The sequence below is a fragment of the Lissotriton vulgaris genome, chromosome 9 (assembly GCF_964263255.1).
Source record: "Lissotriton vulgaris chromosome 9, aLisVul1.2, whole genome shotgun sequence".
Classification (NCBI taxonomy): domain Eukaryota; kingdom Metazoa; phylum Chordata; class Amphibia; order Caudata; family Salamandridae; genus Lissotriton; species Lissotriton vulgaris.
Window position 1 is genome coordinate 616,294,566 of NC_141697.1, and position 144,179 is coordinate 616,438,744.

Consider the following 144,179-nt stretch of genomic DNA (forward strand, 5'->3'; position numbering starts at 1 on the left):
AATTTCCCTTGTCGTGGTGGGGGCCCCCTTTCCACTCGATGCTATCTTAAAGGTCGTCCGAGTTCCCGTGTGAGGTATCGGTAGGAAGGACAGCGTGGACTCCCCCCCCATCCCCACACTCTCTATCCGCCGTCGCGGATATCCGGCCCCCGGGAAATTAGTAGGAGGGGCATATAGCCGCCTCCTCCCCTGGGAGGGGCCTATGGCCGTCTCCCCTTAGGCGACCCATCCTTAGTGGGTGCCGCCTCCCCGTGGGAGGGGCCAATGGCCACCTCCCCCCGGGCGCTCCCATCCATTCTGGGTGGCGCCCCTCTCTAGGGACCTTGAAATTACTGCTCACCGATCATGACCTTACCGCCACAGGCCGGATAGTTGACCGACTATCCGGCCCCCCCAACTCCTCCTAAAGGTCATGCTTCCTCAAACCCCTTAGCCATGCTATGAAGTCTCCTATGAGTAAAACATTCCCCTCCCGGGACAGGTGAACCCCATCATTCAGATACATGTGATCACCCCGAATACACCCATGAGGAATGCTATGCAACTGCGCAGAGCGAAACAATCTACCAATTTTATTGTTTACCTTCTTCACCGAATGGTTCAGTGCAGACACCGAAAGGCCCCCCCGCCATACTTTCCTGGGAATCATGTGGGACCAGGCTATCGTGCACCCCGGGACTCTTTTTGCCAACCAGCTAACAGCAGACAAAACTTGTTCAAACAACACTCATCTACCCAGTGTCACCAAATCATTGCCCCCCAGGTGTACTATGACTACAGATGGCGGTGACCTTTGCCGCCCTAAAGAGATCCTCAACAAATGACTCGAATTGGTCAAAACAGGCCCACCCCTTCACATGGAAGGTCACTCTGTACCCGTATTCCCCAGCTGCGCGAGTCGCGTCACCTGCTTTGAATACGTCCCAGGCGAGCCTCACGTATGAGTGGCCCACGACCCATACCACACTCTCTCTAGACGGTGATCCATGACCGCTGGTCTCCTGGTACTGGGTCGACTGCAAATTCCGCCCCGCGTGACAGGCTCGCGAAACTGTAATTCAAACAAAAGACAAGAAGCGTGAGTGCATATCCATTGACTTTACAACATGTGCATTCGCACATACCTTCTGAAGCAATTCGAGGACCATCGTCCCAACTGTTTCACTTCATCCGCACTCTGACCCCTGGCTGTAGCCTCAGTAGCAGCCCCTATCCTAAAGGAGTGGGTCCCGAAATCGCCCGGGTCGATGCCCGCAGCAGCGATCGTCAGTGCTAGCACCCGCTGGAACTGAAACCTCGTCAGTGGGGTGCCATCATTGTGCCTCAGCAAACTCCCCCCCCATGTATCCGCCCTCAGTGCCAGGTATTCCTCTGTACACATTATCGGGCACGTGGGGGACCCTCGCACGCGCTGCACAACAACACTACTTCCCGTAGCCCCCTGGTCGGTCTTGGACCTGGCTATCGTGACTACCATCGAATCACCCCTAACTAGGATGTGATCCCTGCACAAGCCTCCCTCAACGTCTTTCTTATTCCTTGCGACCAGTTCGCTCACCCGCATAGCCCCATGGAACGCTAATGCGAAAGCTGCCCGGAACAGAACTGCCTCGTACTGGGAAGAGCATGTCTCGACTAGTTTCGCCATGAGTATGGACAACCTTTCTAAGCCAATCGGGCGCCTCTCATCTTGCTTGCGACCCTCGAGGTACTGCCAGCCGCGAAGGGCTTTTTTCACCAAAAAGGAACCTGTTGGGTCTTTCATGCCATGCACCTGCGCCATGAATGAAATGGCCGCCCTATGCCTATTGGCCGTTGCCGCTGATCGGCCCTCTCTGTGTAGTGCTACCAAGAACCCCAGGAAGGATTCCTCCTGACCCCAGTTCTGATTCTCTGTCGGACCCAAAAATGTGCAATAGGAACGAAATGCTCCTTCGTATGCTTTCCTCGTCCTGGGGGCTAAGCTTGCTGCCACGAGGTCTTGTAATCCGGGGCACCGATTAGCCAAAGTGCCTCGTGGAATGGTGCCGGCACTAGGTCCGCTGTAGGTAGATAACCCCTGAATGCCTGCATATGTGAACGAGAGAGTGCATCAGCCGCATGATTCAGTACACCTGGCACATGTTTCGCCCTGAACTGTACATTCAATCTCATGCAACGCAGCACAACTTCTTTCAACAATCTCAAGATCCATTTGCAGCGTGCTGCCTGTTGGTTAATGCATTCGACAACAGACATATTATCAGACCAAAATACCACAGAGCGGTCTCTGAACTTGTCTGGCCATGCCATCAGAGCAACAAAAATAGGGAATAGCTCCAGGAACCCAATGTTACTTGTGAGACCGCTGGAGTGCCACCACGCCGGCCATGTTTGCGCCGACCATCGGTTACCAAAAATGGCGCCAAATCCCACGCTCCCCGCCGAGTCAGTCCACAAACCTAGCTCGTCTGAAGACGCTGGCGGCTTGCTCCATACTACTCGACCGTTGAAGTCCGCCAGAAATGCCAACCAAATGCGCATATCCTGGCGAACCTCTGCAGACAGTCTCGTACGGTGGTGTCCTTCTTTGAGACCAACCATAGCCTGTGCAATAGAGCGTGAGATGGGGCGCGCCATTGGTATAACTCTCAAGGCAAGGTTAAGCTGACCCACTGTTTGCTGTAACTGGTGCAGGGTCACTTTCTCCTTACTAAGGCATAGCTCCAAGAAAGCCCTAAATTTGGCTACCTTTCCCACTGGCAAATGGAAACATCCCTCCACAGAATCGAGCTCAATCCCCAGAAACTCCAGTGAAGTAGATGGTCCAACCGTCTTATCTGGTGCCAATGGGACTCCAAACTCCCTCATGAGGATGCAAAAATCATGTAGCGCCTGCGCACATTTTGTGTCGCCGGCCGCTCCTAAGAACAGGAAGTCATCTAGGTAATGCATAACATGCCTATGCCCTGTGGCCTCGGTGAATGCCCACTCCAGAAAACAGCTGAACTTTTCAAAATAGGCACAAGAAATGGAGCAACCCATCGGCATGCATTTATCCATGTAATAACTCCCTTGGAATGCAAAACCTAGCAAGCGCTGATCCTGTGGGTGTACCGGGAGCAACCAGAACGCCGATTCGATATCCGATTTCGCCATCAGCGCCCCGGGGCCCAGGCGATTTAACATGGCAACGGCATCATCGAATGATGCGTACCGCACCGAACAGACTTCTGGGTCAATGGCCTCGTTTACCGAGGAACCCCTTGGAGCGGACAGGTTATGGATAAGCCTAAACTCCCCCGGGTCTTCCTTCGGGACCACCCCTAACGGGGAACAGATGAAATCCGCCACCGGTGGGCGATGAAAAGGCCCTGCCACTCGCCCCAAGCTGACTTCTTTCGCAATTTTCCTCTCTACCACACTTGGATTATGTTGCGCTGATAACTGGTTTTTACAAAAGGAGTCCCCTAGAAAATCCCCCGCCGGGATGTGGAAGCCGTGCGAGAATCCCTTCTTCAAAACCCCAGCGGAGACATAATCAGGGTATTTGTTTAACCAAGGAGTCATAGCCATGAGATCAACGGGTGTAGGCAATTGGTCACAACGATCTACCTCACTCCTGCTTGGACCCTCCCTTTCCTCCCGCCCCGTTATTTTTCGATCTACATGAACTCTCCGGGTGTGAGGAATTCCCACAGCCCGCACACACATGCTTGAACCTACAAGTTCCTTGCGGTCTGTTACAGTTGCCTCGATTGAAGCCCCAACAGACCCCCCGCTTTCCACCATTCCCGCCGGTTTTCGGCTGGTGATCGCCACCGGCGCCTGCTCGAAAGGGCACTGCGGGCTTTTGGCGGGAAACCCCTGACCCGTTCCCGCCCGGCGAGGATGTACCTGCCGCCCCCGGCAGGAGCTGCTTATGCCATGAGACCGAGTCGAGGCAGTCCCATGTCAGAGAGGCATCATATTCTTTTGCTTTTCGGAATTTCATGTCGTAACCTTTCCATTCCTCTCCCTCATACATTGCATAGAAATCCATAATACGAGTTTGATAGCAAGACAGTTCAGTTAATACTTCAGGTTTATGTTCCCCCATAACTGCAGTAAATATTGCAAAGGCCTTCGCCCAATTCGTTATCGTTTCATCCACCCTGAACTCCGCCATCTTGGCGCGCCACACGCTCGGGTGCCACAAATCTTTCTGGGTTTTGGCATATTCCATCTCGCGATGGTCAGTTAATAACGAAAACATATTGACATACTTGTCTCCCCATATCAACTCTTTTGTGGCCATAGGAATGTGCTGTGCCACCCTCTCCCGCCTTGAGGGTAATGAGCCCTCCCCCGCCATTGGCAAAGCGAGCTTACCCGGTTCGGTCGTTGTTCCCGCCGTTTTCTCGAGACCAACTGCCGGTCCTACTGGTGTCACCTGTGGGGAAACAAGAGGAAGATTCACCTTCGCGGCATCTCGCGACTGCCGCAACTGCTGTATTAGTAACTTGGCCTCTTCGGCCGTGTCTCCGGGCGCCTTGGCACCCCCTGCTTTCTTATTGAGCCATGCGGCCAACTGGGTGGCCAATTCAGGAGGCATATCCTCATCGTTAGCTGGGGTAATCACAACCGGGATCGGTTGACCCGCGTCTGGGATTGGTACCGGGCTGTCAGCTGGTGTGACTGGGGTGGCCGGGGGCACCTCAGGGACCGGGACCTCCCCTGAAACCGCCCTCCTTTTGACCCGCTTCCTTCCACCCTCGGGGACGATTCCCGGCAAGGCCGGGCCTATTACCTTCTTAGGGTTACCAGGATTGCTCAGTGCAGCCAGTTGCTTTTTGACGTCCGCCAGGCCTCGACCGATCGACGGGACTTGTCCGAGTTTCCGCTCCATGCCAGCCATTCGGTTCATCAACAGGCGTAGCACCTTATCCGTCTCGGAACCCTTTCCTGCTTTCTTGCCAGCCATGGTTTCGATTATCGGCTCCTTAGACGAGCAACGAGGTCCTGGACTCTTCGCCTCGAGTAACTGAAAGAAAAACAACAAGATTACAAGTTCTCAAAATTGCTGCTTGTTCCGTCGAGGGCTCACGAGCAACGAGTGGGTGCAGCCTTCAGAGCACAGGAACAAGAGGACGCTTCTTCGGATTTCCGCTCCATTTATTCTTCTGCGGGAGGGCGTGTACCCTCCTCCGGGACACCTACTGGGCGTGGTCATCGGTGTAGGTGTCTAGGACAACCCCTCTTGGGCGGGAAAAGGCGCGCCCCGGCTACACTGCTTCGGGCATACCAGCCGAGACACGCCCCCCGCCCAAAATGGTTTCCCGGGAGGATCGGGGCACCCAACCATACGTTCGGGGGGACCGAGTGGTCGCCCCTTTCCATTATCATTGGCAGACAGTTTCTTAATCAATGCATGATGCATTCTCTGTTTGTTGTTGCTTACTTTATTGGTGTTTTGATAGGTGCGTTTTCCCAATTGTTTCAATTCATTCATTACCAAATCATTATAAACATCTGTTACATCTCTTGTGGTTATGGGTGTAAATCTTGAACTTGGTCTGAAACCTGTCGGTGAGTCTTGATCAATATCAATACTCTCCTCTCGTGCAACAGCCATTGCACTGATCATATTGTCCTCATTAGAACCTTCCCTATCCATAGCTCTTACTTCTAGCATTAAATTCATGTCATTCACTGCTAGTTCTCCTTCTTGATTTGCCGCTGTTGTTGGTGGTACTGTTGATCTTGGCGATGGATTGGATAAAAAATGTTTCCTTATCTGTAACAGTCTGATGAACTTGAAAAGATCAATTTGTGTTTGTACATAATCCAGATCTGCTTCTGGGCAAAAAGATAGTCCTAGTCTTAATGTTTCTTGTTCTTGATCCGTCAGGGTGATGTTTGTCAGATTGACTAATGAAGTTACTTTATTGTCTTCAATTACTTGGTCACTTTCTTTTTCATTTCTGCGCCTCGTGCAGGCTGCCCCATTCCGCCTCTTCGACCTCTGCCTCTTCCTCTTTGTTGATTTACATTCTGTGCTGGTGGCCTTTGATGCAAGTTGTATTTTCTCTCAGTGTAAAAAATCTAATTTGTCTATTACTTAAGGGATTACTCTTTGAATACTGCCTTCTTCATCTAGGTCTGTATCGACGTCTGAGCTCTGCAAGATACTTTGCTTTGAGCGTGGCTCCAATCTTGTTTTGTTCACCTTTCCCAACTTCTGTTTACAAATAGAATCAAATTTCCTTGCAAAAGTGTAAATCTAGCCTCTGTCATAGTCATTTTTGTCCCTGGTGAATTTTTGGGCTTTCTGTTCTTTAATTGAGGCTTCTAATGTTTTGAGTCTCTCTTTAATTTCAGACTTGAATTTCTTAATGGTTTCTTGATCCTCTTCTTTGCTCAGGTCTGCCGCTAATTGCTCTATTTCGGTCAAAATTCTCTTTCTATCAATGTCGGCATATTTTATTAATATCCCTAGCATTCTTCTAGAAGCATCGTTGCTGTTGGCAGCCCACTCTCGTAGCATTTCTGGATTGAGTTCCTTATAACTAGGTGCCACCATTATGCTAAGACCTCGGGGAACGCGCTGGACTTCAAGATAACGCTGTAACGATTTAGACTCCCACCATTTAGATAACTCCTTGCTTTGGAGTTTCTCCAATCTCTTGAGTCGCGTTATCAGAGTTATTTCCTGGCTTCTTTTTGCGTTTGTTCCCAAAAAATCACTTTCCACTGCACGTATGTCACTAAAGATTTCTAGAGCTGCCTCCCTGCTCTCTTTTACTTCTACAGCAGACATTATCTTATTATTCGTCAAGCGTTGCCACTTGCACTGCAACCACTCTTCCCCCGCTGTGATCAATCACTGTGGTATGAAAAGTTTCACTCTCTACCCCGCGGTTTGCACGCAGTCAGCCTTACCCGGCACTCGCGTCGCGTCTCTTCAAGTTCTCCGACCTTCAAATCCGCCGGCCCGCATTCCGGTGCTGATCTTTACTTCCTCGGCTTTACAGCTTTTGCGGCGCTGGGGTGTGGCAATTCACTTGAATTCTCGCACTGTGCTCGAGCATTCCTTGTCCCTCCTGAACGAGAGCCGCACCATCGTAGTGAACTCCTCGGGCTGAGTCTCAGTACTACTCCAAAAGAAATTACGATGCCGTGTGCAGTTTTTAAATGTTATTCTCTGCCGCTGATAGAGAGCACAGGTCACCCAACTATAAATTTACCATGCTCACCTGGGCCCATAATCAATAACGCATTTTCCTTGTCAGGTAGCATATGCGCTAACTACCAGATGTTACTAGGTCCTATACCATTGACTTACCAATTCTTGTCACTTGTACCTATAACCTATTGGTTCAGGGAGTTAGTTTTAAAGACAGTTCAATAAACAAATAGCATTTGCACTCATATAATAACCACAGACTCAGGAAGTTTTAAACTCTTTATCTAAATTTCATCAAAGGTCATGATCCAAAGATTGAAAGCAATAAGACTATCAATAATGAAATCATCAATAGTGTATAACTATGCAAAAGATACATTATGCCAATCATTTAGTAAAAGAATAACAGGAAGGTAAGAAACAAGGAATAAGCTATTTAATTTAACAGACTTCGCACAATTTTCTAAGGGTAGGAAAAGAAGGAACATACTAAGTAAAACAGCTTTACGCAATTATCAAAAGGTGGGTAAAAAGAGGGAACATAATATACAACAACGAAACCAAATTGACCATATAGCTATAGGGAAGGTAAAAATGGAACACACTATTAATCAAATAACCAAGCTTAATTACTTTAAAGGGAGGGTGAAGAAAAAGGAAACATTTATGCAATCATAAAAAGCGTTTTAGCATTCAACGACAATTGTGCAACTTCCGTCCATCATTTTGTGTGTTTTGCTGTTCGCCCTATGTGGGAAGGGTATGCCCACACGTGGGTCCCATGCTAACTAAGCCACTGGAGTCAAGCTATCCTGGCTGAAGACCTCTGATAGCCAGAAACTGGTCCTAGGATGCTTGATTCCGGTCCAGGGAAGACATGGCTTGGCAGTTCGGGCTGGACTGTTCCCATGAGGCACAGGGTCAGACTGATTTGCATATGGCCATGTCTGAACTGGGGTGGCAGAGTGGGCTAAAGAACGGTGATGGATTAAACCCAGATCTTTTGACTGGGTGTGAGTGTTTGATTGAATCAGAAGCTCTGTCCATCACCACCCCCTTTTGTACCAGTTAAGAAAGTGGAACACGCTATTAAACAGCAAAAACATGAATTTATCATTTATCCAAGGGAGGGTAAGAAAAAGGAACATATGCAATTAAAGCTTTAGCAAATTTAGGGAGGGTAAAGAAAGGACGCAAATTATACTGACAATTACCCACACAGATTTATATTTACCTAGAATGGTGTGAAGACCAACCCTGACCACGGGTCAGTTGAAAGGACGGAAGAACCCAAAGGTTGCAGTGCCAGTAGGGTGCAGATCAGAATTAAGACAGGAAGACCCAGATTTGGATCAGGACCGGACCACCAAAGGTTAAGACCAGCCCCCGCAGTTCAGTTGCAATGCCTGCACTACTCCCTCTCTGCAGCTAACAGTCAGAACCCCGATTGAGCTATCGATTTCACAGACAAAGTGCTTTGCCAGCACTTCCGCTTCCCAGGACCCCAATTGGATCAGCGAATCTCCTGACAGAGTGCTCCGCAGCCCTCTGTTCTTAGTCACCTATTGAGTGCGTTGGGTCAGTGACAGGTCAGCTATTCAGACAAGTCGGACAAATTAACTAGCTAAACCTACTCTATTTATACTGTTTTCCAGGTCAGTGTACCACCCCCAATGTTGCAAGTGTAAGGATCCCCAATTTCAATTGGAAAAAAGAGGAGGAGAGGTCATCACACCACCTCAAATTCTGTTACTTCAGTGTTGAATATAAATTTGTCGCTCCCGCCCCATCAATTTCTATTCACATGATGACTGCATTTCACCTAACAATGTTTGTTCTATTGATAAATACATTGTATGCAATTTAGCTTCTTCTAGCAGGGTCAGAAGTCATCTTCCCAGGCACATCTTGGCTGTCAATGTCTTCTGGCTCATATTCAATGACAACGAGTTCAGTTCCTGGCCAGACTGGGTCATGCGCAGAAAGACTTTCAAAATGGAGTAATAGCACCTCCCAGGCCCAAAGATTGCGATACATGAAAAGTAAAAGGAAACAGTTTTAGAACACAGAATAAAATGAATACACTGTATACCATGTATTTCTACTCTATACCCATTATCTTAATTTTAACTATAGCATTAGGATTAGGCAGAAGGAACAGATTAGCAAAAGCAACAGTGCAAGCTTCTCGCATTTGAGAACATAGAGCAGCCATATTAACACTAGTGCGCAGAAGCGACAGTTTCCCTCCAAAGCTGAGAGTACGTCATGTCACGTGAGTATGACAGATGCATGCGCAGCAGAAAATCCTGCGTAGCAGCAGCCATTTTAGATGCAAGCGTATTAAGGTTTAGTAAACACATAAGCAAGCTTCTCTCGGAAACCCAATGTCGATGTAAAAGGTGCAAAAGTAGTAAAACAAACATGTTGGTTACATAATTTACGTTATTCGAGGTTCATGAATACGAGCAAGTCGCTTCTCGTGCGAATCCTTGCTCCATCAATCCCCTCTTTGATGATATTTTATATCATCACTAATTAATGAAACAGATGCCAACTTTTCACATTTCACCCAATTCATCAAACTTTTTATTCTGCTTCTTCTCATTATTATTATGAGAATTTTTCATTTTCTATATATCTTGCTATTCATTTCTTCAAATTCGAGATCATCAATATTTCTTTTAACTCCTCGCCTATTTATGGAATATTTCTTTTTATGTTTTCGACATTTGCAACAGTTATTCCTAAAACTAGTAAACCTATTCCCGCCATTGGCATCAGTATTCTACTCACAAGACTTTTACCTACATTAGAAAACCAACTACCTATAGATGAGAGACCATCAGTAAATCTCATCCATGCACTATCAACCTCCAGTGGTTTAAGCTCTTTTTCCAAATTAGTAATATTTCTCACATACTTCTTAATTTCAACACTTTTGTCTGGTATGTAAGTGCAACAATGTTGCGCTTTTAACATTCTACAGACTCCGCCCTCTTTTGCCAATAACATGTCAAGAGCAAGTCGATTTTGTAAAACCATAGATCTGATCGCAACCAGTTCGGTATTGACCATCAAGAGTCCTCGAGCAGTGTCAGTTGATAACCAATCCACTACTGTTGACAATTTGCATATTCTGTGTGTATTCAGAGCCACTCCCACTGTTGGTTTCAATGCACTAAATATATCACCTACTACTTCACCAAAACTAGCTCTTTTTCTACGTACTAATCCATTAGTTTCTTCATTGTTTTCATTGATTTTATCCACATGATATATCTTTGGGAAAATTATTCCAAAATAATAGCTCCCATACCAGTAATCTGGTAATTTGTAATAAACCTTGTTCCCACATATATTATAAACTACGGGAAACACAGGTTCAGTTCCATCTTTGAAACCCCAACCCCCAATTACCTTAAAATTGTGTTCACATTCACTGGAACCAATGAATACATTGTTATAATAACTTGTCTTTTCTCTGCGGAGACAGAGTTTCCCCTTCTTTTCGAAATCCAGCAACATAGCAGCATTAGCTCCACCATTTGAGGTGTTCCCTATACTTTCAGCCCATTTAGGAATTTTATGGTTCTTATCATTCGCCTTTCTTTGGAAATTCTCTCTCCTTTTCTCAACCATGTTCAAAAATATCTTTTCTCTTTCTTGTAATAAACAAGTTAGATTATTCTTGTGTGCGTCAGCTATATCTATTTTACCTATAGTTAGAAAATATTCACTCATGTAGCGTGCTACATTTCTAGTAGTATGTACAGGATTCAGGTCTCTACGTATAGGAAGTTCAGAAAATATCATGTCTAAATTAGAATAATAATACTGTAAAGGTCCTTTCTTATAGAATAAACTAGCTAAAATACTACTTGAACTTCTATGTTAGTGGTAAATGGTGATATGTTACACCTTCAGCTACTAAAGTAGGCAGCTTCATACAAACATAGCAATATTCTATTTCCATAGCTTCTACATAGTGTACTAATAGGTTTGCAAATACATTTAAATGAGTTCTATTTTTGATTCTATTATAATGCAGTCCTTCCTCATCTGGTGCTTCTCAGTCTATTTTTCGTTGTCTAATGCTAAGTGCTTTTTCTTGTATATCTACTCTTTTTGGGGTATCTAATGTCTGTAGTTCTTCTGTATCTATTGTCAGCTGTCCATTAATGCCACTCTTTGTCTCTTTACTCATCATGTAAGGAATAGCTATTGTTAGTCCTATCCAAACTATAAGTACTATTGCTATACTACATAAACATATTCTGCAGCATGTTTTTAAACAATTTCTTTTCGGTCTTCCATTAACAGTATGATCAGCCATTTCTGACTAAAGGAGATTCAACTCCTCTTTGTAACTTTTACACAGCCTTTACCCTGTGCGAATTTCAGGTTGGTCTCACTTCTTCATCAGTTTGATCAGTAATCAATTCTTCATCACTTTCGTCACTTATTTCCAGGTTTTCAAAATCTTCCAAAACAATGTAGGTCCACTCAGGGCCTTTGTATTTATTATTCAGTCTCTTTAGTCGTGGACTTCTCCTCCTTGGTTGTATCACAGGTTGATCAGTTTGACTTGTTACTTCATTTACTTGTTCAGGTTCTTCATTAGTTGTCTTTAAACGTAGTCTCTGTCTTTTGACAAATCCAGGCCACATGTCTCCTTTTCTGAGTCTTTTAGCTGGCACTGTGCTCTGGCCCTCTCTAAATGCTCTTTTATTTTCATTCAGTTGTGGCACATCTATTTCAATGCTGTCTTCCGTTTCCCTCTCTACCTGACTAAGTCCAGGTCTTATTTCTGTTCCTTCTGCCTGGTTACTATTCTGGCCTTGTTCAGGGATCTGCTGAATTTGACTTTCGTTTGATTCTCTTTCTTCTTCCTGAACACTATTGTCTACTCCTGTCTGGTCCTGCTTAAGCTCTTCGAACCCTTGATTTGCTTCTGCTTGAGCCTCCACCCTAATTTCTATCTGTCCCTTTTCAGACTCTAGAGTTCTTGGTGGAGTGTCGATTACTGTATCTTTCCCTATCTGGTCCTCCGCAGAATCACTTTTGACTTGCATTTCTATGATCTGAGTACCTTCTTCTACACCTGTTTTGTCCTCACTATCACTCTGTCTATCTTGATAAGTTTGACTTCTTGTTCTCACACATTCTGCAGGTATGTTGATTACTGGAATCCAATCATCTTGACTGGTGCTCGGTTGTTCCTCTTCAGCTACTTCAAGATCGATATCTTGAGACCCCCTCAGCTGCACAACCTTCAGCTTCAGTTTCATCAGGTTCAGCCACCTTTTTCGTATGACTGGCATGAATCCAGTGTGGAACTCCTGCACACTTTACAGCTGTGGTGGTGACCAAAATCTCTTGTCGTGGTTTTCCCCACCTTGGTGCAAGGCAAGTTGTTCGAGTATTTTTCTTAAGCACTACCCAATCACCTGGGTTCAGGTCATGTGCTGGTTTTGCTGGTCTGGCTACAGCGTCTTCCCCAACCTGGTGAGAGATAGAACACACTTGGTCAGCCAGTTCTTTGTAGTACTCCAGTACTAAATCATCAGATATACTTAGAAGCTTGTGTCCTGGCACCCATGCCTGCCTCATTGCTCTTCCCATCAGTATTTCATGGGGACTTAAGCCTGTGTTCCGGTCTGGAATACTTCTAAGTCCCATCAGAACAAGTGGCAAAGCATCTGGCCACTCCAATCGAGTAGACTCATACATTTTTCCCAGTCTTGATTTGATTGTGCAATTCAATTGTTCTACCACTCCAGAAGCCTCTGGGTGATATGCACTGTGCAATTTTTGCTTAATTTTGAATGCTTCACAAATTAGACCCATTATTTCACTATTAAAATGTTTTCCTCTATCTCATGGGTACTCACAAACTTTCTCTCAGGGGCCACATTTATAGTGTGGTTTGTGTCAGAGGGCCGCACCGGTGGGGGCGGGATCAGAGGGGGAGGGGGCAGGGCTAGAGCAACAAAAAAAACTGTGACCAAGAGGTAAAACACAGGTCCCTGCAGCGGACGCCTTCGTCCACTGAGCTACCAGACCCGGCATATATATATATATATCTCTGCCTCCCTCCCTCCATCCCTCTATCTCCCTCTCTCCCTCTGTCTCACTCACTCTGACTGACTCACTCTTTCTCCCTTTCTCCCTCTCCCCTTCCCTCCCTCTTCTTCCTTCTCTCTCCCTCTCCCTCACTCTCCTTTCCTCTCCTTCCCTCCCTCACCCTCACTCTCCTTCCCTCACCCTCACTCCCCTTCCCCCTCTTCCCCCCTCCCTCCCTCCCTCCCCTTCCCTCACTCCCCTTTCCTCACTCCCCTTCCCTCACTCCCTCCCTCCTGTCACTCCCTTCCCTTCCCTCACTCCCTTCCCTCACTCCCCTTCCCTCACTCCCTCCCTTCCCTCACTCCCTTCCCTCACTCCCTCCCTCCTTCCCTCACTCCCTTCCCTCACTCCCTTCCCTCATTCACTCCCTCCCTTACTCCCCTTCCCTCTCTCCCTCACTCCACTTCCCTCACTCCCCTCCTCACTCCCTTTCCCTCACTCCCCTCCTCACTCCCTTTCCTCACTCCCCTTGCTCACTCCCCTTCCCTCACTCCCCTTCCCTCACTCCCTCCCTCACTCCCCTTCCCTCACTCCCCTTCCCTCCCTCACCCCTTTACTTACCTTCCCTCCCTCACTGCTCTTCCCTCACTCTCCTTTCCTCACTCCCCTTCCCTCACTCCCCTTCCTTCACTCCCTCCCTCACTCCCCTTTCCCCCTCCCTCCCTCACTCCCCTTCCCTCCCTCCCCTTCCCTCACTCCCTCCCCTTTTCTCACTCCCCTTCCCTTACTCCCCTTCCCTCCCTCACTCCTCTTCCCTCCATCACTTCCCTCCCTCACTCCCCTTCCCTCACTCCCCTTTCCTCCCTCACTCCTTCACTCACCTTCCTTCCCTCCCTCACTCCCCTTCCCTCACTCCCCTTCCCTCACTCCCTCCCTCACTCCCCTTCCCTCACTCCCCTTCCCTCACTCCCTCCCTCACTCCCTCCCCTTCCCTCACTCCTCCCTCCCTCACCTTTCCTCACTCCCCTTCCCTCATTCCCTCCCTCACTCCCCTTTCCTCCCTCCCGTCACTCTCTTCCCTTCCCTCACTCCCTTCCCTCACTCCCTTCCCCCACTCCTTCCCTTACTCCCCTTCCCTCACTCCCTTCCCTCACTCTGTCTCCCTCCCTCTGTCGCCCTCCTCCCTCTGTCTGTCTCCCTTTCTCTGTCTCCATGTCTCGGTCTCCCTTTCCCTGTGTGTCTGTCCCTCTACCTCCCTCTGTCATCTCACCCTGCCTGTGTGTCACCGGGCTGAGACAGCTTCCCCAGCCAGCTTCCCCAGCGCGCACAGACACACAGCTCCACCCGAGCACTTCACAGGTCTTTAAAAAGACCATTTGCATGTGAATGGGGCTTTGTGCACCTTTTAGCGCCCCTGCAGCCCCACTCTGGCCGCCTGGAATGAATTGCCCCGCAGCACAGAGCAGCAGAGTATCTCAGAGTGTCTCTGCAACCAGCAGTGTTTGCAGACACTCTTGGAATTTTTATTTTTTTAAACAGGGGTACCATGTCTCATGGTCCGCGGGCCGCCAGGGAAGGCTTGCCGGGCAGCTGCCGTCCCGCGGGCCTACTATGAGTACCCGTGCTCTATCTGATTCAATTGTTACTGGAAAACCGAAACGTGGTATCAGCTCTCTAAGTAGAAGTTTGGCTACAGTTATGCTATCATTCCTGCATGTGGGGTAAGCCTCCACCCACTTTGAAAACGTATTTTAGTCCTCAACAAGGGGGTAACTGAATAAAGTCAATCTGCAAACATATAAAGGGACCTTCTGCCTACCCAATCTTTCCTGGTAACACTACTGTTTTCTTCCCTGGATTCATTTGTTGACAAACCAAACACCTCTGGCAGAGTGCCTCTGCTATGTTCCTGAATTTCGTATATAACCATGACTGTCTGAACAGACGTATCATAGCATCTCTTCCCAAATGAGAATCTCTGTGAATCAGCCTAGCCATAGGAGCAAGCAGACAGTCGGGTAATACTGGCATTTCATCAAGATAAACAATAACACCATCCTCACCCCTTCTCCGGCAGCCTAGCTTCCTCCATTCTTCCCTTTCTTTTGGTTCTGCTGCATTCTGCAAATCTCTCACTTCTTCCCATGTATTCACACCTTCTAGCAACATAAGTTGGCAGCTGTTTCTGCCCACCTCAACTTTCTTGTTAACAGCCATTTTATATTTTGCACAATGTTGGGCTAACTGGTCAGCATATCGGTTACCAGCTGTCACTTTGTCGTTGACAGATTTGTGAGCAGCACACTTGACCACAGCCACTTCTTTTGGCAACTGGATTGCTTCCAGTAAATCCTTCACATATTGACCATTTCTGATTGGAATACCTGAAGAAGTCAGAAACTCCCTTTGCATCCATAATTGGCCATAGTCATGCACAACCCCGTAAACCATACTGGCTGTCAGTATATATGGTTACTTTCCAATTTTTCCCAAATTTGCAGGCTTTTGCCAGAGCCACCAATTCGGCTACTTGTGCAGACTTGACTCCAGGCAAGTGGTATGCTTCCACTGGACCTCCCAAAGTGCACACTGCATAAGCAGTGCTCAGGCCTCCTTCCTCATGTCTCATGCATGAGCCATCCACAAATAGCTCATAGTCTGAATCAATTAATGACTCTTCTCTTATGTCCGGTCGTGGTTTGGTACTATACTTGGTTAGATCAATACAGTCATGCTCTACTTCTCCTTTCATTTCTGCTGTATGTGAATAAGGTAACAGTGTTGCTGGGTTCAAAATATTACATCTAGCAATGGTTACATTTCCTGCACCTACAAGGATTCTCTCATACTTAGTCAGCCGACTAGGTGTGAGATACTGGGTCTTAGTTCTGGTTAGCAAAAAACTGCATGTGGAACATACACAGTCACAGGATGTCCCATAATAATGGATTCCCTCTGCTCAAGGCTCATGCAAGTTGCAGCCACTGCTTTCAGACATCCAGTCAATGCAGCTGCCACTGGGTCTAATGTGGCAGAAAAGTAGGCCACAGGACGGCTTACCAAACCATGAGTTTGAGTCAAAACTGAAAGTGCACAATTATCTCGTGTGTCACAGAAGAGTGCAAAATCCTTTGACTAGTCAGGCATTCCCAATGCTGGAGCTGTACACAGACATTCTCGTAATTTTACAAAAGCAGTCATGCTTTCGTCATCCCATTCTAATGGGTCCTTTGCTCTTTTCTTTGTCATTTGTATTAATGGCTTTGCTAGGACTGCAAATCCCACAATCCATTCCCTGCAGTACCCTATAACTCCAAGAAACATTCAAATCTCCTTTTGGGTCTGAGGCAAATAAATATTTCTAATTATTCTGATTCTCTCTGAGGTAACTCTTCTAACACCCTTCTCTATCTGGTGCCCCAGATATTTCACTGACGTGGTACAGAATTGCAATTTTTCTGGTGACACTTTATGTCCTCCTTCACCTAAATGATTCAGTAAAGCGATGGTGTTGACAACACAGTCATTGCGAGTTTTGGACGCCACCAATAGGTCATCAATATATTGAACCAAGACTGATTGTCCAGGCACCACCAATGACTCAAGGCACTTTTTTTAAAATCTGATAAAAAATCGAGGGACTTTCTGTGTACCCCTGAGGGACACGATTCCAAACGTAAACATGACTGTCGAATTCAAATGAGAAAAGAAATTTGCTATCTGGGTGCAATGGAATCGAGAGAAATGTGTGACACAGGTCTATGACAGTAATCCATCCAGCCTCCCACGGTATCTGATACAGAATCACTGCAGGATTTGGCACGACTGGACAGCAAGGTACAACAATCTTATTAATTTTGCGGAGGCCTTGAACGACCCTGTACTTGCCACTAGGTTTCTTTATACCAATTATAGGTGAGTTACATGGACTGCTCATTATTTCCTGTAAAATGCCTGCTTAAACCAAACGCTTTATTTCTACTGCAACACCTGCTTTTTTTTCTGAACTCATTTTATACTGTCGAGTATTTGGGTAAACTGCATCTTCTTTTATGGTCACTTTTATTGTTATGTTATGTTATGTTATAACAGATTTCTTAAGCGCTCTGTCACCAGAGGTTTCCTGGCGCTGTATTGGGTCAACATTTGCCATTAATCCTACATCTTTTCCAGTAAAGTCCCATACATCTGGTTTTACCGTCTGTTGCAGTTCTTCTGGTAAGTCCTCTATGGTCAGTCTTTTAGTTTCTGTCTCTTGCTTGGCTAACATTCATTTGTAAATTCCGTCTTCCTCTGGTGTTTGAATTTCTTCATCACTTGGGGTTAGTGGCGGCTGGTGACATTTGAAAGTGATGAGGCGTAAAATTAAAATCGTACTGCATCGTAGCGAGCGAGCGTAGCGAGCGAGCCCAAACTCCTTAAGGAGGGTTCGGGGGGAATTCCCCCCGCGAACATTTTGAAAAAAGAGTGGACAAATGGTGCATTTTCATGCAAATTTGTGAAAGTAGGAAGGTTAATAAAGCAACTGTGAAAGTGCAGTTATTACATTAATAAAGTGGTGTCATATAACATAGGTAGCTGCTTATTCATCTTCATAATAACCACAGAGCTTCATAACAGACTTTGAAACACAATGCATTGCTGAGTACCTCACAGATGTATTTTAATAACAAACAAATAAACAGGACGCAAACTAGCAGCATTTAAATAGAGTGTTCACTTTTTGTAATGAAAATCAGCACGTCTGTTTTTCATGGAAGCAAACTTCTCAATGACTTGAACATTGAAGTCTGGTATTCTTTTAACTAACTCACTCTCTATGGAAAGCATTGCTAAGGCATTGAGCCTTTCCTGAATCATGGTATTTCTCAGGAATGTTTTAATTCTATTCAAAGCAGAAAAGCAACGTTCCGCCTCTGCTGTTGTCATCGGTGTGGTGATGAGTATTTTTAATAAAGTAACTGTTTCTGTTAGTGTGTTTTGCATGTTAAGGTTCAGAATTAAAGCAAGCAAAGAAATTGCATTATTGGCCTGCCGGTATACATGCATTCCATACAGTACAGTTAATTCTGTTCTCAGATCCTCTTTGTTGAGCATAGGGTAAGCATCCACAGCGGTATTCAGTGCTTGCTCAGGGAAGGAAATATCATATTTAGCAAACAGATCACTTCTTAGTAATGTGGCACTCACCAAATGCTTTTTAAAAGAAAAGCGTTGCTTTGCCTGCATAATTATAGTGTCACATATCTCTTTGGAAATTCGGACTAGACTGCTGATGTCTTTTCTGCGGTTAGAGAAAGTAGAATCATTTGGCAGTTTGCTGTCTAAATTGTCAACCTCTTCTCTGACTTTCGTTATGCTTGTGACAAAGTCGTTGATAGCTGTTTCCACATGGATAGTATCTATTTCACGTTTTTGTAACGTTTCATACAGTGTTTCAACTTTTAGCATTATTTCAAAAAACAAAAACAGCAAAAACTAAAACTCCCTGTCTTGCAGTGTTCTAGCAAAGCCATGGGCCTCATTCCGGCTTTTGTAGTCAAACTCTTGATTGGCTTCTATGGTGTCAAAACATTTCTCAAGATCAACCCTATATTGGTATATTAGGCGGATTGTACGGATGTGAAAATTCCAATGAGTTGGGCCTCCCTTTGGAATCCTTCTGTTACCAATGGTATGAAGTACCTCCGTTCTTTTGGGGGAGCGAGAGAAGAATGCTGCCATTCCTCCTACATCCAAGAAGAATATCTTTGCCTCAGAGATCTTTCCTATTTAGTTGGTGGGCATAACAGTGCACGTAATGGGCATTAGGGTACACATCTTTAATTTTTTTTTGTACTCCACCGGAGGTTCCACTCATTACTGCAGCACCATCATAGCTTTGTGCAATCAGTTTTTGTTTTTGAGGCTGCTCTGGAAAAATGAAGTTTAGTTCCTGTAGAATAACTGAAGAAATGCTTTCTGCACAAGCGTCTTTTAAATGGGTGAATCCATAAAAGCGTTCCACAACTTTGTTGTCACTGTCAAGGTACCGAAAGACCAATACTGACTGTGTATTCGTGGCCACATCAGTGGTGTCATCAGCCTGAATAGCCACAAAGTCTGTGTTTTTCAGCTGTTGTACGATAGTGCTTTTTACAATCTCTAGCATGCACTCAAGCAGTTCATTTTGTATGATTTTCGAGGTGCCCTTCAAGACTGTAGCACTTGATAGATGTGCTTCGAATACATGGTCTATGCTTGCTATTAAGTCCACAAGCCCTTTGAATATCCCAGGATTTGCAGAGCCTTCCGATTCATCATACCCTCGTAAAGCCAGTTCAAAATCACCACAGAAACGAATGCAGTCAATGATTTTTGATAGCACGTGTCTATTCCTATCAACTGCTTCATTGTGCTTCCGTATATTTGTTTGGTAGGCCTCGCTTATGTGGTCTTCAATCGGTTTATCTCCCAACATTCCCAGTCTTGTCAGATTTTCCATATGTGTTTTCGTGTGTGCATGCTTCTTTACCTTATCTGACAAATGCTTCAAGTCTTTTACTCCTTTTTTGGTCCAATGAGTTTCACCACCAAACAGTAGGCAGGGGAAGCAGAACAGAGTATTTGTTGAAGGACATCCTGTAAGCCAATCAACTTTTGTGTACCAGGTGTTTGTGAAAGAACGTGTGTAAAGCTTCCCTCTGTCTAGGGAACTTTGTTGTAGGTTTAGGTCTGGCCGGTGAGGTCCTAATTGTTTTACAAATAGTTTGTCTTCACGTTTCAGTCCAATGAACGGCTTTGCAAGTAGATGCTGTACTGTATTCATGGTGTTACCAATGTTAGTGTTACCTGTCAATAATCAAAGTACAACGTATGAGGTTTGGTGCATGTATTTAGACGCCATGTACACAACTTACACAGCCCTTGACTACTAGAATGTAAAATATAGCAGCAGTTTCCTTACCTTAAACACTGGGGTTGTTGGCTGTCTTGTAGCGGAAAAGGAGGTTGGCGTCTCTTCTTCTTTGCTTGATTTGCCCAAAAATTAGTTCGGCAGCCTGAGGCTTTACCAAATGCTGAAAAGCAAATACAACAAAATGTAGTTGTGACAACCAAACACACCGACTTTTAACAAAAGCATTCAAACTGTAAAATATGGGCAGGCATGTACAGTGGTGTAACGCAAAATGATCCCCCCCTGTAGCACGTAGTTAGCGGTTGATCTATAAATTATAGAGGTAAAATCTTCTCCAGTGAAAATTAATCTTCCTTTGAAACAATACATGCACTATGGAAAATATGCAACACATACAAATTCAAAGGAAGACTGAAAACTGGTATTTTGTTGTTTTTGTCATTGCATACAGATATATGATACAACAAGTAACATCATACTTACAAGAAGTCAGGACTACTGGCTTTGTCGATGGTTGTTAGTTGCAAAAGATAAATAAGCAGCAACTGTGCCAGACAGTTAAATTAATTGACGCCTAAAAATGCTGCTTTTTTCAATAGGGTCCTCTGACAATTGGGTATCTTCTGTCAACTTACTTTTTACTTTCCTTCACTTAATAAGCCTATAAGAACGAAGAACGCACAACAACATTTTACATTGCATGTTTAGCGCTGCCCGACCCTCATCATGTCAACTTTAATATTTACCATACCTGCACAGGCCATGTCATGGTACATGAGCAGGGGCATGTGCAGCAGTCTGTTCTCAAAGCATGTCATCAGAACCATGAACACAAAAAGATCAGGTCACCAGGGCTATATGCCACAAGAAAATTGGTGCTCGGAGAGCAAGTAACCTTGGCCTTGTGTGGCAGGAGACTGTGTGCAGCATCAGCATGAGCTGCTCACTGGGGCCTGTTTAACAAGAGGGGGCGCAAGGGAGTGTGGTGCAGCTGTAGATCTGGTGCAACATGCAATAATGTTGTCCACTGCAAACTTTGGACACACCTCCCTAAAATACCCCCAATCCAATGTGGAACTACACTCATCACCCAATCAAATTAAATCATAAGAAGGCAAAAGGGGCCAGGGCTAGATGATATTTCCTATGCAGCCTATGTTGCGTGCCTGCCAAGATGTGCACGTCGCTAAGGCACTGATGCAGCAGGAAAGAAATTCCAATCCTCTGCACTGTTTGAAACTGTTTGAAACTGAGATTGATGATTTCAAGGTTTAGGATTTTAAAAACCCATTTCGAAAATGCATCTCATCCACTTTCCATCCATTTTAATTAATGATTTCAACTTTCTGGCTTGCCCTGAGCACCCCACATCCCTCCCGTGTTAAGGGACACGCTTTAGGTACACTGTGCTCACACACTCCTTGTTTTCGTCATTTCCTCCCCTCCCCATTCCTTGGACAGGTCAGTTTCGCATTGTTTTCATACGCGGGCTCCAGAAATTATTAAATAGGGTAATTACGAGCCCCAGTTTAAAATGGGAATCAGAAAGCAGGTTCGGCACACAACAGTTGTCTCTCGTTTAACTGCAGACTCTAACGACACTATATACGACCCCCAAACAAAGCTCAAACAAACAAACAAAGCTGACCAAGTGTTCGGATCAATGCGGGTCTATTTTAGATCAAATTGCACCACAGAGCACAGGAAAACATCTCCTAGCCAGTCAGCCCAGTAAGCAGTGGTCTTTACAGACAGATATGGGTTCTCTGTTGGGGCCTAGAGCGCCACTACTTCTGGACAATCCTATCAATTGAGCGGTGATATTATTGGAAGTATTGTCTGGACTTGACTTAATTTCACTGTGTTGCATTGTGGCCTCTGCTGCCATCGCTGTATCATTTCTCTAAAAAGGGGAAGATTTATGTCATAAGACCCCCTGAAGTTACCAAGCATATTTCTCTAAAATTAATGAAGCCTTACATTGTTTTCTAAAATATGAATTGTTTATAAATGTATTTATTGTAAGATAGCTGCACTGACTGACTTAAACGAAGGAAACGGGCAGCCCACACATGATACATCTGGTGTGCAAACTCCTCCCATCGCCCTATCCATCTTTGAGACCCTTCCCTCCAACAATGACACACTCCCTCTTCCACTTACCCTCCAAAGCGCCCTTGAAGCCCAACAACCCATCCCATGTCACTGCCCTGCCCCTTACACACAATCAGGGCCTCACCAGAGCAGGCACTCCACTGACGAGCAGTTTTCCCAAAAATCGAAACAGCATCGAGACCAAGTAATCGTCAATAGCTGTACTCCACAAAAAATAACACAATAAACAAGCAAACAAACAACTTTGAGGGGATGAAATGTACATACAGAAGCGCAGGGCGAATGCTCGTACCCACAAACGTGCATCTATTCTAGAGGCATTAGTGTGTATGACGTATGAATGTTGTGAGTGTGGATTCTAACTTGAGTTCAACCTCTGCTTGGATCCGTTCCGGGGTTACTCTTTGGCCTACGTAGTGATTGTGAACCATAAGTACCCAATGCTCAAATGCTAGGTGAAAGTCCTCTCCTGCTCTACTGATCCTCCCTATCTGAATAATTGATTCAGGGGCCTTGTTACCACATTGAAATAGACTGCACTACCAAAGCAATCTGTCTTATTTTTTTTTTTCATTCAGTAGTTGTATAAAGTGCAGATTCCACACAGGCAGGTTTCAGAATGCTGTACAATGCATCACACTGACATCCAACTTTACAACTTGGATATGACTAAAAAGATACCATAAGTAAAATATAATCAAACGCTAATAAACTATGGCACAGAACTGCAAAAGAAAGAGTTTCAGGAAAAAGTGAATGGAGTTCTGGATAAATTCATATAACAGGTCTTTAATTCAAACCATGAGAAATTATGTTAGTATGCCATTTAACGTGTAATGAGAGGAAACACTGCACAATGCTTTATATCATGGTAAATTACTGCAACTTGTATCTGCATGAAAAATAATAATTTCTGAAGTGTTTCCAATTTTGAAAATCATGGAAAAGCAAACATAAAAGCAAAACAGCTCTAGAAGCAGTCAATATCGTGCTATATAAAATACCACAGCGGGTCTACGCTTCCAAGCAGGAATAAAGACCAGGCCTGGAGGGTATGTAACTGATCAAAAGAAAGCTCCAGAAAATTATGACTAATAACAATAAATTATGATGTACGGATGCATACAGTAGAGCAGTACACGGGAATTAAACAGATACAGATGGAAACCGATTATTGCACATAAAAGTCATAATTGTTCAAAGTTGGGATCTAGGTTATAGATGGCTTGATATAAGACGTGAGTGAAATGGAGGATAGCTGGTGCCATCAAGAAATAGACCTGAAGCATTTACGTCAGGTAATAGGCTGTTATCTTAATATTGGGCTGAAAGGGCAAAATAAAGAGGCAGAAAAACCCATCTGCGGAGGTACTTGACCAATGCAAAACCTTAGGAAGCCAAGAGATGGAAATATTTTCAAATGGGACTGGGTAGGTGTTTCTACAGGAGCATGTTTTTGGAAGGTATTTTGAAGAAAAGAGCAGACATACCATTCAATATTTAGGTACATTTCCTGAGAAGGATATGTTTAATGTGCTTTTTTTTCTTGTAAAGTAGGTTACAAGTTGAGCGTTTGCTATATTCCTTATGAATACATGAAAAAGTTCAACTTTTGAACCGTATATTAATATTGGTTAGGGTTTATGGCTTCGTACATGAAGCAGCATAAATTACTGGACGCCATTCAAAGGAGGCCATGGTTACAGTGGTGGGGTCAAGGTTCTGATATTTGTTGAGAATCTAACTGCTTCATGACAAACCGCTCTTAGGCAGCTAGGCAGAGAATTAGTAAGACTTTGTGCTGCTGTAAATTGATGCAGAATGGGGTTGTTTCCACTTACAATAGTTATGCCCTCTTAGCTAAATGTTTGAACTTGAAGGATGCTGCGTGATAGATGTCAACTTAAATATTATATAAAAAATTGTCTGTCTCTTTTCTTCGACCTTGCTTGTCATGATATGTTATCGTGCTGTGAACTGCACGTCAGAGTTAAGCCAGAGCAGGACAGCTTTTTAAGTGGATCGGAGCCCGCCGCGAAAACTGTGAAAGCCGACGCTAATTAATTAAAGTGAGAAAAATCGAGATCTCAGTTTTTTCACATTTTTGACTTTAAGAAAATATATAAACTGTTGAGTGGGACCTAAGAGAGGCAGGGGTTCACACATCGTAAATTACTTTTGCTAAAGGAATGCTGGTCCAGTTCATAAATGGCATGAATGAGTGTGTGAACTAACTTTTATATAATATTTTTCAGGTCCATACCTGCGCACAGGTCCGGTACTGTAGGATTAGAATTTCACACCGCTCCAATGAGAGACTCGACGCCGGCGACTAGGTGAAGTGTGTGAGGCCTCAGACCAGACAGTCTCTGTCCCTCATGCGCATGAGTCGACCATGAGGAGACCACAAGGAGGAAGGGAAGGGTGTAGGCGTGACACTAACTGGCCGTGGGCCGGCCCGATTTGCCCAGCAACTAGAAATGCCCAATCACTGAATGGCTTAACACTAAGCCACTACAGTGATTGGGCATTGCTTCCCACCATGTGTACAATGCTCCCACCCCCGCGGTGAGACACTAGAACGTCAACAGTACTGTACACTAACACTACACAGTACAGTACAGTAGTAGTAGCCAATCCTGATGCTGCTCTCTTTAGAGGAGAACTGCTCTCTAAAGAGAGCAGCATCAGGATTCGGCTGAGCATGAAAAAAACGCCACTCTTTTTTTAAGCACTGGGGTATGTTGCATGAGCAAACCCCGTATTCTGCAGTGCTTGCTTTTGGAAAACCATTTAGTTTGCTAGCTGCACAAAGGCAGTTGGGCAAACACCACATGCGCAGTGCGCACTGTGCCGGCTACTCCAGCGCCACCCAGTGTCAGACAGTGCATATTACTATACTACTCAGCTCAGCTTGACACCACGGCCGCAGGCACAGGGCAATAATTATCTGGTAATTTATTCGAGCGGCGCTTTAATTTATGAAACTTTTATTAACGCGCCGCTCGAATAAATTGCCCGATAATTTTTAGTGGGGCAACGCCCCACCGCCCACATGGTAAAACCGCCGCTGCTTGGGGTGCAAAAGATGATGCAATTCATTTTGCACAACAAGTCTCGCCCTAACAAGTTTACAGGACTTGAATCACAGACAACAAATCTATGCATTTCTTTAAAATTACCTATTCTGGCTTCCATAGGTTCTGTAACTGGGGATACTAATTTGTTTATTAGAAACGCCCACTACTTGGATTGCTTCTCCCGAGAGGGGTAGGTTTGGAACGTAAGCTTTTCTCACAGTAGAACGCGTAGCACCAGTGTCCAACAGGAAGGTGACATAATTTCCTTCAATGTATGGACCTGACTGGTCTACCGGCAAAGAGGCGCCAAGCATGCACTCCTCGTCCTCCCTCCTCAGGCACCCTCAGTAAGGTTATTCACAAAAGAATGTATCCCTCAGAAGAAATTGTGAAGCTGCTGTATCTCTTCTTTTCCTTCCTTCCCAATTTGTGGTATCTACACTCTGTTGTGCTTTGCGCTTGTAATTTGGCATAGGTGCTGGGAGTAACTGATTTTGTATTACCTGCTGCTGGGTCTTCCGCGGCACCTCATTTTGCATCTGTGGATACAAATCATTAGTTTGTACATTACCACTCTGCACAGCCTTACACTCGTTCTTCCAGTGCCCCAACTTGCCACACCCGTGACATGGAAATTTCCGTTTTGCCTCATCTCTATTGAATTTTCCCCTTGGCTTTCCTCCATTTCCATCACCCTGATTCTGGTTACTATTCATCTGGTTTAACTGTTGTGCTTGTTGCTCTGCTAATTTTACTTTTGCCCACATGACTTTTTCTTTTAACTCTTTCCGTTTATTTTCTAGCTCATCTTCACAATATTTAGCATATTTAAGGACTTCGTCTATGGGCTTAGCCTGCCAACAAATTTTATTATCTTTAATCCATTATGAAATTTCTGGTCTTAATCCTAACACAAATCGATAAATGAAGTGCGTCATATACTTCATATCTATGTCATCCAATCCACTGTACTGTTTGAATATTTGTAATAAACGTTCATAATATGCATGCACTGACTCGTCTTTATTCTGAGTAGGTCTATCTATTGTCATCCAGTCTGTTTCTTTTGCAGGCACCTTTCCTTTGAGGTAAAGTATTACCTGATTGTACTTCTTCATGACATCCTCGGAAGGTGCCCCTATCTTTGGGTCTCTAGGGTACTCATCACTAGGCCAATCAACAGCAATTTTGCATTCCGTCCACAAATCTACTGGAACTACAATGTCAAATAATCCATCCAAATCTTTCAAAAGATACTTTGAAACTTTTACAAATCTCTCGACTTGTCTGTACCATTAGACAGGTCTTTCACGAAGTTTTGGGAAACTATTCTTAAATGACAAAATATCCTGTCGGGACCATGGCACATGCACATAGCCTCCACCTGGTACCTCTCGCATGGGACATAATTTTTCCACTTTTTCTGCTTCTTTTAAAACATACTCTGAAGTCATTTGTTTTGATCGAACCTCTTCCTTTTTCTTTGCCCATCTGTCTTTCCATTTCTCTAGTTCTCCCCATTTTTGCAATAATGTCATCAGCTCTCTTATCTGCACCTTTCTTCCTGACACATTCATGTTTTCTAAATCCTTGTCAGAAAATTCTACTCGATAGGGTTTCTGCAATACTTTAGATTTACCAATGTCAATTACCATGCTGACTGCGGTGTCCATTAATTTCTCATGAAACACCCTTGTATTTCTAGTAATGCTTTTACAAATGAATAATAATTCATCTTCACTAAGTGTATTTAACCTGTTCAATCCCATATTTCCAGCCATCAATTCCTCCAATTCAATTCTCAATTTATATATATCTAATGGCTTAGGCTGTGTCTTTGGTTTCTCTATTTCTCGTGTCCATCTGTCTTTCTCTTCAGGAGTTACTACAGTGGCACTTCTCGTACCGGAGAATGTCTCCATCTGTACCTCTCTTGAATTTAAAGGAGGGGTCTTCCTCATTGAACTACCTTCTGGTTCTCTTATTGGTAAATCCATTAAGGAGATTACTGACTCACATTCACTTGCCTGATCATCTATTATCAATGGTTCTTTTCTTGGCTGTACTACAGATGTAGTTATAACTGGAGCTTTTGGACTAGCTTGCTTATCTCCATACAAAGGAACAACTGGGCCAATAGTTACTGGGATTGTCAGAGCTACTGGACTTGTATTTAATTGAGAGATTTTCTGAATTAATTCACTTCTTTGTTTATTTAAAGCTTCTCTTTCTCTATCTTGTAATACCCTTTCGATGGAGGTCTCATGTACCACTTGTGGAATTAAGGGAGGTTTTAAAAACGGGGCGTTTGGATTTACAATACTTGGTTCCTCTTTGTAAGGAGGTGGATTTTTCATTAATAAATCCTCCATATAATCATCGTCTGAATCACCACTAGTCATTAAATGTTTGGTTTTCTCAGTCCTTTTACTTCCTGTGGGCTCTTCTAAAGTTAATATAGGATATAGTCCTTCCACTAACATGTTCTGTCTCCATTGTTTCATTTGTTTATCTCTGGAATCTCGTGGAACTTTAGGGTAGAACTTACTCAATCCCTTGTCAGTTCTAGGTCTGTCTCGCTCAAAAGCCTCAATCTCCTATTCTTCTAGTGCCTCACATTGTGTTAGTCTAGGTCTAGGATGTAAATCATTCATTTGAGTCCTTAAATTGAACAGAATTCTGCCATTAAATGCACCTTCTAGGGGAAATGCCAAAATTTCATCATCTTTAGTGTATTCCACCCAGTTCTCTAACCATACACAAGTGTGGTAACCCCTGTCGAACATCATAAATGATGCAGGAGTATTCAGTGGTGGAATAATAACCCCATCTCTAGTTTTAATTGGTTTATCTTTTTTAAAGAAATTCTTAACTCTGTTTATAAGTCACATTTTTATCTCACTTCCGTACATTTTGTAAGGTCTGCCTCTTATCATCTGTTCTCTGGCAAACCCTAAGTATCTTCTATCAGGTTGAGTTTCTGGATTTAAATGCCACATATGCCTTTGCAAAATTGTGAAATCGTGCGATTATACTTAATTCTGTTTACTAAATGCTTCCAATACTAGCGCTTCTTTTATTTTTCTTTAACCAATCAACAATGCGGTTTCAAATAGTCTTAACCAATGACTGCGCGGCTTCTCCTGTGAGATGAGTTCCCACGCTCCTGTGCTCACCCCTCCTTTACAATAGTATCTCAGCTACACGCCCGCTGTTTCGACCAATACCAGTGCGGCTCTGAGTGACGTCAGCACAGCTTCGCAACTGACTCCCTCCTTCACAAGGTAATGCAAAAACTCAATTCTTTTATTTTAAAGTGCAAATCTTTTTTACTCAACAACGTAAAAACATTCGCCACTGTACCCGAGGGTCTAGAAAGTAAAGATATATTTCACTGCAAGTAAATCCCTTCCGTTTACTTTTCATATACTACGAGTAGATCCCTTCTGCCTACCCTTCACACAAGCATTAGAGAACCTGCTACTACTTCAGACTCATCCACTCCGGTATATATACTACGGCCAAAGTTTCACCAGCGAACCCCTTTGCTATCAAGCAAGCTTAGACGAACCTGCTACTCCTTCCGTGTGACCCTTACTAGGTGATATAACAACAAAAGTTCTGCTAGCGAACTCTTTGCTATCATTTATTCACACATTCATACAGAAAACCCTAAATAGTGCTTCCGGTTCTACCTAACCATGCACTAACTTCCTGCGAGTAAGTGACCTCACTGCGATGTGGCTTCCATTTACCACCCGCTATTCTGCCCCCAGGGATTCCAAACAAACATATAACAGGTACAAACGATTTTGGTTAATACATAAAATTCATACAGCATCAACAGAATCAATAAAATTTCATAACATTTCAAATAATATCACATTTGATCGATCAACAGTAATATCATAACCAACTAACTAACTGCCTTTATTTAACTAAACCCTAACCTTTTCTCTGCTACCAAAGAAATATACTGATCGAGCGAGCAGGTCACCCGACTATAAATTTACCAAGCTAACCTGGACCCATAATCAATAACACATTTTCCTTGTCAGGTAGCCTATGCGCTAACTACCATATATTTTATTCTACTAGGTCCTATACCATTGACTTACCAATTCTTGTCACTGGTACCTATAACCTATTGGATCAGGGAGTTAGTTTTAAAGAGGGTTCAAAAAACAAATAGCAATTGCACTCATATAATAACCACAGACTCGGGAAGTTTTAAACTCTTTATCTAAATTTCATCGAAGGTCATTAACCAAAGATTGAAAGCAATAAGACTATCAATAATCAAAATCAGAAATAGTGTATAACTATGCAGAAGATATATTATGCCAATCATTTAGTAAAAGAATAACGGGAAGGTAAGAAACAAGCTATTTAATTTAACAGACTTCGCACAATTTTCTAAGGGTAGGAAAAGAAGGAACATACTAAGTAACACAGCTTTACACAATTATCAAAAGGTGGGTAAAAAGAGGGAACATATTATACAACAACGAAACCAAATTGACCATATAGCTATACGGAAGGTAAAAATGGAACACACTATTAATCAAATAACCAAGCTTAATTACTTTAAAGGGAGGGTGAAGAAAAAGGAAACATTTATGCAATCATAAAAAGCATTTTAGCATTCAACTACAAGGAGAGTAAGAAAGTGGAACATGCTATTAAACAGCAAAAACATGACTTTATCATTTAATCAAGGGAGAGTGAGAAAAATGAACATATGCAATTAAAGCTTTAACAAAATTAGGGAGGGTAAAGAAAGGACGCAAATTATACTGACAATTACCCATACAGATTTATATTTACCTAGAATGGTGTGAAGACCACCCCTGGCGTGGGTCAGTTGAAAGGACAGAAGAACTCAAAGGTTGCAGTGCCAGTAGGCCAGGAGGTGCAGATCAGAATCAAGACAGGAAGTCCCAGATTTGGATCAGGACCGGACCACCAAAGATTAAGACCAGCACTCGCAGTTCTGTTGCAACGCCTGCGCTACTCCCTCTCTGCAGCTAACAGTCAGAACCCCGATTAGGCTATCGATTTCACCGACAAAGTGCTTCGCCAGCACTTCAGCTTCCCAGGACACCAATTGGATCAGCGAATCTCCTGACAGAGTGCTCCGCAGCCCTCTGTTCTTAGTCACCTATTGAGTGCGTTGGGTCAGTGACAGGTCAGCTATTCATACAAGTCGGACAAATTAACTAGCTAAACCTACTCTAGTTATACTGTTTTCCAGGTCAGTGTACTTAGGAGTGTTAATGTAAATGGTGGAAGCGGTATCAATAAAGCTTCCATTTCAGTTTTCAAGCTCAAGTGAGCTTTATTGATACTGCTTCCACCATTTACATTAACACTCCTAATTCTAGGAGTGTTAATGTAAATGGTGGAAGCGGTATCAATAAAGCTCACTTGAGCTTGAAAACTGAAAAAAGATAGCACAAGAAAATCTGTCTGAATGAATTGCAGCAGGCGCAATAATTTTCATAATAGACCATTGTGAAATGTGATTAAGTGAACTACATGAAAGCGAGCCTTTAAACATTTTTTTTATGCAAAATCTGAAATGTATTGTAACATGTGATGTTAAAACTATGAATCTGTTGTTTATGTTACTCACATTGTAGTTTTAGAAAAATTCACACAATGCACTTTAAAATGGCCGCGATTTTTAACTTTGTTTAACAGTGATCAAGACTGCGTTGCAGTCGAAACGCGTTTGGTAGCGGCAGAGAATAAAATGTAAAAACTGCACACGGCATTGTCATTTCTTTTGGTATTTCTTTTGGTATATATATATATATATATATATATATATACATACATACATATCTCTCCACCAAATGTCATCATTCTGCATAACAGCTTACGGTGGGTGCAATTGGCGTGAACATGGCTATTCACGCATTTAATATTATTCACTAAGTCCCCATCAGGGTTTTACAACGCACTCCACGGACTCAATGCGTTTCAATTGTTTAAAATTTATTATTCAGGCAGACCGGTATCGAGATTCCGCCTTTTTCAATGCCTTAAATGCAGTCTAAATCTCATTGCCCCCATTTAAGTATTCATCTGCATTTCCCTATTGGTCGCGGGAAACACAGTAAGTGATGACGGAAAATCCCACTATTGTTGCCTTTGATGCTCTGTCCGCCATGTCTGCATGGGTTCGTTCTACAGTCTCTGAGTGAGTTTCGCTACATGCTCATTTAAGTACATACTAGTGATGACTGTCTCTAAGTGAAAGCGAGCATGCAGGCTTATTCTGTGCATCACGCCGAATCACACTTACTACGGGGCCAATTGAAGAATGTTCCTCACCCTGCCATGCTCCACTACACACAGGATAGGTGAGCCCACAGGTTCCAATTTGGTAACTAAATTCCTCCTTTACAAGTGAATGACAACTAAGTGTTGATGGAAAACACTTTCTGGTAAGTAGTGGTGGCACCCGCTCATACGCTGTTTGGCAGTATTATGGCATTTGGAGTAGAGAGTAAGACTGGCAGAACCTCCGCCACTTACCAGGAAGTGATGTCCATCGACACTTAGTCATCATTCACTAGTAGTGAAGGAATTTCATTCCTCCATGTTTGAGTGGGTGTTCGGTTGACTCAGTGGGTGTGTGAATGGCTGTATTGGAGAGTGAGTGTCCGTGTGAGTGGCTGTATGGGTTAGTGAGTGGTTGTCTGAGTGCTTATAGGGATGCGTGAATGGGTATATAAGTGGTTGTGAGAGTTTGTGAGTTGGTGAGTAGTTGTACAGGTGTGTCAATTAGTCAGTTCAGATGCTGTATGGACGAGTGATTGCCCGTCAGTGATTGTATGATTGATTAACTGGGTGTGTGAGTAGCTGTACGGATGATTGGGTGGCTGTGTAAGTTGTTCTATGGGTGAGTAAGTGGTCTTATAAGTAGCTGTATGAGTGAGTGAGTGGGTGTGTGAGTGGCTATATGGGTGAGAGAATGAGTATATGCGTGATGGCATAGATCAGTGAGTGGGTGTGTGACAAGTTGTATGGCTAAGTGAATTGATCTGTGGCTGTATGGGTGAGTGTATTATAGACTGTACAGGCGTGTGAGTGGTTCTGTGGATGATGTCTTGAGTGATATCAATAGACATGCCATGAGTGATGCCACTGACCATGTCATGAGTGATGTAATATGTGAGGTCATAAGCAGTGCATTGCAGGGGCGTAACTTATAGTTCGTTCAGGTAACTATAACTGCGGGTGCATAGGTCTGAAGTGGCATCGGAAACCGCTGTCGATCTCTATGGAGGAATTCGAAGAAGAGCCACTGCTGGGAAAAAGAAAAGTGTCTGATGGAATCCAAAGGTGGATTCTTGTTGAAGAGTACCTGAAAGCAGAGGGGACAGAGTCTGGGTCACTCAGGAGTGACCAGGGGCTCGGGAGACAAAAGCCCACTGATGTCGGGTGCTTCAGGTGCATTGAGGGAGTTCTTGACTCTGCAGCCACAGGGACCAAGAGACATCAAGAACGACCAGAAGCCAGATGCGAGCTGTCCCACGAAGATTGTTGAGTGCTGCTCGGGGTCGGTGTCCGGCGGGAGCATCAACAAGCCTAGGTAGAGGCAACCCACGAAGAAGGTCAAGAAAGATTACGGGTCGGACCAGCAGGGTCCAGGAGACTCACCAAACATAGAGGAGCCAGGGCAAGCCTAGAGCAACCAGGGGAGCCCAAGAAAAGCAGTGTTTACCCTCAAGAGGACCCACAGGCCAGAGGCACAGGATTTGCGAGGGGACCTTGAGCAGTTTCACAAAGCAGTAGCCCACGGAGCACTCAATGCGAGGAGGCCGGAGTTCTTTGTAGGAAATGTTGCCAGACGTTGGGGCTACTTGGAGCCCAGTGCACTTGTTCGGGAAACGCCAACAAGCATATGCACTTGCAAATGAACGCTTTGCACGGGGGTATGGATATTGCAGCCCCCATGAGGGATTTTGACCTCAAACTTGGTGAGAGGGCAGCTTGGACCTCAAAAGACGTAGAAACCCACCTCCTGTGCTGCTGAAGCCTTTGGAATCCGTAGGAGCTCAGGAACAGTAGAACGGTCAATCAAGATGTGGTGCCTGTGGTTGCAGGAGAGTAACTCCTTCACTCCAAGGGAGATGTTTTGGTTGTCCTTGATGCTCCACAGATCCTGCACGGAACCTGTATGGTGCACGGACACAGACAATGCTTTGGACGGAGTTGGAGACAAAGTCGGGCCCAAACAAAGTCCAGCGAAGTCCAGAGTGTCCAGACAGTCGAAGTTCAGTGGTTTCTGGTTCAGAATCTTGTCCAAGCCGAGTCTAGGGTTCTACAGCCAGGTAAGCCCTTTTGTACCTACGGGAGAGGGTTGGACATATTCAGGGGACCCTCCCAGGGGAGAGTCAGGAAAGTGGGGAGGTTGCTCCCATGTCCTTTATCCAGTTTTGCACCAGAGCAGGAGCCAATGGCTTCCAGGACTGGTTTGAATTGGACTATGCAGAGGGACACCAAATGTCCCCCTCATGCAGACTTTCGGTCGCTGGCAAGCACACTCACCAACCCTAATACACTAGGGGCCCGATGTAGGTAATCCCAGATTACCGATTCTTAAATACCGAATCATACCGATTCGGTATTTAAGAACAGGCAAATGGGATGTAGGTATTTTTACCGAAAAAATTACCGAATCGGTAAGTTTCGGTAAATACCGATTCGGTAATTGCCATTCATTCCTATGGGCCTGGAGGCCCATAGGAATGAATGCCAATTACTGAATCAGTATTTACCGATTCGGTAAAAGGGGGAAACATTGAAGGGTGGCAGGGTGTCACTTTGACACCCTGTTGCACCCCTCAATTGTGTATGGGTGCACATGTTGCATACATACATGCCCTAAGGGCATGTATGTCTGCAACATGGCACAGTTGGAAAAGCAAAAAAAATGCTTTTTTCAAGGTTTTCATTATTTACCACCAACTTGTAGTTGGTGGTAAATAACGAATCCTAAAAGGGGAAAAGCACTCATTTGAGTGCTCCCTACATAGCAAAATCAGTAATTTACCGAATCGGTATTTTAAGGAATCGGTAATTTACCGATTCCTTAAAATACCGATTCGGTAAATTACCGAATCAGTAAAATGCCCACCTACATCACATTTTCCAAATACCGGTCGGTAACGGCCGAAATTACCGAATTTTGGCCGTTACCGACCGGTATTTAACTACTTACATTGGGCCCCAAATCCTGTCTGGGAGGTGGTCACACCTCCTTGTGACAGGATGCCTATTGTTCCAGCTTCCTCTGCTCGAGCTTAGCTCAGCAGCAGGAGGGCAGAAATGTGTCACCGGTCAGCAGCAACAATTTTGTACTGCCTTGGACTAGAAGGCTGGTACCGGGAACACCAGGGACCCGACAAAGCTCACTTCTGAGGGCTGGAATCATACCTCCCACACCAGTGTGGGGATATGATTCCACAATGTTTGACACCAAACACAATAGGGTTACTTTCAGCCATTTTAGAGTTAGTCATCACGCGGTCGCATAATGCCACTCTATATGTTGTAAATGGCTGATACACTGACAACCCGGTAGAATGGACTCCGTAGGCTGCAGGGGTGTCCTGCTCATGTAGTGGCACCCTCTCAATTAGAACCAAGTACCCTGCCTTCAGGATTGGTAAGGCTTGCTATAGGGATGACTTATAGGTTTCAAGTGCTGTGACGCATAGTGATAGTAACCGTATATCTAAAGTGAGAGGTGCATGCACCATCTTACACAGGCTGCAATGGCAGGCCTGTAGTTCCATATTGCATGGCCTCTCATGGGTGGCATAATAAATGCGTCAGCTCATGGGAGGCCTCTGGGGTACCTACACCCTGGGTACATGGGTACCATATACTAGGGACTAACAAGGGTATCCCAGTATCCAATCTGGAGTGTACCTAAGTACATGACATAACTGTTTAGGGAGAAAGCAGATAGACTGGGGTCCTGATTAGCAGGATACCTGTCAGACAAGTCAAAAACAGTATCACTTGAAGCAAAAAGTGGGGTTAACCACAAGAAGCATATCCGGCTTTCCTACAGGCTGTTTATAGTAAGGCAAACAGGAACTGTTGCAAAAGTAGGAAGGTCAGTGTCTGGGAACTCTTACCCCTGAAAGAGATCATCCTTCTCAATATTGCCTTTTCTCTTCTCTGTATCCTTTACATTAACTTATTCCCAGGATAAATATGTTTACCTAGTTTAACTGAGTGCAGCTGGGTTCATGGAAAGGTCAGTTGAATTACATGCCTAGATATAAGGATTCGACTGCAGAGTATTTTCCTTCCAGTTCAAAGATCACTGAAGGAAATTATTTATCTCTCACTTAGTCTTGTAAACTGTCACCAGGGCCTGTTTCTATTGGGCGAAAAAAGCTCAATCAGCTCAGCATCCAAAAGTGCTCATTAAAAATAACACTGTTTTTAATAGAGGGATACTGGGTTGTCCAAATTTCTCATTCAGGCCTCTGCCCTGCATCTAAATCCATCCACTATGAGCTTGGTGAATAACTAGTATAAGGTGTTTACTAGATACTTGTCCATAGAGCTGTTGCCCCTGCACCTACATCCACCTACTATGAGCTTGGAATAGTGAACAGCTAGCATAGTGGCCGGGTCACCCCTCCTGCTGCCAAGCGCCTTCCTTCCTGTCTGCCTGCCTGCCTGCCTGAGCGACCCAGCCGCCGCTGAGCCGCCCGTCGTCAACGCCGATTCCCGCCGCTGCCTCCCTGCGGCCCCGCCCACCTCCAGCCCATTGGCCGCCCCGCTCCCGCCTCCCAGCTGACCCGCCCTCCCGGCTACTGATTTAAGGGAAGCGCTGCTGGCGTTGCTGGAGTGACCACTGTGCCTTCTACGAGGCCGGGTCACCCCTCCTGCTGCCAAGCGCCTTCCTTCCTGTCTGCCTGCCTGCCTGCCTGAGCGACCCAGCCGCCGCTGAGCCACCCGTCGTCAACGCCGATTCCCGCCGCTGCCTCCCTGCGGCCCCGCCCACCTCCAGCCCATTGGCCGCCCCGCTCCCGCCTCCCAGCTGACCCGCCCTCCCGGCTACTGATTTAAGGGAAGCGCTGCTGGCGTTGCTGGAGTGACCACTGTGCCTTCTACGAGGCCGGGTCACCCCTCCTGCTGCCAAGCGCCTTCCATCCTGTCTGCCTGCCTGCCTGCCTGCCTGAGCGACCCAGCCGCCGCTGAGCCGCCCGTCGTCATCGCCGATTCCCGCCGCTGCCTCCCTGCGGCCCCGCCCACCTCCAGCCCATTGGCCGCCCCGCTCCTGCCTCCCAGCTGACCCGCCCTCCCGGCTACTGATTTATGACACCCCCAGAGCGACCGTGCAGCGGACGCACGCAGCGGGAGCGCCGACTGAGCGCCGAAGGTGCGCCAAAGGTAAGCCCGTCCGCGCCTGGACCGCGCCCAGTGCCAGGACCCCTGGCCCCCGCAGACCCCAGCCCACCCGCCGGACGTACGACGCCGCCACCCTCAACGCACTCAACGCCGGCCGAGTCCCGGGCTGCTACCGAGCCACCCCGAGACGCACCCACGGACCCTTCTGCTGCAACTCCTGCAAGTTCACCTGCATCCGGACCTGCACCACTCCAGCAGTGCCCAAGACCTCGACGAGCAACAGCAGCAGCAACCTGAGATGCATCCTGCTCAACACCCGCTCCGTCCACAGGCACGCCATCGAGATCTGGAACCTGCTCGACACCACAGCCCCAGACGTCGCCTTCTTCACGGAAACCTGGATGAACGCCTCCTCTGCGCCTGACATCGCCATCGCCATCCCAGACGGTTACAAGATCATCCAAAGGGACCGCATCAACCACACCGGAGGAGGCATCGCCATCGTCCACAGGAACACCATCCGCATCACGACCAACACCGATGACACCCTCGCAACCGCCGAGCACCTGCACTTCCAAGTCCACATCAACCCCAAGACCACCCTCAGAGGCCCCCTCATCTACAGACCCCCTGGACAACGCACACAATTCAGCGAAGACATCGCCGACTTCATCAGCCCACACGCCCTCTGCTCCGCTGACTACATCCTCCTAGGGGACCTCAACTTCCACCTGGAGAACAACAACGACCGCAACACCACCACCCTGCTGGACAACCTCGCCAACCTGGGACTCAAGCAACTGGGAACCACCCCCACCCACTACGCCGGACACACACTCGACCCCGTCTTCTCATCCAGCAAGGACATCGCCTTCAGCCACGCCACCGGACTCCACTGGACGGACCACAGCTGCGTCCACTTCAGCTTCGCAAGGACCACGATCCACCACCACCAGCAACAGGCTGCACGCAGGAACTGGAACAAGATCACAGCCGACCAGCTCGCGTCCTCCCTGAGCATGAACCCTCCCACCAGCACAACGAACCCTAGCCAGGCGGCCACCAACCTCACGAAGTGGATCAGCGACTGCGCAGACAAGCTCGCCCCCCTGAGGACCCCGCCCAGCAGACCCGGCAGCAAGAAAGCCCCATGGTTCACCGACGAACTCAAGAGCTCCAAGAAGAACTGCCGAGCCCTCGAGAGAACCTGGCGCAGAGACCCAACACCGGACAACATGACTGCCCTCAAGCTCGCCACCCGAAAACACCACCAACTCATCCGCGCCACCAAGAAAACTGCATTCAAGGAACGACTGGACAACAACGCACACAACAGCAAATAACTCTTCAACATCGTCAAAGAGCTCTCCAACCCCAACGCCGGAAACAACGACATCACCCCTTCGCAAGACCTCTGCAACTCCCTCGCCTCCTACTTCCACAACAAGATCGCGGACATGCACAACAGCTTCAGCACTCAACCGACGAGCACCACGACCGAACCACCGCCCCCCACCACCACCCTCCGCGCCTGGACTCCGATCAGCACCGAAGACACCGTCCGCACGATGAACTCCATCCACTCCGGATCTCTGACCGACCCCTGCCCTCACCACGTCTTCAACAAGGCCGACGCTATCATCGCACCCCACCTGCGGGACATCATCAACACCTCCTTCGACACAGCTACCTTCCCGGAGAGCTGGAAGCACGCCGAACTCAGCGCTCTACTCAAGAAGCCATCGGCTGACCCCACCGACCTCAAGAACTACCGCCCCATCTCGCTGCTCCCGTTTCCTGCAAAAGTCATCGAGAAGACCGTCAACAAGCAGCTGGCCGCCTTCCTCGAGACGAACGGATCCCTCGACCCCTCGCAGTCTGGCTTCCGGGCCAACCACAGCACCGAGACCGCCCTGATCGCAGTCACCGATGACATCCGAGCGCTGCTCGACAACGGAGAAACAGCGGCCCTCATCCTCCTCGACCTCTCCGCGGCCTTCGACACTGTCTGCCATCGTACCCTAGTACAACGCCTCAGCAACGTCGGAGTCCAGGAGAAGGCACTGGAGTGGATCATCTTCTTCCTCGCCGGAAGGACACAGAGAGTCCGCCTCCCCCCGTTCAGATCTGAAGCCACCGAAGTCATCTGCGGCGTCCCTCAAGGCTCCTCGCTCAGTCCAACCCTCTTCAACATCTACATGAGCCCCCTCGCAGACATCGCACGCCAGCACAACCTCAACTTCATCTCCTACGCCGACGACACCCAGCTGATCCTCTCCCTTACCAACGACCCCGCCACCGCCAGAGCCAACCTTCACGAAGGGATGAAAGAGGTAGCCGAATGGATGAAGAACAGCCTCCTGAAACTGAACTCAGATAAGACGGAAGTCCTCATCCTGGGATCCTCACCCGCCGCTTGGGACGACTCCTGGTGGCCCCCCGCCCTAGGCAGCGCACCCAAACCAACAGACCACGCACGCAACCTGGGCTTCATCCTGGACTCCTCCCTCTCCATGACCAGACAAGTCAACGCCGTCTCCTCGTCGTGCTTCAACATCCTGCGCATGCTACGTAAGATCTTCCGGTGGATCCCCACCGAGACCAGGAAGACGGTCACCCAGGCCCTCGTCACCAGCCGTCTGGACTACGGCAACACCCTCTACGCCGGAACCACCGCCAAACTCCAGAAGAGACTCCAGCGGATCCAGAACGCCTCAGCACGACTCATCCTGGACATCCCCCGTCGCAGCCACATCTCCGGACACCTGAGAGATCTGCATTGGCTCCCGGTAAACAAGAGAATCACCTTCCGTCTCCTCACCCACGCACACAAAGCCCTACACAGCCAAGGGCCAGGATACCTCAACAGCCGCCTCAACTTCTACGCTCCCAAACGCCAGCTTCGTTCGACCAGCCACGCCCTCGCCGCCGTCCCCCGCATCCATAGAGCCACCACAGGGGGACGGTCCTTCTCCTACCTCGCCGCCAAGACTTGGAACTCCCTCCCCACCCACCTCCGCCTGACCCAGGACCACCTCGCCTTCAGGAAGCAACTCAAGACCTGGTTGTTCGAGCAGTAGCGGATCCCCCCCCCAGCGCCTTGAGACCCTCAGGGTAAGTAGTGCGCTATATAAGTACGATGATTGATTGATTGATTGAACCTGACACTTTTCCACAGAGCTGGTGCCCCTACACCAAACTCCAGCCACTATACGCTTGGAATGGTGAATAACTAGCATAGGGGGGTTTACTAGATACTTTTCCGCAAGGCCAGTGCTGCTGTACTACAATCCAACCACCATGAGCTTGGAATGGTGAATAACTAGCATACTAGATAATTTTCCGAAGATACTCTAGACCGCTGGGCTATTACAGGGCCCCTTTCTTTTAAAATGTACAAACTGCTTGAAACAGGTGGCAAATTGCAGAAGAGGAAGTGCTGCTGAAAGGGGTTGTCTGGGGCATGGGGAGTCTGTCATGAGCCATAGGAGTGTTTGCAGCACACTCCTTTGTGATGGGGTGGGGCTCCACAGATGCTCTCAGCACCAGAAGCTCGGCAGCTGGGCGGGGTTGGACTGGCCTATAGTGCAATCAGGCAGTGGGTAGGCCTGATAAGTAAGTCAGCTTTTTTGCTTGTTTGTAGGCCTGTTTATGGTCTGCTGGGCTGGTTTCTACTGTTGATTTCCCTGATATTAATACAAGGATTGACTGCAGCAGGGTCAAAACAATGCAATATTCCATACCCTACAAAAGACTTATATGGCGGGATTTTACACGTTAAAAACTGCCCCAGTTTAAAAATATGGGCCGCTTTTTAAAGCTTTCTAATAGGGGTCACTTTTATTTTGGTGCCCAGGCTTATTTTCTGTTTTATTCTGACCTGGCATCTAGGTTGAAGTTGATGGAGCTTTTCATACTACTAGAAATTTAAAGTGCTCCAGGTGGACTGGGAGCAGTGTTAATCCCCTATGGGTTTTGTTGCTCCTTAAACTGAACTTGTCCACCATAATTCAATGCAATTTATTTACAATGTAAATAGTAATGCACATTAGGCTTTACAATGAAAACAAGACAAGAATTTAAAAATAAACCATGTAGGTTTATTAAAGCATTTAGATCAATTCAGAAAGCAAATTAAATGGCTATGATCAGTCATTTAAATAAAAAAAATATGATGCTCAGGATAAAATGCAAAAAGTGTTTAAGTAGACCCAAGTAGAGTCAGCTATAGGAAATAAAGTTATAAATCAGAGGTCAAACCAACATAATGTTGTCTCCTAAGGGAGAGTGAGCCCAAAGCAAAATACAAAAAACCCAATCATAAAACCAGTTTTGTTTTGCAGATTTATATAGGGCGAACTCGACCCAAAGGTATTTGAGCACTTTACATGAGCACCGGTTACGTTACACAAGACACATTCATTTTGGGTAGGCACAGGGAGATTACGTGATTTTCCCAGAATCACAGGATGTTGAGGGCATGCCTAGGCTCGAACCTGGTTCCCCAGTGCCAAAGTCAGCAGCTCTGGCCATTATGCCACATCCTATCCCCTGTTATGTATATGGGTTCCACGGTTTGAACCAATCAGGTTAAAGAAAGTTTGATACAGATTCTGATATCAAATTATTCAGCGCTATCCCACAGATTCACATAATGCAGTTCCCATACCTAGTGCACTTCAGGCACCTTAATAGTTAGTACAAATATTGCTACTTTTACTGAAGAGTACATTCTTGTGAGAATCACACCGTGGTCTCAATAGGTGAGGCCTTGTAACACGTCACTCTCTGTGGATCATTGTGCTACAGAACTCTAAAAAAATAAACATCATTCTGCACTGGGAAAGTGACATTACATCTAAAAGTAGTGCTGATTAAGTTTAATAGAAATATAAATATTAAAAAACTTACCATTAGACTCTACTATTTTTGGGGCCGAAATTGCGTCCAGTATTTGCTGACCCGGTGTAGTGAAGAGTTAGACTGCCGTAGGGATTTAATGTAACTTTGTCCATATGTTTTTGAAAGACACTGGTAGCTGACGCCAGGCCGAACGGCAATCTCAAGTATTTGTCTGCGCCATATTTAGTGACAAAAGTGGTTAATTCTTGAGACTCCTTGGCTAATGCAACCTGATGCTGCCCTTGAATCAATTAAAGAAAACTACTTTGCCCTCCTAGATTGGCTAACAGCTCCTGTATTCTTGAAAGGGGATGGCAATCAATAAGTAGACTGGCGTTTAAACTCCTTAAGTCCGTGCATAGCTTAATTTCCCCAGACCTCCTGCGTGCGACCACAATGGGCATGACCCAAAGTGATGAATCACAAGGTTCAATTACAGCTTGCTCACAAAGGTTATGTAGAATGTGTTTTAACTCTTCCTATAAACTTGATGGGACGGGTCTCACTTTGTGTGCAACAGGTTGAGCTTGTGGTTTTAGCCTAATACAATGTTCAAAACCTTTTACACCACCTACTTGTTCCCAAAAAAGATCCTTGAACTCACTGAGGTAGTCTTTAACGGGATCAGTAACACAATTGATTTGATCCACAGACAGGTCTCCCAAAACAACTGGAACATCAGCACTAGGTTTCAATAGTAGACTCATTTTCGCCTGATCCTGCCATCCCAAAATGTTCTTTCCTTTCAGCGCAACGTAAACTTTTGTGAAAGTATCCCTACCCAAACAACTGACGTTGGCTGAGAAAAACCTTAGCATCTCAATGTCTTTCTCACTGAAAGCCTTAGGGTTTACATCAGTGGGTCTCAACAACCTAACCCAGTGCTACAGAAATGTGCTAACTCTAAGGGTGGTGATGGGAGATCCAGAATCTGTCATGAACTCCAATGTGACACCATCAATAAAGGTTTTGCCCGTGGGACCCTTAACCTGTGTTTGAATCGAATTGAACTTAATGGTTAGCACAAAATTATTGATTGACTCTGTACAATTGTCTATTTCAGTATCCACAGTATTTACTCTAACCTTGTTTTTGTTACTTCTGAAAACGGATTGAAAATTACCCATTTTTTTGCAAAATAGACAACACTTTCCAGCAGGTGGGCACCAAGAAAATGTACTAAAATGGTTCTTAGAACCACATCTAAAACATACACTAAAAACTTTCTTTTTCTTGTAGTTCATGAACTTAGTGTTCACCAGACAAACAGGTTCTGCTTCTTGATTTCCATCAATAGTCAGCGCACCTACAGAAGCATCAGCATGGAATACTTTTGAAGAAATAAGAGACCTTTCACTACTTTTAGCTAAATCAATGACCTCGCCAAGTGTATGATTGCGACAACTCAACAATCTTTCTTCTATCTTACGAGATGAGCATCTGAACACAAACTGATCCCTTATACTTGTGTCAACGTTAGTGCCAAATTCACAGGTAGAAGCTAGAATCCTTAGAACCGCAATTTATTCTTCTACTCCCTCATCGTCAGCTTGTTTGTGTTTGAAAAAACAGTGGCGTTCTAACATAATGCTGGGTCCTTCTGAAAACTGCTTACGTAAATGTGTAACAGCCTCAATTTACACCTTCCACTCGGTATCACCAGACCGACCTGCAGGTGCATGAATTGCTGGTAAAATGTCAAAAATGTGTTGCGCTGCAAATCCTAAACTGCTATACAGTAACGGACATTTCCTTTGAGTGCTGTAATCATCAGCATCTATGGCCATGTGGCTCACTGGTTAGAGCAGGCAGACCCTGAAGCAGAGGTCAGACCCAGGACCAGGGTTCAATTCCCGACGCGGCAGGGTCTTGAGCTCAAATGTCCATGGACTCGATAATTCTCGCTTTGGTACCTGACCTAATCATGGGTTCACACTCTGCAACTCTGGGCATTAAGCTTGCTTAATCTCCACAACGGCTGCCCACGGCGGGATGCCTGGCTTTCACCTTGGGGATGCCCTGTAGGGGCTATCTCACAGGGAAATCCAGGACGGGTTCCCAAGGCAAGCGCGGAGATACCCCTTCGGGGGTCGATTCAGGCGCTATATAAGAAACATAATAATAAATAACAATAAGATTTTCAAATAGCCTTAATTAATGTGATAATTTAATAGCAGTTTTCCTGGACGAGCCAGAAATGGTGGTGGCTGAGTAATTTGCTGTGAATAAGTAATTTCTGGTATACCAGAAAATAGTACAAAATGTGCAAGCAAATAAGTAAGCAAAGATTTTCAAGGTGTAAATAGCTGTACTGAAATGTCACAAATACCTTGGAAACACACAGGATGTGGAAGAGGCTGAAGAAAACTGGGAATTTGCTTGCTGTACAAACCGAAAGCAAACAACAGCTTTGCCGGTATAGCAACAATGCTTGCCTCTAGTAGCAACACTCAGTGCTGCTCTCCGTGAATTTAAACCAGTGCAAGATGGCTGTCATGTTGAACACGTGATGACATTGTCGCATTAGATCTGAATGAAGTTGTAGTGCGCTCCTGGTGTGCGTGAGTATTGAGCATGTGCACCACGGAACGAGCGCGATACAAAGAGCTGGCAATCCGAAATTAAATATGCTGGTAATCAGTGGCAAAGAAATCCAGGAGATGCGCAGAGGAGAGACAAATAGCAAATCCAGGCCATCCACAGCACAATATCAGAGGGAATTAGTGTGAGAAGATGGTCTGGTATATGCTGTCCACTAATTAAAGTGGGCACCTTGTACCAGTCCACACAACCCTTATGATGTATGAGGTCAAAGCTAACCTTTAGAAAGCTATCCTAGTGGCAGCTGTGGAGAGCAGCCTTCAGACTTAATATTGAAGGAATGTAAAGCAGCTTGTTTTACCTGAATATCACCTCCTGAAGGACTAAATGAAAGGAGAACCACACAGTAGTTATATAAAAATATGTATTTATTAATATAACTATCTCCACTAATCTCAACACGAGATTAGAACATAAAGCACACACTACCGACTCGATAAAACATTCGTAAGTAGCACAAAACACAGCGGGCTCCAGGGGGAGACCGAACCATATACCAAAAAAATGGTATAACAATCACGACTTCAATAGACACAGGGCCTAGAGCACGTAGAACCGCTGGGACCCCAAGGAACCACCCATGGTAGTGACACTGGGAGCCCACGGAGGACGGGGGCAGTGAGGAAACATGACTGCATGCTCCGTACAACTCTATGGGAACATTGCGGTTGTAAAGTTAAAGTTTAAGGACACTTCTACGAGGACTTCAAGCAAACCCTTTGGAACATAGGAGGTTCTAGAACCACCCACAAGTGAGTGCCGAAGTACCCGTATCACCTATCCTAGAGGAGCCGGGCGCATAGAGGTCAAGTGGTGTCGGAAACCTTTGTTGTTTTCAATGGAGAGCTGCAAAGGAGTACTGCTGCCAGGAAGGCGAAGAGTATCCGGTGGAATCCAAGCCTGGATTCTATGTGAGAGGAACCTGAAAGCAGAGGGGACAGAGTCTGGGTCACGTCAGGTCACCAGGGGCTCGGTAGTCTAATGCCCACCGATGTCGTGTGCTTCAGGTGTGAAGAAGGGATGATTGACTCTGCAGCCACGGGGACTAGGAGACATTTAGGATGACCAGGATCTGGAGGTGAGTTGTCCCACTAAGGATATTGAGTGCTGAGGGGTCGGTGCCTGGCTGGAGCACCAACAAGCCTTGGCAAATACAACCAACGGGGTCAGAGCAAACAGGTTACGGTGTGGACCAGCAAGGTCCAGGGGACTCTCCAAGCAATGGGGAGTCAGGGCACATCTAGAGCAACCATGTAAGCCCAAGAACAAACAAGGTGACCCTCGCCAGGACCCACAGGCCAACGAACCAGGGATTGCGAGGAGACCTCAAGTGAGTTTGCAAAGCACCAGCCCACAGAGCACTCGGTGAGTGGAGGCCAGATATCTTTGGGGCAAATAGTGCTCGGGCCAGGACTATAGGGAGTCCAATGCACAAGCTCGGGAATCGCTAATAGGCATATGCACTTGGAAATGTACGCAGTGCACAGGGGTTTGGGTTGCACGGTCCCCACGAGGAATACTGGTCTCAGAATCCCTGAGAGGTCAGATCTACCCCAGGGACCTTTGGGAACCTACCTCCTGTGTTGCTGAAACCTTCAGATTCTGCAGGAGCTCTGGAGAAGTAAGCCGGTCAGATGCGCTTAGGTGCCTGCTACTGCAAGGAAGTAACTCCTTTACTCCAAGGGAGATTCTTCAGTCGTGCAAACGTAGTGCAGGCAGTCAAAGTACTTGGGTTCTTCTTAGCAGAATCTTGTCCAGGTAAAATCTAAAATCCTGTAGCCAGGTAACCTACTTTATACCCATGGGAAGGGGTTGGAAAGATTCTAGGGACCCTCCTAGGGGAGGGGCAGGACAGAGGGGTGTCTACACCCATGCCTTTGTCCAGTTTTGCACCAGAGAAGGAGCCAATGGCTCCCAGAACTGGTTTGAGCTGGACTATGCACAGGGACACCAAATGTGCCCCCAGTGCAAACTTTCTGGCACTCTCAGAGTGAACCCCCGCAGCCCAATACACTAAACCCTGTCTGGGAGGTGGTTATAGCTCACTGTGACAGGATGCCTATTGTCATGCCTTCCTCTGCTCGAGCTTGGATTACTTCGAAAGGAAGAGATACATTGAAAAACACCCCGGGAATAGAGCAACCAGCTGGGCCGGCTTTTGTTAGCACACGCGAGCTATAAAAACGAAGAGGCGATTTGCTTGAAAGCAAAACGCTGTCGGGGAGAGATATATATCACCCAAGCACCGGCAGCGCATTATTTTCCATTAACTGGATATATACAAAGTTTTAGTGAAAGAGAGAGCTCCTGAAACAACATGAAAATGACTTCTAACCCCAGATGACTCTGTAACCCGATGGATTTCGAATAGCCCTAGTCCTGAAGAGGCCAAAATTGATTGGCTGAAACGCGTCGACTGTAAAGAGACAGCAGATATAAAAAATTGGATTAATTTAAATAATTTGTTGAGGGACTTAAAAGACATTGGGTTTGAATAATTGTTTACCTATTTGTTTTCCTCATATTAGTCTGTTTGATCTCGATAGGAATGTCTTATTTATTTTTTCAGTGAGACATCCTAGTTTTGAAACGAAGGGCTTCTATTGTATATATGTAAAAAATACATGTATATACAAATGTGTTTAAAATTGAAAGCGAGAAATATTTAAAAATCTCTTCATTTGATAAAATAAAAAATCATTCAGTAAAATTCTAAGGCGTGATTGCGGTTCATGACGAGACATGAGATTGTAAAGAGAAAAAGAAAAAATAGATAAAGTGTGGTCATAGTAATATAAATACTAAGTAGGGAATACTTTTTCTTTATTCCCTATTATTTCAATTCAGAATATATACCGTAGAACCAAGGTACCAATTTCTTATTAATTTTGGCTCAGTAGAGGCAGCATCCTTTTTGTGCTGCCCTGTTTGAGAAAGCTGGTACCGGGTAGATTGGTGACCCGCAGTAGTGGTTTCAGAAGGGTGGAATCATACCTCCCACACCAGTTGCTGGTGTGGAGGTTTGATTCCAGGGTGTTTGAGACCAAACACAACATGTTTCTAAGCAGCCGTTTTAAAGTTAGCATTCACCGCGAGGTTATAATGCACTTAGACCTATATGTCTGGCTGCATCACAGGCAACCCCAGAGATTGGTCTCCGAAGGCAGCAGAGGGGCCCTACTCGTGCAGGGGCACTCTCTCGTGTAAAACCCAGCACCCTGTCTTCAGGATTGATAAGGCCTGCCATAGGGGTGACTGATAGGTTTTTAAGTGCAGTGATTTAGATAGATATAGTGAACCTATATCTAAGTAAGTGGTGCAAGCACCAGCTTACACAGGCTGCTGTAGCAGTACTGTTGTGTCATTTTGAATGGCCTTTTATGGGTGGCATAATACATGCTTCAGCCCTTGGGAGGCCTCTGGAGCACCTATGCCCTGGGTACATGGTGTACCATATACTAGGGACAGACTAGTCCAAAAACGGTGACACATCAGCAAAAAGTAGGGGTAGCCATAAGCAGATCCCACTTTCCTACAATGAGGGAGCTAAAAAAAAATGAACGGTCACGCCGGTGGGCTTCAGGAAGCAGCGGGTCCATTGGTCGTGAATATGTAGTGAAGAGGCACACCGCCATAAGTATTCAAGGTAACTTATATTTCAAAGTATGAAGCCTCCAATGCACTACAACAGGTCAGCAGAAATCCCAACTGACAATGATCAAACTGTCTGAAATATCCATGCTCACTGCTCGCAGAGCACGAGTAGTACTTAAACATACACAACTACTGAAAAGCAACAGAGCACGAGGACACGCACAGCTCTAAACACGTGTCTGTTGCTGCATAAATGGTATACAACGCTACAAGCAAGTTATACCCGTTTATTACACCTGGTAATTTCAAAGCTGGAAATAGCATGCTATTCAGAATGACCTCAAACATTATCTCCAAGAATAAGACATCTCTCCAGACCACCTGTAATGATATCCTTAGTGTGATGAATTCTATCACAGGCAGGGCAGCCTTTATCCCTGAAGAGTTATGGGACAGGCCATATACAATTTCTGCAGTGTCATTGTCAGGTAAGGAAATGCCTGTGATGCCATTATGCTAATTCCCGTTTTAAAACCTGAGAAAAATCCTTCCTCATTCCTATCATAAAATGTGTTGAAGGTGGGTTAATACTGTTTTATATCAAATGTAATTGATTTAAAAAAAAATATATATATATATTTACACAGGGCTTTAAGTGGGCCGGGTCTCACCGGGTCTGAGCACCTGCAGTATTTTTAAAGGGGCCTCCAAAAGGGGCTCTATTGGGCTCTGCTTTGTGCCCTGGCACAGGCTGTCTGATTTTTTCTGGATTGCCGTGACAGCAATCCGCTGTCACCGCAGTCCGGAAAAAAGTGCCAAGGCACAAAACAGAGCACAATAGAGACCCGTTTTGAGACAGCAGGCACATCGATGTACCCTGCTCACACAACTCACAAGTGGAGAAGTTACGGCATGAGGTCATGCCAGGTGAGCGTTGTATGGGGAAGGGAAATCCTTTCAAGACAGGGCTGCCAAGTATCACGCATCAGCCGTGACTCTAACACATTTCAGTGCGGTGATCCGCATCACCGCACTGAAATGCATTGTCACGCATTTTAATGCCACTGACTCTGCTTTACCAGCACCTGAAGTAAAACCACGCCAGACTGGTTGCGCGCGCCTGTGACCTGCGCCGGCTCTGCTGCTCTCTGCAGACACTTGCCGGCCCGGGCACTGCCACCAGCACAGCAGCTCAGTAACAGTTAATATTGTGCAGTGCTGCGACAATGTATCTCTTAAAAGCCTGCTGCTTTGAAATACTGAGACACCCTGGCGCCGTGGGGCCTGCTTTCAGTGGTTGCGTTGGCGCAGCGTGATTACTGGCTGTGGGTCCACGGGGGGGGAAGGGATGTGACTTCACGTCCTGGAAGGAAGTGAGGTTAGGGTCAATTCATGAAGCGAGGACTGGAGGCGTGGCGCGCGCCGGCGGGCATTCTCACTGTCTCCTGTACGTACGTGTCTGCATGCAGTGTGCTCTGCGCAAATACTGGCAGCAGCACCAGCATGGTGCCTGAGAGGCCTCGGCTGCAGAGAGCGATGGTGTGGCTTACTGCGGGACCGACGCCAGACCAAACTCGCTCATACAGTGGAGGACTCACAGGTGTGTTCAGGGGGTGTGGAAATGCGTGCATTATATTTAGACTTAGCCTTATCTTACGGCCAGGTAGGCCGTAAGAAGAAACAGGGTCGCCTGCAACATTACAGTCAGTGTAATGCAGTGTTGTACTCGCGTGGGTACCAGGCATCCCATGGCAGAGAACCACATAACAGCAAGTGAGCACAGCAGTACTGACTGGGAGCGTGTACTGTTTTTTTAACTAATCTAACAGCGCTTTGAAGGCGAATGCCACTGAACCCACACATGCAACGACGTTAATAGCAAAAACTGCAAGACCCCGACTGTACTTTTTTAAACCACTTCTTCTCTCTGCATGGCTTTCCCCTTTCTGCCTGTCTTATCTATGACTCTCTCACGCTCCTCAGAACTTGAATCATTCAACGGTTCATTATTGTTATCTTTCGTGCTCTTTCTGGCTTACTTTTTTTTTTGCTTCCTTTCTTCTTTTTATTAGTTCATTTTATCCCTCTATTTCTCGTTCCCTTTCCCCTCCTTCTTTACTCAGCACATCTTTTTTGGGATACATTTCAGGAACATGCCTTGGCGACCACTTTGGAAGAGGTCGGAGATAAATAATTCAGCTCCTATGCAAGTGGGCAGCACAGGGCTGTAATTGGAGATTTTGTCTTAAAAGTATGCGATATCGATCGGCGTAAGACCTTTTATGCAAACATCTATGGGAAATGTCAAAAACACACTGAGTCCAGTGGCTCAGACTGGTTTGTGTGTCAGAAACCAGTCAGATGGGGAGAAGACTGTCTGAAGGGCTTTCACTGTTAATTATTGGGACGGCCACATGTCGAGATATTTCACGGGGGTTCATGAAAGATAAGAGCATGTAAGGGCCAGGGAAAGTATAACCGAAACAACACTTTGTTGGAGAAACATTGGCAGAATTGTATTTAAACTAAGACGCAAGTAATGTGTTATCTCCCAGCGATCTAAGGGTAGCTAGCAATGGCAGGAACTAAGCTGCCTTCCCGCCTGATTATCCACTGAGCTCCAGACATATCCTTCATCGGGTGCTTAGACCATTTGAGTCAGCTCAGCCACAGTGGTCAAAATTTCTGTAAAATCATGTAGAGTGTGAGCACGTTATGCAAGTTCGTAAGAGTTTCTTGTTGCTTAAATGGGTGTAATTTCTGATATTTATATGTTTTCAGCGTTTTTATTGCTTGATTTTTGCTAGATAGAAAGTGTCACTCATAGTTGCTGAATATCACTCATAATTACACTGAAATTGTGAAAATGTCACACATTAGCGATCTCAAACCTTGGCAGCTATGTAAAGAGTAATTTTATCTCTGGATTTCCCTTCTCTTTTTGAAATGCAAGAGCAGCAACATTGTGGTGTCACCAGGGCTTTAAGTGGAAGCTTTTTCAATATTCTATGCAAGCCATAGTTGCTGCTTACTTATCTTATGCAACTAACAACCATTGACAAAGCTAATAGCCCTGACTTGTAGGTATGATGTTACTTGTATCATATATCTGGATGCAATGACACAAATAGCTAAATACAAGTCGGGCTGCATACTATGCTAAGCACAGATTTTGAACGTACAGTTTTTAAGCGACGCCCTTTGCAATTTTGAATCGACAGAACAAGCATAGAATATTACCGCCGCCATATCAGAAGCTACTGCCTAATCCTTCGAGGTCTAGTTTTGAAGAACTCAGTGGTTGGGCTCGGCGTTTCTGTTACTGTATTTTGAGCATAACCCTACTTCAAGATGGCCGCTACTTGCTTCGTTACCCAGCGACAATGTTCCACTGTGCCCCTACAATGACTTATTAAACGTTAAAGTAATTAACTGCAAGCGCTCATCTTCTCACAAAATCCAAGTCTGCCCAACAGCATGACCTCTGTCAAAGTTGTCAAACGGCTTCGCCATTTAGGTAGAGCACGCGTCTCTCGTTACAACTGGAAATGACGCAGGCGCAGCGTCACGGAAGTCTTGCCTAGGGATCGCCCACTTTTATGACAGCTGGCGCATCGTGCTGTGTTCTAAAAGCGGCTCACGACGGAGGCGAGTCGTGTGTGCTTCTCTGCGGGGGAGGTATGTGTGGAGGAGCTTCTACGAAACGGCCAAGGTTATTATTTTCTTTTAGTGCAAGTTGCAGCAACGGTAAAGGAGAGGTGTGTGCGTGGAGGTTTTAGATGGAATTGCCCTCAAAATTGTCTTTGGGGCGAAACGGTTAGTGCAGTCTGGAGGAGTGTAAAGGGGGTTGCTCTGAGTAGGAGTGGTTTGGGTCTTGAATCTATAATGCCCCCAGAGCTCTGAACGTTTTGTGGGGAGGTGCTGTGGACGCCTTTCCATTTATCACTTGCCAGGACACCATGTGAGGGCAGAGAATTTGCACGCTTTCTGAAGATGTGTGTTCGGGAGCCGCCGCCGGGAACATGACAGGGAGCCAGATTCTCAACATGTTGGGACCCAAGACACTTGTCATGATTTTAAATATAGATTGGGAAAATAGCAAGGGGAGTGCGCCGAGTTTGCCCATTTGTAATCTGTACGCAATTTAATAGTTTTTTTAAAGATTTTAAAATGCTGCTAAATTCGTAGCGAACTCTATGCTTCTGTCCTTTCTGTCCTCATACTCCCTCTTGTGCACGATAGTGGCATATCTGCTCCTTGCCCCATTTGCTCTCGCGTTGCCCCCTTGGCTCCCTGGAGCCCCTGAACACATTAATTACCCTGTCTGCTCCCTGTCACTTCTAAGGACTCACTGCCCTCTCTGCTGGAATGGAATTGTGCACAGCGGACACACGTTTGCAGATGTTTTAATGCAGGGGCAATGAGGGTAGTTGCACAGTCTACAAAGGTGCCCACAGTCAAAGTGATAAGGATAGTCAGAAGACCCGCAGTAATAAAGAGATTCTATCAAGAAAAGTGCAAGTGCAACACTTGCACTTTTCTTGATAGAATCTCTTTGTTTATATGAATCTACCAGGAGGGTGATTCTATCGCTTCCTCTACACTTCCTTTTTTGATTAAAAGACCCGCAGTAATAACCAGGGGCGTAGCTTGGTCAGTGAAATTTGGGCAGTTTTGAATCTCAGATTTCCTAATTAAAAAAGCAGTGGGTCACAGGGTGAATGTGTGAGTTGATGAAGTTTAAATGGGAATGGTCTGTTGCCATGAGAAGCAGGGTCAGTACTGTTTTGCATTAGATGAGCCCGTAGGACTGATTCAGAGTTTGGCGGACAGGTACTCTGGCCAGCGGCAACGGAGTAACCTGTTATCCAACTAAAGGTCTGCCCACCCGATTTTGTGTTGGGCAGACAGCAGGGTTTAAGCTAATTGAGTAGAATTTACTCTAGCAGTGTAAAACTTCCGTCCATGTCCTGATGGAGTAGGTGCCATCAGAAGTAAGCCGTCCGACCGTCCGCCCTATTTAGAGAGAAAGGTCACATGGCTTTTTTAAATTTTTTGAACTGACCGTCAGTGCTAGGTATATACAGATGGTGAGGAACATTAAAAAAAGGAAAAAACTACCCCACACTATCGGAGAAAACTGGTTTGGGGGGATCATTAGTTTATATTTGCTTTTTCAAAAACAAACTCCCCCTGTGGGAGTTTGCTTAAGATATTAAAAAACTTCGGAAACATTAGATACAAGTTGTCATGTTTTATGGCGCTGTCCATTAAACTTTTCCTGCATTGACAGGAACCGCCATGACGGCGGTTCCTGCCAATGTGTAGAGATGTCCGCTGAGCTGGTGGACATCTCTAAATATGGCGAATGGAATAAAGGCAGTAAAGTCTTCCTCCACCATGTCTGCATTTACTCCATCTGCTGAATCCTAAATCGGGGCACTCTGTCTAGAGTGGCACAGTAGGTGAAAAATAATGGTTTACATTGCTACCCAAGGGATTTCCATCACTTAGATTATTTACAAGTATTTGTCCCATCATCTTTGGGGTAGTTGATTGCCATTTATATGCTTGGAAAACTGAAACTGGTGAATCTTTTTAGAGCCACTAATGCCAATAATTGTGAATTTTAAGAAGTAGTAAATTGCATCCATTAAAGGATTGCATTTATGGGTGCAGATTTGCTACTTTTTTGGTAAACCGGTAACTAAGGGGCATATTTACAAATAAGTGGCGCAACAAGGCTCAGCAAGCAAAGTTGCTGTTCTACATTGTGTCACCGTAGGAGAGCAGAACTGTGCTATCTCTTCAAAGAAATTGTGCAATTCTGTGCCCTCCAGCACTTTGGGATGACTAACGCCACAGGCACCCTTTTGTCGTACTGCAAGGGTGTCAGCCTTATGGTCATGATCTTTTTTATGCAGTAGGTGCACCTTCCTGCACAAAACTATGCAAAGAGCATATCATGGGGAGATATAAAGATATTTCTTGTCGTTATGCAAGCATCAGGCAGGCACACCATTTTGGTGCAAACCCATGTCTAATACTCTTTGGGTGCCCTCTGGGTTCATGTCATAATAGATCCATTTCAGGAATCAGTCTGGATTTATTAAGACAAGGTGCTTGATATAAAAAACAATGTCATGCAACCTGTAATGGCAGTCTGCATGCAATTTGTACGGGGGTCCCTTGGGGTGGCATAAGACATGCTGCAGCCCTTAGGGACCCTCTGTGGTGCCCTTGCCCTAGGTACCAGGTGTACCATTTACTAGGGATTTGCGGGGGTGGCACAGCGTATGCCAATTGTATCACAATTGTATATTTTACTTTGTTTTAGGGCAAGAGCATTTGGCGCTGGGACATGGTTAACAGGCTTCCAGTGCACTTCCAGTCGGAAACATCGGTACAGGTGAGCAAAAAGTGAGGGTGACGATGACAAAAAGAGGCACTTTCCTACTATCGCCAGCCCCTCCAGTAGGCTGCTCATTTCAGTGGTGCAATAGGAAAGTATAAAGTCGTAGCTTGGTCATCGCAATTTTTTGGAGCCCCAGATGAGATAAGTCAGCAAACTATCCATCTTTCAAAAGAAGGATTTAGGGAGCCAAATTGGAAGTGCGGTTAAATAGTGCAGAACACGTGGGAGGGAACCCATCTTTAACAGTGCAACCCTGCCCATAGCAAATAGCTAGAGAGTCAACCAGAAATGTACGGCAAGCTGTAGGGAGGTTAGAGCCGTCCTGAAGTTTTACTTTAAGATGTCAGCCACACTGTGGTAGATGCGAAAACCCGGGTATGGGAATGTGATCTACTCCCACTGAAGATCGTGTCGTACTTCCGGTGGTATTTCTTGTGTTGCTGGGGAGTGTTATAGGAATGCATTTGATTTATGCCAATTCATGCGAATGCCTGACAAGCTACCTAAATCCTTTAAGGCTTGAAAGGAGCCCTCTTCATCAGATCGTTCACCTTGGAGATACAGCAATGTGTCATCAGCGTAGTGGGAGATATAGAGGGGAGGCTATCAACCACTAACCCTTGATAATATTGACCAGTGTGGAGCATTAGGGCTAGCGGGTCTATAGCCATGGCAAACAGCACCAGCGACAATGCACAGCCTTGTTCTGTACCCCTTTCGACCTGGCAGGAAGCCAGATGACACCACCAGTCCTAATGCAAGCAATCGGGACATGTATTATAGGTAAGTACGAAACTAAACATAGAGGCGGATTAGGAGCATCTTAAGGCCCAGCATACAGGACCCGTAAGATACTATGTAATACAGTAAGTATGCAATTCCTAGGGGGTGGGGTAGGACGGTAGACTGTAGGCCAGAGAAACTGAGACAACAGATCTGGGAATATGATTGCTTAGATGCAAGACCCCTCACACACCCATGTAGGTCAGGAGGGTCCTATGGGGTTCTGGACTGCCTTTGGTGTCATAGGTATCATCCCATGCTGCAGGCAGAGAATTAAAAAATATGAATTTGCCATCCAGCTGCACCCTCAAACTGGCAGGGAATAGGAGAGAATATAGCAAGGTCATGTAATGTCTTGTTAATCGTGATGAAGGATGCGCTGAATTTTTGAACAGCTGCTGTGAAATTCGGGATAATCGAAACCCTTGCACTCTCCACAAGAATGGGCCAGCAGTGTGTATCTGTTTCAGCAGATAGTCATGATCGCGAAAATGGAGGAAAGGGACACCACTCTCTGCTGTGGCTCACAGGCGATGGGGGGAGGGGCCGGCCTTCTGGTGGCCAATCTTCGTGGAAGGCGATCATTGAGTCACCCTCTATGTGCTCAGAAAGCCTGATAATCCTGATATTATTATATCTGTCTCTGCCCACCTGATCCTGGATCTCAGGACTCTGATGCGCTCAGACAAGGTGGCAAGCATTGCGTATGCTACTTTCTAACATGAGTCATATGTCGCCATCACCACAGAGTCAATTTTAGCCTCCAGCGCGCCTCCTGTGGAGTTGATAGCATGTAGCTTGTCTCCCAACATCGGGCCCAAGACCACAAGCGTCACAGGCGGTGCACGGTGCTCGCCTCAGCCAGGGGGACGCTGGTAAATCTTCCTTAGGCTTATGTGAGCGCCCAATGAGTCCAGGAGGGCTACTGGTGTGTCAAAGGAGTAAGGCGAGCAGAAAAAGCATGATGCAGGCTGGAGGAGTAGGATGCAGCAGTGTGTCAGAGATGTTGAGGTGGAAGTACGACCAGTCAGGCTACCCCCAAAGCTCCACAGGTATGTTCAGTGAGCTGCACATCCCCATCAGAGCACGGTCCTCCAGCAAGGACTCGCAGAGGGAGGAGCGGCCCTAATAAGTCCTCTTTGTGGGGCATTCACCGTCTGAGTCCCCCAGGTTGCAGCACGGAAGGAGGCGCCATACCACAAACCGGCTAGAAGAGTCTAGCTTCGGGGGCAGCCAATGTGCAGCAGAGGTGTTCACGGTGCTCCCACCTCCTGGGGCCCCCAAGCTGCAGCACAGTTTGTGGCGCTGCCCCTGGAAACAGGATGCACGTGTGTGCTGTGGGGGCAAGGCCAGCCATGCATGCACCCGCTCTGTTCCCCACTCTCCCGAGAGGTGTGGTACATTTATTACAGGTGATGTCTTGTTGGGTTATGCGCCTATTTGCTACATACGAACGATGAAACGCAAGCTTGTTGAAACAAGTCACTTTTCATATTCTCTGCACATTCTTAAATTGTTTTTCCTACCTCTAAATTAATGGTGGCCCACCAAAAACTCTCCCTCACCTTTGTTCCTTTTCATATTTTACAAGCCCAGATGTCCCTTCTGAGCAATATTAAAGTTCGCTGAATACTCTTAGACATTAATTTGTCTCTCTTGGAGGTACGATTATTCACATCGGCAGCTAATTTTTTACCCTTGAAAAGCATAGTTAGTATCTGCTTCTTTTGCAAAGTTGTTTCATTTAATTTTAATTACTAAAATGTATTATTAAAACGCAAAAGAAGCAAAGCGATGAAATGACATGGAAAGCAATAATGAGACCACAAGTTAACTGATCTAAAAAACGACCTGAAGAAATTCTTTATAAAAGAGTGCAGAAAGTATTTCGAGTATAAAAAACTTCTAAAAGTAAGTAGAAAAAACATCAGTGCTTAAGAGCAAAAAAGAGAGAATGACCTCACTTGATACTGAGTGTGAGGCGAGCCAGACAAAATGAAGCTTGAAAGGAGGCCCTCAGATTATGACCAGGGAAGGAGACAGAGCTAATTGAAGCTAAATAAGGGAGGTGTGGAAGTAATTATTAAAGCTGGAAAATCCCAGACTCCTGCCTTTTCACTCTAAGTCACTGTGGTCCTAAACAGCTTCAGCTTCTACAGGCAAACTTGAAAGGAAAATGCATTTGCTCATAATCTTTCTAGGCATATACATATTGCATAGCATATTGGTATTAGTGCATTTAATCTTCTAAATGAAACTTCATACTCAAATTCATTCCAACTTTAAACAAGCATTGGCATAGCCAATAGGTCTTGCCTTTGGGAACTTATAAGTGTTTAGCCAGGCTACAGTTGATGTTGTTGCGCCAAGGATATTGTGCTGGATAACTAAACACTTATAAGGTCTCAAAGGCGAGACCTATTGGCTATGCCAATTCTTGTTTTGAGTGAGTGGCTCGTGCAGGTATGCCACTGTGAGGTAGAGATGCTGCAAGTGCTTTTGCAGGAGCCCTTGTGACATAGGGACTCTTCAAAAGGTATCTTGGTTCTGGTGTAATACTTCTAGCCCCTATTCCCATCTTCTCGCACCCAATGCATCCTTAAATGTCTCATGTACATGACACTCCTATTACCCCTGTCCTCCAGTGACACTTTACCTGTCACGGGTGGTGGTGGACATGGTGGTGGTGGTGGACGTGGTGTTGGTGGTGGATGTGTTGGTGGTGGACGTGGTGGTGGTGGACGTGGTGGTGGACGTGGTGGTGGTGGTGGTGGTGGACGGGGTGGTGGACGTGGTGGTGGTGGACGTGGTGGTGTTGGTTCACGTGTTGGTGGACGTAGTGGTGGTGGACGTGGTGGTGGTGTTGGACATGGTGGTGGACGACTATTTGGTTGGAGGGTACTGGCAGAATGCGGATGGAGAGGAGGATCTTGATTCTTAGAAGTGATCCTGGTATTTTGTCAAGCTGGCCTATACTCTTTAAAAGGGACAGCCAAAGTGACCCTATGAACCTAGTAGTCTAATTGACAATGGTCAGAGAATATTGGTGAGCATGATCTAGACAAGATTAAAAACACAGATAATAAATACGAATTTTGTCTCTGGTTACCGGGCTGGCTTTAGGAAAAGAGACCAGCATAATAGGTCAGCTTTTCAGGCTACATCTCTTAATTGACAAATATATAAATATGGAAAAAGAAATTGCAATATGCTGTGTTTGTAGACCCTAAAATCCCCATTTGACAATTTCTGCAGATTAAGCTGCGGGTGCTTTTTAGAGAGCTGGGCATACTGTTATATCTGAGCACGATAGAAATACAATGAGGGCTGTCATCCATTTCACTAGAGCAAATCATCACTTCTAGTGTCTGTCAACTCCAAGTCAAGCACCTACATGTAGTGGACTCACTATCTATGCTATTTGGCAAATCAAAGAGACTTGCCTTATCCAGTACCGAACAAGGTGTCTCGCTTGTCCTGGCTCTGGGGTTGGTACCAACACTAAGCCAGATAATCCTGTATAATATAGCAGTATTGTTTCTGTGACATGGGCAGAGATGAAAAAACCCACCAGAGGGCTCCGAGTTTGTTCGAGGCCTGTTGTTTTTCTCAGTTGCACGCTGAAACATAGCTAATTGTAGATGACAACTTCAGAGGTGGGGTATTCTGTCATTCCAACAACTCTGCAAAGTCAAAGTGCACTATTTAGGGTGCATGGGCTTCATGGCTTTTGAGGGAGTTTGGCGCAATAGTCTGCATTTGGTGTATTTGACATATGTTAAGTTTCAGCGAGCAGATGGATACCTAGATGCCGTCATGGAGTAGGCACAATTCTTTGGCAGCCCTGCAGTTGAACAGGTGTTTTTGTGTCTTCTCCTGCCTGAATGGGACAGTGGGTAGCTGTGGCTGCTTTTTTGGACAGTAGGTTGGACGTCATTGAGCTTGCACACATTTGTACACAGGGTCTCCAGAGCATCCTTGCAGGGGGTAGGTTTTTAGTCCTGTTGAATTATTCTCTTGCTAAAATTTGAAGATGGCTGCGGGTCTATTTGAATCAACCTCTCTTACTTGTTGGTGAAGAACTAAATTTAGTGTTTATATATCTAAATGAGCACCAGTTGTCAGTTGATAGGTGGGTGATACCGTCTTGTTCTGGCAGGGAGAATGTCTTCCCTTTGCAACTGAAACAGCTACTTAGTCAAGGAAATAGAGCATAGATCAATGCACGGAACCGGAGAGCAGCCGGGAGGAGGGAAGGGTCACAGAGCGTAAGCATCAAAGGCGTCTGACGCATCATGCAGAGTGACCTGCAAAGTCTACAGTTTGGGCACTCCTGACCCGGGCCCTACGGAATCTTAAAGTGCGGGTATTTAAATTAATTAAAACTATGTGAATTGCGGTGAAAAAATACAGATGCACCTTATGCTTACATAGTGCCCATCACGACTCACTATCAACAAGTAGGCAGGTGCCGGGGGTGGGGTCCAGGATAGGGAGGGAGAGGTTTAGGGGGGAGGGCAGTGATCTGCATCTGCAAATGTACTAGCCTGGTACATGAATAAATGAATATATTCTTTTATGTAGGGGCGGGGGGGCAGGATAGGGAGGGGGAGGTTTAGGGGGAGGGCAAATATGCTAGCCTGATACATGAATAAATGAATATATTCGTTTATGTAGCACACATTGTTGCCCTACGGCAGCCGCTAAGCACCTCAAATGAGAAGCTGGTTAGTCGAGGGGCAGTAGAATATTAGAGGTTTCACTGAGGAATCTAAAACAAGCGCGGCTGCGAAAGTTAAAGCGACAAGCAGCATGCGCGTGCAGGTTTTACTATTAAAGCACTGCACTCGTGCTTGTGGCGCGCCCCTGCTCGCTCCCGCAAAGTGGATGCCGCCACAAGCGCGAGTGTGTGCTTGAAAATATCCAGAGCGATGGCTAAAGCTCCTCCTATACAGCGCATGCGCGCTGCGTAGGCGAGACCTAAAAAACCAACACACTCGCTAAATTATAACAATCTGTTCTGAAGAAAACTTTGATCACCACAAGAAAATGGGATTAGCTGTTACCAACCAAGTACATCCTAACATCTTGTAGTCCATGTAATAATGTTTTCTTTGAGCCGTGATCTATATCTAGGGAACAAAAGCAACTCTCAGTCCTTTCCACCAACATTCTGAGACGCTTCGGCCCAAATGTCAGATCTATTGTCAACAATCTGCACATCTGCAAGATTCAAATAAGTGTTGCTATTGAGCTGTCCTTATTTATTTTTTAAATTGTAGAAAGCTTGCTTGCGGTGACGGACACAGCTGCGCTTTCCTTGTATCCATTGTTCAAGTTCAGGAGGATGAGTACGCCGTTGATGACTGGGAATACTTTAACACTAAAGCTTAACAGGAGGTAAGGAAAATACAACCAGTTCTTACAGAAATGTCCAACTAACTCCCAACTTCCGTAGCATTTCAAACCACACACCAGAATTCACTAATCTCACAAACACACACCATCTTTTTTGTTCTTAATTACATCTTCATGCCATAATATCTACCGTGATTAGTCCGAGGCTCTTTATTGGTGTTCTGTCATGCTTTAGGTGGTAGATATGTGCGTTGTGAAGTAAGGTTTAAGGTGGTTCACGCGGGGACTAAAAGGGTTTATCTATTGGGAAGGTGTGGGCTATTCTCTGAGGGTGATTGGACGCAGGATGGCTGCATGTGCGGGGCTCTTCTACAGTTTAGAGGAATAGTGTGTTTGAAGGCCCTTTAGTATGAGGAGAAATGTGTGTGTTTCTGCAAGTCTGAGTTGGAGATGTCTGGGCTTGTTTCTAGGGGACTTGCAGGGGGCTGAGTTGCGTGCATAGGTTTTTAGGTCTCGCCTATTCTATCCTGTAGGGTTTGTTAGGTCTTGCCTATTCTATCCTGTAGGGATTGATAGTCGAGATTATAGTAAGTTCATGTGAGCCAGGCGCGTGCACATCATCTAGTTATCACATGGAAGAATGGACACTTGTAGCATTCATAACCATTGGTTAAGCTGGATCACCCTCATAAACGCTATGTTACTGGATTGCTGTGTATATCTTTTCTCCGCCCCACATAAACGTTGTGGCATTATCATCGGATGTCCAATGTCGTGCTATATGCCGGCCTCATCCAGAGGCAACCTTTGGTTAAGATTGCAGTGTCCAGAGAATGAGGGTCACCCCCAGAAAAGTGAAATAGCAAAAAAAGACAAAAAAGGCAAAAATGGGTGAGGATTACTAAAAAACGGAAACTCTCCAGAAGAACTTTTATTATGTAAAGGTGAGTTTCAGTTAATAAAATTGCTGGTGGGTACAGTGTCTAGATCGGGTTACTGGATCTAGTTGTACTATTGGTTTAATACTGTCGACATGTTTCAGCTCCCTTACGCCCAGCCGGGTCTGTAGAGCTTTCGTCAGGACATACAAACATAAAAATACTTACACTACTTGTGTAGTATTGAAAAGTGTCTGGTTACAACACTATGTTGCTAGCTTGCTCTCAAAACCTTAAGGGAAGAAAGAGACAAACATACAGCTAGTCACTTATACTGCTGTGAGGGGGTGTATATTATTAGCACATATATGCACATCATCGCCAGCCACATCACACACCACAATTTGTCTGTGCCTCGGCATCAGACTTAAAAGGCTTCCGCTCTCCCGCCCCCCGCATCAGACTTAAAAGGAATGCACTCTCCCGCCACAGCAATGCCGAGAGCTTGTTTTTTCTTCTCACTTTGCATTTAATTTAACTTTCTGTTAAAGGAATAACTGTTCGTGCGGGTCAGAGGGAGCTTTTTCAGTCCCGGCATTTAATTTTACTTTTTTGCAAACACTGCTGCTAATACACACGCACGCTCAGATTAGGACCGCAGTTAAGCGCTTTGTAAAAAAAAAATTTTTTTGCAGCTTCGCCACTAACATTAAAATATGTCTACTCTGCTCAGTTCCTGCGCTTCACATTCAATTATTCGTAACTTTATTCACCAGGGTAAAAACGATACAATCGCACATTTCCCAGGAAACACTAAGGCATCTCTACAGCACGTACAATAACAAAAATATGCTGCATTTTAAACTAGTGCGCTTGTAAAACGCTTTAATGCCATCAGGTCCAGTTCGCGCAATATAAATGCGAGCACTTTTAAATTTAGATTAAAAAAAACAAACTCGGAACACACCCCCACTGGCCATGTTTACTTTGCGTCCTCACATTTGCTGCCACCGATTGAGTAATGTCAAGTGTTCCATTTTTTTAAAGGTAGAAAACAAATATTTTATTTAATTTGGATGTAAATTTTTAAATATTTTTACTATAACTCTCCCTTTTCTAACCCGTCTCTCTTTGTTCTTGTCAGCTTGTAGTTGCGTCCTCCCACCCTCGCATTCAATGTCACTTTCTTTATTTGCACACGCCATCTGTTATGGTATGGACATTGCATCATGTATTTTGTGTAAGCACAATAATGGAATAAAAAAAAAGGAAACGCTACACAATTATGTGGTTATTAAAAGCCGGGTCAGAGGGAGGAGAGTGAAAACGCCAGTAAGCAAACGCTGAAAATTAAACATACTTTCCCAAAAAATTAAACAGCTACCTGTCCTCCTGTTACAGCATTTGTTCTGGCATTTAATTTAACGTTCGCGCGTGATTAGTTGTAGCAGTTTATTTTTTTGCAAACTAAGGTTATAGAAATTGTGTGTTTAGGCTAACTTTTTAAAATAAGTAATGTTTCACACTCTTTTAGTGCACATTTCGGTGTCAGTGTTTTAGTTCCACAGCTACAATGCTTAACTAGCAACTTTTAGCTGAGAACAGACAACAGGCGCCACTGTGGCACAAGGCTGCCAGAGTCATCCTCTTTCAGTAACACCTCCTTTTTAAAACAAGCATTTGCAATGCAATAGGTCTTGCATTTAGGCAATTTTGAGCTATTGACATTGCAAATGAAAATGTTTTTGTTATTCAAACTTAAATAAAAGGCATTGTCATTTACAATGCCAATAGCTTAAACTTGCGTAAATGCGAGTCCTTTAGCATTGCAAATGCTTGTTTTTTGTTAGGCATGGAGATATACAGTGATTTGCCCCAAATCACAGGATGTTGAGGCAGCGTCGTTGCCAAGACTTGAACCCGGTTCCCCAGCTTCGAGGTCGACAGCTCTAGCCGTAAGGCTACATAAAGAGAAAGAACTTCTCCCTTCAAGGCCTCCCTTGGCACCAGAAACCGGTTTGTAAAATGCCATTACAATATTTGGGGAATTAAATGTTTAATGCTTGCCGCTCTTCCTTTAAAATGCAGACCTGGGAAGTAGGCCAACTGACACACAGGATTGGCATGCAACAGAAATATCGCTGAAAGTCAATCAAGGTGACTGCAAATATTGAACCAGAAGCCATCATGCTTACTACAACACAACCAGAGATCCACCCACAACAAAAGGAAAGGGTGGCTTTCCTTCCAAGTGACGACAGATATATTTCGGTGAAGACAGATAAATATAAAAGGTTTGCGCCATCAGGTCACCTTGCAGCACAGCAAGCACAGGGCAGAGAGGATCCGCAGCTCCGAAAGTGCTATGCGACACAGACCAACCTATCAATGGATAACCAAAGTGCAAACATCAGCCAGGCCTATCAGGTGCACAGACTGCCTAAAAGCATCCTGCATCACGACATCCGGTCTGCTCTGCTAATCAGAACTGAATATTAAGAGACTATGTAAGGGCAAACAAACTTTTTAAGAACTTATTTCAACTGAAGCCCCCTCCCTTACCAATAAAGTATCCCAAAAAATTTGCAGTAAAAAGCGCCCGTTTCTTAATCCTTCTGTTGGACGGTTAGAAAGACAATCCTTTCTAAAATTCTAACCTAATCTGAGGATTCTTAAAAAAATGTTTTTCGCGTTAGAGTAAATGTATCACTCTATGAAAAGATACACAGCTTGTGGCCCCAGAAGCTCTTTTTTGCCATTTGACTTAAAACTCTAAAAGGTGCAAGGACTACATGCAGCACAGTATTTCAGTGGCCACTAAACGAAGCTTTGTTCTCGGTTCTGAACATGTGTCAATGGCTGTAAGCAAATTTTGCTCAGCTGAACAGAAAAACTTACTTGGACTACTCCTGCGAATCGCCATCCCAAACTCTTAAGGAGAAAGATGATCACTGCCTTTGAACCAACATAGACACCATGCACTATGCCCATTCGAAACACAGATTTCACAATGCGTTTTGCTTTCAACAGGTTTATGATTTGCACTATTTGAGAACATCATGAATACAGAGTGAAAACAAGACGGGCCCTCCAGAGGCCAATGCCAAGATGATTTATTCCTGCAAGTGAAAGCGTTTTGGCAAATCTGATTAGCACAGCAGGGAAGTGTATTAAACATTAACTTCTATCTAGAATCAAATCTTCATAGGTGGAAAGATATCCCCATACATGTGCATCCTGTATATAGCGCAGAACTGGACTGCTGGAAAGAGGTGTTCAAGCTCTGGAAAATGAGACAGGCAGGAAAGTGTGGGAAATATTGAGAAGTTCCTTGGGAGAGCAAATGTAACGGAAAATATAAAGAAGAAAAATAGGAGCAGGAAAGAAGAAAGGAAGAATTAATCATGAAAATAAACACCGGAAGAAAGACAATTTCCTCCTATGCACCAGAACACAACACCAGGTTTTTTTTACGTGGTGAAAAAGAGCAAACACGGATGGCTGATTTTTTCAATTTTTGGAAATATTGGAAAACGCTGATAAAAACCAGTAGGTTTGACAACAACTAGAGGCTGAACATAGGAAAACCAATCTACAATGTAAGGCTGGAGTAGGCGTCTCAAGAGTAAGGGGCAATAACCTGACACTGAAGAAAGAGGTGTGGTTTGGAATAAATTGTAAATACACAGTGAGATATTAGAAGGGTTAAGAAGTAAGAGGTCATACGATGAAACTGAAGGGATAGGGGTGTATTATACCGTGTAAGATTAGAGTGTGTGGCTTTGGGGTGAGAGGTCACGGTGTGAGACAGGATGGAGCAGGCCTCAAGTATTAAAGGGGGTGATATCAGATGACTGAAGGGTGCCACAGGAAGAGACCACAGTAAGAGGCGGAGGAGTAAGGGCCTCTAAGGAGATGTAGAGAGGCCACGCTGAGGAGGCTGGCATCATGATATCACATTGAAGGAGAGGCTGGGGTACTGTAGCATTCAATTCTCCACAGGAGGTTGCTCGCCAGATGACGGTCAATTCAGTGTTTCTATGACACACACATACAATCTCGCTATGAAACGAGGGGCGTCCCCCATTATTGCTTTCTACACCCTTCGAACCTGCAAGGGGTGCAAAAGGGGCCCGGGCGGAGGCCAGCTAGAAATGACGTCTATAAACTGAAATTTCTGCAGGAACTAAAGAGGGAGACAGGCCGCCCTCCCTCCGGCGAGGAGTCAAACGGCGAGGTCACCTTCCTAATATAGAAGTATCATGCCATGCTGCCGGCGGGTCCTGTGACCGAGGGAAGGGCGGGGTCATCAGGGGGAGGCCGCCCCGCACACCCTCAGCGGCATTTCTATGCAACCACCTAGAGGTCCGTTTATTCATTCATCCCTTTGTTCGTTTTTAGCCTGAAGTTTGTATAGCGCCAACACTCCCCTTTTTCCGATTCAGAACGCTTCGTAACCCTGGGAGGGTGGGGGGACTGAAACGCCTCACTGCAGAAATAGCAACTGCACAACTCAGTATAGGAATGCAGAGCGGGTCAACACCTACTGTATAACCTTTAACATCCTCCCTTCTGCGGTTGCACACCCTGATCAAGGTCAGTAATAGTCTATTATTTTAATTAGGGGAAGTGATTTATAGCCACAAAAAATCATCTTGCAGAGCGGGTCAACACCTACTGTATAACCTTTAACATCCTCCCTTCTGCGGTTGCACACCCTGATCAAGGTCAGTAATAGTCAATTATTTTAATTAGGTGAAGTGATTTATAGCCACAAAAAATCATCTTGTCTGTACCTACATTTGCTGTCAAGAAAGTTTTTCGCTGAAACACAAGGATACCTGTCCGATTACATAAAACTTGTTATTCCAAAATAAATAATAGGAAAGCCGTGTCTTTGCCGAATTCCTGGGCCACGTGTGTGGTGAGCGGGGACAGGCATCGGCGGGTGTCTATTTCAGTCTATTACATACCTTCGAAGTACCTGTCATTTTTTTTTACTCAAAGCAATAGTATTCCTTTTACAGACTTCACGTAAATGAAAGGCATAACCAGTCGTGCCCATGATGTGATCCTATAACTGCATACACCTCGCTTCATCAAGAGCGCTCAACCCGCCGAGCTACCTCACCGACTTATCACCACCCGGTGCTCACCTCCCGTGGGGTCTGCTGACCTCGTTCCCTGGTGGCCCGGCGCCAGCTCCGGTCCCGCAACCTCCTGGGTGCCTCCCCCACCTCGGGGTGGGGCGGCTCGGCTGCCCGGTAGCGCCCTCCCTGGCTCGGCTGGCGGTGCTGGCTCTGCCCGGCTGCAGGAGACGCTCTGCGCCGCTCCTCTCACGGAAATGGATGGTAGGGGGGGACCGGTGTCAACAGCCGTGGAGGAGGCTGTGCTGCAGTGATAGCTGCTGCCTTCAACTTTGCAGGCCAAATAACTCAAGCGCCGACAGCTGAGAGCCGGAGACACACAGAACACGCTTCGTTCCCGTCATCACATGTGCGCAAAACCGAACCCAACTTGGAGACACCCAGCCCGCGAGAGCGCCGAGCTGGAATGCAGCATCGAGGGGCTATTCACGGGCTACAGTACGGGCGCCGCGCCGCTGAAGGGCGTTTTAGCACAGATACAGCAGAGCCGTGTCACACAGGAACCTGTCTGCAGAAATAAACCAGCACCGCCTCTCCCCTACCTCCTCCACCGCCCAGGAACTCACAGGAATGACGGCACAAACGAAACAAACAAACAGGACTCCCTGACTCGCCTCATGGTTGCCAAGGCAATATTTCTGAAAATATTGTCGTGCTACCGTAAGGCAGGTCATGGAGTCCTCGAGAGGTGGGATCCAGAGCAGACAAATCTGCTAAACAGGAGCTTTTTCCAATGGCAGGCCTCCATTTCGAGAGGCCTGCCAATTGAAAAAGGGGCGTGGCTTCACACCATACTGAAATCCCCTGCTCACAATATCTCTTTGCCTGCAGCAGGGCTATGCCCTGCAATGCAGGTTTCGACCTAAAAAACAGCTTGTGCATCCTGCTTCTTTAGCTCCTTCCTCTCCGCTAGAAACAGACAGCCGGCGCCACAGGGGCAATATAGACAGAGCTATCCTGCTTAATGAATGTTTAGGGGAATTTACGTGTTTAAAGGAAACAAACTCCCCTCTCCCACTCCCTCCTCCCACTTGCTCCTGCTGAGCCTCACAAAGTGTTTGCATCTCAGCCACAGACTTCCTGGCTTGCACGCCGATACTTTATTGCAATACTCCTTTGCATTAAGCCTTTCTGCTTGAGCCGGCTGTTTTTTTGTCACCATCCTTATCGTAAGTGGATCAAACAGCGCCACAAGTAGAGGTTACAGCAGTTTTCGATAGAGAGGTTAATTTAATATTTGGAAATATGTTCCATGCACCACTGAAACAGTACTCACTCCAAATATGCAAATCTCTACATTTAATCGTCTGTATTGTCTACATAGAAGTTGCTAACAGGGCAGTTAATTCTTTTCTGCTTTTCCCTGTTTCCGCCACACACTCCACTCCTTTGTGTCTCCTTTCTGGCCTCTTTCCACTTAACTTTTCATCCTTTCTCCTTTAATCCAATTTCCACCTTCTCACAACCCCTTCGAGCACTGTTATCTTAACATGGTGTTTCTCCCTGTCTTATGATGTCTGCCCTGCCACCATTTACTTCGGACTCTCACACACCCTCACCCTCACAACTCCTCACCCTCACACACCCTCACTCACCCTCACACACCCTCACACCCTCACACCCTCACCAACCTCACCCTCACACACCCTCACACACCCTCACCCCCAACCCTCTCACCCTCACTCAGCCTCACACCCTCACCCTCACACACACTCACCCTCACCCACCCACCCTCACACACCCACACACCCCCTCACCATCACACCCCCTCACATCCCTTCACCCTACCCCACACCCTCACCCTCACACCCCCTCACACCCCCCCTCACCCTCACTCACCCTCACTCTCCCTCACCCACCCTCTCACCCTCAACCACCCTCTCACCCTCACACACCCTCACCCTCACACACCCTCTATCCCACCCTCCCCCAACCTCACACCCCTCACCCACCTTCACCCTCACACCCCATCACCCTCACACCCCTCACCCTCACCCTGTCAAACCCTCACACCCCCTCACTCTCACACACCCTCACACCCCCTCACCCTCACACCCCCTCACCCTCCCACACCTTCTCACCCTAACACCCCCTCACCCTTTCACACCCTTACCCTCACACCCCCTCACCCTCACACCCCTTCACACCTTCACCCTCACACACCCCCCTCACACCCCTCACCCTCACACCCCCTCACCCCAACCCCTCACCCTCACACGCCCTCACACACCCACACACACCCAATCACCCTCACACGCCCTCATTCACTCACACACCCTCACCCTCACACCCCTCACCCTCACACACCCTCACACTCTCACCCTCACACCCCCTCACCCCCTCACCCTCACACCCTCACACACCCTCACACCCTCAGCCACACACCCCCTCACACCCCCTCACCCTCACACCCTCTCACTCTCCCCCGTCGCCTTCACACCCCCTCACACCCTCACCCTCACACCCTCACCACCTCACCCTCACACCCCCACCCCCTCACCCTCACACCCCACCCCCTCACCCTCACACCCCCTCACCCTCACACACCCTCACCCTCACACAACCCCTCACCCTCACACACCCCTCACCCTCACACCCCTTCACCCTCACACCCCCTCACCCTCACACCCCCTCTCACACCCCCTCACCCTCACCCTCACACACCCCTCACCCTCACCCCCCTCATCCTCACACACCCTCAGCCCCTCACTCTCAAACACCCTCACCCCCTCTCACCCTTACACACCATCACACACCCTCACCCTCACACCCTCACGCCCCCTCACCCTCACACCCTCACCCTTACACCCCCTCACCCTCACCCCATCACACTCCCTCACTCACCCTCACCCCTCACTCTCGCACCCCCTCACCCTCACAACCCTCCCACCCTCACACACCCTCACCCTCGCCTTCACACCCCCTCACCCTCACACAACCTCACCAGCATAGCATAACAAAACATAGCATAGCATAGCATAACAAAACACAGCATAGAATAGCAAAACATAGCATGGCATAACAACACAAAGCATAGGATAGCAAAACAAAACATAGCATAGCATAACAAAACAAAACATAGCATAGCAAAACACAACAAGCATAGCATAGCATAAGAAAACACAACAAAACATAGCATAGCATAACAAAACAAAGCATATCATGCAATAGGAAAGCATAGCAAAACAAAACATAGCATAGTATAACAAAACATAGCATAGCATAACAAAACATAGCAGAACAAAAAATAGCATAACATAACAAAACATAGCATAACATAACAAAACAAAGCATAGCATAACAAAACATAACAAAACATAGCAAAACACAACAAAGCATAGCATAACAAAACACACCAAAACATAGCATACATAACAAAACATAGCATAGCAAAACATAGCATAACAAAACACAACTAAACATAGCATAACACAACACAACATAGCATAGCATAACAAAACAAAGCTTAACATAGCATAGCATAGCATAACAAAACATAGCATAACAAAGCATAGCATAGCAAAGCTAAACGAAGCATAACATAATAAAACACAACAAAACATAACATAGCGTAATAAAACAAAGCATAACATAATAAAACACAACAAAACATAACATAGCATAACAAAACATAGCATAACACAACAAAACATAGCATAACAAAACACAACAAAACATAGGATAGCATAACAAAACAAAGCATAGGAAAGCAAAACTAAACATAGTGTAGCATAACAAAACAAAGCATAGGACAGCAAAAGAAAACATAGCATAGCATGACAAAACATAGCATAGAATGACAAAACATAGCATAACATAACAAAAAATAGCATAACAAAACACAACAACAGATAGCATAACAAAACATAGCAAAACACAACAAAACATAGCATAGTTTAACAAAACACAACAAAAGATAGCATAGCACAACAAAACATATAATAGCATAGCAAAACATAGCATAGCATACCAAACACAACAAAACATAGCATATCATAGCACAACAAAACATAGCATAGCAAAACAAAGCATAGCATAATAAAACACAACATAGCATAGCATAACAAAGCATAGCATAGCAAAACATAGCATAGCATAACAAAACATATCATAGCATAACAAAGCAGAGCATAGCATAGCATAACAAATCAAAGCATAGGATAGCAAAACATAGCATAGCATAACAAAACAAAACATAGGATAGCAAAACAAAATATAGCATAACATACAGCATCACTCAGCACCACCACAGCATCACTCAAGGGCACCACAACATCACTATGTGCTACCACAGCATCACTGAACGCCACAGCATCACTCGTTCGCCACCACAACATCACTCAGCGCCACCTAGGCATCAATCTGTGCAACCATTCAACAACAACTGGTTCAAATATGTTCTCTCAATGTTTCAAGCTTTATTACAAATGTAACAAAAAGATGTTAATATTTCACTTTTGTTCTTGGATTTTCGTCTCAATGAAATACACTGAACATAATCTTTATAAAAGTTATTTACAAAAGTTTAAGCTATTGCCATTATAAATTACAATAACTTTTATTTAAGTATTATTTATTTAAAAAAATTAAAAGCCATTGTTATTTGTAATATCAATACATGTAAGTCACGTAAATACAACACATATTGCATTACAAATGCTAAAGGTGTCACATTTGCGAAAGTTATAACTATTGGCATTGTACATGACAAAGCTAATAATTTCGCTATTTAAAAAAAAAAACATAAATAAAACATTTGTCATTTACAATACCAATCGCTCAAACTTTCCAAATGCGGGACCTATTGCATTGCAAATGCTTGTTTTTAAAGAAGCTCTGTCAAAGCTAATGAGGAAGATATACTTATAGTACTTTAATAAACATTGCGTATGAAGGAAATATAAGAAGTAGTTTATGTGAGGCACTGCAATGGTATTTAAAGTGTGGGGTATACGCGAGAGATGTCTCAACATTTAATATGCTACTTGGGTGTGCTTGAAGGCGATGGAAAGGTGGATGGGGCCTCAACGTTGTTTAAAGGCACTAAAATACAGACAGAAAACCTGAATGACCAAGTGTGAATCTCTTTTGTATATTGGTTGTGATCAGTAACTATTTTCATCCGTGGTTGCTTGTGTGTTCTGTTTAAGTGGAACATTTCTCCAAATTCGAGCTGGACTGTCCCTTTCTGCCATGGCCAACCCTGATTTGCTTATGGTCGGTTCTTATCTTAAGTGGCTCCAGCATGTCAAAATGATGGCGTAGAATGCATGCAGAAAAAATAGTGGAATTCAAGCATTTCATCCATTACCTTTGTGTCGCTGGGCTAGTTTAAAGGCACAGCCCCATAAATGCAACACATTTAACAGAGATCACTTCAGCTCCATCAATGAGTCATCTCCAATTACAATATAATCAGATGTGATTATGTAAAACAAGAAAGTTGCCGGCTTTGGTAATTTGTTTTCTCATTCTTTTCTTTGGTTCAGTTTACTTTAAAGAATCGTGTTCCAGGATTTATGATTAGAGTTGCCTATCCTTTTCTTAATAAATGTAATATTACTTTATTGCTATGACCTAATCTCGAAGGCATTGTAGCTTTATATTTAAAGTAGTTTAAAGACAGGTTCCTAATTAATTTAAATTATGATAATGTGGTTTGGTTTAAAGTTAACTTTTGAATTATGTTCAAAGTTTTGGTCAGAATATGGATTTTTGGTACGTTTTTTTCAAATTTTTTTATTTTTATTTTTCTAAACAAATTTTATTGATTTTTAAGAAAAGGTCAACGTACAGACATAGATCATCCAACAGATGGTATGAGCATCTTGCAGATGCATGAACATATGACATCAAAGGTATACTATTGCGTATTTAATCATAGAATTCTGTCCAAACAGCTCATACACCTCCCCATCTCCCCATATCAACTATCTAACTCCCTCCTCCACCCCATCCCGGCTCACTTCTGTAGTATCACATCGTATGTATATCCGGTCCACATTCACCATGGTGGGGGGACAATAGAATCCCCAGCACACCATTCACTTATTTTAATTACCATATAGATGCCAGTTAAAGTAAAGTTGATTTGACATCTATAATGGCCTTTTAACCTCATTTTTCTCTTATAAGGGCCCCCACTTAGTTTAGAAGTGCATCCCTGTGGTCAGGTGTATGCCCGCCCTCTTTCAAACCAAGTTTTTAGAGGGGATGGACTGGTCAATGATGAAGCATGACACCAGGTGGTGTGTGAGACCAGTCTTTCAGTGATAGTAAGATACCTGCACTCACACTGTAGCACATCGGTCCCTTGTCTGGGAGCGGCCCATTTGTGTTGAACGTTATATGTTGGAGGCAGCCTGCTCCTAGCACCCCGTGCCTCTGGTTCCCTCCCCCAGGCCTTTCCTGGGGCAATCGTGGTTATATAGCATAGCAGTATGCCTGGAAATCAAGAACTCCCAGTCCCCTGCAGCCTGTATCAAGCTGTAATTTCTGAAGTCCCACCCTTCCCCTCCCTTTGCTCCAGATTAATTCAGAAAGCATTGTGTTTAATGATTTGAATATATGAGCTGGAATCAATATCAGCAAGTTGGCAAAATAGTACAACAGTCTGGGCAACATGACCATTTTGGAAATGGTTACTCTGCCTGCTACATAGAGTGGCAGTGAAGTCCAGAACGCTAACTGGGATTTAAGTGCCTTGATCGTGCGTCCTAAATTACCATCTAACATATCCTGTGACTCCCTATATATTTGTATGCAGAGGTATTTAAATGTCGTACGTGCCACGGGAAACGTCCACTGTCCAAAATGAACAGGGTCAGTGCGGGCCGAGTCTCTGAAGTAATAAGCGTATGATTTGGATTCATTAATTGACAGGCCTGAGAGTGTCTGGAACTGTTCAAACACTGTGGGGAGCGGCTCGTTAGGACCCTGGAGATTTTTGAGATAAAGTATGATATCATCCGCGTATGCGGAGATAGTATGAGTCATGGTTGATAACTGGATGCCCCTGCCTGTCGCCACCGCACGTATCTTAATAGCCAAAGGCTTGAGAGCCAACACAAATAGCAGGGGTGAGAGAGGGGATCCCTGTCTTGTGCCCCTAGCTATTGAATAATGCGATGAAATGTGGATTCCTGTTCTGGCCTGGGCCGTTGGGTCGGTATATAACAGCCTGACCCAATTGACATATTACTCTGGTATCCCAAATAATGGTAAAGTTCTCAACATATAGCATCAGTGTAATGTATCGAATGTCTGTCTCATATCCAGCGAGATACAGCCGGCTTTGGTATCGTCCGCTGGGGTCAAGGATAGTATCTGGTGTAGTCGCCTTATATTTAGTGATGTACTCCTACCCAGTACAAAGCAGCACTGGTCTACATGTATCAGTTGTGTGAGATATGGTTGTAACCTTCGGGCTAGAATTTTAGTAAGGATTTTATAATCCGTATTCAGAAGAGAAAGGGGGCAGTAGCTTGACATATCGCTGGGTTCTCTGCCAGGCTTTAAGATGGATGCAACTAAAGCTTGTCTCTAAGTGGGGGTCAGTGATCCCGACTCCAGCGCTGAGCTATATAATTTTTCTAGGTGAGGGACTAATTGTGCTGATTATGTCTTGTAGAACTCCACAGGCATGTCCTCAAGGCTTGGGGTCTTGGTACGCTGTAGATCTTTTATTACAGAACGGATTTCAGATCTAGTAATGGGCTTTGCTAGCTCTTTTGTCTGGGCATCCGCGAGATGGGTGACGGTCAGAGCCTCAAGGAAGTCCAGCAATCCCTCCTCTGTCATGTCTACGGGAGCTGTGTGCATCTCCTCATAATATTGACGAAACACCATGTTAATTCCAGCTGTGTAGTCGCCACGCCACCCCCAGTATATTAATTTCTTGCATCGGGGTACTTATCGGTATATCTCGTATTATCCTAGCTGGGAGCGGGCCAGCCCTGTGTGCCTCAGCCTGCTGTTTCTGTGTGTATATTCTATAATCTATTGTGCGCAATTGTTCTAAGAGTTCTGCATTTTTTATATTCGCCTCTTGTAATGCCACCCTTTTTGTGTCATCTTGTAATCCTTCTTGTTCCAGTCCACCTAATTTTCCCTCCACGTCCTGTAACTCTCTGTGCACCATGACCCGGGCTCCCACTTTAGCGCTTATAGCTAATCCCTGGATAACCGTTTTGAAATCCTCCCATTCTGCCTGTGGAGATTCTGTAGTATCAGTATTTTCTGTAAAATAGTGAGTTATGGCCATAGAGAGGGTGTCACAGAACACTGGATCTTCAAGGGCTACCGACTGCGGCCGCCATGTCAGTACTGGGGAAGGGATCTTCCCCCACTCAAGCTCCACTTCCAGGGGTTTGTGATCTGACAGCGTTTTTTCCAGGTAAGTAGTGTGGGTGATTTTGGCAATTAACGGCATAGTAAAGAATATCCTATTGATGCGTGTATGAAGCATATGTGGGGGAGATAAAATGAATTCTCCCGATTTGTCAAATTGCGTATGTGTCTGGCGTCTCCCAGCGACCCCCCCAGCTGCCCAACTCTCCAAGGCTTCTGCTTGTTTCCTGCTGCTAGTCCCTAATAGAGGAGGATGGGAGAAATCTAGCTCTGTATTCAATACTGCATTGTAATCCCCACCAACTATCCAGGGATACCCCTCCCAATCAGCCAAGACAGTATTCAATGCCTCCCAAAACGTCTCCTGCTCTGCCTTGGGGGCATATATGCTGCCAAGTACCAAATGCTCCCATTCTAAGGTGCCACAAATCAATACATATCTGCCATTTATATATATTCTCTGTTTCAGGACCACTAGCGGGTGCTGTTCCTCACCCATATGGTAGCTCCCCTCACAAATGCTGAGTATGAGCTACAGTATAGTTGCCCCCTCCATTTCTTTCTTAACTAATCAGCTTCAGAGGGAGTGAGGTTCGTTTCCTGTAACATTACGATGTGAGCCTTTCTCCTTGTTAGTTGAGCGTATATCCTATGCCTCTTGTGTATTGACCTCAACCCCCTTACGTTCCAGGTCAGAGTCTTGTACCTTCCAGTGTGCGCCATGAGGAGTCATATGATGCTAGAGGTACACTAAGCATGTGCGTTCCTGTGTAACTAAGATTGCATCTGCATGAAGTGAGCCTACTCCCCTCTATTTCTAATCCCAATACAAGGTTCCTCCTCTGAACAGTAGAGGACCAAACAATAACACTGAGAACAATTAGGATGTCCAACATTGAGTGCACTACAGCAGTTGCATTGGGGGGGGGGGGGGGGGGAGGGGGGGATGGTACCACCAGCATAGGTAGATAATAGGAAAAAATACCACAATTATCGTCATAACCAAACGAGCCCGGGCCCGTGCATAACAAGTATATAAGTAGTACTGGTACAATATATGCAGTGTGGCACAGTCCATCTACAGTGCCCCATACTCATCAATTCCGGTCAATGCGAGTCTCTTCTGAACATCATACAAACCCATTATTTCAACCCAAGAAGTCATTCACAGTCTGGGGAGTGATTGATTGGAAGAGGGCCATACTATTGTCCGAGTCTGAGTGTACCGTAGAGTCCTCTGAAGAGTCAAGCGACTCTGCCAAAGATCATATTTTCTGGTCGTCGAATGCAGCTGCTGCTATTACCGGCGTTCTCTGACCCTCTAGTATTTGATCCGGAAAGGGGCTCAGTGTTGTTTCCTGTCTGGTCTGGGCCTTGCAGTATAGTTTGCTTCGTCCCGTCTTCAGCGATTTACGTGGTTTCAGTGTCACAGGTTGTGACACATTTTGTGACGGGCCCGGCGATAGTGTGACTTACATCCATTCTTCCGCCTCCTCAGGGCTGTCAAAGAAAAGTGATTTTTTCCATATATTACCTTTAATTTGGCTGTGAAGAAGAGAGCGTATTTTAAGTTAGAGTCCCTGAGGCGTAATTTAACACCCTGAAACGATGTTCTAATTTTTTGCACAGTCATGTGAAGTCTGGATACAGAGATATGCGTTTGTTTTCAGACTGGATCGGGGCCCTCTCTCGGGCTGCAATAAGCAGCGTATCCCGGTCTTTAAAATTGAGGATACAAGCTATTATTGGTCTTGGGGGAGCTCCAGGGGATGGTGGCCTTGATGGTATCCTATGCGCTCATTTCACGCTAAAGTATTCGGTAAGGCCCTCGGGCGCAATTGTGCCCTTTAGCCATTGTTCTATGTATTGGGTGGGGTTGAGCCCCTCACTGCGCTCGGGTAGCCCCACTATCCGAACGTTATTGCGTCAAGCCCTCCCCTCCTCATCGTCCACCCTATCCTGCAGTCCCGTGAGCTGGTGGTGCAGTTGTTGAATTTGATCCGAGTTTGGTTTGTGGTAAGATCTCGACTATGCAAAAGACACACAATTGATGGATGGAATCCATAACAAATCAAAAGATTCACCCCCAGTCAAGAGATCTGGGTTAAATCCATCATTCTTTTGCTCACCATGCCACCCCAGTTTAGATCTGGCCATATGCAAATCAGTTTTGACCCTGTGCCTCATGGGAACAGTTCAGCCCGAACTGCCAAGTCAGGTCCATCCTGAACCGGAAACAAGCATCCTAGGACCGGTTTTGGGGTTTCACCTCTCTTCAGCCTGGATAGCTTGATCCAAGTGGCACAGTGAGCCCAGGACCCACGTCTGGGCATACTTGGCGCACTTAGATCTCAGCTATGTGCATTTTGTTGGCGCAGACCATTTCTGCTAGCTTGGTATGATTGACCTTTGCCAAAGTAAAACCAGTGGTAAGGGCACTTACTTGTTGTTTGATGGCCTTTCTAGATTCTTGCACCTCCTGCAGTATTAGGTCCAGCTTGTCTACATTGCCTCCCTCTCCTGTCGGCGGAATACAGCTCAGGTCTGGGGTACTGAGGGTATCCCCCTGCTCATGTTGATCGCTCGCCCCTGTAGGTTGGGGCCTCCGATTGCTTCCCTCTAGGGCAGCTCATTTTACCCCTCCAAGCAGTGTGTCGCAGGGGCTATTGGTCACAATGTCAACCCCGTTACACCCTCGCGCAGTGTGAACACCAACTCCAGTATGGAACAGAAACTACGAGTTGCCACAACCTCTTCCCAACTGTGGGCACGGTCCCCAGGCTTGGGCCCAGCTGGGCCTTTTACTTACAGTTCGTTGTGCGGCAGACTACAACAGTCCTCTCTCAGGCAGGGGGTGAGGATACACTGTGTGTTTGGGGCCTGTTCCAACAGTACAGATAGCTCCATCGCTCTTGCCCCTGGTGCACCACTCGTTTATGGCCTCTGCAATCAAAGCTGGTACACGTCCTCAGTGTTGCTCCGTGTCCTCGAAGCAGCTCTATTTACTACGAGTTCCATAAAAAGGCACAGACCTGTAATGGCGGCCGCCAATATCACAGCTCCCGCATTGACCCAAGGGTGTGAACGTTTGCAGCGGGTCACGGGCACTGCAGCCAGAAAAATCAGGCCTCACAGTAAAGCCTTCAGGTGATGCTCCTCAGCGCACTGTCCAGATCCCTTATCCGCAGCAGAGTTTGTCCGGCTCTTCTACACGAAATACGCCCTCTGGCTTGGACGCATTAAAGGGCGACGAGTACGTGCACCTCAGCCCCGCCGCCCTCACTTGTGGGGCCGCCACCCTGGTGTCTTGCCGATTTTTGGGACTGTGGGAGATACGGCCGTAGACTCGATCAGGCCTCGTAGGGGGGGCCGCCACCAGCGCTCCTTGTGCGTTTTTTCCCTTTCCCTTTTGGGCCAAGTGACCACCAATGAGTCTCAACCGGTTCTCCTGCTGCGGGCTCTCCGGCATAAGTGGTTCATGTAGCAGTGCTGATCCATCTTCCGTCGATTGTCACATGTAGGTGTTGCTGCCTCATTTTTCAGAGGCTTAACAGCGGGGTCGCTGGACCTCCCTATGTTCAATACTATCTTAAATGGGCTAAACATTCCCAAATACATAAAAAGTGTTGCCCCAGGATTAATCTCACCAGGCTACAGCAATGGCTTGAATAAAATGGCATACTTTGTCCCTTACAAGTGGGTGTCTACGCCAATACTTCTAATGTAGATCAGGTGTTACAGATGATCTATTGGAAAACCGTTAACATAGAAAAGCGAAGGCTGTATGCTGTTTTTGTGGACCTCAGAGCAGCGTTTGACTTGGTCCCAAGAAGCCTGCTATGGAAAAAATTCGCTGAGCTGGGAGTTCCAATCTACCTGTGTGGAATAATTGATTACATATAAACAACTACGCCCAAGTTAGGTGTGGAAAACTGGGTGAAGTAACAGACACTTTCCCAGTAAACAGGGCAGTAAGACAGGGTTTAGTCCTGGCCTACCCTATTTACTTATTTTTAAATGATTAGCCACTTTTCTTAATAGCTGTGACAGTGATGCTCCCAGATTAGCAGGCATAAGGGTTCCAGCCCACGTGTTCGGTGAAAATACTCTCTTTGTAGCAAAATCACGATGGGGCTACAGAAAATACTTGATCTATTTAGTAGATTTTGCTTGTCGTGGGGACTGGAAATAAACAATAATAAAATAAAATACATGGTTTTCAATCCCTGTCATACCCCAAACCCCACCTTAGAGAGCCCACTTGAACAGGTTCATGTTTTCGAAAACCTGGGCATTACGCTATATGAAAAGATTAATTGGACTTAACACACAGCAAAGCAGAGACTTAAATTTGAACAGCATATAGGGGGTCTGCTGAAGTTGCACAAGGAATCCCAATGTAGATCTGTTTCCCCTGTCCTCCAGTCGTGTGCCTATCAGGCACTCACTGAAGTCCTATATAGTGCCGAGATTTGGGGGCAAAAAGATACAAAATCTCTGGTAACGGTCAAAAATAAGTTCATGAGGTGTCTTCTTTGTTTACCAGCACTCCCTTGATTCTGTTTAGATTGAATTTAGGGCTCTTGGCGATCTCGGGAAAGATCGAATTTCGACCACTGGCTTTTTGTAGGCATTTGTGAACCCCCAAACTAATTTAGTAGTTTGGAGGAAACACTTAAAAGTTCCCTCAACGTCAAAATCCCTTGGATCAAATATGTTAAAGACTCATTTAAGGGAATGGGTCTTACCAATTTCTCTTGACCCTGAGGGCTAGTGCAAAAGAATTAAAGAATCAATTTCAATATATATGTTTAATAATCTTTTAATGCATTCACAAGGCTGTTTAATAAATACCTTTTTAGCAGCTAAGGATACTTACTTTTTAGAAACTAAACTTTTCTTGATCAAATTGAGCCTAATTTTGCCAAAAAAACTGTATCTTAGGTTTAGATATGGGACACTACTATTGCATGCCTTAACGTCAAGATGGACAGGATTATTAAATGCGAATGACAAGGATTGCCCTATGTATGGTTACAAGAAAGAACATTTACCCCATTTCTTATTTATTCTTTTGCCCAGCAGACAGCAGGGCAAGAATAAAGTAGTTGTTCCCTATTTGTAGGAACCTCGGGCCTAGGAGAAATGAGCAGCCGCATAGAATTTTATGTCAAGTCCGGAAGCTCCTATTATGCTTTTCTTAACTTGCTTTAATCAATAGCAGCCAAGATAAACGGTAAAACTACAGTTCCCAGAAGGCCAAGCAACAGATTGACCAATAGGGAAACATGGAATCTAGAACCAACAACCAATGACCGGGCAGTCTCATGTATAACATTTGTCCTGACTGCGAACAGCCCTCTTTTATTGCTCCTCGCAGTCAAGATTAAGTACATGAGCCTGTTTTATATTTCTTAAATGTTTATTTTGATAGTTTAATGCATATTTCCTGAAATAATGTTGATATATTAAGCTGTTTTTGACTTTGTTGCGCTTTGCACTCCCCTGCTGCCGCTCGCACCTGTGCTCTTCCCTGCTGCCCGCGCGCTCATTATTTCTACAGCGCGACACGAGACAGCCATTTTCTAATGTTTATTACCTCAGTGGTGTTCCTGGCATTTCTCCTCGATGCAATTCTGCCCTGCTGTGTTTTTTCTTCACCGAAGCTTGGTTTCTCCTTCGCTCTTCCTCCGGTTAGATCCTGCATCTTTGGGGAGTGGTTTCCCTTCTTGTCCCAGCTAGTCATCTTTCCCCTCATGCACAAGGGCGGTCCTCGATTTCAGGTTTACTGTTAACCCTTTCCTACCTCGTTTTTTGCTTGACTCAGTAATTTGCCTATGGAGCTAGATAGCTCTCCAGGCTCTGACATGCAAAAGGAAGAAGGGGAGGCATTTAAAAATGATTTAAATGTATTTATTAATTCCTCTGTTGAACATGCAGTTGAAACCTCTATGATTTATTTTCTTCAGTAAATATGGAAAACTCTATAATGGCTTTAAAGTCCAAAGCTTTGGTCCATTCTGCGGGGGATAGCAGAAAAAGAAAGTTGGTACCTTACAGCACTAAATATGATGTTTCTACCAATGTGAGGTCACAAGTGTTAAGTGAGGTTTCCTCAAGTGAGGGTGAGGACGTTGTGCCTCCCAGGCCTCCTTCTAAGGAGGGGATTTCTATTGCTACTGCTGGTAAATGTAAATCAAAACAAAAAAATCCCAGAGGTACCTAAAAAACTGGTTATTTCTCAGATTTTGGTCACAGATGATGATCTTGGTGACGCAGATGATGCATTTGACCTTTTTGATGCCAATGACTCTTCTTCCCCTCCTGCTAAGAAGTCAAAAATTGATTCTTTTTACTCCAGACCTCTTCTGGATTTGGAGGGTTCCCCTATGTTTGATCCTGCTTCTATTCGCCATCCTAATTCCTCTGAATGGTTCCCTGCTTCTCATGTTGGTGATTATATTTCCGCTAGACTTCGTCTGCCTTTGGACAAATCCACTAGGTCCAAACTCAAGTCTAAATGTCCTAAGCCTTCCCTTTCTTCCAATATTACTGCTACGCCGACTATTGACCAACCTTTGTTAACTGTTTTCTCCGAATTTGGTAAGGACCCCTTTAAAGGGGTGGATAAGGCTTGGTCTACCTGTCAGGACAAGGTGTTGTGGGGCCCTTGGCCCGCATTTCGAAATGGCGGAATCTGCTCGTCTAGATAGTTCGGACTGGGATCCTCAGGATATTTCTTTATGGGTTCAAAGAGCCTTTTGTCTTCTTGGTGATGCCAATTTGGCTATTATACATGAACGCCGCAAAGGTCTTCTTATGAAGTTGGATCCCAAGTTGGCTAACTTGGCTGCCCTTGACCTTGGTATTAAGGCAGATGGACTTTTGTTTGGTGACTCTTTAATAAAAGACTTATGTAAGTTTGTCACCATATTTGCATCCATTGATAAAGCCCAGCAATCCTTAAAGAAAGTGTTTCCTCAACGGGTATTTGGACGGGCCGGCGCCAGCCGTTCATGCCATAACCAAGGCTCCAGAAGATCTTTCAATCCCAACTCCAACTATCAAGAGTTCAAACCCCAATTCTACCCTCAAAGAGGTCAGGTTTCCGAAGTCGTGGACAAAAAAACTTCAGGAATAATACCCAACAAGGCGAGTCCCTCAAATCCTCCCCTGTAGGGGTCGTTTAGTTCTTTTTCTTCCAAAATAGTGAACTCTAACTGCAGATCCTTGGGTTCTAAACTCCATCCAAGGTTATCTTATATAATTCTACGCTCTAGCTTTCCAAACAGGTTTCCCTCCTCCTCTCATCTTTTCAACCGACATGTCCAATCTCATCTCAATAGAAGTGCAATCCCTTCTCCAAAAACAAGCTATTCAAGCCGTCCCTCTAGACTCTTCAGGGTTTCTCAGTTCCATCTTTCTGTTTCGCAAGAAAAACAAAAAAAATGCATCTGTCATAGATCTGAAGTGGTTCAACCAGTTCGTGGTTTATCGCCCCTTCAAAATGGTAACCATTATTCAAATCAAATCAATCAAAAATGACTTTATTCGATTTTCAAAGAAAACCATAAAAGTACAGTTAAAAAGAGAAAAAGCATACTTTCTTATTAAAATTAATGTTAAAACAAGAATAGTGGTTCATTAGATGGACACAGAATTTCATTAAAACACCACAACAATCAATCAGAATTCAAATTGGGACGATGGTTAACGCAAAATCTTAAAAAATAAGCAGTAAATTTGGCATATAGTTCATTTTCCAGCATTTGCAAGGCTAAGAAGGCTGGACGACAGGTACGAAGCCCCATTATTCTTTTTATTGGAATCATCCAACGTCTGCGTGGGAGTATATAGAACTTACAGAACAGAACTGTATGTATTGTTGATTGACTGGAGATGGAATCACAAGGGCAGGTTGGCAGGGACCTCGACCAGTCATTCTGTTTGGGGAACGAAATAAGCCGGTAACCATTATTCATCTCAGAGACTATCTCCGCTTACATGACTGGATGGTCAGAGTAGACTTGCAGGACGCATCCCTTACTAGTCCAATTCATCGGTCTCACAGAAAATGTCTCCAGTTTCAATGGCTAGGAGTGACTTATCACTTTTGCTCCCTCCCCTTCGGTCTGTCGTCAGCACCTTGGTGACGTATCTGAGATCTCTTGGGGTCAGATTAATAATCTATCTCGACGACATCTTGATGATAAATTTGGACAAACAAACCCTGTTGTCCAATTTGAACATCACTCGTTCTAGCCTTTCAGATCTGGTTTCCTGTTTAATCCCGAAAAATCCATGCTCATTCCTTCTCAGCAAATCAAATTTTTAGGTTTTCTCGTAGATTCTTCCACTACTTCCCTTCATCTTCCACAGTCAAAAGTCTCAGCTATAAAATCAGAAATCTCCCAAGTTCTTCGAAACTCCTCAATTTCCTCAGATCCCTCGCAAGAATTGTAGGTCTTTTGTTTGCCTTCATTCAGGCGATCTTTCCAGAGCCTTAGCACTAAAGAGCCTTACAACGCCTAGAAATACGTCATCTGTGTCAAGGACTAGCTTATTCCGACTTGATTTCTTTAGATTCAGAATCTCGGCTAGAACTCAAATGGTAGATAGACCATTTAGATGCGTGGAATCGAAGGACAATCTTCGCCTTAGCCCCAGATCTTGTATTAGAATCTGATGCAAGTCTGTCGGTCTGGGGCGCCCATTGTGCACAATCTCGACTGGAGGTACATGATCACTGTAGGAGTCGATATTGCACATAAACTGTATAGAGATGCTCGCAGGTTCCTTTGCAATCAAAAGCCTCTCAAAGGGCAGGGTTGTTGTTCTATCCTACTTCGCATGGACAATGTTTTTGGGGTCTGTTACATAAACCATCTAGGTGGCACAAAATCCAAACCTCTTGCGAAGTTAGCAAAGAGTCATTGGGAATTTTGCCTCCTCAATAAGATCTCGTTCAAGGCAGAATACCTGACATGCAATCTCAACTCAATCGCAAACTGGCACTCTCATTACTTACCGGACTCCAGCGATTGGAACCTTCTGCCATCCGTCTTTCAATCTCTGTTTCAAAAATGGGGCCCTTTGCAGGTCGATCTCTTTGCGTCTCGCCTCAATACCCAACTTCCACACTTCTTCAGTTGGCGTCCGGATCGTTTTGCTCTTGCCACAGACTTCTTCCTCCAAGATTGGTCTCCTCATCTGAATTACGCCTTTTCTCCTTTTATCATGATTAACAGAGTCCTTGCCCAGTCCAGATGCCATTTAGCCTCTCTGGTGCTAGTGGTCCCCTTCTGGCAATCACAGATTTGGTTCCCATCTCTGCTAGAGATGGTGGTGGATTTTCCGGTTCTCCGTCCCTCATGCAACAATCTTTTGCTGGATCCCCTGGGTCAGCCTCACAACCTCATTCTAAACAACTCTCCGATTCTGTCTGCTTGGAAGATTTCAGGTCTAGTCGCCCTGACTTCCTCATTTCAACAGCTTCTCTCTTCATTAGCAGAGCCTGGGCTCCAGGGACAACTAAAGCTTACAAATCAGCGTGGTCTTTATGGGCAAGTGGGTGTTTGGGAAAACATATCGATCCCTTTTCAGCACATTTAAATTACATTGTCAATTTTCTGGCTCCAGAGGCCAGTTCAGGTAAGTCTTACAATACGGTTAATGTGTACAGATCGGGGATTTCTCTTAATCACAATACCATTGATGGTAAACCAATTGGTGCATACCCCCTAGTTTGTTGTCTCCTAAGAGTCGTAAAGTTTTCTAAACCTCCTTTAACAAAGGACTCTAAGTTATGGGACGTGAATCTGGTGCTCAAACTCTTTTCAGAGTGGGCAAATTATGAGGCTCTTTCTATGAAAATGCTCTTAGCTAAACTTACTATGCTCTTGTGCTTGGTTTCTATCAAACGTGTTTCAGATGTCAAAGCTATTGATGTTTCCTCTTGTCAATTTACCCCTTTTGGGGTGATGTTTCATATTAACAAACTTACAAAAACCAATTTGAATTCTGTTTTTTACCAGGGTTGTGTAGGTCAATGCCTCAAGGTGTATGAACAACGGACTTTGGATCTCAGAACGTCCTCCCATTCCCAACTTCTCATTTCTTTCCGTAAATCCCATAATTCTGTTTCTTCTGCCACGTTGGCCCATTGGGTTATGTCCCTTGCTGATATTGATGTCTCAGTCTTCGGGGCTCATTCTGCCAGGGGAACCATGGTCTCCAAAGCTTTTTCAGCAGGCTCCAGATTGGAGGACATACTGAGATCAGCTGATTGGTCCAATGACAATGTGTTTCGTATATTTTATTGTAAACCTGTTATTACCACTGCTTCTTTAGTTGTTGATATGCTTTGAACAAGCATAATAGGAGCCTAAAATGTAAGTAAGTAAAAATCTTTATTGCATGATTAATTAAAATCTTTGCAAAATAGTACGTTTAAAGTAGGTCACATGTACCAATACATTTGTTAAAAGAACCTCAATGTAAATTACAATAAGAACAGTTCAATATACACCACAAGTTTTATCGAACAGTTAGCTAGGGTAAAAGCAGATAAAAAACTCCTGATTTAACTGTTATAATTATTGTTTGTGTCCGTAGTGCAGTGCCCTGTGGTTTTTGATTGCGATTTTCAGTTAGAACCGCAGTTTGAGAGTTGCGACTTCTACCTTGTAAAACCAGATCTCTGCGTTTGATCTGTTATGTTACAGTTAAAATTGACATAGCTTTGGCAAAATTAACAAGTTTCACCAATCTGCATGCTAATTGGATGTCACTTCCATTAAAACAGGCTTTTAATGCTTGCCTGCGGTTTCGGATCCCTCTCACGTTCCAGGCTGGCTTTAATAGCAGTTTGCGCTCTTTATCTAAGCCTCTGCAGCTGCACAGCAAATGGAGGATATCGTCTTTGGATGCGCCGCAGATATTACAGTTTATAATTGTGTCTAACCTTTGCCAAGGTGGAAGGTGCTGGTTGACTGGTAAAACTCCCATCCTCAGTTTCAGATACAATTCCTTCGCAATTTTTGAGAATCTTGTTCCCAAGTAGGATTGCGGTGCGGCTCTTGTGTAACTCTGGATAACAAACCACCCGTGTGCTCTTTTGGATAGGGTAGATTTGTCTTCTTCCAAAGACAATAACTTTACTGTTTTGTTTACTAATTGCTTAAAGGTTTTCTGTGGGCCATTAATCTCCCAAAGCTCTTGCAGGGCTAGGTGGTTTATTGCCGTTTGTCGATAGACTGCAACTGGATTATCTTTGTTTTTGTTCATCTCTTTCCATAAGTATGAGTTCATAGAACAGTTCTCTGCTCCATTTATTTTGTACCAACACTTTGCGTGAGCCCCCTTCCGTGCTACTTGCTATTTTTGGGGGCCAAATTCTAATTTTAGCTGGGCTGGAGAGACGTATTAAGGAAGATTAAAAATTAATCGAATTGATTTCGACACTACTTTATCCAGAACTGTTTTGTCTCTTCCTCTCATGCATTCGCTTCCATAGGTGATGGTAAGAATCAATTTTGCACGAAGGACTTCTAGAAGAGGCGATAGATCAGGGCCTGTTATTTTTTGCTTGATTCTTTTTAGGGCTACTTCCAGTGCCGTCCCTCTTGTTCTAATAGATGCTTTGTGTTGTCCAAAGGAGCCCTTTCTGTCGAAAATGATACCCAGATATTTGTACTCATCGACCACCTCCAACAATTTGCCCTGAAGTTCCCATCGAGGTTGCCCTAGTTTCCTTCAATTCAAGATCATCACTTTTGATTTCTCCAAGTTTATCGTTAGCCCGTTTCTGCCTGAAAAGTTGCCTGTAGTATTTATAAGGTGTTGAAGGCCGACTGGAGTTCGGCAGCTCAGTATTAAATTGTCTGCATACAGTAATTTTGATATTGTTTGGCCTCCTAAATTTGGGGCATGATGGATGCAGTTGTCGAGCTCTGCTGAAAGATCAGACAGGAAGAGGTTGAACAGGGTCGGGGCAAGGACACATACATGCTTCAGCCCCTTGGTGGTCGTTCCTTTCCTCGACAGGATGTTACCGGTTCCTAGTTTTATTTGGATCCATGTGTCGTAGTGAAGTGCAGTTAGAAGGTTCAGAAGTTACGGGTCGATTTTCCAGCCTGATAGTTTGGCCCAGAGTTTACCCCTGTCGATGCTATCGAAGGCAGACGTATAATTAATAAAACAGACAGATAGTGGCTTCTTGATTTTTACTGTGGCGTCTATTAATAACGAGAGAGCAAGAATACTAGTAGTTGTCCCTGGACTTCTTTGAAACCTGTTTGGTTAATAGGAATGAATCCTCTCGTTGATATCCATTCGGTGAGTTCTTCCAGTAATAGACCTGCAAAGTGTTTTGCCTCTAGGTCAATTAGGGCTATTAGCCTGTAGTTCTTACCTTGGTTTTTGCTGCCTTCTTTGAAAATGGGGGAAATAATAGATCCTTTCCAGGAGTTTGGGATTCTCCCCCCATCCAGGATGTTTTTAAAAAGGGGATGTAGGTGTTCAGCCCAGTAGTCTGGGTCTTGTTTGTATAGACTAGGAGGAATTCCGGTGGGCCCCGGAGCACCCTCTTTCTTACCCTTTGAGATGCGATTTGTGATCTGATTGATTGTGAATAACATGGGATTATCTTCTCCTACGTTCGTTCGTGATTGGAGATCGCAATTGAAGGCCGTGGTGGCTTGAGTAATTTCAGCTGTGTTTTCGTTAAAGTGGTGCTGCAGGTACTTTACCCAATCTTCTTCTGTTATCTGTGAGTTTATTTCATAACACCTTGGTTGTCTAGGTTGTTCACTGTGCACCAGAATCTCACGCTGTTATTAGTTTTGACATTGTATAGCAGTTTGGCCCATGTCTTCTCTGTAGTTTCATGCCTTATTTGCCAAGCAATTATGTTCTTTCTGCATTTTAACTTCCTTAGTTCTTCCTGTAAGCTGATGTCGGGGCCTCTCTGGTGCAATTTGCGAATTACTCTGTTGATTTTCCTTTTTATTTGCCTCAGGTCATGGGCTTGAATTGATAGAGGGGTCTTTCTTTGTTCACTCTTATCTCCAATGGGTAGACTTTGATGATTCTTAATCCCGCTTGTGGCTACTCCTGTGTTTGAGTTCGCATTGGTTGAGCCGAGGTTTGCTAAGAAGTTCTCCCATGCCTTGATGTTATCCCCTTCATTTATTCTATTTTCTTCCCAACAAGATTTTGCCATTTCCACAAATTTTTCCAGATCCTTTATTATGTATTTTATTCTCTTTTGGTTTGAAGTTACTGTTAAGTCTTGACTTTTAGTTGAGAAAGTTTGCGTTGTACCCTGAACCTCCAGATTAAGCTCTTGTGGCAAGTGGTCGCTACAATCCATTGTTCCAATCTTAAACCCGCTTACTAGAGTGATGAGTGAAAGAGATGTAAAGGTATTATCTATGGCTGAGCTTGTCATCATGTTATGGTATGTTGATGCTTGGGGGCAGTCACCCGGGAGTCTGCCGTTTAATGCTATCAGCCCCAGACTAGTTAATTCCATCAGTAGGGTTTTAGATACCTTGGATAGTTTGCCCCACTTACTTTCAACCAACGGCGAGAACCCCCATTCTAGTAGTTGTTCTTCTGCTGCATTATCATTGCCGTTTTTCCCGGAGAGGGACATGTTGAAGTCTCCTGAGATGATGTAATGAGGTGTCGTTGCTACTGTCATGATCCTCGTCAATTCTACACTATGTATTTTGCACCCATTTTGTTTCTCTCTAGGGTGAATATAAGTATTAACCAATACCACTTGTTGTTTAACTTTCTTAGGTCCTGCTATCTCCATCTGAATTGCATTGATCCCATTATAAGATGTGTATCTCATCATCAGTTCTTTGGCTGTGGTTACTGTTTTTATCGACGCGTACGTGGTTAAACCACCTTTCAGACGTCCATACTTCGAGCTTCTACTAGCTGGTAGATGATATGACTTATAGCCTTGAAGGTGGAGAGGTTCTGCCACCCAGATTTCTTGAAGTAGGATTAGATCATACTGCTGAAAGTACGTCAGTAGTTCTGTAAGCATGATTCTAGTCCATTTATATTCCAGGAGCAGACTTTTAGTTGCAGATCATCTTCTCCTTGTTTGATGGCCTGTCATGGGTCAGTACGCCTGCTATTGATGGTTTTTGCTAGCGAGGACAAGTCTTCTGGTATTATGTTCTCGTTGTTTCCCTGGTTGCGTGGGCTAGTACTGTCCCTAGTTTCTACTGTGGTGCTCCGAGCCCCTTTCAGCACTGATTTTGTAGATCCGCCAGTCTTAATTCTTTTGAAGGGGTCCCAGTTATGTTCTTTGTCTTTTTGGAGTAGTGGTTCCGGGTAGCCAACATTGTACAGTGGTTTTATACGGATCCCCCATGCTTCTAGTTGACTCTTCTCTTTTAGAATCTTCTCCACTGTCTCCCCTGTAGTCCAAGTGGTTTTTGATATTTCTTGCTCTGATAGGTGATTGAGTCGCACAAATTCTACAGAGTCTAGCTCTTGAGTAACAATGCCAACTAGGTTGTTAACAGAGCTTAGCAGTCGGCGAATGTTGCCTTTATTTAGGGTGTCTTCCCGGCCGTTAGATTTAAACTCTGGGATAAATAAGATTATTTTTTATTGTTTCCGCCTTGCTGTTTCTTGGGGTTTTTCCATTCTTAGCTGTGTTTCCCACTCTTGTGGGTATCTTAAGTGGCTGGGGGTCAGAGCTGATCTCGTTTCCATGATCCCGTATGAGGACGGGATTGGACGCGTCTGCCTGCCCATTTGCAGCTATTTCCACTATGGGGTCCTGCGTTATCATTTTTGTTTTGGTATTTTTTATCTTTTCCGAGCCCGATCTAGCTTGTGCATTTGGGGTTTTTGTTGTTTTGATTATATTATCTGTCCAGACTATATGCCCCACTTCCTCTTTGTAGTTGCTGCTCGTTGTTTTTTCATCCTTTACGTTACCCTGAGCAGTTCCCGGAAGATGCTCAGTTTGTTTGGCCTCACTTTCTTTTGGGGTCACTTGGCTTCCTCGTGAGGGTGGTCTATCTTTATCTTCAGTGCCCTATTTAGAGGGTTCGTTAGATGCCGTTGTTCTCCCTTGTTGAGCTGGAGGTTTTGTTAATGCCACTTTGATCTGGAGATCCCTTTGCGATCTTACCCATCGGATGGAAGAAAGTCTGAATGGAAGTTGTTTTATTCCTCCCTTTTCTTCTCATTTTGCGTCGTCGTTTTGAGGGTTGCGTTTTGAATAGCTGTGCGTCATCATCTTCGGGCTTACTTGATGGCTCAATGGGGCTGCGCAAGTGCTGCTCATCTTTTTGGTAATTCCCCTTGAGTTCTTTTTGATTGGGTCCCTGACGTTTCCACACATCAGAACCACCTTGTTGCATTGCTGTTGTTTGTGACATAACTTGTTTTTCCTTGTCTGAAGTTCTCGTCTTTTCCTTCGTCTGGCAATGCGTTTGTGTGCTTACTTCCCTTGATTAATTTGGGGTAGTTCAATAAGTTTTTGTACAGATTGTTGATAGGTTCCTTCCCTAGAGTTCTACCTTCTCCTATTCCTTCTCTTTTAGGATCGTATTCTTGAGTTCCATTGTTGTTTTTGATGTTGTAGGCTTCCTTTATTTCAGTTAGGAGATCTCGCATTACTGTCAGTAACATGGCAATTTTATCCGCTATTGAGAAGCATGCACAACTAGGGGGGTTTATTATTGTTTCGAATTGGACTCTCTTGATCAAATTGTTCAGTTCCAAGAGTTTATTGTTAATGCTTGCAACGTTTGTTGCTAAGCAATTGAGAAGCGCTAACTGGATGTCCATCTTATCCGAGTGATATTCCATCTCTTTTGTAGATAGTTGCATGGTATTTAGTAGGGACTCCCAGAACTTATTCTGTTCTGTTGGTGTTTCCTCTATGTTCCGTTTTGTAGCAGACTCATCAGTAAGGAGCGGCTTGTCTCTTATTTTCAAGATATATGTATTGACCAGTTTTTCCCATTCTTCTGTTGTGCGGGAGGATTTTTTACTGCACTGATGGCTATAGGTCTCCTCGTGATTGTCTGGGGTTTTCTCCTGCTCACTTTTGGAACGCTTTGGCGTTGAGATTATTTGATGTCCTTCTAAAAATTGGCCTGAGGGGTGCTGCTCAATAAGTCTGTTTCTGTGTCCTGGAGGTCTTGTGGGTGCTGTGGGCTGGTGTTCAGTCTTTTGTAGACGGAAAACAGCTCTTCGAAACTCTTTTGGTCGATCTTGTCTTCCTCGAATTCTATTGGTTGTTCTGTTAACGTATTGTTAACCATTTTATGCTCCGGTGATGTGTTAGAGAGCGGGGTAACGATTTGGTAAATTCAGGATGTTGTGTCACTATTTCTTCACTTGGTGGGCCGTCCGGATTGAGATTGATGGTTCTAGAGGAACTCTCATTGGCTCTAGGGACCCGCTGAAGAGTGGTGTGCCCAAAGATTGCCTAGATTCCCTTGATCCTTTATTTTCTCTTTCAGTACTATTTGTGAAATGGTCTTCGTTGAGGGGAAGGCTGTCATTGCTGTAGCCCCCACCGTTGTCTTCATATTCGCCAACACCTCTGACACCTTCAACGATAGTTGCTTCTGTGTACAGTCTTTGCTGTCCCTTTCTGTCTCTCAGAGCTCTCTTCCTGCCTGTGTCGACTCTGGTGGTGGACTTTTTGGGGTTGTTCTTGATACTGTTCTTGAGGCTGTTCTTGTCCTTATCTCTTCGGTTGCTTGCGTTGTGTGCTTTTCTGGGGTTGGGGGGGGGGGGCTGGAAGTCCCCGCTGTGTTTCATTGGCTTGATTTAATAGAGCACCAGCATCGTTTACAAAGAAGAACTTAGAATAATTTTTGGGTTGATAACCATATTTTTGTGCTTTCTCAAGTGGTGGAGGACCACTGCTTAGCTTTTCAACGTTGGCGTGTGATCTAAGGCTGCATAGGCCTACCGCTGCTGAGTTTTCCACGTTGCTGGATGGTATGTTGCCTGATTGATTAGTAGGTACTTTAAGAGCCTTGTTCTTCTTCCGATTGATAATTACGCTAGTGATGCTCTGCCGTTCTTTGCCCGATCGCATTCTGTTGGACTGATCAAACTACCTGTCTGCACGTCTTTTTGCTTGTTCAATGCTCTCTGAAACTGTCCGGCGCTGCTAGTAGATGAGGTGATTTCCTAAGAGTGTGCCGACCTTTCCAATGGAATCAGGATCTTTTGCTGCTGGGCTTAACGCAGTTTCACCTAGATGCCTTCTATTATGTCACGAGTTTGACTACGAATTGAATTTGAGATTGAAATTGAAATTAAAATTGAAATTGCTTAGCTGATTGAGGTTCTGGGCGGTGGTAGTGCTGGCGAACGGATTTTAAGAACTCGGAGGATCAAATGTTCAGTACTGAGCAGTGTGGGGAACTACTGCAGTGGGTGTGCTCATCTGGGGACTTGAGCTCTCAATCCTAAAAGTTGTGTCAGTTATGTTAGTCAAACGGGAAAGGAGTAGGAGTAGGAGAGAGGAGGGAGGAGAAGGAAGAAGTTTCTATTTGTCTGGCTTACCTCTCGATTCCTTAGCCTCCCCTCTTTTGTAGCTGTGAGGCTTTGTAGTTTGTAGTTTTGTCGTTTTAGGAGTTTTATGGCCACTTGTGACCCCTTGTAGCTCTTTGTGCCCCTGTGCCCCTGGTGCTGAACAGCAAGGAAAATGAGAGGAAGTAAAATGCAGATAGGAGCGATAGTCCGATCCTGGTGCTTACTTGCTCTTGCTTGTCCAGCAGCCCTGTGGCACCCTGCTCCTTCTTTATTGGGGACTTGCTGCTCCTGCAGCTTCTGCCTCTCTGTTTCTCTGCCCGCTGCCCGCTGTCTCTGCTACCTGCAGTGGATTTGCCAGGGTGCTACCGACCACCAAAGCAGGAGCAACAGGGGCAGGGCAATAAATAGTCGGGCAGCACTGCCACTGTGAACGGCTGTTGGCTGTGAGCAGTGGGTGGCTGTGAGAAGACTGTATGAGGCTGGGGGGAGGCCCAAGGGACGTGTAATTGCTGGATTACGCCAGGCCCCACCGGTCCCACCAACTCACCGGTTTCTCGGCTCCCGCTGCTTCCTGCGCCTCCACCAATTTTCCAGGGGGGTGGAGGGGAGGGCGGGAGCGGGGTTGCAGGTTCCCGGGCTCGCTGCGTTGACTTTCTCGCCTTTCACTGCATCTCTTGGTGAAGTAGCGGTGGCGGTGCCAACAGTCACCGCTGCGTTCCCCGACTCCGCTGGCTCCGCTGGCAGGCTCCGCTCTGCTCTGCTCTACTGACTGGGGCTGACTGGCTCTGCTCTGCTCTGCGGCAAGATTGCAAACCCGGACAGGATCCAGAAATTCCACATGTGTTACTATCTCAAGACAAGAGAGTCAAAACATAAAATGTAGATTTCCCTGGTAATTTATGACGGAAAGTCCTAATTTTATTAAAGACAGGAAGACGGGTATTATCCCACCACCACACTTTTTAATATGTGTTCTTCTCCCTCCCTATAGCGATTCCAGCTCTACCACCAGCTTCTTCCTGATCGGTGCCATCTCCCGCTAGAGGATGCTGTTCTGCAACGTCCTGTTTCATCGTTCACACTGATCCTCCTTCCGACTTCGAAAATGACTTTTTTAGAATTTAGTCAAGAGTTTTTTGTTTGGATCTAGCCTTTGGGATTGTTCTCTCTATTTTCTCTTTGTTTATGGACAGTATCTAATTTGCTCGCCGAAGAAAAGAGGGCTGTTCGCAGTCAGGCCAAGTGCTATAGATGAGACTGCCCGGTCATTGATTGTTGGTTCTAGATTTCATGTTTCTTCATTGGTCAATCTGTTGTTTGGCCTTCTGGGAACAGTAGTTTTACCATTTATCTTGGCTGCTATTGATTAAAGCAAGTTAAGAAAAGCATAATAGTCGCCTCCGTGTCTTTAATAAAATTAAGACTTTCCGTCATAAATTACTAGGAAAATCTACATTCTTCAAACGGACTTGGTAACCCATATTGCTTTTGCTATATCCAGAGTTTTAGTGCATGCTTGGCTGATAACGAAAAGAGAGACCAGTGTAGCAATTTTAAAGGACATTGACAGTTTTTATTAATACTTGGCTCATGTTAAATTATTTATCTGGTATTGCAACCTTCTCAAGGCCCTATATGTAGCATGCATGGCCCCTGGCTCGTAGACTGGGCACTATCTTTTAAAAATGTTTTTGGTGCATGTTTTTATCTTTGTTATTAATCTTGTTATTTATTGTATTATGTATCTCTTTTATGGTAATGTACTGAAAAAAGTATGAAATTGACATGCTTTTGAGTTATATTAGCGATTCGGAGTGGGTCGCAAATAGACCTACCCCATGAATATTAATGAGGTGGGTCACAATTTGCAACACACTATGATTCGCTTCCCATTTGCAAATGGGTTACCACCATTTCTCAAATGGTGGTATATTGTGAATGTTTTGCGACCGCCTTATGGTTGCACAACCTTCATACATACCATTTCAATTGGTACTTAGGAAGGGACGCCTTTCAACAAGCCCCTTCCAAATACCAAATTGCAAAACCCATATTGCAATTTGGGGAAAAGTTATCTAATCGCTATTTCGGCATTGCACATCTCAAAAGGTATTTTTTATGGTTGCAAATGGCCTGATTCGCAGAAGCATATATCTAGCCCTTAATCAGCAATTAGATAGCTACTGGGACATGGACTTTCATGTGTTTCACAATACAATAAAGCTGTTTTATAAAAACTTTGAAGTATTTAGCAGTCATACTGTGCTTAATTTGAGGCAGTGGTTTCTGGTGCTCAGCACTGGCCATTAATCATCAGCACCAGCGGTTTTCATGAGCACCAGTTAAGGACACATTAATTTACAGGGAGATTAAGTGATTTGCCCCAAATCACAGTATGTTGAGCCGACGCCGAGACTTAAACCCTTGTTCCCCAGCTCTGAATTCGGCAGCTCTGGCCATTATGCCACATCCTTTCCCAACGTTCATTGCTAGTAGCTAGTTCTGTTTTAGGCGCTAACAGGAGAAATGGGCCGGGGCCAGCTGCCTCCCGATGAGAGCCCTTGCACGTTTTTTTTGTGTGCAAATTAACCACTACCGTTGCATACTTATATCAATGAAGTCCCCAGAAGAAATCATTTCCCAGTAGTGTAGAAAAGACCGAGGGCCTTATTTATGAAGGCCTTGCGCCGCCGGTGCGTCACTTTTAACATGGGAAAAAGTGACGCACCGGTGGCGCAAGGCCTTCATAAATAAGGCCCCGAGAGCTTTTGGCCAGCTGTTGTTTTGCTTACAGCCTGGCTGGCGAGGAATTTACTGTGTTCGGGGGAGTGCCCCTGAAACTTTGCCATGTTCTACGACCATAGAGTTTAGTTGCTCGGCCTCTTTCCTCTCAGCATATTCTGTATAAAGACACCGTTTACGCTTAGATCCATTTCACTCCTGCATTTCTACAGTCTCTCCAAGCTAATTTGGTCATGTCATAGATATGCCATGGAACGCCCACTATCGGTTTCTCTGCTCCTTCACAGGAATAGAAGGAGATGGGCCTTCAGCACTTTAGAGCTAAAGAAGGGTTGGGATTCCGAAGACCACAGCAGACCTTCTGCAGGAGGATCAGATAAGATTTGGTGGACTTTGCTTGCAATTCATAGCTGTATCTGTCACAGGGTATGTATTTTCCGCATGCTTCAAAGGCTGCCCCTGTTCTGCCTTCTGAATTTTATATCTGCACATAAAATGATTATTGGACTGAACCACTGAGTCTATTAATAGAATACTTTGCTTGAATTCGAAAGTAATACTGTGCACCAAATGTTAAGTGTACGGAAACAGACTGCGATACCTTTATCTTTATAATTCGACCTGAGAAAGGTGCTCTGACGAATAGCCTTAACAGGTGTTACCTTGGGTAGGCTGTTGAGCTGCCCCTTACTGTGTTTTACTGCTGTTTTGCAAGTTGCGTTTAATTTAATAATAATAGGTTGTAGTTTTAATCAATACCGACTTCTGTTTGGAGGACTCTGCCATTGCATGGACACTTTTCATCATACTTTAGTAAGAAAGTCATTTTTTATTATGTAGTGACAAATACACCTGTGCAGTAAATGGGGTGGGCACATGTAACTGCAGCTGCTCACATGTCTACACTTTACGACTAAAATCTAGTTACATTTTATTCTCAAGTTTGTTTTTTGCTTATTCCAGTCGTATACGTTTTCTAAGCATTGATGTTATATCAAGAACAGTGATATCGGATATCGGATAGCTGTGAATTACCGAATGGGTAAATACCGATTCGGTAAAATAGGGAAACATTCAAGGGTGGCAGGGTGTCACATTGACACCCTGTTGCACCCCTGAATAGTGCTTGTGTGCACATGTGGCACACATACATGCCCTAAGGGCATGTATGTCTGCCACATGGCACTGTTGAAAATGCACAGATTTGCATTTTCAAAGGTATTCGGTATTTACCACCAACTAATAGTTGGTGGTAAATAACGAATCCTTAAAGCACATAAGCACTCTTGAAAGTGCTTCCTACATGCCATTTACCGATTCGGTAAATAATGATTCAGTAAATACAGAATCGGTAAATACCGATTCGGTATTTACCGAATCCTCCGCTAGATCTGGAATGGCTCAATACCGGTCGGTAAGCCTGAAATTTACCGAATTTCGGGTTTACCGACCGGTAATGGGCCTGCTACATCGGGCCCCTAAGTATTTAGGCGAGACAGTGTATTGCAATAGATAACCAGAACAGAGGGGATGGGTCCTTGGGTCACATGAATGTGGCACACAAGATGCACAGAAGAAAATGACCTAATGGTCGCTGCCATGGTACTCCTTCATGAGGCAAGACTCCTTTGGTGTGCCCCAAACAATGAAAAAGACAGGTTTCTGTCTTTGGGTTAAAGGAGATAAGCAACCACACTGATCAATCTACAGGAGACTGAATGAAATAAATTCAATCTGCAAAACCTTAGGAGACAAAAAAAAACATGTTCTCAAAGCCCATACCCTGTCCATAAAAGTATTAAAATGTAGAGAGCTGTGGAGAAGATGGGGCATTGATGTATGAAGTTTGTTCATTTTCTGATTGCTCAGTGCAATTCATGGTACACTGGACTGCATAAATAACTGGTGTGTCAGAGAACACAGTTAGCAAGTGTGCTCCAGTTCCGGATTAAACTCTGTGGAGGCCCCATAGGCAGTCGAAATCCCCCCCCCCCCTCGCAAATTATCTCCTGACAGCCAGATGCACTGTCCCGGCGTAATTGCAAGGCAGCAGAGAGGCTTTGGCGCCAGTAGTATGATCCGGAGGCCAAGGCTGCCTATAGGGCTACTATTAAGGTCTATCATGCGGACATTTTGGCCGAAAAAAAGAATTATTTTTCTGCAAGAGTTGAGACGGCTTCAAATTCTTGCAGGGAAATATTTACTATTGTCAAGGAGTTTGTTACCCCTAAGGCCAGTGCATTGCATCATGAGTTCTCTGAGCCATGGGTGATTTCGTTAGCGAACTTTTTTACAACTAAAATTAAGCGGATTCAAGATTCCTTCCCCTCCTCGGGCCCTAGTGTTGTTATCATCCCGAGGAACCAGCTGATCTCGACAGCTGAATCTGGTCCTTTTCTTTCTGAGTTTCCAGCTATCTCTGACTCTATCTCCCAGAACCTCCTTTCGAAACTTAAGTCAGGCTCTCCCTCGGACCCCTGCCCTGCTACTTTTCTGGCTAGGGCTGCAGAGGTTTTGAACCCTCTGATTAATCCGGTTCTTAATTTATCACTGACCAGTGGTCCCGAGAGTCATGCCAACTATAGGCCAATTTCTCTTTTGCCTGCTCTTGCAAAGATAATGGAAAAGCATGTTCATTCGGTGCTCTCCACTTTTCTCGAAACTCATAGCTTGCTGCACTCCACCCAGTCGGGCTTTCGATCCAATCTAAGCACCGAGACGGCGCTTCTGGAGGTCAATGAAGCCATTAAGGAAGTGCTGGATTCAGGTGGAAGAGCCATGCTGGTAATGTTAGATCTGTCGGCGGCTTTCAACACCGTCCCTCATGAGGGTCTCCTCAGCAGACTTTGAGATCGGTCTGAGAGGGACGGTGTTGAGCTGGTTTAGATCTTATCTAGCTGGTCGCCGGCAGGTGGTCTGGGCCCCCCCGTACTCAGCCGAAGTGCCGCCTTTGGAGGTCGGAGTCCCACAGGGGTCGGTGCTTAGCTCGACTCTGTTTAATATCTTCATGACCCCTTTGGCGGTGCTGGCGGAGTCTTTTGGGGCTCAGATCATGCCATACGCCGATGACATCCAGCTCCATTTCACTTGTGGTAAGGGAGCTGAGTTCAACGGAGAGAGCATCCGCGGGTGCCTTGGGGCTGTTTTCGACTGGTTTCAGCGAAACAGCCTCAAGTGCAACCCTGACAAATCAGAAGTGCTGTTCTTCGGGTGTCAGGCTGACCCGAGTTGGCAGGATTGGTGGCCTGTGAACATATTCCCTCCCTCGTCCTCTTCTCTGGTGGCTAAGAACCTTGGGGTCAAAATTGACAACAGCCTATCTCTTAAGTCCCAGATCTTGGGCCTGACTGGCACTTGCTATGGTCTCCTTAAAATGTTGCGCAAGTTTCTTCCCTTGCTCCCTTTGACGCATAGGAAGATGACGGTCCAGGCTCTTATCTGCTCCAGGCTGGACTACTCAAATGTTTTATATTTGGGTCTTCTGGACTACCTACTACAAAAACTCCAGGTGGTCCAAAACTCGGCGGCACGGGCCATTTTTGGCCTACCTCGCCGAGCGAGAGCCTCGGACCTGTTACTTTCCCTACACTGGCTCCCTGTTAGGAAGCGGATTGTTTTTAAAGCACTTACGCTGGCGCATAAGGCACTCCATGCGGTGGGAGCTGAATATATCCCGAAACGCCTTGCTTTCTACAAACCTACAAGATCCCTTAGATCGGAATCTCTTGGTTTGGCTATTGTCCCTGTTGTTAGGAAAGCAAGGGTAGGGGGACGTTCTTTCAAACACCTGGCTCCTCAGTTATGGAACACCCTCCCCCCTGTCGCTCCGCTGTACCTCGAACCTGCTGGCCTTTAGAAAAGGTCTGAAAACGTGGCTCTATGGACAGTGATCGGTCTGTTTTTTTTTTTCACCTTTTTCTTTTTCCTTCTGTAGCTTTGCTGTGGGTCAGAAAGCGCCGGGACACTCCTTGGAGTAGCAGAGCGCTATATAAGACACCCATAACATTAACATTAACAATGCACCGGGTTTTCTTTTACCAACTGACAGCTGCCAGATGAGGAGCTTTTAAGAGACAAACTGTTGTGTGACTCTGATGTCTCTGGTTTATGTACTTTAAGTTGTTAATAGGTACATTACATGAATACAGTATTATCTCTATAGTCTTTAATGTAAAGTTTTCGTTTCTTTGAGCTGATTCATTTGTTTCTATCAATTGGAAGCAATATTTAAGAAAGCTTGATTGTAATTTCCTTTCAAGATCAAATCAATATTATTTTGATCCGTTGTCGCGGGGCTCCTAAAAGGCATGGAGGCTGGAGCCCATAGGCTGGTGCCTACTTTGCCTATTTGGTCATCCGGAACTGGCTCCAGAGACACTGTGTGGTTGTGGTCTATTAGAAGAGAGTGCAACAATGAAGATTTTTTAATGCAAACTAAGCATGTACAGAAATATACCCAGGACTACACACGGGTACTGTTCTGACTTTTATTAGAAGAAGAATAGATTTCTGTAAAGGCAGAGCTTTAGTCTGCAGGGCGGGAGAAATGTTCTCTGGGTGCTGTAGGGACATTGCTGGACTGGCATTCTGGGACACAGAGGAAACCCCCAGAGGTCAGAATAGCATAGAGATTGTTTTTCGAAGGGTCATTCAAACCCAAGTGGTTGCAGCATGGCCACAATTAAGGTCGGCATGTAACATGCTTCACAATCATGGCTGTGATACTTGCACCACTGTTCATAACCTGTTCCTCCTGAATGCAATACCTGTATCCCATGACAGCTGGTGCTGTGTGTGAGTGGCCCCAAAAGTGCACTTGAAGCATATGAATTAAGGTGGGAAAATATGGCATTTGTTGCAAGCAGAGTGATTGTCAGCAGTTGCAGGCATGATATCCTGCTCGCCCACTAAAGCCACTTGCCAGCACACAGCAGCACCGGCTTGCAGAGGTTGTCGCGTGATGGGTAGGGTACCTCACTAGAGACAAGTAAACATACTAGTAGATGGAGCGAAAGAGCCAAGCTTAAAGAACCTAGCCATGATTGTCTAGATTCACGGCCAAGTTCCACAATTAAACTTCGAGAAGTGCTAAAAATAAATGTGATTCATAATATATTGTAAAAGTGTAAAAAAGGGTGTAGCTTCCTTGCCCTTGCTCTGTGATGCTGGTTCCTTTTACGCTTTCACAACCTCTTGGCTTCCCTGATACATCTGCTTGCCTTCGTCTACTGCAAATGTTCCCAAGTAGAATACAATGTTTTATTTCTGTTTGGGGTCCTAACAAAAAGTTAATCTGGCGAATCTTCCACTGCACAGGTCTGTTGTCAACCTTACTTCCACCAGAAGCACAACCCCTCGATTATCTTTTATTTTTTGCTTTTGTTCCTGCTTACGATTCTTTTCCCCACTCTTGCATGTACTACTATGTTTATGGGGTGCTGTACATTATGTCATCTTACACTTATCTACAATTTAGGCACAGGTTTGTTCACTGAGGTTACCCAGATTTTCAAGATCTTTAATCATCTGTCAAAGCCAGAATTTAGGACCCCACACCCGCACATTATCATTCAGTCGCTACTTAAGTTTTAGCAGCATCATCAGAATGTCCCCTTCTCACTTTACTGCTAGATATGTTCCTCAAACAGACTGAATGTATGGTTTCTATGCAACCGTCCTTCATCCCCGTTTGCTGTTCCCACACAAACCTTGTCACCTTGTTGGGTTCTCATGCTGCAGCAAACATAGTGTTAGCAGCTCCTGCACATAGTTTGTCAGTAAATGGTAGGGGTCACACCGACCCAAGCAAGAGTGTGACTAGATAGGAAGATAGTGTGTGTAAAACACATATTTGGTGACATAGCTTCAAGCCCCTGCGAGGTTCATCGCCAAGCTATGTCTTAGTAAAAGGTCCAACTTTTGTTCAGTATAAGTTGAAAAAAGTGTCCTGAAGTTTACCGCTTCCTCCCACACCTTCTTGGAGTGGTTGGGGTGTGCTTCCTCTGGAATGGAATAAGAGAGCTACTTTAACAACATTTAGCAGGAATGCTCTTGGTTACCAGTTTGACCTTTCATATAGATCAATTACAGCACACAATGGAGTCTGCATCACTGGGGCTCGTGGTCAGTATGGGACCCTGTTAGATTTGGGGGTCTCTGGTTGGCACAGGTAGGTACTTGTGTCAAACAGGGACCCTCTCCTCTAGTCAGGGAAAGGGGACTACACTCCTAAAATAACCCCTGCTCACCCTCTAGGTTGCGTGGCGCGAGCAGTCAAGGCTTATTTCAGAGGCGTTGTAAGTTAAGCAGTTGTGACCACATACAGTAACCCAGTGACAACACTACAAATGGACACCACACAGGTTGTATATAAAAAATAAGTAGACTTTATATAGAGTTACCACAAGACCATAAACGACAAAAATACACACTATGATTACTTTAAGATGGTAGATTAAGCTTAGTTCAGTTCAGTTCTTAGATGCGACACTCTGCGTCAATGTACCTTAAGTTGCGTTGCGCTTCCACGATAAGCAATGTCGCAGTGATGGGAAATGCGGCAAAAGTCAGGTGCAAAGAAATAAAGACGTGAAGATCTTCCAGATGCAGCGCGCTTCTCGGGGATGCGAGAAACTCTCGGTTCGATGCGTGGACTTCAGCGGCGACACCCTTACGATGCGACGGCAACAGCTCCAGCGGCGACACTCTTCTCCACGATGCGTGAAGCTTCCGCTCGATGCGACAACTACAGCGGCGACATCCAAGATGGGACGGCAGCATCTCCGACGACAGCGTGCTTCTCGGGGATGGGAGGTGTTCTTGGTGGATTCGGTGCAATGCGACAGTTCCAGCGGCGACACCCTCCTTCGGAGTTGCGACGGCAGGCACAGCGACGGCGACACACTTCTTCTCGTTGAGTCGCGCTTCCAGCTCCTTGCGACACGCAGTTCCTCAGAAGGCCCAAAACAGCAGCAGGCACTTCCAAAAGAACTCTATGGGGAGCTGGGGGTGAAGGCTGTTGTCCCTGAGACTTCAGCAGGAGGCAAGCTCTTTTCCAAGGTCTTGGAGATCCTTCACAAGTTGAAAGCAAAGTTACAAAGTTCCCTTCTCCTTCCTTTGGCAGTAAGGCAACCACTGCACTCCAATCCCCCAAGCAGCACATCAGCTTGGGAATAGTGTCTCCTCAGTTACTTCAGGTTCCTCTCCTCTGTAAAGGTTTATTCTTGTAGTCCAACAGTGATCTAATTTCATGGGATCAGGGTCCCAATATTTATACCCAGAAATCCTTTGTTCTCTGAGGCGAGAGGGGCCTTTGCCCAGTCCAAACCAGTTCTGAAGCACTCTGTTTATAAGACTTCTCCTTTCCTTTCACAGTGCAGGGCATGCCCATCAGACGCCCCACAGGAGGTAGAGCCAGCATTGTGGAAGGTGAGTACAGTCCTGGAGCGCTCTGTTTACAGGACTCCTTCTCTTCTTTCAGTGTGCAGGGCAGAGACATCAGCCGCTCCCCAGGGGGTGGAGCCAGCATTGTGGAAGGCAGGCACTGCCCTATTCAGAGTTCAGGTGCACTCCTCCCTCCCATCTAGATGCAGATCTCTTTATTCACCACTGGGTGACTCAGCCTGTCTCCTGGAATTCCCCAGCCCTGTCACTCACAGAAACCAGACATAGGAATACACAAACTAGCAGGGGCAGGTTTGAATGGCTAGACAAGCAAATACCTAATTTCTAAAAGTAGCATTTGCAAACACAGAATATTAAAATAAACTTTACTAAAAGATGTATTTTATTATTCTGAGTTCAGGCATACTAAACTCGAATTTCTATCATGTTCTCTGAGCCTGTTAGGATTATAAAATGTAACAATTCTAACAGCCCATTCTGGCCTATGGAGAACAGGTAGCCTTGCAATAGTGAACAACGAAAATGGCTGTAATTCACTATTAGGAGATGCCTCACACATCAGGGTTTGCCCTACCTTATACTTACAATGCACCCTGCCCTTGGGCCTACCATAGGGGTGACTAATATGAAGAAAAGGGAAGGTTTAGGTACTGGCAAGTGGCTGCACTTGCCCAGTCAGCATGACAGGACCAGACTGCACGCATGCTCTGCAATGGCAGACCTTAGACACTTTTTACAAGACTGCTTCTGTGGGTGGCACAACTAGTGCTGCAGGCCCACCAGCAGCATTTGGATTACACACCCTGGCACACTCAGTGCACTAGACTAGGGTCTGACAGGTAAACCAAATAGCCAAACATGGAACCACTGATTCATACATCAATTTACAATAGGGAGCACTTGCACTGTGGCACTGAATAGCAGTGGCACAGTGCCCAAAGCATCTAACACCAGCAAAAACATATGAGGCAACTGCAAAAATGGAAGGGAGACCCACGCCAATTGTGCCAGGTCTAACACGTGTCCCCTCCAGCTGAAAAGTGGGGAGAACTACCCTAACTCCTGGGAGTTCTCTTCACTAAGGCGGAAAAATCTGGACAGACCATCAGCGTTGGAGTGTTCGGTACCTGGGCGGTGTTCCACCGTAAAGTCCATACCCTGTAGGGAAATGGACCACCTCAACAGCTTTGGATTTTCACCCCTCATCTGCATCAACCATCTGAGGGGTCTGTGGTCTGTCTGAACCCGGAAGTGAGTCCCAAACAGGTATGGTCTCAGCTTCTTCAGTGCCCAGACCACGGCAAATGCCTCACGCTCAATAGCACTCCACCTCTGTTCCCGTGGAAGTAACCTTCTATTGATAAAGGCTACAGGTTGATCTAGGCCCTCCTCATTCATCTGTGACAAAACAGCCCCCACACCATGCTCTGAAGCATCTGTCTGGACAATGAACTCTCTTGAGAAGTTGGGTGCCAGGAGCACGGGCGCCATACATGGCAGCTTTCAGGGCCTCAAAGGCTTTCTGACAGGTGTCAGTCCAAATACCTTTCTTGGGATGCTTCCTGGAAGTCAGCTCTGTCAAGGGTGAAACAATGTTGCCATATCCCTTGACAAACCTGTAATACTCTGTGAGACCTAAGAAGGCTCTCACCTCTGTCTGGGTTTTGGGTGGCTCCCAAGCCAGGATGGTTTCAATCTTGGGTTGTAGGGGCGCCACCTGGCCGCTCCCAACTTGGTGTCCCAAGTACACCACAGAACCCTGCCCGATCTTACTCGCCTTGATCGTGAGGCCTGCTCTCCGCAGTGCCAACAACACTTCCCAGAGGTGGCGCAGATGTTCCTCCCAACTGACACTGAACACTGCGATGTCATCCAGGTAGGCGGCACTAAATTCCTCCAGTCCAACCAACACCTGGTTGACCAACTTCTGAAAGGTGGCAGGGGCATTCTTCATCCCAAAAGGCATAACCAGGAACTGGAAATGCCCATCTGGTGTGGAGAATGCTGACCTCTCCTTTGCTTCATCAGTCAAGGCGATCTGCCAGTACCCAGACGTTAAATCAAACGTGCTGAGGTACCGGGCAGCCCCTAGCCGATCAATGAGCTCATCAGCTCTGGGGATGGGGTGCACGTCAGTCTTCATGACTGAATTGCGCCCTCGGTATTCCACACAGAACCAGAGTTTGGGTGTGGCATCCTGCACTGCAGCCTTTGGGACCAAGACCACTGGGATGGCACAAGGACTGCTAGATGACTCAATCACCCCAAGTGCAAGCATCTTGGAGACCTCCTCTTTAATGCATGCCCTCACCCTGTCAGTTACCCTGTAAGATTTGGGCTTTACAGGTAAGCTGTCTCCTGTGTCCTCATCATGGATGGTCAGGATAGAAGAGAGGTTAACACCATCCACTGACCCATCTTGCTCTGAGACTGACAGGAGGTCAGGAAGAGGCTCAGTCTCCTCCATCCCAGCATCTGTTGCCAAGAGTATGCCCACTTCAGACCTCTCTAAGTGGGGCTTAAGGCGGTTGACATGTAGGACCCTCAAGGGGTTCCGAGGAGATCGCAAGCCCACCAAGTAGGTAACTGGACTCTTGCGCTCCACAACATCAAAAGGTCTGGTCCACTTATCTTGGAGCACACAGGGCTCCACTGGGGCCATGACCCACACCTTCTGTCCAGGCTGAAGTTCTACCAGAGTGGCATTCTGGTCATACCAGTGCTTCATCTCCTCCTGGCTGGCCTCGAGATTCGCCTGAGCGAGTACACTGAAGCACCTGGTCTGGTTCCTGAAGGCCAGCATGTAGCTATATACATCCTGGGAAGGTTTCCTGGGAGATTGTTCCCAGCCTTCTTTAACCAGACTCAGAGGTCCTCTGACTAGGTGTCCATAGAGAGGCTCAAAGGGACTGAACGTCCCACTTACGCCTCATGGGTTCCTCAAGACCCATTGTCATGCCCTTCAGGGTCCGGCTGAACCTTTCAACCAGCTCATTTCCTTGGGGGTGGTAAGGAGTGGTGAACTTGTACCTTACACCACACTCCTGCCACAGGGACTACATATACTTGGAAATTAAGTTGGACTCCCGGTCAGACACTACCTCGCGAGGGAATCTCACTCGGGAGAAAGTTCCCATCAATGCTCGTCCCCCCACGGGGGGCGTCACTGTCCTCAGAGGTATAGCTTCCGGGTACCGGGTGGCATGGTCCACCAAGACCACGATGAACCTGTTGCCCATGGATGTCTTGGGGTCCAGTGGCCCCACAATGTCAATCCCCACCCGCTCAAGGGGGGTACTGACCACAGAGAATGGCTGGAGAGGAGCCTTATGCTTCCTCCCACTCTTTCCACTTGCCTGGCAAGTCTGACAAGTCTTGCAATGAGTATCAGAACTGTTACGCATTTGGGGCCAATGAAAGTGGGTGACAAGCCTCTCAAAGGTCTTGTCCTGCCCCAAATGTCCGGCTAATGGCACATCATGAGCCAGCCCCAGTAGGAAGGCTCTGAACTTCTGGGGTACCACCAGCACACGGGCTGACCGAAGTTCAGCAACCTTAGGCTCACTATACAAGAGACCATTCTCCCAGTAGATCCAATGTGATCCTGACTGATCACCTGCTGCCTGGCTTACAGCCTGTTTCCGCAAGCCCACAAGAAAAGGGCATTCTCTCTGCTCTTTGCAGAAGTCTTCCCTGGAGGGACCTTCTTCTTCCTGCCAATGGGTCAGCTCAGGCAGAGCTCCCAGTTCAGCTATCTGTTCCCCGGTAGGCTCCAGGGCATCCCCCTCAGGGTCTACCTCCTCCTGGGCCGTGGGAACTTCAGGGGCCGGTTATCCGCGCCTCTCGCCACTTCTCTCTTCGGCAGGTTCCTGGGCCTCCCTCTCAGGGTCCAGGTCCTCTTGAGAACCCCTACTGGCTGACATTGACCAGGTGGTCACGCACGCCCAGTCAGGCAGTCCAACCATCTTCAAGTGAGTTGTTTTCTCCAACTTTTCCCAGGTGGAGCTCTCCAAGTCATTTCCTAACAAACAGTCAACAGGCATGGCGGGCCTCACAGCTACCTGAAGAGTACCAGAGACCCCCCCCACTCAAAGGGAACCTGAGCCATTGGACAATGACTCTCTGTGTTGTCGGCGTTAACAACTCGGCAAAATGCATGAGGGACAATCTGCTCTTGAGACACCAGGTGACACCTGACAGCTGTCACACTGGCTCCTGTATCTCTAAGAGCCTCCACCTTTTGGCCATTGACGGTCACTCGCTGCCCATATTTCTTAGTGTTCCTGGGCAGCTGAGCCTCTGAGACCATCTCACTGTCTCCTAAATAGACTAGGGTTATCTGTGCGGGATCCCACCCACCTTGGACACCAATCTCCCCCCCAAGGCTACACTAGCCATCTTCCGGGGCGGAGCACCAGTGGGTGCTTGTTTACCAAACAGGCGGCACCTGGTATCTTTCTACTTATCACCCAGGTCACCACACTTGTAACATTTCAGGGGCCCCTGGAGAACAGTACTACATGTCGAGGCCCCTTGCTTTCTCTCACGGGGAGACTGGGAACCTTTCACGGGGTTCTCTTGGGGACGACTTTGGGGCCCTCTGCGGAACTCTTTCTGTTTACCCTTGTCCCCCTCACTCTTCTGCTGGGGACCCTGCCCACCTTTGGCTGAGTCTCCCATGTGACCTTTGTGGACCCGGGTACTGACCCAGCGGTCCGCCTCCTCAGCAAGCTTCCTAGGGCTAGTCAGCTTGCTATCTATCAGATGCTGGCGCAGCTCTGGAAAACAATTATCAGACAAGTGCTCCCATGCAATCAAATCAAAGAGACCTTGAAAATCATTAACCTTGCTGTCCTTTACCCAACCATCCAATGCTCTGCAAAAGAAAGTGACATATTCAACCCAAGAACTGTTTTCTAACTTTTTGCATTTCCTGAACCTCTGCCTATAGAGCTCAGGTGTCAAACCATATCTAGACATCAATGCATCTTTCATGTGGCTGTATGAATTGTGGACTTCAGAAGGCAAGTCTAACAATGTATCCCGCCCCTCACTAAGGAACCTTCCCCACAACCCCGCTCCCCAATCTCTCGCAGGCACCCGGTGGGAGGACATGGCTACCTCATAGGCTCTGAACCACTGACCAATATCATCATTTTTGTAAAACTCCTTCACCACATCCTTGGGAATATACACTCTACTTTCTGTATGTACTGACGGTACGCTGCCACCAGAGGGAGTAATTTCCAAACTTTTAGATTTTAACTCCAACTCCCTCAAAACTTTTCATGCTCAAACTGCATTTTCTTTTCATCAAGATCTAACTTTCTATTTTCTATTTCTAGTTGCCTATCAACCTTGAACCTGGTCTATTCCATGTCATGTCTTCTTGATCTCTCTGTCCTCCAGCTCCTCTGGAGACAGACTCTTGTTAGAAGCACTGCTACATGCGGCGGAAGGTATTTTCCTTCCTCCTTGGCCCACTGGCCCTTCTTGTTGCTCAATTGCATCATCATCATCCTCAATCACAGGAGTTTTCCTTGCTTCTACCCAGGCCTTCAGCGCCTTGTAGAATTCTTCCTTCACTTTAAATCCAGAAGTGGAAACATTGAATTTCTTGCAAAAGTACTTCATCTGCTTTACTGTGCAGCATTCCAGCCTCTCCTCTTCCCATTCGCAATTAAGGGAGGCTACAGATTCTGCTCTCTCTACTGAATTAGGCATTTCTCAAAAATAGGCAATCAAAAAATCAAAAAGGAATCTACCAAAAAGTATGCCGTATTGTTATGGTCTCCGCTCACTAAGTAGTGTTCACCAGTCACTGTACATGAGTCACAAATGCAAATCCAGAATCCCTTCCGCTGCCTACCAATGTTAGATTTGGGGGTCTCTGGTTGGCACAGGTAGGTACTTGTGACAAACAGGGACCCTCTCCTCTAGTCAGGGAAAGGGGATTACACTCCTAAAATAACCCCTGCTCACCCTCTAGGTTGCGTGGCGCGAGCAGTCAAGGCTTATTTCAGAGGCGTTGTAAGTTAAGCAGTTGTGACCACATACAGTAACCCAGTGACAACACTACAAATGGACACCACACGGGTTTTATATCAAAATTAAGTAGACTTTATATAGAGTTACCACAAGGCTATAAACAACAAAAATACACACTATGATTACTTTAGGATGGTAGATTAAGCTTAGTTCAGTTCAGTTCTTAGATGCAACACTCAGAGTCAATGTACCTTAAGTTGCATTGCGCTTCCACGACAAGCAATGTCGCAGCAATGGGAAATGCGGCAAAAGTCAGGTGCAAAGAAATAAAGACGTGAAGATCTTCCAGATGCGGCGCGCTTCTCGGGGATGCGAGAAACTCTCAGTTCGATGCGTGGACTGCAGTGGCGACACCCTTACGATGCGATGGCAACAGCTCCAGCGGCGACGCTCTTCTCCACGATGCGTGAAGCTTCCGCTCGATGCGACAACTACAGCAGCGACATCCAAAATGCGATGGCAGCAGCTCCGACGGCGGCACGCTTCTCGGGGTTTCGAGGTGCTCTTGGTCAATGTGGTGCAATGCGACAGTTCCAGCGGCGACACCCTCCTTCGGAGTTGCGACGGCAGGCACAGTGACGGCGACACGCTCCGACTTTGTTGCGAGATTCTTTTCCTGATGCGGTGCAGTGCGACAGCTCCAGCGGCGACACCCTCCTTCGGATTTGCGACGGCAGCAGCAGCGACGGTGACACGCTTCCTCTTCGTTGCGCCACTCTTCTCTCCGATGCGGTGCAGTGCGACAGTTCTAGCGGCGACACCCTCCTTGCTCTGGAGTCGCGACGGCAGGCACTGCGATAGCGACATGCTTCTTCTCATTGAGTCGCGCTTCCAGCTCCTTGCGACACCCAGTTCCTCAGAAGGCCCAAAACAGCAGCAGGCACTTCCAAAATAACTCTGGGGAGCTGGGGGGTGAAGTCTGTTGTCTCTGAGACTTCAGCAGGAGGCAAGCTCTTTTCCAAGCCCTTGGAGGTCCTTCACAAGTTGAAAGCAAAGTTACAAAGTTCCTTTCTCCTTTCTTTGGCAGTTATGCAACCACTGCAGGCCAATCCCCCAAGCAGCACTTCAGCTTGGAAATAGTCTCTCCTCAGTTTCTTCAGGTTCCTCTCCTCAGTAAAGGTTTCTTCTTGTAGTCCAAAAGTAATCTAATTTCATGGGATCAGGGTCCGAATATTTATACCCAGAAATCCTTTGTTCTCTGAGGGGAGAGGGGCCTTTGTCCAGTCCAAACCAGTTCTGAAGCACTTTGTTTATCAGACTTCTCCTTTCCTTTCACAGTGCAGGGCATGCACATCAGACGCCCCACAGGAGGTGGAGCCTGCATTGTGGAAGGCAAGTACAGTCCTGGAGCACTCTGTTTACAGGACTCCATCTCTTCTTTCAGTGTGCAGGGCAGAGACATCAGCCGCTCCCCAGAGGGGGCAGCCAGCATTGTGGAAGGCAGGCACAGCCCTATTCAGAGTTCAGGTGCACTCCTCCCTCCCATCTAGATGCAGATCTCTATTCACCACTGGGTGACTCAGTCTGTCTCCTGGAATTCCCCAGCCCTGTCACTCACAGACCCCAGACATAGGAATACACAGACTAGCAGAGGCAGGTTTGAATGGTTAGACAAGCAAATACCTACTTTCTAAAAGTGGTATTTGCAAACACATAATATTAAAATAAACTTTACTAAAAGATGTATTTTATTATTCTGAGTTCAGGCATACTAAACTCGATTTTCTACCATGTTCTCTGAGCCTGTTAGGATTATAAAATGTAACAATTCTAACAGCCCATTCTGGCCTTTGGAGAACAGGTAGCCTTGCAATAGTGAAAAACGAAAATGGCTGTAATTCACTATTAGGACATGCCACACACATCAGGGCTTGTCCTACCTTATACTTACAATGCACCCTGCCCTTGGGCCTACTATAGGGGTAACTAATATGAAGAAAAGGGAAGGTTTAGGGACTGGCAAGTGGGTGCACTTGCCCAGTCAGCATGACAGTACCAGACTGAACGCAGGCTCTGCAATGGCAGCCGTAGACACTTTTTACAAGGCTGCTTCTGTGGGTGGCACAACCAATGCTGCAGGCCCACCAGCAGCATTTGGGTTACACGCCCTGGCACACTCAGTGCACTAGACTATGGTCTGACAGGTAAACCAAATAGCCAAACATGGAACCACTGATTCATACATCAATTTACAATAGGGATCACTTGCACTGTGGCACTGACTAGCAGTGGCACAGTGCCCAAAGCATCTAACACCAGCAAAAACATATGAGGAAACAGCAAAAATGGAAGGGAGACCCACGCCAATGGTGCCAGGTCTAACAGACCCAGAGGTTAGTAAAGTGGAGAAGCAGTTATGATGCTTTACCATAATTGATAATCAGTGAGCTAGAACTACGACCATCGTGTGCCCATCCAGCTATCAACAGGCTTGAGATTATGCTAGTCTGGCATTTATGTTCATAAAAATTACGATCATTTTAGAGCTTTTCCAGTTCAAAGGAGGAACCGGTTTTCTTTACCCTCCTTTAAAATGGCCACCTTTTCCCTATTCTTCTACTCTGAGATTATGGAGTAGCAGCACATTAAGAAGTGTTTCCAGTTTTTACATCCCTGTAAACTGAGGAAGGCCAAAATGCATCCGAAAGGAAATTTTACATGAAATGGTCTCTTGTGCCCAGGGGAGTGAATATTATTATTACAGCATGTGCAGAGACACCAGGGCCAAGGGATGTAAGAGATAGCTGCTCCCCAAGTACTGCTGTTTTTTTTCTGCCCAGCTTGGTGAAAGCAGGTTTTCCTGCTTGTACTAGGGTCCACAGCTCCCTTGCTTGTGTCACTGATTTCACCCACCCAACTGCTGACTAAAAATATGTGTAAGAAAACAATATGTGAAGTAAAAAAGTAACTTTAGGGTGTTCCCTGCTTATGTGGCTTTATGTACAGCTAACTTGCCTCATTTAGAAATAAAAGTCACTTGGATGCAAAACAAAAAATTGGTGCTTCGATAATAATATATGAAACAAAAAGTAGTCAGGGTTGCTGCCAGTTTAGGTGGTATGGTATAAGACTAATGTGCCTTATTTGGAGAGAAAACAATCTTGCAACCTTGCCCCACTTTTGCGCCATTTTTAACATGGGAAAAATGATGCAGAAGTGGCGTAAGGGGCTTGTAAATCTGCCCCCTTGTGCCCTTGATCAGCTTGGTACAAACCTTATTGTGGTGGATCCCCAATATGTAGCTTGTGAGTAACATGTTGCTCACCAGCTACTCCTGAAAGATTTTCCCACGTCTCATAAGAATAAGTGTAGGTCACTTCTTAACTTGGATTGTATTAATGGTGGAGCCTGCAAATGGATTTCCCTGCAGGGCAGCTATGAAATTAGCACAGCAGGTGTGTGGCGAAAGGTTGCAAATTGGTCTTGCATCCTAACAAATTCCCACAAACCTACCCGTTTATTGTGCAATTGTGGCCTTTACAGCCTTAATATTTTACATAATGTTACCACATTGATATAAATAAACGATATTTAGGACCTTTCTGTATCCACGCGCTTTCTCTGAGCCTGTCAAAATCAGCTCTCCGAGTCGAGCTGCCCTTTCTGGGAGGTGTTGAGCAATTTGTATGTGTACCCTTTCGAGATGGAAACAAAGTAGGAGAAACTGGATTTTTACCATCCCTACATCTCTCGCGAGGTGGTCCTAGTGAGGTTCTGGTTCCCTGCGTGGGGGGAATCGCCTTTGACCACGACTGCTGCGTGCCTGCTGTCTCCAGTACCATTGAGCCTCGAACTCTGTGCTCTCTCCAAATACCAACAGCTGACTCGCCCGCCTGTCTCCCGCCGCCCGACTGCTCACCTGTCACCTGGAGCAGGGGCTGCCGAGAGGAGATGGGCGAGGGGCGGACTTCAAGGTCCAGTGGCCCTTGCGGTGTTCCGCCTCACGGAGAAGCGCCAGGCGGCGCTTAAATTTGCCATCAGACACATCGAGTGGGGGAATCACCTTTGACCACGACTGCTACGTGCCTGCTGTCTCCAGTACCATTGAGCCTCGAACTCTGTGCTCTCTCCAAATACCAACAGCGGACCCGCCCGCCTGTCTCCCACCGCCCGACTGCTCACCTGTCACCTGGTGCAGGGGCCGCCGAGAGGAGACGGGCGAGGGGCGGACTTCAAGGTCCAGTGGCCCTTGCGGTGTTCCGCCTCACGGAGAAGCGCCAGGCGGCGCTTAAATTTGCCATCAGACCCATTGAGTGGGGGAATCACCTTTGACCACGACTGCTACGTGCCTGCTGTCTCCAGTACCATTGAGCCTCGAACTCTGTGCTCTCTCCAAATACCAACAGCGGACCCGCCCGCCTGTCTCCCGCCGCCCGACTGCTCACCTGTCACCTGGAGCAGGGGCCGCCGAGATGAGACGGGCGAGGGGCGGACTTCAAGGTCCAGTGGCCCTTGCGGTGTTCCGCCTCACGGAGAAGCGCCAGGCGGCGCTTAAATTTGCCATCAGACCCGTCTCGCGGGACGCCGGGCGAAGCCCGGGCCAAGGGCGGGCCCGTTGTTGCCCGTTAGTAACCGGTAGAGACCGGACCGGGCCACCCCCCTTGACTTTTACAGTTAAATCCGACACGCTTCTGTACATAGGATTTCACATTTATCCATCATGCCTGGAAGAACCAGAAGCAAAACCAAATCCGCACTGGCTGTAGCCCAGATTACTGGACCCATAGATCAATTTATCTCACGGACCAACGAGGCCATCGAACATAGTATTTCCCTTTTGGAACGCAGAGTCTCTCTGGACCTTATTAAAGCGAAACGCTCATCTATGGGCCTTTTAGCAACTGCGGCATCTCCTATCCAACAAGCCCCTACCACCGCTATTCTCCCCCCATCTGTAACTGTTGCAGACATTCATACAGTACCATGCTCAGTAGATTTATCAGTAACCCAATCAGAGTCTGACTCTCTTTTATCAGTCGATTTAGAGGTTACCCCGGACCTAGAGGCTTGTCAAACACAGGACAGAATGGAATCAACCATAGATAAGCAATCACGGGGACAGAGGGAAGGAGCCATCCCTAAACGAGGAAACACCAAACCATGTGGTAACGTAGTGATACCTGATACCCCCATGGAACTCGGGAGGGAATCTGGGAGGGATCGACTCCTACAGCCCACACAACCAAGTATGAATATTCCAACTGAAAATAACTCTATACCACCCGCCATTTTCATAGAGGATATAGATAACCCATGCAAAAATTGTAAATTCACATCGCAAATACTAACTACAATCAAAGAGCTTTTTTCCCAGCATCTAAAACCTATACAAATCAGTGTAAGGAATCTGGAAGCTCAAATAGCAATTCTATCACGCATTCACCCTAGTGTGAAGAGTCTACACCCAGTTAGCCAAGGGAAGGGAAACTCTACTCACCCCTCAAAAGTTTCCCAACAATCACAACCTGCCGTAGGAACTAAACAGTCTCTTACGACTATTCCACCTCCTTTAAAATCAAAGCATACTGTTCCATCAGCAAAACAACATCACCCAGCGCCAAGTGTACAAAAGGCTAAAACATCTACTGATTTGCCCCCAGATCATACCTGGAACAGGACCTGTAAGAACAGTAAAACCCATAAACACAACAGCAGATACAACCGTAAATCAAGCTATAAACAATAAACCGTCTATCTCTCCTTCTAAACCGACGATTACACAACCCCCGATGGTACCCAAAAAGGCACCAAGATCAAGGCGCCCAGTGCACCTCCCACCGGAGGCAACCCCTTACACGGTTATTCTCACAGGCGTTCCTGAACTAACCGAAGGTATGGTTGAAACCGCCTGGTCACTCAAGAATAAGGTCCTGCAGTGGTTAAGTATAAATAGACCTCTAGAGCCATACCATTCTGGCGGGATCTCCACAGTCCGCAGAGTAATATGGATAGGTGGTGAACACAAGTCGATTCACGGTGACTGCATTATAGTAACTTGCAGGGACCCAAGTACCGTGGACCATATTTGCTCATGGCCAACCCTGGGGAAAAAGGGCGGAATAGACGCCCAACACCTCTCTTTCTTCTATCCACCACTGAACACACACCACTATCTTCCCATTTCGAACTGGCAGCACCCCCAGGAAGATTATTGGAACCAGGTGGGATACAGCTATAACTATGGGAACAGAAACAGAAATAGAGATTGGCACAACCAGCCCTGGCAATTAGGCAGATCCCACTATCCACTGGAGGGCTGGCAGGGTCTTCCAACTAGAAATCGGTATGACTGCCTAGAAATGGTGGATTGACCGTTAAGGCCCATAAGAAGTAAGACCCAGGCCGTATATACCACGGTCGCTCCACTAATTTCTGGTCTACAGTCATACCCATTCAAACCCCAGGGACAAGCAAATCAAATATCACCCATTATTATAAACTCCCAGTCTGGGATTACTACAGAATCCCGCAATGCCACCTTAAACGAAACGATGACCAAATTCCTGGTAAGCTCTATGGATACCATCGACACAAGTTTCCACCAGCCTAACGATCCGAGTAATATTATCGAACCTACCACGATCCTACCAGAGCTTTTTCCACCTAAACCCTCTGTCTGCCACCTACCACCAGACCCAAACAACTTGAATTTCTCTATAATATATTGGAATGTTGCAGGTCTGCGCTCCAAGTTGACATCAGAGCCGTGGCTTGAAACAGTGAGGGAACACCAGATACTCTGCTTTCAGGAAACATGGTCTATTACTCCAAACCATCTAGCGGGCTATAAAACCTTTAACATCCCAGCAATTCAGGGAGCTATGGGTAGACCAAAGGGGGGGTCTTGTGGTCTACGCTGCCAACACTCTCCCTCTTCTATCCATTCGGATGTTAAAAGAATTCCCGACCTATCAAATTCTGCAAATACATTTTACAAAAGATTGTATCTATATTCTGTTTAACTACTATAACAATTCAACTACAATGGATTGTCTAACAACTTTAACTGAAATTACCACTTTTTTAGCATCCCTGCAAAACGATTTTAATCCCAACTCAGCACACTTAATTTGGGGTGGCGACTTCAATCTTCCATTATGTACCAACTATAAAAATGGAAACTGCTGTCTGCAAGACGAACATGGCAGTCCTCTGTCCCATTTTGTCCACTCAACCTGTGGAAATAAATTAAATGAGACCATATTTTCCCTAGAACTGGACTTTGCAAACGATCTAGTGGAACCACAAAAAGATTTTTCACCCACTTTCCATGGAAGAGGCTTCTTAACCACTATAGATTTCATTCTGTCCTCCCAGACTCTTAAGGGACAAGTGACCAATTTTTCTACCGGGACAGATGTTAGTAGCGATCACTTTCCGATCAGTGTAAGAATTAAGTCAAAAATGGTTAAGTCACATCCTTTTACTTCGAGTCACTTAAAACAAAATGCATTAACTATGAACAAACTGAATAGCTATACAGTCAAATGGACCAAGGTTGACCCGGTGGAAGTAACAGAGAGGGTCCTTGAAAAATCTAAACCTTGGATACTTGACTGTCTATCTCCAGATTCCACTCCTCAGTCAATCGTTGATAGTTTCCAGAATGTCCTGGGGATAATTGGAAAGGAACTCTCTGGTAAACCAAGGATCAATAAGCCCTCCTCTTCGAGGTTGTTTGACACAGCCTGCCGAAAGGCCCTTTCAAATTCAAAAGAAGCCCTCCATAGACCCACGAGGAACCCAGAGGAAATCTCAAATTTAAGGAAACTCTATTATTTAGCCAGACGGGACCGTAAAAGAGAAATTAAGAAAGATCTTTGGGCACAACTCCACGGCAGCTGCCATGGAGTGGATCCACCTCTAATAGTCTTCCTCCGGGAACTCTACTCTGATGCCACAGGGTGCGTCAGATTTGGCATCAACGGTGAGCTGTCTCACTCCTTCTCAATAACAAAAGGAGTAAGACAGGGCTGTGTACTGGCTCCCTTCCTGTTCAACCTTTACACCAATGGACTAGAGCAGGCCATGCTGGAAGGGAGCCAGGATCTACCCCAGATAAATCATCGTCCAATTCCGACACTGCTATATGCAGATGATTCAGTCATCTTGGCCCGAACACTAAACCAACTTCAAAAACAACTCAATAAATACAGTAGCTTTATGGGTTCACTTGGCCTGAAAATCAACATAAAAAAGACATTTACCATGCATATTGGCCCCAGAGTCAAAAACCCCAAACCAATATTGGTGGACAATATAAGACTGGAAAAAACCTCTGTTTATCCATATTTGGGAATCCTCGTGGATGATTTTTTGAACTGGCGACAAGCTACGGCCAGTAGAAACCTCCTTTTCCAGCGAGCAACATCGGCCCTGGTCTTTTTTTCGAGAAAGCTGGGGAAACCCGCTCCACCCGAACTCCTGAAAATTTACTATGCTAAATGCCATAGTGTGGCTACTTATGGCGCAGGCGTGTGGGGGTATGGCCATATAGATCCCATACAGATAACAGAGAATGGTTTCATTAAATACCTGCTGGCCCTTCCTCAAAGCGCCCCGATCTACGCTTCACACAATGAGCTTGGTATGGAATATGTTATAGATACGATTCGCTCCCAACCAATTTTATTGTGGCAACGTATATGGTCCAAACCTGAGTGCCATCTGACACGATCTTTGATTACGGACTGCATAGCCCTAACTAATTGGCACAAGATCCCCTGGCTGGTCTATGTACGGAACTTTTTCAACGACCTTGGCTGTAGGTCTTACTTTGACGATCCTCCTAGCATCGAAGACATCTCCAGAAAAGAGTTAAAAAAGATGTGCTTGGTCCACTTGAGAGAGCTGCGCAATCAGACGGAGATTACAAAAACTTCGAATAATCAAATCTGTGCAATACAAACTGCTAAAGGTATGCAACCCTATCTGACCTACTATCTGTCCAATCACGAGAAATACCTTCTGACAAGATTTCGTTTCAATACCTTTTTCCGTTTAGTTTCCTTTCCTGAAGTTCAAAACTGGTCCCGCACTCTCATGAACTGTCCATGTGATGGAGTCTCTTCACAATCAACAATCCATATTATCTTCTTTTGCAAATATTACAAATCACCACGAAAATCCTGGATTCTCCCACTACTTCAATCTTCTGGTCACAGACTATGTCATCCCGCATTTCTTTTTTTGCAGCTCTTGGACTCGCCACATGCCGCGAAGTGCATAGTCACCTTTTTAAAAGCTACTATCAAAATACGTCAAAGCTTATAATGGATATGAAACTTCCACCTTAAATTTGACACACATGTATTTTTTAATATTTAAATTTATGTTTATTGTTTATTGTTTTCAATGTGTACTTTTTATGATTATAAAACAAGTGGTAATCGAATAAAAGTTTATGAAACGAAACGATATAAATAAAGTATGGTGTGTTCATCTACAGTTTAGAGACTGGCAATGGGGAAACCCCATCCCAATTAACTGATTTTCAGCCCTACCAAAATTTTAACTAATGTTGATGGTTTAACATTAGTTAACATCAAATATCCAAAACTGTGAAAATGCCCCAAACTTTCTTGTTACATTTTTTTGAAATCCCAAGTTTTGGGGCTAATTTGCAAAGCACCACTTTTCATTAATATGGCAAATAACCTGGGAGAACAGTAATATTCCAATATTGACCTTCATTCCTGGCACAGAGTTCTTTAAAATTAGAAATTGCCATTATTTTTTTAAAACATTCCTTGCAAAGAAACCACTCCCATAGTAAATTGATCTTTAAATTTAAATTCAATCAAATGATGGTCACTATCACTGGACAGTATTTCTGCTTTAAATGCACAAGTAAATGTTCCCCAAATTACTATTCATCACATATATGCATTATTTATAAGTAATATACCCATTATCATGTTTATTTTCGTTTCAAAAATTTTACACCCGCGTCTATGCTGTTATGTTCTGTTGTGGTTCACGTTTCTCGCATTTGGATTGGTGCTCAATAATTGCTCACTGCTCTCAAAAGGGTTTGGAGAGACTCCTGCCATACAAGTTCCTTCTGGAGCATGGTCCACTGCCTAAAGCCACTAGGTGGCGGTAGCACTTTGTATTACACGCACAACGGGATTTTAAGTTCGTAGCTTTTTAATGGTAACAACTAAAGCTGAGAGAGATTTCCTTTTAAACGTACTTTATTTTTAGCATACTCTACATTATTTTTGCAAGATTCCTGTTTTATGAAACTCTTGAATGGCTGTAGATGTGCATATGTACAAACTGTAGCCCACCAAGAAAGCAGCGAATGGGTGCTTAGCTCAAGAACCGGATTCTGATTGGATTATTCCAAAGATAGGAAATCAGTGGCATGTAATGTGAGCAGCCCCAACTGCTACACAATTGCTGGTAAACAGCAGGTGCAGTAACTCATTTCTGCAAGCCAACCTGAGTACAACTTAATAGACGTTTGTAATATGTTGTTGCCTCATGGCATGTGGTGCAAAACAGTTGTAACTTTGCCATAAGGAAATATACTTATGTAAAGCTATAGCGATGCGAAAACACCTTAATATATCGAAAAATATTTTTCAACCTTTAACGATTTTCATGTGATGACAAGTGTGACATGTTATTTATCCGGTTAAGAAAACTCAGCCACCAAGAGCCTTGTGTTAAAAAAACCAAAAACATTTACCTCGGACTTCAGTACTTTGAAGCAATTTACCATTAACTGATTTGGTATGCTTGCAATATTCTAGGATTCATGTATTACTGAGATAAATCTCAGAATTGCCATTTTTATTTTGTTTACAATGGGCAGACCCACCTTTCACTTTACTGGACCCTTGCCACCGTTTACCTGTAACCGTGAATATTTTACCCGTGTCATTGTTTTAACAAGTATTTGCATTAAAATAGGTCTCGCATTAGTTAAATGCAGGGCTATTAGCTTTGCAAACGGAAAAGAAATGCGGCGTCTGCCTGCCTTTGTTTTATTTATTGACTGTTGTAGCAATGGTAGCACGCCAAACTTTAGATTTAGCTGTTTATTGCTAAAGTGCCTATCTCACAACAAGTAACCGGATGGTCTTAAAATTATGTGTGATTATCAAGATCAGGCAATTACTATTGTATAGACGAGAACCCTCACTCACCCAAAGGTGACATGCTTCATCAGTGGATTCCCTCTTACACACTGCGATCGCAAGGTACACAGTGTGGGCTACAACTCTCCCACAGGAGAGGAGCGAGAGGTGTTCTAATCATCCAATGGTCGTGAGAGTGAGGGGCAGAGTGCAAATACAAAACTAAACAAGAATTGGCATAGCCAAGAGGTCTCGCCTTTGGGACCTTATATGTTTTTAGCCATGCAGCACTTGAAGTTTTTGCACCAAGGATATTGTGCTGGATAACTAAACACTTATAAGGTCCCAAAGGCTAGACCTATTAGCTATGCCAATGCGTGTTACCAAACAGTGTGGGAACTGTTTTGATGAAATTAAAAAAGCATATAGGAACGTCGCTCCGAGTAGATCCCACCCAGTTTGACCTGGTAGTGTTGCAGTTTTGCCCTTTGCTTCTTGGGCAGTTTTTGAAGACCAAGGCTGCTCACAGCTCCCCCTACGCCTAGAGTGCGCATATGAAGTTGGCCCTCCTGGATCGTAGCTTGCGAGTGGTCTGTGCACGCGCCGCTCAAAGTCACGTGCTGGGGGTGCTAGGCCCGCCCCCAGGGTGGCTGCTGCCTTTGACAAGTTTTCAGACCCCAATTACCAGATGGGGCCATTGCACCAGGGCTCCTTCCATACTGATTTACCCCCTAATAGGACAGGACAAACACCGCCTGCGAACACAATCGGTTTGCAGCGAGTGGCGGAGCCTGGCAGGATATTCATTGCCAGCACCTGGAGTAATGCATGGCCCGGCGTCGCGGACACGCGGGAGCATGATGGAGGCCATTAAAATGCAAGGACATTGTTTTTAGGTCTATGATTGAAGTCTGTATTACACCCGCCATAAAGAAAGGCAGCACGAAGTCATTAGCATTTCCATGATGTGATAGCGCTGCCTGTCCTTCTGCCCATAACTTATCTTTACAGTCCATCCGCACGGTCGCTGCCACCGCTCCGCTGCCCTACAATAAGGCAAGTGGGAGGCATGGAAGCGCCTTGAGGCCTGGCGGGGGAGGCGGTAAGGGGCGGGGGAGACCCAAGAGTGCACAGTCGCCCTCAAGGATGCAGGGGCCTGCCTGTGAGCACAGCACAAGGGACTCGGAAGCATACTTGGGCCTGGAAGCACGAGGGGGTCTGGGAGACACAGAGGCCAGGGAGGATATAGAGGCCGGAGAGCACAGATGCCTGGCGCACGCTCGCAGTGACGCAGCAGTATAAAGGGGCCCAGAAACAATTCAGAACAAGACGTGTTGGATTGCAAATTAGCAACACTGGAGGACTGTGAGAAACTGGAGAGCTGGAAGGCTGCAAAAACAGCAGACTATCTATAAATGCAGAACTGGGGAAATAGAATAGGCTGTAAAATTTGAGGGAGCCATCAAGATCGCAGAACTGTGGATCATTGCGAAAATGTAGACTCATGAAACTGGGGGAGGCGCGGGGATGGCTAGGTGGATACGTGCGAGAGAGAAAGAGAGAGCGGGAGAGAGAGAGAAAGCGAGAGGAGAGAGACAGAGAGCGAGAGAGAGAGAGCCCGGGAGTGCTGCGTGCGTGCGTGTGCGCGCCGTCTACTCATTTTCAAGCACTGCACTTGTGCTTGTGACGCGCCCCTGCTCGCTCCCGCAAGGTGGATGCCGCCACAAGCATGAGTGTGTGCTTGAAAATGACCAGCGCGGCGGATAAATGTAATTTTCCCTCCAGGGAAAAAGAATGCGGGATTTCAAGGTATATTCCTATAACCCTATCTTCACACTGTTTTTATGTCTATCCTTTGAGAACACTGATTAAAGTGTTTGTCCTCTTTAGAGATAGTTTTAATTCACCTTTTTAGTTTTGTATTTGCACTCTGCCCCTCACTCTCACGACCATTGAATGATTAGAACACCTCTTGCTCCTCTCCTGTGGGAGAGTTGTAGCCCACACTGTGTACCTTGCGGTCACAGTGTGTAAGAGAGAACCCAGTGATGAAGCATGTCACCTTTGGGAGAGTGAGGGTTCTCGTCTTTACAATAGTAATTGTCCCGATCTTGGTAATCACACATAATTTTTAGACTATTCGGTTATTTGTTGTGAGATACATAGTTTGGAGTGGTACGTGGTTGGTAATTATCTTTCCAATTTTATGACCCTTTGAGTGAGATTATATTGCTAAAGTGCGGCATGCTGCCATTGATAGAAAAGTCAAAAAATAGAAAAAAAAATTGCGGCTGCTGCATTTTTTTTCCTGTTTATTTACTATTGTAGCAATCGCAGTACGCAACGCTTTAGCTTTATATGTGTAGAAGTAAAGCGCGGTGTGCCTGGATGCTATAAAAGTAAATAAATGACAAAGAAGTGTGTCGCCCGCCCTCCTATGTTTATCTATTTATTGACTTTTGTAGCAATGGCGGCATGTTGCGCTGTAGCTGTAGATGTTTAAAGCTAAAGCGCGGAGTGCTGCCATTGCCACAAAAGTAAATAAAGAGAAAAAAATATTGTGCAGCTGTCTTATTTTTTGTATTTATTTACATTTGTAGCTATCACAGCACATCACACGTTAGTTTAATATTTTTAAAAAGTAAAGCATGGCGTGCTGCCATTGTAATACAATTTTAATTTTTAATTTCAAAAGTTTTTATTGGTTGTTTCAGCATAGACATATAAAAAGTAAGTCCAGTAGTACAGTACGAGTCATAATTTCACGATTCAAAGTTATTGTACGCTACTATACAGCATAGTAAATGTCAATACAAACGTACATGGCTGGTATCTTGCCTAGAACAGCAGAGCACATCTCTTATACTCAATCACAATTTTGTAACAGACATTGTATTTCAACAGCATATTACTCATTCAGTACGGAGAATGTTCTATGATAGTTAATAGTAAAATGAAGGGAGTCGGCGAACATATGTTGGTGAGTCGTGGACGGTGTGTGAACCATTCAGGGTGGCTTATGTGATGTGAAGTAGTTATCAAGAGTCGACCATAGTTTTCTCGTGGGAGGGCGCCACGGTGTCTGAAGGAGTGCAATATTGTCTGCGCCACGTAAGCTGATTATCCAATTCAGCCACCCTGCGTAGTTGGCCTTGCTGGTATCTTTCCAGTTGCTAAGGACTGTCTTAACCGCCGCAGAGAGGAGGAGGTCAAGTAATGCCTTATCGTCTGCATCAAGGGATGGGTCCTGGGTGAACCCGAAGACTAGGTAAGGAAGCTCTTTTACTGGTGAAATGTGGAATAGTTTTGAGATCAAATCAAATATCTTCTCCCAAAATTGTGTTACACAGTCGCATTTTAGGATAATGTGTGACAAGTCACCCTCCGCACGTTTGCAATTCCAGCAAAAGGCGTCTGGGGTGATGTTGTGTGCAAATAATCGTGCTGGGGTCCAGAAGGCCTTATGTAGGAGCCAGTATTTAGTCTGAGACAGTGTAGGGCTGATTTTGTGTCTCGTGCAAGATACCCATGTGTTGGTCCAATCCAATTCTGTGATTGGCCTGGTTGAAAGGTTATTCCAGAATTGTATGATTGGGGCAGTAAGGCCAGACTGTTGGGGACGGCTGAGTCTATAGAGAAAGGAAACCTGGTGTCCTAGTCTGTTTAATCTTGCAAGGTATGTTGGGAGTGAGGGTGGTGTCGGGGAGAGGTTGGTTTTGGACAATGCCGTTTTTACATTTAGGAAGTTATAAAATTCGATTGGTTCAAGATCGTATTTGATTTGCAATTCACTGAAAGGAATAGGGTATGCCCCCGCAAACAGTTGGTGTGGGAACAGAGCGGAGTTGGAGGACAGAAACAGAAGGGGCAACGTGCGCATTTTTGGAATCCCAGAAAATGCAGAGAAAGACGCGAATTCCTATGTAGACTTTCTAGAAGCTTGGATTCCGAAGATAACTGCCATTGCCACAAAAGTAAATAAAGAGAAAAAAATATTGTGCAGCTGCCTTATTTTTTGTATTTATTTACATTTGTAGCTATCACAGCACATCACACGTTAGTTTAATATTTTTAAAAAGTAAAGCATGGCGTGCTGCCATTGTAATACAATTTTAATTTTTAATTTCAAAAGTTTTTATTGGTTGTTTCAGCATAGACATATAAAAAGTAAGTCCAGTAGTACAGTATGAGTCATAATTTCACGATTCAAAGTTATTGTACGCTACTATACAGCATAGTAAATGTCAATACAAACGTACATGGCTGGTATCTTGCCTAGAACAGCAGAGCACATCTCTTATACTCAATCACAATTTTGTAACAGACATTGTATTTCAACAGCATATTACTCATTCAGTACGGAGAATGTTCTATGATAGTTAATAGTAAAATGAAGGGAGTCGGCGAACATATGTTGGTGAGTCGTGGACGGTGTGTGAACCATTCAGGGTGGCTTATGTGATGTGAAGTAGTTATCAAGAGTCGACCATAGTTTTCTCGTGGGAGGGCGCCACGGTGTCTGAAGGAGTGCAATATTGTCTGCGCCACGTAAGCTGATTATCCAATTCAGCCACCCTGCGTAGTTGGCCTTGCTGGTATCTTTCCAGTTGCTAAGGACTGTCTTAACCGCCGCCGAGAGGAGGAGGTCAAGTAATGCCTTATCGTCTGCATCAAGGGATGGGTCCTGGGTGAACCCGAAGACTAGGTAAGGAAGCTCTTTTACTGGTGAAATGTGGAATAGTTTTGAGATCAAATCGAATATCTTCTCCCAAAATTGTGTTACGCAGTCGCATTCTAGGATAATGTGTGACAAGTCACCCTCCGCACGTTTGCAATTCCAGCAAAAGGCGTCTGGGGTGATGTTGTGTGCAAATAATCGTGCTGGGGTCCAAAAGGCCTTATGTAGGAGCCAGGATTTAGTCTGAGACAGTGTAGGGCTGATTTTGTGTCTCGTGCAAGATACCCATGTGTTGGTCCAATCCAATTCTGTGATTGGCCTGGTTGAAAGGTTATTCCAGAATTGTATGATTGGGGCAGTAAGGCCAGACTGTTGGGGACGGCTGAGTCTATAGAGAAAGGAAACCTGGTGTCCTAGTCTGTTTAATCTTGCAAGGTATGTTGGGAGTGAGGGTGGTGTCGGGGAGAGGTTGGTTTTGGACAATACCGTTTTTACATTTAGGAAGTTATAAAATTCGATTGGTTCAAGATCGTATTTGATTTGCAATTCACTGAAAGGAATAGGGTATGCCCCCGCAAACAGTTGGTGTGGGAACAGAGCGGAGTTGGAGGACAGAAACAGAAGGGGCAACGTGCGCATTTTTGGAATCCCAGAAAATGCAGAGAAAGACGCGAATTCCTATGTAGACTTTCTAGAAGCTTGGATTCCGAAGATAACAGGGATTCCCTTCCACCACGAGTTTGAACTCGACAGAGCCCACAGAGTTCCCAGCTACATCCCTCACGGGAACAGAGGCCCGCGTCCACTGATATGCAAACCACTGAGGTACCAGCACACGGAAGCTATACTCCAATTCGCAAGACGCAATCACAAAATCACTTGGGAAGGCCATAATATAACTTTCACCCAGGACTACTCAAAAGACACACTCGAAGTCCGGAAGGGCTTCCTGGCCCTGAGAGAAAAACTTAGATCGAAAGGTATTCAGTACTCCTTTGTGGGACCGGCGAAATTCAGAATCACCATACAGGGCAAACCGAAATTCTTCACGGACCCTAACGCTCTGGCACAATTCATTGGAGACTCTCCACCGCAGAACATGGACTTGTCCAGTGGCTCTTCAAAGAAACAGAAGACCAACTTGCAAGAAAATATAAACTCGGGTTCTGGTCATGGGTGACTATAACATATCTCTCTCAAGCCTCTAACCTGAGGTAACTAGAAGTAACTAGTGATGTCAATGGTCAGTGTCCTTTACAGTTGATAGTAAACCGAAATAATATTCACCCTTGGGCAGTCGAACACCCCGCTGCCTCTTCTGCTTCAGTTATTGTTGATGTTTTGAATTGAACTGATTGACTCTGTCAGGTAAGACCGCTCAGTGATCACACCGAAGTCACCTGCACATCCACCAATTTCCTTATCAAGTGTTCTAGAATATAACACGCTTTGTGCTCTTTAAACCGAAATCGGGGCGAATGCTCTGTTCAATAACCTTTAACACCATTAACTTACCAGGGACTCAGAGGCTCTCAGAGACTGTGCCTGTACCTATAGAAAGTCCCCTCATATCATCTTGTTTTTGATTATGCATGTTTTCACATACAAAATGCATACAGTAAGCGAGACTAAACGATCAAGTTTAGCTACCTTTTCCTTAATACTCATAAATAATACGTTTTTGAACTCCACTGCATGGTTAAGTTTCATGATCATCCACTCTATAAGTATCTCAAAACCTACTATATAATGCTTGCTACATACAGTTATCGAATATTGTTAGTTATTTGTTCCCTGTTACATCTACCATTCTAATCCCCTTCTGCGTCGCAGATGGATGGCAATGCCGTCGCAGTTCCTAAGTTCTTTTGAGAGGGGAGGTGGGAGGGGGGAGGGAAGGAGAGGGAGCGAGGGAAGGGGGAGGGGGGAAGAGGGAAGGGGGGGTTAAGGGGAAGAAAAAAATATGGTTTGTTTCAGCATGCTTTCTTTATTTGTGGTTAATACTTTTTCCTGACTATGTGTCTACAAAAGTACTGCTTTCCGATATTTCAAGGGGGCCCCCACAGAACACTCATAGCGATCTAATCTATCACAATATTTGCCTATCCCAGAAATAGACTACAGCACCATGTTCACCACAAACTCGAAATACGTTTGCTCAATCGACACCATTGTAACAGCAGTACACGCGAGACAGAACAGAACCATTGTAATACAATTTTAAAAAGAAAAAAGAAATGCAGAGTCCGCCCTCCTTTGTTTTTATTATTTATTGACTTTTGTAGCAATGGCGACACGCCGCGCTTTAGTTGCTGAAAGCTAAAGCGTTGCGTGCCGCCATTACCACCAAAGTGAATAAATAGAAAAAAAAATTGTGCAGCGAAAACCCGGAAGAAGGCATAAATAATGGGAGTGAGGGAGTGCGTTTGCAAGCGAGTAGGCTGCACATAACCAGAGATGGCCAACCAAAAGAAACAATCTGTGATGTCCCTGTGGAAGGGAACCAAGCACCCTAAGGTGGGACAGATGGACGCTATTGACCAACCACAGTAAAGGAATTGCCAAAAGGCAGGCCAACCAATCAACCAGAAGTGCTGGGCAGAGCTTAAAACCCATATTCTGAATACCACATGTCTCGAAGAGACAGTGCTGCCTAGGCGAGACTTAAAAATTTTTTTTATTTATGTGGGTGTTCCAACATGTACTTTTTTCTTAACCTAATTTAATTTCCCTTGTAATCTAACCTTTCTCTTTATGGTTTACCTTATGATAACACTAACCAGTGAACAGAATGCTTAAAGCTTACCTGTACGCTTTGCAATTTTTTAATGCAATGTTTTGATGTCTAAATAATACAAAATATTTATGTCCGAATAATCCGAAACAAAGACATGTCACCCTTTTGATTTCTTTACAGTCCTCACCTGCCCTCTTTAGTCCTTGTTTTTGGACTTGCTCCACCAGAAACCTCTATGTTGTTGGCCCCAGTTGAATTTGTACAGCCGTTTTTAATGTCAATGATCTTTTTAGCTTTAAGGAACAGTGGTTTTACTTTTTAATGTTTTATTGGTTTTAATAAAAAAATACACTCTGTACATGTCTCATGTTTCCCACATTTCGAGCATTACCTCCGTGTCCAGACATTCAGTTAATTCTTTGCCCTGCTGAGTAAAAATGCCAGCATTGCCAAAACACCCTAACTAGTAGCTTACAGTAGTTGCTACTAGGGCCATGCATGGTGCTTGTGCTCAGCACTGCTCACACATGAAACCAGCCTTCCGGAAAGTACTGTTCATAGTAGTCTACGTGCTCGCACAGCTAAGTAGATATTTATAACTCAACCAGAGTCCCCCCCTCCAAAAAAAAAATTTGCTCCAACTCCACCTTAACCTGCTTTCTGGATCCATCATAAACCCTTTTAATACATGCTTTATTTACTACATGTTTTGTTCAGCTGTGGCGATCCATGTTGTGAACGTACTGTTTATTAACAAAATTAATGGCTGCAAGACTCTCAAGCGAGTTCTCTGTGGCATAGTGCAAAAAGTACAAGCTATCTAAAGGGGCAGTCTAGTGAAGAAAAATAAAACAGTCCTCTTTATGCGATTCTGGATCACTATGACCCATTAACTGTAATTATTCCAGAATGTTCCTTTGATTTCTGCTTGGGGTTTAAGACATATTGCAATGTTGTTCACAGATAGCCACTCATTTTGCCACTGGTTTCCTTTATTAGTTTCTGTGGCATACTTTCTATCCCGCCATTGCGTCATACAATTAAGTCAGCTGTACGACTTTCAAATGCCTGCGCTTACCACAACACCTTTACAATGCATGCCTTTACCACGCATATGCCTTTAACAATCATGCCTTTGCCATGCATGTTAAGTAAATTTAAAGGTAAGTTAAACATATATCCATTTCCGGAGCGTTACTTTCATGTTCTGCATTCATAGATCTGATATTTTAATACGATTAACAGGGAAGTAGAAGTTAATACCAAATCTTAATCTGAATGTATTTTGAAGTATTGTTTAGCTGACATGCCTACATATGAATCAGAGCCAAGAATGTGTAAATAGCATTCGTTTTCTGTAGTTTATTAATTGTCATGCAAAACAATTGCAGACTTTCAGCTTCAATGCATTGTAAAAACAGGATAAAACAAAACCCAACATCAAAAGAGACAGCAAAAAGACTTAAATAAATTTCAGCAACAGCATAAGTTCAAAACAATACAGAGAGATGCAGTTTATAAGATAACAAGTTCTGTCTATCATAAAGTGGAAAAATAGTTCCTTTCTGCAAACACTGCCAACACAGATTAGTTAGCAGCGGCAGCAGCAGCAGTTTTACTAGACCTAGCAGCAGCTTTGCATTAGAGGCTTGATGTTCCACAGTTCCCTTACCCTTATTACTTTATAATTCAACCACTGGAAAAAACGCTCCCATATCCTTTTCCCCACAATACTAATCTTTTTGCTTCAATGACCCCCGCATCCCCATTAAGAAAACAGCCCAAATATAAAAAAAATGTTCTTCCTAAGCCATAAACTATTTACACATAAGTATGCGGACCCCTTCCTCTTTGCTTCATTACCCTGTCCCATCTTACCCTGCATCCCATCCCAACTCTTTGAAAAACCATCAGTTCATCACAGTCAGGTTTGTTTTCCTACAACTGTTCATATACTTCTTTTTAAGAACGATTTATTAAGTGCAATAGCTGTTTTTTCAAACGTTAATAAGATTAGAATAGCCACAGACAACAAAGCAAATAATGAAAGCACCTCATTGGTTTCATATCCAAGGAGCAACTCTAAGCAAACGTGTATGCAAGAGAAAGCACAGTATTTGAGTTGGCGTGGCTAGCGCCGATCCAAGATGGCTGCATTGCGCGCTCACTCTCCACGAACGGGTGATTCCTGGACGTTTTGGCCTGACAGATGGAAGTCCAATGAGCGCCTGGAGAAAGTCTTTCGCCACACAAGACCCCCATCGTCCGATGTATGGTGCTCTTCGCCTGGATGTGCACCTGAACCTGAAACGTAGGAACAGCTCAGTGATGCAGGTCACGCAAACAAGATGGCCAAGGGAAAGCACTTGATTTCTTTTGTCTCTCAGATGATCGTTCTCATCATATTTATGGCAAGCACCTAATTTTTTGTCTCACTTTAGCTGCAGAGCTCTTACGTTGCTTTTCTTGTTGCATACCACATTTCTAATTCACTTTTCAAGTCACCAATTGTGTTTTAATTTTTTTCAACTCTCTTGAATGTACTGACCACCTGTGACTGAAGGATCTCTGCACAGATCTGGCAGTAGCCTTTTTTTTATTGAGGCGACCCGAATTGCATCACTGCCTTGTTAATGATATACCGTTATACTGCCCTTTGAACTCTTTTCATAAGGTCACCTGAGCTGACTTTTGATGCTTTATTTATGCCTTCTGTGCAAGGGTTTCCTCTGTCTTGATCCTGATTCAGATGATATTTAGATACCTAGAGGAAATTACGAACAGCAAGGACAAACAGATGGGAGAGTCTTAGGAACTGAAAACGGGCCAGAAAAGGCCCAAATCTACTCTTCCAATCCTTGAATCACCACTTTAATCTAAACCTAACCAATTGGCCAACATGGATCTTCTCTTGCAGAGACTTATTGCCTTGCATGACTTGGCCCAGAGCACGAAAACAAATATAGACCTCATGCAATTGGATATCCATGGTTTAAGGATAGGCTTCAAGGATCTGGCTGGAAGGATTACTGAGGCGGAATCATGCATTAGCTGCCAGAAAGATGAGAAAGTGAAAACAAGGAAGCGCACAGATAATCTATGCTAAAACTACATCTCTCTCTATGGACATTATGGAGTTAGAAAACAGTAATCCAATGGGCAACCTGAGAATGTTTGGGCTGTCTGAAGGTGTGGAAGATGCTGCTAACTGCTGTGCGGAGTTTCCTGAATCATGGATACCTTGTGCAATTAACTTATCCTTTACCAAAGACTTCGAAATTGAGAGAACTCATTGGATTCCTACTTGAAACCCTTTGCCAAATTAACTTTGCCTAGCAAACATCTGAGAACCATGAATTTTAAACCTCTGAGATAACAACATGTGTAGGAAATACTTAAATGCATAAAGAAACATCAAATTATCATCTGGGAAGGAGCCAAGATTGGGATAGTCCAGACGCACGAAGAAAAAGGCTTACTTATGCTCAGACATAAACTTGGGTCTCTTTCAATTCCACACTTTTTAGTGGCTGCATCACAACAAGATCATATTCAACAATAAACCTCAACTCTTTAATGACCTGGAAGATTTCCGTAGATGCCTTGCAGAAATCAAACATACTAATATGGACCAGTAACTCTGGTTTCATGAAATTTTTCAGCTATTTGATGACTTTTCAGGGTCGCAGATGGATGTTTCACATACCCCTCCTCTCGAGATGTGTCTCGTGGGTGTAAGTCTTATCACTGACACCACTCGATCGCTCGGACCTTTAGCTACGTTTTCTATAGATATGCTGTTTTCTAAATTTACATCGGAGTGAATTGTTTTAAATTCTTTATGTTCATAGTTTACTTTCATGATATGAAAACACTTGTGGCTTCACTTTAATAATTTGTCCACAAAAAGTCATACAGGTACATGCATCATTGGTGCCGTTTGCGATTCCTTAATTGCGAAAATTAAGGAATCACAATTAAGGAATCGCAAACGGCAATGCATCAAAAGGCCCATAGGAATGAATGGGAAGACAATCTCAATTTGCGATTCGCAATTAGCTAATCGCAAATTGAGATTGCGATTTCAAGGGTGCAGGGGTGTCCAAAGGACACCCTGTTGCACCCCTGAAAACAATCTATGCACATATGTTGTGCACACACATGCCCTAAGGGCATGTGTGTGCACAACATGACAGTTTGAAAAATGCACAAAATTGCATTTTTCAGAATTTTCGCAAATTACCATGAGGTCCAACTTCATGGTAATTTTTTCTTCCTATTTGCGAATTCACAATTTTTTTAGGTGTCATGCATTGCATTTAAGGAATCGCAAATTGCGATTACTTAAATGCCATCGCATTTTTAGAAATCGCAAAAAATAGCGATTTCATGTATTTTTAATTGATGCATCCCAAATAGTGATTTAGGAATCGCAAACGGCCGAATTTTGCGATTCGCACCGTTTGAGATTCCTAATTCACTTCATGCTTGTGGCTGATTGTTATTTCCATGTATTTTGTATATTCATTAATAATTTAATAATATCCATACTTTTTGGCTTTATTGCTTCTTTAAGAGATATGTAGATATTAGTATGTGCATCTAAAAGTGAAACAATTTTAGCATATGACTTTTCTGCCTTCAGTCAAATGTTTCTTTTTCTAAGCTATTTGCATTTTTAGGGTTTTTCCAGACACATTCTATCAAAAACAGGTTTCTACTTTTTACATAGCTGTACAGTCTGGACACCCACTATAAAGATATAGCACCTAGAGCACGCTTCCAAATGGTAATTGTTTTTTCCATCTGATGAAGCATATCCTTGAGGTTGTAGTCCCCCCATCTTCAAAGTTGAATATTCGCTGCTCAGCTTTGTCTAGTAGTTTTCTGTCTCTCTAGGCTCTGGTGTCTGGTGTCGGTCTTATTATCTGTAGCCCAGAGTTTATTTTTCTTGCCATCAGAATAATTTTTATCTTACCTTCTGGGGATGATCGAGAGTTATATTGAGAAGTTTTGTTGGGGCTTTAGAGGTCATGCAGGTCGATTTAGAACTTATTTTATTGTCAACTGTGCTTTTGGATTGTTTATGATTGTTCTTTTCCATGCCAAAGTTTATATACAGCTTTCAGCAGTGGTGTTTGACAGTTCCACTGCGTGTTTGACAGTTCCACTGCCTTAAATATGAGGAACAGACTGATATGGCATGCCTTAGTTCCACTCTACAAGACACTCTGTTGCCCTGCCCTCATATCAGTTTTTATGGTCTCTGAAGAGGAACCCAATTTTTGTGATGCTTTTCATAGGTACCTATTCCCACTTACAAGAGATTGATACAGTACAATTTTTAGACCTATGTATCTCAGAGCATATATCTGTATACTTCTTCACTCAACCCCAGGATAGCAGAGTTCATGTATGTGATTCAACGAATCAGTCAGTTCTTGTATAGCACTACTTGTTATCCCGGAGGGTCTCCAGGTGCGAGGGTTCTGTGAGCCTTGGTCAAACAGCCATGTCTTGAGCATCTTTCTGAAGTCTCCCAGCAAGAGGCGGTTTGCAAGTAGAAGGAGAGGTCGTCCAGGACTTGGTGGCGAGGTTGGAGAAGGAACGACCTCCACAGTGGCTCAGACAGATGCGGGGGATGCGTGCCAAGGTGAGGGATGCAGAGCGGAGCTCTCTGGTTGATCAGTAGAGTGTCAGGCGGTAGTTGATGTAGGCTGGTCCGTGGTAGTGAGGGCTATGTAGGTGTGTGTCAGGAGTTTGAACAGGCATTTTTTCTGGACGGGGAGCCAGTGTAAGGTTTTGAGGATGAGGGAGGCACTGTTTTTTCTGGGGAGGTTGAGGATAAGTCTTGCTGCAGTGTTCTGGCTTTTCGCCATGAGTGAACTTACCATAGAATGTGTTTTTGTTTTGGTAGACTATGTCTAGCAGTGCCGTGCAGATCTAGCTGTTCTATTTTAGCAAGTCACCTTGTCCATTTACCCTCTGTGGGCCAAGCTTGCGTTCTTCCTTCAGTACAGTCTGTAGCCCACGGAGTGGGTCGGCACCATGCCTGCAGGTCCCCACTCTGGCATCTCCTCCAGCCAGCCTGATGGAGGACACCAGACTGCAAATGCCTGCCACACAGCTACATTGTGCCCTAGGCCCTACCCACCGCAACAACGATGTGTCCCCCATGGAGCCGGATAGTAGCAGAAAATACAGTCAGAGGGTAGGAGCAGAAACAGTGGATCGTTCGGTCTGTGTGCAATATGAAGGTCTGCTCTGTGCTACACCTTCAGTCTTCCTGGCTGCACTGGGCCTCAAAACACTCCCACCTTGCAGCATTCTTCCAGCAGGCCTTTCAGCGAGACTCTGGTGGATTCTCAGATGCCAGCAAGCCCCTCTATCACACAATCCTTACTTTGGAGACAGATCATTTTTGTTGACAGTCGCAATGCCTCCTCGTTCAGGTGATTTTAGTCAGACTGCATGGCCCTGGACAGGAGACGCAAGCTTAGGTGGGATTATAGCTGGCTTCCGACCAGAAACCTGCCTTATAAAAATCTTCTCAAAATAAGAAAGTGTCTTGGTAATATACCTGTCTGAAAGTACTAAGTTGCATTAACATGTCACAAAGTTGCACGCCACTATTATTGAAGTGTAAAAGAAAACTATTCTTTCTATTCTGTTTTGATATAGAAAATGACTTTCTATTACAACAGGATGCTGGTAATAGTACATTTTCCAATGAATATATTGAATAAAAGGAATGTAAGAAACAATGTAAACTCATGAACAGGGGCGGGCGCCGCAATACTAAATTGGTGCGTCTGTGTGGTCAACTAGGGGGAATAATATATTTTTTTAATCTTACCGGACGTGCAGCTGCCTCGGTCCTCTTTTTCTGCTCACCCCCACAATACACTGGGGCACAGGCTTCCCATCCAATCCTGGCGCTGGTCTCAATAGCATGAGTGCTGAGGCAACAAATGATGGACTCGTGACTGGGGGTGAGTGGTTGAAAAGTTTCAGCACTCCGTCCATCATCTTGTTGTGTTTGCTATGTGCAAAAGCATGAGAGCAGCACCAGGATTGGTCTGAGCTGCTTGGTTTGCAGGTCAGACAGTGCCTAGGGGTCTGTGACGTTTGTCCTAACGGGCTATGCAACACTGCTGAGTTCGAGAAACCTAAGTGCGCATGTCTGTTTGCTGGCCTAAGACAGCCGGCCAAACAGACATACGCTCTTACAGTGCACCTACCATTCCTCCCTGCTATGACCTGCCCCCCACCCTCTCTACACTGCTGGCATCGGGTCAGTCAGTCAAGTCAAGTCAAGTATAAATTTGTATAGCGCACTACTCAGCCAGAGGGTCTCAAGGCGCTTGAGGGAGGGGGGGAACTTTATTTATCAAATATCCAAGTTTTTAGTTGTTTTCTGAAGGAGAGGTGGTTCTGTGTAAGGCGGAGGTGGGTGGGGAGAGAATTCCAGGTCTTGGCCGCTGAGTAGGAGAAGGATCTTCATACCATGGTGGATCTTTGGATGCGTGGAATTGCGGCGAGGGCTTGATTGGACGATCGAAGTTGGCGGGTGGGGGTGTAAAAGGACAGGCACGAGTTGAGGTATTCGGGTCCTAGGTCGTAGAGGGCTTTGTGTGCGTGGGTGAGGAGGCGGAATGTTATTCTCTTGTTGACGGGGAGCCAGTGGAGGTCTTTCAGGTGACCGGAAATGTGAGCTTGGCGGGGGATGTCTAGGATGAGTCTGGCTGAGGTGTTTTGGATGCGTTGGAGCTTCTTCTGTAGTTTGGCTGTTGTTCCGGCGTAAAGGGTGTTTCCGTAGTCCAATCGGCTTGTGACCAGTGCATGGGTGACCGTCTTTCTTGTTTCGGTGGGGATCCAACGGAAGATTTTTTTGAGCATACCTAGGATGTTGAAGCATGATGATGTGACGGCGTTGACTTGCCTGGTCATCGAGAGGGAGGAGTCCAGGATGAAGCCCAGGTTACGTGCGTGGTCTGTTGGTATTTGTGCGGTTCCTAGGGCCGGTGGCCACCATGAGTCGTCCCAGGCGGAGGGGGATGATCCTAAGATGAGGACTTCCGTTTTGTCCGAGTTCAATTTTAAACGGCTGTTCTTCATCCATTCGGCTACTTCTTTCATCCCTTCGTGTAGGTTGGTTTTGGCGGTGTTTGGGTCTTTGGTGAGGGATAGGATCAACTGGGTGTCGTCTGCGTATGAGATAATGTTGAGGTTGTGTTGGCGCGCAATGGATGCGAGGGGACTCATGTATACGTTGAAGAGGGTGGGACTGAGTGAAGAACCTTGGGGTATGCCGCAGATGACTTCAGTGGCCTCTGATTTAAAAGGGGGGAGGCGGACTCTCTGGGTTCTTCCGGCGAGGATCGAGATGATCCAGTCCAAGGCTTTTCCTTGTATTCCGACGTTGTTGAGGCGTTGTATAAGGGTGCTATGACAGACTGTGTCGAAGGCTGCGGAGAGGTCAAGTAGGATGAGGGCGGCAGTTTCTCCGTTGTCCAGTAGAGTTCGAATGTCGTCTTTTGCTGCGATGAGGGCGGTCTCGGTGCTGTGTTTGGCTCGGAATCCGGACTGTGAAGGTTCGAGGGATTTGTTGGATTTGAGGAAGGCGGCGAGTTGGCTGTTGACGGCTTTCTCAATGACTTTGGCAGGGAAGGTGAGGAGAGAGATGGGGGGGTAATTCTTAAGTTCAGTGGGGTCTGCTGTAGGTTTCTTCAAGAGGGCGCTGAGTTCGACATGTTTCCAGCTTTCCGGGAAGGTGGCGGAGTTGAGGGAGCAGTTGATAACGTCTCGGAGATGAGGTGCGATAATGGAGTTTGCTTTTTTTTTTTTTTTTTTTTTAATTTTATTGTTTTATTGCAAGGAAATACAGCAGGACGTTATACTAAGCAACATAGACAGAAATAGAACATGTTAAAAAAAAAGGCAAATTATTTCCAAGAGAAAAAAGAAAAGCAAGTTATATGGCAAAATTTTGGCAGAAAACAACATTAGAATAGCAGCTGTAGAGTACATAGATTTAAATTAAATCCAATCAGCAATTGGTGCCCATATTTTTTCTTCCATGGTTCTTTTTTTAACCCCCTTGAGCTTATAGATTGCCGATTCCATATTAAACATAAATAATATTTTTTCCTTCCACATAAAAAACGTAGGGGAATCCTGGCTAATCCACTCTTTGGTGATACAAGATCTAATTGCAGCCATACACAGAAAAAGAAAATAAGAGATTGGTCTAGGCCAAGTTACAGTATGATCTATACCTAGCAGTACTAATTCATTAGTGATCTTTATGTTACATTTCAAAATAGTAAATAAAAAAATTTCAATTTCTTGAAACAATAATGATAACTTAGGACAAAGGAAAAACATATGTAATTCATCAGCTGCATACAGTCCGCATCGGTTACATTTCGTACCTGCCATCGTACTCCATTTAACTACTTTTTTGGGAGTATAATAAAGGTTGTGGATACACATAAAGTGTTGGGATTTCATCATCCCGGTTATGAGACATTCTGCAGCCATTCTAATTGACAATAAGACATCGACATTTGCTATACCTAAACTATTGGACCATTTAGTCTGGCATTGGCCTAGATCATCACCAAATTCCTGCATTAAACTTAAATATATAGGGCCAATTCGAGGTTTCTTTTGTAAAAGCTCTAATAAAGAATTTTTTATCGGTGGCATAAGAGGATGGCCCTGTAGAAAACTGCGAAGTTGTAAGTATTTAAAGAAATCATTTCTACCCACGGAAAAATTGGTTATTAATTCCTGAAACGAGATCATTTGCCCATTACAAAATAAGTCCCCCACGTGCTTTATTCCTTTCTGCTGCCACCTGTGCATAATTAAATCAAAAAAAACTTCTGGGAATAACTCAGTTGATATAAGAGGAGTATAGAAATTTAATTTCGTTAGTTTAATATGTTTTCGAATTTTCTGCCAGATTCCAAAAGCAGATTTCAAAGTCTTATATTTAGTTTTTTTATAGTAGCTAGGTTCTACTATTCTCAAGAAGCTGCCCTTAACTTTCTCACCCAAAAGCAATTGATAAATTGATGGGGTCTGACATTCCGCAAGTTCAATTCTATCACCCAAAATGAGAGGACCAATATATTGTAAAACAGCAGAAAAGTAATAAAACAGAAAATACGGTACATTCCAACCGCCACATTCCTTACTAAGAATCATTTTTTTAGCTGCTTTTCTATGGCGTTTATAGCCCCAAAGGAAACGAAATGTGGTTCTTTCTAAAATTTTAAGAGAGTGTAATGAGAAATCCAGAGGAATTGTGCAAAATAAATATAGAACCTTCGGTAGGACCAGCATTTTTAAAATGTTAGAACGGCCGAAGAGAGTCAATCGCAGATGGTCAAGACGCTATAATAGGGTGTTAATTTGGGCAATAATAGGGTTTAAGTTACGCTCTGGAATTTTTTCTATAGGTAGCGAGATTTTAATACCTAAATAAGGGACTTCAGAAGAAGTGGGAATATTGGCAGGTAGGTTTTCTCCAGCACACAAAACTTGGGTCTTATCTAAATTGAGTTTGTAGCCTGAGAAGTATCCAAATTGTTTGGCAATTTGATCAATAATGGGTATAGCTCTTTGAACATCTGTAGTAGAAATCACGATGTCATCGGCGTATGCAAGGACTCGGTAATTAGTGTTGGCTAAATGTATGGGTTTAATATTCGTTTCCGAAAAAAAACGATTAATTAAAGGATCAATATAAAAAGCAAAAAGTAAAGGAGAACAGGGACATCCTTGACGGGTACCTCTAGAAATTAATAAGGGAGAAGATAATTGTCCATTAATTCGAATATATGCTTTAGGGGTAATATATAAAGTTCGCAAGGCTTTAACAATCCCCTGCCCTAGTCCCTTCCTAAGCAAAATATCCCAAAGATAGTCCCAAGCAACCCGGTCAAAAGCTTTTTCAGCATCTAAAAATACTAATCCAATATTAGACCGAGTTGCTTGGGACCAATCCAAGAAAGAAATCACCCGGCGAATATGATCAGCGGTGTCTCTAGCTGGGATAAACCTGTGTTGGTATTTAGAGACTAAAGGGGAAATAATATTGGAAAGTCTACCCGCTAGGATTTTAGAAAAGATTTTACTGTCAGAGTTTATAAGTGAAATGGGGCGAAAAGAAGAAGGCGATAAAGGAGGTTTACCTTTTTTAAGGAACACCGTAATAATAGAATCATGCCACGATTGTGGGGAGTTACCTTGCTGTGCATTTAAACATAACTCTAATAATTCTGTTTTTAATGCATTCCTGAAGTGTTTGTAAAATTCTAGGGGAATGGCGTCGGGTCCTGCAGCTTTTCCTGTGGCTAGGGACATTAAAGAGAGTTCTATCTCCTCCCAAGTAAATGGCGAATCAAGTTTCTCCTTCTCTTCAATAGAAAGAATAGTATTCAATACTGGATTAACAAATTGATTAATCTGGTCTAAGCACTCAGGACGAGCTTCGTCCGTATACAACTGAGAATAAAAATCTCTAAAAACTCCCAGAATGTCTTCAGCTCTGCTAACTGTTATCCCTAAATGATTATCTATTTTATTGATACAAGCATAAGCTGCCTTCTGCCTTGCCCTCTTTGCCAAAATTTTGCCTGAATTTTCACCCACTTCATATAGTTCTGTCCTATATGCAGAGATCTGTTGAGCAAGTTTCGTAGCATGTCGTTGGTAAATTGTATTTTTTAGAGTTACCAATTCCTTTGTAGTATTTTCCGTAGGTAACCCCTGCTTACATAGTTGCATAAGTTTAATTTCTAAAGCTCTAAGATTTTTAAGTTCAGAAATTACCTGGTTTCGTGTCTCTTTTAGTTTACTCAAAGAGTAACTGAGTGTTTCACCCCGAACCCCACATTTGAAAGTATCCCAAACTATTTCTGATGATGTAGTATCTTTATTATTATGAAAAAATTCAGGGATCCAAACGTTCATACGCTCAACATAGCCAGGGTCATAAAGTAATTTGCGGTCAAAGGACCATGCGCGTATTGTATTAGCCATATTTAGGGCAAGCTTAATTATTAGAGGATTGTGGTCTGAAATGACTTTTGGGAGAACCTCAAATTCAATTTGTGCTGGATCGTCGTATAGTCCCTTATAAACAAAAAAGTAGTCTAATCTAAAAAATCTTTGATGTGGTGCAGAAAAAAAAGTATACCCAAATATGTTTCCTCGCTTCTCATGCCCTACATCAATTAGCCTATACTCTTCGATGATCCCTTTAAGTGCTAAAAATACCTTCTTCTTCCTCCCCTTGTACGAAGCCCTACTATTAATGTCAAAATTTTCTTCCAAATGCAGATTAAAGTCTCCACAAAAAATAATATTGGGTGACCATTGTGCCAGCTCTATATTTAAAAAGTCCAATGCACCTGCATCGTCCAATATAGCTCCATACAAGGAGCATATAGTAACTAACAAACCTCCAACTTTAAGTTCTGCAATTACCCACCGTCCAGTTGGATCCTCTTTAACTCTTTTAACTTCGCCTATTTCACGTCTCTTAAGTATTGCAACCCCACGTGTATTGGAGCCTTGGCGAGTGCATCCTACCACTTCCAACCCAAGATCTTTTAGGGTCCCTCTATTGAGCCAAGCGATATGGGTCTCTTGAATACAAACTACATCCACCCGCGTAGTTGATAACATCTGGGCAAATATCCCTCTTTTTCTTTTATCATTTAAACCACATATGTTAATGGAATATATTGATAATTTAGCCATTATAAAGTGTATTTGAGTAAACTAAGCTGAACATACAAAAATAAGCATCCCCTGCCAAAATTCGATATCTGCCAAAACTACGCCTTGCACAAAAGTCACCTAAACGTTCCAACTGTATAACCTTGCACCCCAAAAAGAAGAAATCTTCCCACCCTCCCACCCCGTTGTTCCCCCCCACCCCTCCCTTCCCACACCACCCCCCCACCAGAAGCGTAAGGGCTAGTGCCCTCATTGATGGAATGTGAGTATCAGCTGTGAGCCCCCCCCGGATCTGACCCTCCTAGAAAAAAAAAAAATAGCCAAAGAAAATGCAGTAAGGAGAGAAAAAAAACAAAAGAAGCAACTAAGCCCAACACTGCTAAGAGGATTTACCTATTCGGGGTAGCTAGATCATAACCAATTGAACATAGCTTGTTCCTATAGAATTTTACTACTACATAGTCTCTAGGTATTGTTGAGCTTTCATCTCTGATACAAAAAATATAGTTCTTCCTTTATGCACAACTTTGAGTTTAGCAGGGTTAAGTAAGAAGGTTTGACCCCCCTTAGCTTGCATTGGCGCCATCAACTGTTTTAATCTCCAACGTTGTTGAACAGTTGCAGCACAAAAATCTGGTCTCACAAAAAATTCATGCCCCAACCCTTTTCTGGGTTTCGAAGGTCTTGCCAAGTCATACAGAATCTCACGGAGAAGATAATTCTGCACACAGATGAGGATAGCTCTTGGATATTTATTCCTGCCTTCCTGATCAGTCTTTTGGTTGAATGGGAACCGATGAGCTCTTATAATCTCCTTATCCCAGTCCCATCCAGTGAGATCCTGAAAGGCATCCGCAAACAAGTATATCACAAAGCGTCGAGTGTCTTTCCCTTCAGATTTTTCTCCAATTCACAGGACACGCAGGTTATTACGTCGAGCGCGATTCTCTAAGTCAGTTAACTTCCAATCCACGTCTTGCCTGGTGCTATCCAAATCTTTGATTGAATTCTTATGTAGCGTTAGCTCATCTTCTACTGCTGAAATACGCGTCTCCGTCTCTTGCACTCTTGCATTAGTATCCGTGCTAGACTTGGCCAGACGCCGTACTACATTTTGAAGTTTTCGAACTGCTCCCTGAGTCCGAAGACCTTCCGCCTTGGTTTCTTCTCTATGAGTTAATATCATGCGATACATCGAGGCCTGTAGCTTGTATATAGATTTTAAGGTAACCTCCTCAGATTCTTCTAGTAGCTCACGAGTCTCAGAGTTTTCGTCATCAGCTTCGTTGTTGTTAGCACCGACCCCGTCCCATTGAGGTTGGTCCATAACTGTTGTTGTATTCTCCTTAGTTTTTCCCTCAAGGACCTTGCGGACTGTGTTTGAAGCTCCTTCGTTAGTTAGAAAGTCAGGGCCTAAGATATCTTCCTCTGTGACTTGATTACACTCCTCCGCCCAATCTTTGAACTGAGAATGTTCTTCGCTGAGGAGTTCCTCCTCCACCATATCGCCTTTCGAAGCAACAGATAGATCAGACATAGAGAAGAATTGACCCCCAGACTCTACCGATTCTGCGTCATGTTGTTGTTGCGAGTCATTTGGTCTGGGTGAGACTCTAACTCCCTCTACCGCAAGACAAAGCTCTGAAACAGCGTCATCGTTGTTTCCTTCCCCCCTTACACCATCTTCATTTCCATTTAAGTTAGCTCCAGCTGAACCGGTGTCATTTTTGGAAAGTTGGTTCAAATTGGATTTATCATGGAGTTTGCTTTGTTGAAAATGTGGTGGGGACATGGGTCGGTTGGCGATCCTGAGTGAATGGTGTTCATCAGGCGGATGGTGTCTTCAGTGGTGATTGGGTCCCAGGCGCATAGGTTGTTGGAGGGGGGTTCTAGTTCGCAGGTAGGGGGGGTGGGTTGGTCTCCAAAGCTGTTATGTATGTCCGCGATTTTGTTGTGTCAGTCAGTGGTCATTTTATTTTTAGCTTGACCACTGACTGACTGACTAGCGGGGTGACCCTCCTCCACCATTACGGAGGAGAAGCTCCAGCTTGTGGCATATATTGGATGAAAATCAATATAAGGAATTTCTTTTTAAATCCTAGACCAGGTCTTATAAACAAAGAGTTATTGATGTATTTCTTTTTGTTGTTGTTTGTTTTAAAGAAAACGCAACGTTTGCTATTTATCCTTCTAACCAGTGGGTTTTGCTGTACATAATTTCTCCACCTAGATTAGCTCTAGTTGTAGAGCTGTGGTTGCCCTATCACTTCCTCGTAAATTGGGTTGATTCTGCTTGCATACTTGGTACCCTAGTTGGGAAATCCAGTGTTTGTATTTAAGCCAGTGTCTAACGAGGCTAGATTTGACATTTGCCGTACTGATGGTGGACTTATGCTCGCCTATCTTGAATTTTCATCAGGTTTGTTCTACATCGCTCTTACTGCACTGACACTTGATTAGATGGATTGCGTTTTGGAATTGTACATGTAGTATCCTGAATCGGTACTCATGCCCCTGATTTTGGAGGGTGTATATGAAGTCCCTTTATGATTCCATTGCAATTTACCCATTGACGACCTGGATAAGTACCCTTTTTAGGTCTCGCGTGGCATTGCAGCGCAATGCGCTGCTCGCTCTGCGAGACCTCTTGTAAGCAACGAGATTTCAGTGGGGGACTTGAAGCCCCGCCCCTCCTTTTCATTGGCTGGTGTCACCGTTTATGCTAAACGGTGGCCTGCCAGGGGAAATTAGGTTTTTAGGCCACTGCACTTTCTCCCTTTAGTCCAGCCGATCCAGACAGGGTTGTCTGCTTTGCGGCTGTCGCAAGGTAATTTCTTATCTTTATGGGGGGCATCTGTTTTCTCTCAGCCCGTGTTTATTTTTGCATGGCGCTTTCACTTAAAGTGAATGTGTTACAGTAAACAAATGATGGACGGAATGCTGGCAATGCAAACATTCTCCCCCAGTCAAAAGATCTAGGTTAAATCCATCGTTCTTTTGCCCACTACGCCACCCCAGTTTGGACCCAGCCATATGCAAATCAGTCTTGACCCTGTGCCCCATGGGAACTTAAAGTGAAAGCGCGATGCAAATATAAACAGGCGGCTGAGTGAAAACAGATGGCCCCCTGCCTTCACGCAATGGCGAGCACTTGTTCTAGCTCAGTTTTCAACTGTTTTCCCATGAGCGCTGTCCCACGTGCTACCTCTGTCCACCTCAGATGCCTTTCCTTAAGCGCCATTTAAAGGGTGGATGTCCTGTAATAGCCATGTAGTCCTCATGTGCTGCCTGATAAGCACTGCCCCCCACGCTTGATGCTCCCCCTTCCCCCCATCCCCCCCCCCCCCCCCCCTCCACACACACACACACACACACACACACTCAAACAGCCACGGCACCAGAAGCAACACTCTTGGCTCAAAAGTGTTGCAAGGTGCACTGCAGTCAAGACCTATGTCGAATATTCCTACAAATGTGGAAGGCTGGGCGCATCCGTAGTTAAAGCTGCCCCTTTGGGAATGTTTGCACGTGCTGAGCACATGCCATTCCAATCACACAAGTCAAGGATAACTGCTCTACAAGCAGGCAAACATAGAAATATCTGGACTCGCACAAAGCGCGGGCTATCCAAGCACCTGCTGGGCACTTGTAAATTATTGTGGTCATTAAACCTGTGTGGCTTAGATTACCAACAGCCAGCCCGACCACGGCACACATAAAAAAGTTGTGCAATGGCACATATGCCACCGCATAAGCGATGCCCAGATGCCATCCTCTGGGCGAGAGAGACGAGCTCTGCTCGCTGCATGCCTCCAGGTGAAGTCCGGGTTAAGAATGGAAAGGAGCGCGCGCCGATGCAAAATACATTCTAAGAAAATACGCAATCCAGCCAGAGAGGGCGCCATGAAATGTGTGCCTGTTCTAACATCAAAATCTACAACTGGTGAACTCACTGGAAAACACACTGTCTGGAGCGCTACTCGACATCATCACTCTCGCCAAATGGCATCTAAAATAATACGAAGACATGCGAGCTGTTTTAACTGAAAGTACCATCAAAGAAACGCAGTGCACTTCAAAATACACGTTTGGTATCATGAGTGGCAATACATTCTATCAGGAAAGATATAGAGCCCGATTTAGAACTTGGCGCCTTTTTGCGATCCCTTCATAGCCTGTGGAGACAGTAATAGTGTGGACGGGATATCCGTCACCTTTGTGACGGCGTACTCAACCCGCTAACATCTAAAAAAGACTCTTACTTAAAAATCATAGGTATGACCCAGTATTTAGGGTTATTTACAGCTGTAAAATTGAGTACATTGCAGAACAACTCATGCAATAATCTGGGACGCAGGAATGCCAGCATCTGATGCGAAATGCATTATACAAATTATAAAACGTGAGGGAAGGGCACACCCCTACAAAGGACTCCACCTTTCGTCTTACCAAACGTGCACCCGACTTTGCA

General features: G+C 45.1%; 1 long non-coding RNA gene across 3 annotated transcripts; it reads left to right on the plus strand.

The window, feature by feature from the left end:
- Positions 1-51,372: 51,372 nt before the first annotated feature.
- On the plus strand, positions 51,373-94,493 carry LOC147691963 (uncharacterized). Of its 3 annotated transcripts, none has more exons than XR_015299977.1 (4): positions 51,373-51,466; positions 54,126-54,197; positions 60,269-60,386; positions 93,248-94,493. It is a non-coding gene; the product is annotated as an uncharacterized LOC147691963 (long non-coding RNA). The 3 variants fall into 3 exon arrangements; XR_015299976.1 differs by having other exon boundaries at positions 51,385-51,500; XR_015299978.1 differs by lacking the exon at positions 54,126-54,197 and having other exon boundaries at positions 51,385-51,500.
- The last annotated feature ends 49,686 nt before the right edge of the window (positions 94,494-144,179 follow it).